The sequence below is a fragment of the Cygnus olor genome, chromosome 27 (genome assembly GCF_009769625.2).
Source record: "Cygnus olor isolate bCygOlo1 chromosome 27, bCygOlo1.pri.v2, whole genome shotgun sequence".
NCBI classification, from domain to species: domain Eukaryota; kingdom Metazoa; phylum Chordata; class Aves; order Anseriformes; family Anatidae; genus Cygnus; species Cygnus olor.
Genome location: NC_049195.1, coordinates 4051353 through 4187818, shown reverse-complemented (window position 1 = coordinate 4187818; position 136466 = coordinate 4051353). Strand labels below are relative to the sequence as shown.

At 53.0% G+C, this 136466-nt stretch overlaps 7 protein-coding genes, 2 long non-coding RNA genes and 1 other non-coding gene across 16 annotated transcripts; 6 read left to right on the top strand and 4 right to left on the bottom strand.

The window, feature by feature from the left end:
• The first annotated feature begins 16308 nt into the window (after window positions 1-16308).
• LOC121060336 lies at window positions 16309-17474 on the top strand. The gene is made up of 2 exons (XR_005814786.1): window positions 16309-16919; window positions 17019-17474. It is a non-coding gene; the product is annotated as an uncharacterized LOC121060336 (long non-coding RNA).
• A 16284-nt stretch (window positions 17475-33758) lies between these two features.
• Window positions 33759-45994, top strand: DUSP26 (dual specificity phosphatase 26). Of its 3 annotated transcripts, none has more exons than XM_040538027.1 (5): window positions 33759-33818; window positions 41835-42007; window positions 43947-44216; window positions 44578-44786; window positions 45226-45994. In XM_040538027.1, exons 3-5 carry the CDS (start codon window positions 44038-44040, stop codon window positions 45423-45425), a joined length of 588 nt encoding a protein of 195 aa, XP_040393961.1. In that variant the 5' UTR covers window positions 33759-33818; window positions 41835-42007; window positions 43947-44037; the 3' UTR covers window positions 45426-45994. The 3 variants fall into 3 exon arrangements, with proteins under 3 accessions (XP_040393961.1, XP_040393962.1, XP_040393960.1); XM_040538028.1 differs by lacking the exon at window positions 33759-33818 and adding an exon at window positions 40261-40464; XM_040538026.1 differs by lacking the exon at window positions 33759-33818 and having other exon boundaries at window positions 41685-42007.
• Window positions 45995-47563: 1569 nt separating this feature from the next.
• On the top strand, window positions 47564-54614 carry RNF122 (ring finger protein 122). Of its 2 annotated transcripts, none has more exons than XM_040538030.1 (6): window positions 47564-47700; window positions 52148-52304; window positions 53216-53261; window positions 53644-53685; window positions 53980-54059; window positions 54134-54614. In XM_040538030.1, the coding sequence occupies exons 1-6, from the start codon at window positions 47676-47678 to the stop codon at window positions 54246-54248; spliced, it is 465 nt and encodes a 154-aa protein (XP_040393964.1). In that variant the 5' UTR covers window positions 47564-47675; the 3' UTR covers window positions 54249-54614. The 2 variants fall into 2 exon arrangements, with proteins under 2 accessions (XP_040393964.1, XP_040393963.1); XM_040538029.1 differs by having other exon boundaries at window positions 53977-54059.
• A 186-nt stretch (window positions 54615-54800) lies between these two features.
• Window positions 54801-54895, bottom strand: LOC121060629. Its single transcript, XR_005814902.1, has one exon. It is a non-coding gene; the product is annotated as a small nucleolar RNA U13 (small nucleolar RNA).
• A 385-nt stretch (window positions 54896-55280) lies between these two features.
• On the top strand, window positions 55281-58783 carry TTI2 (TELO2 interacting protein 2). Its single transcript, XM_040538033.1, is given in 8 exon segments — window positions 55281-55948; window positions 56228-56414; window positions 56617-56709; window positions 57044-57219; window positions 57311-57454; window positions 57917-58079; window positions 58369-58386; window positions 58388-58783. Coding segments are annotated over 8 exon segments (1458 nt in total). The 5' UTR covers window positions 55281-55334; the 3' UTR covers window positions 58451-58783.
• Window positions 58477-62092, bottom strand: MAK16 (MAK16 homolog). Its single transcript, XM_040538034.1, is given in 12 exon segments — window positions 58477-59052; window positions 59055-59115; window positions 59371-59427; window positions 59651-59764; window positions 60157-60231; window positions 60315-60369; window positions 60672-60823; window positions 60978-60994; window positions 60997-61041; window positions 61187-61296; window positions 61542-61591; window positions 61999-62092. Coding segments are annotated over 12 exon segments (873 nt in total). The 5' UTR covers window positions 62014-62092; the 3' UTR covers window positions 58477-58930.
• Window positions 62093-62142: 50 nt separating this feature from the next.
• SLC18A1 (solute carrier family 18 member A1) lies at window positions 62143-71252 on the bottom strand. Its single transcript, XM_040538090.1, is given in 18 exon segments — window positions 62143-63762; window positions 64068-64201; window positions 64402-64521; window positions 64599-64662; window positions 64896-64944; window positions 65043-65109; window positions 65112-65120; window positions 66632-66700; window positions 66703-66726; window positions 66846-66906; window positions 67027-67070; window positions 68022-68111; window positions 68268-68360; window positions 68469-68552; window positions 68844-68902; window positions 69082-69442; window positions 69640-69898; window positions 71160-71252. Coding segments are annotated over 18 exon segments (1794 nt in total). The 3' UTR covers window positions 62143-63648.
• A 3744-nt stretch (window positions 71253-74996) lies between these two features.
• ATP6V1B2 (ATPase H+ transporting V1 subunit B2) lies at window positions 74997-83959 on the top strand. Its single transcript, XM_040538025.1, is given in 16 exon segments — window positions 74997-75137; window positions 75243-75250; window positions 77175-77230; window positions 77617-77715; window positions 78356-78449; window positions 78550-78627; window positions 79129-79268; window positions 79390-79491; window positions 79854-79951; window positions 80198-80321; window positions 80749-80899; window positions 81269-81351; window positions 81449-81553; window positions 82031-82160; window positions 82283-82394; window positions 82396-83959. Coding segments are annotated over 16 exon segments (1518 nt in total). The 5' UTR covers window positions 74997-75027; the 3' UTR covers window positions 82424-83959.
• A 5124-nt stretch (window positions 83960-89083) lies between these two features.
• LZTS1 (leucine zipper tumor suppressor 1) lies at window positions 89084-107917 on the bottom strand. Of its 2 annotated transcripts, none has more exons than XM_040538023.1 (4): window positions 106496-107917; window positions 93652-94142; window positions 92616-93437; window positions 89084-91570 (listed from the first exon to the last, which is right to left on the bottom strand). In XM_040538023.1, the coding sequence occupies exons 2-4, from the start codon at window positions 94000-94002 to the stop codon at window positions 90902-90904; spliced, it is 1842 nt and encodes a 613-aa protein (XP_040393957.1). In that variant the 5' UTR covers window positions 94003-94142; window positions 106496-107917; the 3' UTR covers window positions 89084-90901. The 2 variants fall into 2 exon arrangements, with proteins under 2 accessions (XP_040393957.1, XP_040393956.1); XM_040538022.1 differs by lacking the exon at window positions 106496-107917 and adding an exon at window positions 105126-105265.
• Window positions 107918-113801: 5884 nt separating this feature from the next.
• LOC121060328 lies at window positions 113802-133465 on the top strand. Of its 3 annotated transcripts, none has more exons than XR_005814785.1 (3): window positions 113802-113845; window positions 117696-117805; window positions 132086-133465. It is a non-coding gene; the product is annotated as an uncharacterized LOC121060328 (long non-coding RNA). The 3 variants fall into 3 exon arrangements; XR_005814784.1 differs by lacking the exon at window positions 132086-133465 and adding an exon at window positions 130271-131315; XR_005814783.1 differs by lacking the exon at window positions 132086-133465 and adding an exon at window positions 119342-121849.
• The last annotated feature ends 3001 nt before the right edge of the window (window positions 133466-136466 follow it).

Here is a 136466-nt window from a genome sequence, read left to right as displayed (position 1 = left end):
GATGCTACAGCAGCATGGCAGAGGGTTTGCAAAGCGGTGCGGTTCTAGGGTCTGCTGGGACTGGTGGGTACACAGGGTCTGGAGGGCCTGTCCTTCTGCTCCGACTCCAGCAGCCGCAGCAGGACTTGGCGGCAGGGACACCACACACCGCTGAGCACCCCTGGCTAGCAGCGAGCGCAGCGGCGGCAGGAATACAGATGCAGCAGACATGCTAATGGCAAAGGCATACATGCAGGTGTCAGACTTAAATATGGCTTGTGAAGTTAAACAATACACAATTTTAATCTACAGGCAACTTGATTTAAGGTTTTTCTTCTTTAATAAAGAGTGTTTGCCAAAGTGTGGTGCCCTTAACAGTAAATGCAACAGCACCACCTTTGGGTCCTGCAACAAAATGCACTTTGAGCCACAACTTTTCTCCCTTTTTCCTGCGTAGCTGACTTATCTGCTGCATTGATGAAGATTTAATATGAATAGTAAAAGTGGGGAGGGGGGGAGGAACTGCTGCAGTACTGGAGTAGCCTATCACAGGCTAGAAGCAATGGCAGGTCCATAGCTATCATATACATGATGTCTGGATGCTGGTAGTCGGATGGTAAGCACCGAATGCAGAGACAAATTCAGACTCTGTAGGCAATATCAGGACCCAGAGTTAGGCTAGGGTGGGTTTTCCCACCTCTAATTCTTATTTTTGCATCTGGTAATAATTCATGCTAATATTATGCATTTGGGGAGAAGCATTGTAATTAGAGAGATTAGCTCCATGAATGTAAGCCAGGTTTTCTCCTATGGAAAGAGGGTTTTGGACCTTTTATTTGCAGAATGTGCGTGTCTGAGGCTGCATCAGGTGTGTGCACGTGGCTGTGCAAATACACAGGCGTTGCGTGTGTGATGGCTGTGCTGACAGGCGTGGATGAGCACATGCACCAAGTACTGTATGTGCCCGTGTGGGCGGTCAGGTGTGTGCAGGCCAGTGGCCATTGCAACGTCTGTGCAGCTTTCATCCCAGCGGTGTATGTGCCTCTGTGCTCCCACTGCTGTGCTGATTGATGTCTGGCTGTGCTTATACTGCTGCAGCTAGAGATGGTGCTTGTGTGTGCAAACATATTTATTGTAATTGTGTACGTGAGGGTGTTTGCACAAATACTAGTGAAGAAATAATCAGGTACACATACTGTCAGTGCATTTGGGAAATGAGATTCCTGAGCAGAGCAACCTCTCCCCCTGGAAAAACAAAACCAAAAAGAGCTCCAAACAGCCAAGTGAATGTAGTAAAAATGCTCTTGCTTTCGTATGTGGAAGGTGAAATCTAAACCTTGTTAGCTCCGGCTCTTTCATGTGGTCTAGGAGACTGGGAACTCTCTAATCACAGGGAGGTGAACCAGAGGAGTGCTGTGAACAAAGCTTCAAACTGACAGCGGGTTTGCAGGGCTGCTGTGCTGCTGTGCGGAAGGTCTTCAAGGTTTCAGGGCCATTATCCTCTGACCCTGGGGGAAAAAAACCCTACCAGATATGGTGCTGGCTGCAAAGGTCTCACTTAATTGGAGGTACAAGTGTGCTGAGGAGCACCTGACGCTGCTTGATGGACTGGCTGTGCTGTTTTCACACGTTGTCTCTGCTTTGATGCATGTTTATGACCAAGGGAGCAGCTTGTGCTTGTGCCCATCCCTGAGGTGGCTGTCCACCTCGCCTCATGCTGAAGGCCAGCCAGAAATCTCCCCTGGACTCCAGCAGGCTCTAAAGCTGGCAGAATCCTCTGCTTGTAGGTATTTGTGAGTGTAAATATTGCCCTGACCTTGATCCTCTGCATCATGGGGTCTGCAGATGAGCAAGCTGCAAATCACCCCGTTGCATTTCTTGTTCACACCCGTTCTCATGAACTGATCCCTTTGCACCGAGGCTCAGTGCGCCCGGGAGTGCAGCCCTGCAGAGCTGTTACCGTTCAGTCTGCTTAGCTCTCAGCAAGGTCATTGCCTCACCTTTCCTATGTCCTCTGTCATCCCCTCTTCCCATGCTTGCTTTGATGCAATTGATTTTATTGCTGTTGCTCAAGTCCCCAAAGGGTTTTTCTCAGATCCTGCCAAACATGCTGTAGTCAGGCACCTCTTAATGCCTTCCAGCTAGGCTCGTGTTACGACCCTTCAATTGAAAAGGGGCTCCGAAGATGTAGCACTGTATGCAAGTATAATTTGAAGTATCTTTTTTTTTTTTCCCTTCATAGTTCACTTGCATTACATGCAAGTGAAATGAAATCAGTGAAGTGGGTTTTGGCCTATTCATTCTCTCCCAGAGCCAATGGCAGAAAAGTGAGGATGTTCCTCTCCCCAGCCACAAAAGGAGATCAGCTCCCTGGGGTGAAAAGGACAAAGCCCAGATTTGTACGGCTTCATCTCATGCTACCACTACTCCGTACGCATCCCGTGGGTTCTGACACTGGAAGACTGAGCACAGCACCGATTCCACAAAAACGTGTCTGATCTGCACTGTGGTCTCACCCACATGTTGTCAGACCCCTCTGAGCCTTTCTGAGGCACACGGAGAGCTTTCAACCACAAGCAGCTCTCCCTGGAACCAGCCGCAGATGCGGGGCGGCGTTTGGATCACCCCGGGGCAGCTTGCTGCATGCCCCTTCTCCTTGGAAGGTCCCTGGGGCTGCGTGGTCTGAGGGGCAGGGGGAAGCCACGCATTTCCATACGTGAGTGGAAAGCTCCGAGCAGACTTACAGCACCGCAAGGATAATTCGAGTCCCTGTGGAAAATAATTGGCAGCAGCGCTGAGCCGTGACACAGGTCCTGCAGGGTGCCGTGACATCCCTGGGCACAGGATGCTGCCGGCCCTCTGCCCGGGGAGCCTGGGCCCTCGGGGAGGCATGTAGGTAATTCCTGCAGATCAGGCCCTTCATTAGTGGGACTTTGAGGTCACGTACGTTAGAACCAATTATTGGCGGAGTTATCAGGGAAGGGCAGCCCGGTGACAGCGATGGGCGACCACTTGAACTAACAAGCAGACACCTTGAGAGAGTTCCCTCGGAGAGAGGGAGGGAGGAAGGAGCAAGGAAATGCTGCTGCTTCCATAAGCTTTCTGTCGGGGAAAAAGAAAGCAAATGAAGTGGAATAAAAGCTGCAAAATGGAACACCCCTGACAGTCAGCTGCTGAATAGAGTTTTTCATTTAGAACCAAGAGGGTGGTTCCTAACAGGAGCAGGATGGGGGGCACACGAGTGTCGGTGCCATTCCAGGGAGACTTCAAAGAATGTCTTCAATTGAAGAATTTGTGCGATTAGCTGGAATTATACAAAGATGCACAAACAACCTTGCAAAATGGCACAGAGCAAAAAGGAGAAAAAAAAAAACATCTAGTGCTTCAGTGTCTGATGCTATTTTGTGTTTTGATGTTTGTTTTCTACACAGTGCCAGCAATTTCTGTCGTCTCTGGTGCATGTTGCCAAGTCTATTATTTGGGATGATTCCTGCTTTAAATATTTTTAGCTGTAGCAGATCTTTAATCACGGGGAGATTGTTTTCAAGAATGATCCTTTTATGTGCATCCAAAAGCAAATCTGAAGGCCTGATCCAAAAGTATTTGTGATCGTTTTGTAGCCAAAGGGCAGAGTAGGAAGGATGGGGCAAACTCAAAGGCCAGAGAGGAGAAGGGTGTTTCATCTGAATGAAACAACGAATGTCTGCCCTCTGCTGAATCCTTAGGGTGCCTTTGATTAGTAGTGATAAATTCAATCTGTGACCAGAGGAAGAGGTTCGGCCTACGGTAGTGGCAATTAAGTATTTATCTGCAGCATGTTTGTGATGGGCTAAGTAAATCATAAACATAGAAAAGACTAATTAATACTTCAGTGTATCTGTTGCTCTTACAAGAAGCAATGATTTTTGATGTTTGAGAGTTGGATACCTCGCTGGTGACGTCTCTATAGTTCCACTAACTTCACAAAGGAAATGGCAAGCTGGAGAGCAGAAAGGTGAAATCAAGCTTTTTTCCTATTTCATTCCTATGTCCTGAAGTAAAATAGTCCTATTTTGAAAAGTCCCATTAAGAATTTAAGAGCTGTGACTTTGGAGCTAAGTGAGACGTTGACCTTGAATTTGTTCCCAGTATGAGGTAAATCTCACCCAGAATACATTGGTATTTCAGTACAAAGCTTCCATGAATTTTACTGCTGTGTTTGTGTGCGTGCTAAATACCTTTAACAATGCTACCTCGGTATGAGAGGCTTGAAGTTTCTGATGATAAGCACATAAAATCTCAGGTGATTATCTGAATCAATTTCAGAATGTAAAATTAATATGAAAGCTTAACAAGAGCACGGATTTTCTAACCGCCACTCTCCATGACACCTATTGATTACTATTTGTATTAAGGAAGCACCTGTAGCTGCCTACCGAAATTAAAGCCAGGCATTTTTCAAACTCATGCTTAAAATCCATAGCCAGGATTTAGAAACTCAAATGCGTACACAACATGCATTCACAGGGGTTTCTGCTACTGATGAAGCAACAAAGAGCTTAAGAGTTTGTACCAGTAGACATCAAAAACCTTGACCAAATAAAGTTTCAAAGCAGATTAACGACATGACATTAACAATACAGCATTAAATTGTGGTGTGGATGACCTCAGCTAGAGCTGAAGGAGGTGTTCAGGCGTGGAAGCATGAGCCACATCCGAGACAACATTTTCCCTGCCGTTAGGAACGGCTCTAAGCACGCCAGTAGCTCCTGCCTGGTGCAAAGCGAGTGAAGGCAAGGTAACTCGATTGCTCTCTCCAGGTGGAATTGAAATCACTTCAGCTATGAATGTGTGTGGCCCCATGAGGCTAAATGGGGTTTAACTAAGTCATTCTGAATTCACATCGTTAGTTACTGTGGAAAGTTGATCCTAATTATCTGTGCTACTCAGGAGGAAACCCTGGGCAGGCACACTCTAACCAGCTCACTTACTAGCCAAGAACATCTACCACTGAAACTAGACGTTCTTCCATGGTATATTTTAGTATTTTGCTGTCTGAGCCTGTTACCAACAGAACATAAAATAAGAAAATAAGAAAACAACCCCATTGAATACTTCAGGTCTTCCACACAGCAAGCTGTGGCTTGAGGCCTGCTCTGGACCCTGCATAGACACAGCAACTGGTTCTTACTGTAGCCCAGGGTAAGTGGCCCATCCCTGGGTTCTGGTACTTACTTTTGGCCATGCCACTGAGCACAGCTGTGCTTGTGACTTTCCCAGAGCCATCACCTTTGTGAGCACAGCTGTGCTTGTGACTTTCCCGGAGCTGAGCACTGCTACTCAGCCCCAAGCTGTTTGGCACTGGGATGCTGCCAGCCCCATATACACTACGTGTGTGGAGCTCTCTCAGTAATGGTAATTTAGGCGTCGCTGTGATCCCACTGCTATGACAATCCGGGAGTAGTCTCAGGGCTGCCCCTGTCTAACAGGAGCTAATCTTCCCCAGCTAGAACACTGCCTGCTCGTTGCTGGCTGGTTTACCTCAACAGAGAACTCCACATACTGACAGGGCCGCGTTAGTTACAGCAAATTAGCTCTGGTAGCACTCGTAGACAGACAGGCAAACAGGTTCTGAAGGAGTTTAGCTGCTGCTTGCTGACTAAACCCAGGTGGGACGGCGGTGGATCTCGTACCTCGGTGCGGTACCTGAGCAGTTTCAGCTCCGGGCAGCAGCCGGCACCGCAGGGCCCAGGCTGGCCTGGTGAGGGGCATTGCTCAGAACGGAGATGCACAGTGCAACGGACTGGGTAATTTCTAAAGAAAAGGAATTGCAAGCCAGAAGAGTAATTCTTTGTCTCTTTTGCAAAAATACGTAGGAGCCGTTTCATTCTGAGTTATTACAGTGTGTGCCAGTCAAAGGGAGTGTGCGAAACAGGCTAATGCGAGGCATATCGCATTGCTGTTAATGCTGGTGTTGCAACTGGCTTTCATTAAGCAATTCCTCAATGGCTTTGCTACCTACCTGCCACAGGAAATTAATAAGTGTGAGTGAGACAATCTTCTGGGTAATGTGGGTTCCCATCAACTAAAAAATTAAGTGTATTAGGGAGAGTTTAAACTTCATAAATCTTACATACTGGATGGTTCCAAACATGCTTTGCCTTGCTTAGAAGGTAGCTTAGAACTGAGATAACCTTTACAGAAGTGGATTTGGTTGATCTTATAAGCATACGGGGGCAAGAACTGTTGTTTTCCTTTGTCTTCATAGCATAATCTTCTTGTTTCATCTGTAGACACTGCCAAAATAAACACAACAGTATCTAGACGTGCAGAGCCTGGAGTGCAGGGGCTGCCCTGGGTCAACTCTGAGGTGCAGCAGAAGAGCTAGGAAGAAAAACAACTTTCCTTGCTTGAATAACCATCTGATGCGTATTTGTTACTCAGCCCTGCAGAGAAACAGTATGTGGAATATCATTGGTATCGCTGGGCCAAAGGGAGTATTTTTCAAGCTGCACGTTAAATCCCGAACATAATCACACACTTATAATTGAAGGTGCTGTGTACGTGTCAAAAAGATGACTCTAATGAAATTGGCCCCAAGAGCATAATTCATAATTCAGTGTTCATTAGCCTCCTTGCTTTCATGATTATACTAATCTCAGGAAGGAGACAGAGAGAGATGGCTGAGGTAATCCTGCAAGTGATCTTTATTTAAAAAAGCAAAAACAAACAAAAAAACTTTACAATCTCTTTTATAATTTAGGGCTAACATGAAACACAAGTGTTAAATACAACAAACAACCTCAAAGGAAACCTGAAATGAATCAAAGCATTTTGTTTTCAGTTCCTTCTCTAGGAAAGCCACACTATTTGCTTTCACTCTTCCCTTATTTAAATCACTTTAGGCTTCTAGGTAGGAAACAGACCTGTAAGGCTTACAGCAACCATCTCCCACCACCACCAGCAGATAGCTATGCAAAATTTACTGAGGGAATACTTCTTGGATTGCAAGCTTTTAAGGATAGGCAGAAGATATTCAAAGTCTCCAAAGGGATTTATAATGTTGCCAGTTTTTGTGATTCCGTCAGTACAAGTCTCTCAAATATTTACTGTTTGTTCTTAAGGCTGCATTTGTTGCGGAGATGTGATTACATGTGAATCTCAGCATTACGCGTTTGTTTCTTTATAAAAAGGAATGTTTCTAACATTGTAGATTTAGAGGGGAAAAATGGAAAATATGCCTTGCTTATACCCTGGGGCAAATAGAAAGAAATCCAAACTCCAAGTCTAAAGATATTCCATAAATTTAATCAAACTGCATTTTGAATTATGCCTTTGGCGCATGATAGCCGTAGTCGAGCTGTGTGCTGCCTCTGGATCTCAGTTTCCCTATCTTCATCGTGCCCTAGGCAGATTGCTGGCTTGATAGCGCTGTGACCACTCAAGAGGAGAAGTCCTGTTGGTTATTAAAAGTCACTCAGATGTAAATTCTTAATTCCTAATGGTTTATGTATGTTTATAAATCTGCACCAGGAGAATAAGGTTCTGAATCTCCAGGACTCTTTGTTTGCTTCTGAGCCGCGACGGGATGGGGATGCAGCAGGGCGGTCTCAGCCATTTTTGCTCCTTCCATGCCAGAAGTGCTGCTGTGTGGAGGCTTCTTCAGAGATGTGCTCCCCAGTCCATATTTTTTACTGCCACATGGCCAAGGCAGGTCCGCTCCTGGCTGCCAGTACCCAGCCCAGTAGTATACCAAGCCACAGAGCTTTTTACCCTCTGGCATTCCAACTATCTTCTCTAATGTAATTAAAACGATAATTATTCCTTATCCAGAACATTTTTGCTGACTTATAGTCTGTGGAAATATTAAAGTTGATTAAACACATATGCTGCTGGTAGATAGCTCCTCCAGTCACATATGGAGTGATAAAAGGTTAGCTAAGGGAGGACAAAATATAGACAATACTCTGATACTCTGCTAATGCAAAGGGAAGGGCAACTGGAAAATGCTGAGTCTGTAGCAGTGGGAAGACCACCTACATTGAGGGGAAGGACCCCTGCAAAAAGTAGGGCTAAGGTGGGGGGAGAACAAGCCTACAAAGCTCTGAGGCAGCTGGGAGAGAATTTCTTTCGTCTTTGGTAGGGGCCACGTGTTTGCACAGCCAAAGCTTGTCATCCATCCAGGAGGCAGTCCTGAGGCTCTGCCCTCCCCAGGTCCCGGTGCAGGTACTTTGCTTGGTTTCAGGCTGCCCATCAGGTGCGCGTTCTCAGTTTTGAATGAAGTGCAGATGCAGGGAGATGTCAGAGCCAGGAGGATGCCAGATAGATCTGATCTGTCCATCTGTCTGTGTGTATCCATATGTCTAGCCAGTCGTTTATTCCTGTATTTATTTGCTCATCTTACATATGTCTTCTCTCAATCCTGATGGAACAAATGGACTCAGAGAGGTGATATTACTAACGAGACAGCTTCCCTGCACGCTGGGGTCATTAAGCAAGGCCTGGGTGTGCACACAACCACCACCCTGGCTGACGAAGCTGGTTTGGGGCTGAAAGCAGTTCAGTGCTGGCACCAAAGTGCCCTGCTGCTGTGATTTTTTCACTCAAGAGCGTCTGCGTGGGCACTGACAGCGGCCCTGCATCCACTTCAGGTGCTGCGGTGTCCCAAGCACCCATGTATTGCAAATAACTGGGAGTAGAAGTTTGTTGTAGCTTTGGGCCTGGAGAGAATCATGGCGAAAAGTTTGTGGGCTTTTGTGGATTAAAAAAAAAGAACTTCAGCCTCCTAGGCTTTCACAGAATTTTATTTAACTAGTATGGAAACTAATACAAAGCAAGGCTATTTCCTCGTTCTCTGATCTCATAAACTGGATGCAAACTGCTGAAGGTGGCCACCTTCCTTACCACAAATATATCTGTATGCATCTTAAAAGCATTAGTAAGGCTCCGAGGTGAAAGGGACAAAAATAGCACTAGCTTTCACAGTGTAATTGCCTGTATTCTATCTGGGGGAGAAGTGTGCTTTTTCTAATTTGCAGAAGTCACAATCTAAAACGCTTTAAAATGTACTTTTCTCCCCTTTTCCTCCCATGGAAAAAGTGCTGAGGTAGACTTTTCTTCCCCCATAAACAGGATGCGTTTTATCATTGTGGTGGGTATGCTGCAAGCCTGAGCAAAGAGAAGAGTGCAAGTCAGAGAATGACAAAAGCTTCACAGATTGAATTTGCTCCTCTGTATACTGGAGGGAAAGAATAGGAGCATGTTGGTATGGAATGAGGTTTTTGATCGTGTGAAAAAACGGAGGAAGCTGCAGAGGTAGGGGCAAATTTTGAATAACTAGCAAAAATAAAAGTTCTATGGTACATGCTCTTTGCTCAGAGTTTATTCCCTTCTAATCACCACCTCCGACTACTTGTTTGTCTTCTGCTGCTGTCAGCAGAGTTTCGCAGGAGACCCAGGTTCCCCTTCCTGCCTTTTCAGGCACATGGACAAGTTATTGGACTGCATTTTGTAAGACGATGAGCTGCTGAAGCATGAGTTTGTTTGCCCACCGTCTTGGCCCGTGTTTTCTGCCCAGATAGACCAATGTTAGCCTGGTTGTCCCTCAGGGCTGTTTAGTTTTTATCATATGCCTGCATGGTGCCTAGTACAAGAGTTAGGTCCACGGCCTACAGCTGTAACTAACAAATCTCTAGCTCTTACAGCCTACCCTGAGGATTCCCCTCTGCAAGATTTACTTTGACTTTCTAGGAAAAGCCATGGAGGATTTTTCCCCCTACAGAAGGCCACGGATATCCATGAGAAGCTCAAATGTGGGTGTCCAGCCTGTAGGCTGGTTGTATATCCAACATCTCCAGGCCTGAGCCAGCTCTGCCCTCCCCGGTGCTGTGCCCATCAGTGGCCACAGATGAGTTTCCCCCTTTCCCACAGATGGGCCCTTGCAGGACCCATGATTTGGCTTTGTGACTCAGCCTGTGGTTAAATTGAAAACTCCTCCCGACCATCTATCATGCTCTGGTGCACGAATGGATGATGAGTAGGTCCTATTCTGGTTCATCCTCTGCCCATCCATCATCCGCTCTGCCACCTGCTGTTCCCGTAACGAGGGGAACAGAGACAGATGGGAGAGCTGTCCCCACTAATGGACAACGACTGACAGACAGATAGACCCCTGGGTTTCACTGCCTCTCAGCACCATTTGAATAAGGGATACATGGAGGTAATTGAGCTGGCTACGAGTCGGAGGGCCTTGTAGCTCCATGTCACTAACGTATTTACAAGGAGCCCATGATTGAAATCTGGGCAAGGCTGCGGTGGCCTTTGGATCGAGCTGGTATTCACAGGATGACATCTGCAGCATTAATTGTGCTCAGAGCTTGTATGGCAAGTGAGATCTTAGAGCAGTTTGCAAAAGCAGGTCCTCTGGTATGCTGTTCCTCGTGCCACCTTGGTCTGTCACCCTGTGCACGCCAGCCATGCAGCGGAGCTGATCAAAAATCTCTGGGGACTTCTTGTTTGTGATCTCGGATCAGCGCTGCCAACAACAGGGAGAAGCTCTGCCCTGATCCGACTGTTGTCAGAGAAACTGCGACAGCACTGCTTTCCTGACAGCCGTACCTCTCCCAGAGAAACCACTGCTGAGTTTCTTATAACCCAAAGGCTTGCTCATGTGCCAAGAGAAGATGTAGGAGGAAGTGTAAGGGCACCACCTGGAGCCTGCTGCAGCAGTGTTGGCAGTGCTGTCCAACCGAAGTGACTTGCTATGCAAGCACCATTTGGTTTTAGGAGGAACAGTGGAAATCCATTGTCGTGCTGGAGAGGGAGGTGACACTCACAAATCTTTGTCCCAGATGCCAGCTCCAGCAAGCAGTGGCACCGAGAACAGAAGTTCCCAACCATTTGGGTGGATTCAGAAAGTTGCAGCAGGAAATTCGGCTGGTCCCCGTCCTGCCGTGTCCGGCTTTCTCCTCCGGTGGCATTACTTCAGGTCAGCTCACGCTGAGAGCTCCCTGCTAAAGCTCCCGTCAGTGCTAATGCATATTGACAGCCGAGAGAATCTCCGCCCTGTTTTAACCTGACAGAAAACATCGCACTGTTGTAAGCACCGGTGAGGCAATAAGTCGTGTTTATCAGCTCATCTGTCACCTTCCAAGGGATGGGGATGCAGAGCCTCTGAAGTCTTTTTGCTCAGTGCATTTTGGAATGAGGCAGAATGGTTTTTTGTTTGTTTGCTTTAAAGCTGTTTCAGTTGTAGAAAGCACAAGAACGGGTGCTTAGCTTTTTGGAGCATCCCAGTTTCCTGGAAGTTCCTTGGAATCAAAAACCATTGCCCCACCCTCAGCCAGGGCTTTGTTGCATCTCCCCCCAGCCTGAAGAAACGCTCTGCCAGCTGCATGCAGGACTGCCCTGCCTTTATCCTGTGCTTCTTACCAAGAGGACTCAGTAACCAGCATGGATGCTGAGGGATTTGAGAACAACCTGGTGAGAGGGCAGCTGGCATCCCTGTGTGCGCACAGCTCGGCTGCACGTCGCCAGTGCTCCTCTTCCAGGCGAGCTCTGCCCAGTGCTGCTGGCAGCTTGCTCCGTGGGATGGATGTATGGTCAAGGCAGAACAGAAAAGCAGTAAAAATCCGTTGCAACCTGCTGAGCCACCTGCAGATCGCAAAGTGTGCCTGATTATATATAAAACCAGGCCTGATGAGAAGCTATGGCGTTCAAGCTGTGTCGGGTCCATTAGAGACATGTAACCGACTCCCCAGGTGGGAGCAAATACCTGATTAGCTCTGGCATGCTGTTTGGGAGAGCTGCAGAGCCCTGGGAAACAAGGGAAAGACAAAGAAAGGGATCCATGGTCAATAATTAATTGCCATCCTCGGTGTTTTATTGCGATGTGATTACACTGTTCCAAAGCTGCCTCTTTTTCTCTTCTTGTTCAAGCTTTTTCAGACTCTGTCCATCAAATCCTTTTTCAAGCAAGCGTCTCGGCGATGGCTGTTTTCAGTCCTGACTGAGTACCCAATGCTGTAATAAACACAAATATCTTCCAGCCTTCTGATCGCATCCACTATGAAAGCCCCATGAACACTAATTGTCTCCCTGTGTACTACTTCTGGATGCTTTACACAGGCTGCGCTGAACTTACCAGCTTGTTTGGCACCAGCCAGATGAAGCAAGCACACTGCCAGTTGTGCCTCTGTACATCTTTTGCCAGCAGATAATTAGACCTGTGCAAGATGGTCCTGGCAAATAATGATGCTCACCTGATTTAGCAGGAGACGCAGGTTATTTTCGTCGCAAGATTCATGAACTTTTCAACCTATGCAGATTCTCCCCCAGCCTAGCTGAGGATAACATCCGAACCTCTCAGCAACGTGAGTGCTTTATTCCACCTATGCTGCCGCTAACCAACGGAGGATTGTTCCCATTTTATAGGAAGATGTAAATCATACAGAGATCAAATGACTTAACACGGAGTAGGTGGTGGGACCAGGAAGTGAATCTAATTCTTGTGATACCTATCAACTGTTTTTATTAACTTCTCTGAATCTGGATGTACACGGCTATTGGTAACCTTTTAGGGGCTTTGCCTCAAAATCAAGCGAAACTGGCAAACTGTCAGGGTTTCAGGCTAAAATCAGGTGCAGTTTGTCATTGGGTCCCATTGTTTAGTCACACAATAGGACTTTATTATCATTTAAGGACAGTAAATTCCTTACACATAATGTCCCATAATCACAGAGAATGGAAAGAGGCAAATTTCCCATTGCTGTGACATGAATCTCTCCCAGCCCATCTTGCCGTACCAGGGTATTTGAAGAGCTGAAAGCTTGTTCAGATCAATGGGAACCAAGGACAGACCTTGCAGGGAAGGCTGCAGTTGGTTTAATATTGTGTTATGAATAAGGGAGGAGAAAGGTGCCTTTCTGCCTCAGCCAAAGGGAGGATGGGAAGAGACAGCTCTCTCCTTCCCTAAACGAACCCATCTGCAACACTTCCAATTTGAATCCAAATAATATCTGAGGTTTGGGATTCGGCAGCAAACTAGCTTTGAGTCCTTAATCCCAGCGCCTGATGTTTGGGGGTGTTGGGATTTGGAGCTAATTAATTCAGCCACCTGTAATTTTTGCTCAGATGTTCTGTCTGCCTCTTCCTTAGATATATCATATGGTTTGGAAGGCTGCAGGCAATGCTGGCCTGAATCCTAATCCCTAATACTGCTTTTTTGCAATCTTTCCCCTTTTTACTGATTTTTCTTGTTTCTTCCATCTTTTCCTACAGCTATCTCGTCTTCTGGGTGCCTACTCAGTGGACAAAAAAATCTGATATTTAGTAAGTGGTTCGGCTCTGCCCATATGGAAGCACTGTGTTCCCTTCAGGGCTGTCTGCAGAACGATGCTCCCAGTGCCTGTCCCGGTCTCCCCGGCTGGTTTCATTTAAGCACAAAAGATTCAGTGCTGCCTGTTCCTGTTGGGAACAAGGCTTCAGGTGATAAATATTGCAAGATCTAGAAAGCCCAGGAGTGCTGTCCTGATTTCTTTCCCTTGGCAGTGAAAGGATGGAAGAAGAATGAAAAGATAATTAGTTTGGAGTTTGCAGAAATGAAACAGAAAAGGTTAGTTCATTGCCTTCTAACGCCAAGTGAAAGCTTGGGCTCACGCTGCCCAGGCTGCAAGCTGCTGCAGCCAGGGAACGTCGTCGTACTTGTTCACAAAATGCTCCCCGCTCTTTTGTTCCTGTAAAAATAATGCCTTGCGATAACCAAAGCTGGAGTCGGTTTTCCCACATCTGTAGAGCCTGGAGCTGTTATTTTTTATGACTGCTTTTCATATTGCATTAGTGCCAAGCGAGCCCAGGAGCCCGGCTCTGCCGGGTGCTGCAGGCGCGGGCAGCGGGAGGCAGCTGCAGCCCGGAGCCGCCGGCCAGGAGCGAGCTCCGGGAGCTCGTGCAGGGGCTTAATGGCTTCAGCAGCAGCTGAAGAAGGAGTCTGTCCCTCCAGATCTTATCCAGGACCCTAATGGGTACACGAAAAAAATGAAGAGGGATGGAAGATGTCAGAGCAACAGGAACACGATAGCGTTATCGGATGGGTTACCTTCATGTCTAGCTTTTAGGTACCTAATGGAGATGCACTAAACCAATCAACGGCACAAGGCTCATCTCATCCCCTGCCCAGCCGCTATCAGCAGCCGTGTGAGCTTCCGTGCTAGTCTGTCTGAATGCCCAAATCCCTCCTGCTTTTACCTGGGTTTTGTAAGGACAAAGGATTAGGCTTTGTGGGGTTTCCTAGTTCAATCCATATTCTCCCATGCTGTTAAAGATGATAAAACGTCCCCTGACCTGCGTTTGTCATCTCACTTTATATAATTTTTTATCAAACATAAAATCGTACAGCTGCAAGCCCTCCACATGGGTTGGAAGTCTCTCTTGCAAATATGTCCTATTGCTCTTCCCTGATTTTAGGTGTGCCTGGTGGATTCAGGTGTATTAAAAATCTCTTTGTCTCCTGCAATCTTAGCGAACGTAAGCTTATATTCTTGTCTCATGCAATCAGGCAGCAGAGCCATGGTTCCTGGTGCTGGCAGCTGTTCATTAATATTGTCATCCATGCTTGGATCTGTCTTGAGGACTCAGGTGGAGCACTTCAGTTCTGGTCTAGTCAGACTGCTAATGAACGTCGCCCGCTCTCCGTGCAGAAATCTTCCCTTTGAAGGTATGTAGAGGCCACCCGCGTCGTCCCGACTGAAGGTCGAGGGACATCTGCAGTGGTGGCAGCAAATAGGCCAAAAGGACCCTGGAGCTCCTGGGCCATGGCTGTTCTGAATGAGATAAAGTTATAACTATTTAACATTCTTAGGTGGGAAATTAGAATGATCACATAATCTCCTTAGTCTCTGATTACAGGTCCAGCATGGGAATATGGATCTTAATTGGCATTTTCTTATCAATAAACTCAAGTTGAGGGATTAAGCATAAGGCTCTTAATACAACCTGAATTTTTGGAAGATGTTTCTGATCTCTGCGTGGTCTAAGAAGCATCGCTGGTGTAGAGAGCGCCTGGGGAAGAGGAATTTAGGAACATGAACACCAGTTCTCAAGGTTCAAGTTCTCTGGGCAAACAATCGCATCCGTGCTGTTCTGTGCCTGCACACCTAATGTTCAGGCTGTGCAAAATGCCTCAAAGAATCAGTGGCACAGCCAGGTAGGAAATGCAAATGCAGTGTTGCTTCATCTCTAGGTAGTTTTTAGGCATTTTATTGGTATGACAGCGCTTTAAATGATGTTCCATAAAAAGATCTGTGACCGTGTGTATAAATACACAAAGGACTCCTGCTGATGGCTCTATTTTTATTTGCTATTTAAAGTTAAGGGTATGGTTAAAAACTTTGCTGAACAGTGATGATAAGATGAATCCCCTTAATGCATACCAAAGATGCGTTACTACCGTGCACTGCATCTCCTCTGTCTTCTCCTGAACACAGCCTCATGAATTACCGTGCTAATGCAAAACTCTTGCCATCCTAACAAATGAAGAGTGGCAGCTATAATACACCAGCAGCCCGGTCCCAGAGCCCCAGCTGCTGGCTTCGTCAGGGTGACCTGAAGCAACAGCAGGATATGTGGATTGGTGTATTTTTCCTCCGATTAAGCACAAACTCAGGGTTCCTTGGAGTACATTAGTGTGCAGGAATGTCCTCTGTGCAAGCCTGCCTGCCAGCACACATCCGCGTCCATCTTCATTTGCGGTGAAAGGCAGAGGTTTGTACCTTCCGTAGTAGTAAATTGGCAAAGACGAGTACAATAACCAAATCTGCAATTCTCTTCTGTTGTGGGAGCCCTGCCTATTTGTTCCCTCCCTGTCAGCTCCAAGTTGCTTTTCTCTCCCCGTTATGTCAGCTATAACTATGCATCTCAGCTTTCCTTCCCTGCTGCCCCCTGCTCCCTTGAGCTTTTCCTGTGAAATTTTTGTATTTCATCCTTTCTCAGCTGCAGTTATGTCCTCTGCCTGACCATCAACCTTAGAAGCTGAACGGATGCAAGGAAACACAGCTGCAGAGGGGGGCATTGCCATCGCTTTCCTCTCCCACCTTTTTAAAATGTCTGGGTCCTGAGCACGACTCCAGTGACACCTCTTGGAGCCCCGAGATGATTCCTCTGTGAGCGCTGCAGAGCCAGAGCAGCATGGGACTGACTGTGTCTGTTTAATGATCATCGCTTTGCAAACGAGAGCAGTGCAGACAACCCTGAGAGCAGGGGTGATAAGCCAAGCACCCCCACTTGTTTTCATTTTTCATTGCTGTTGAGCAGGAAGATGACAAGATTTAGCTATTGTATTGGAGCATATTTGCACGCTGGGCTGTGTCTTCTCCTTAAAACATTCAGTGGTGGAGGCAGCTGGGGACTGATGGAGCCACAGAGTTGTGCTTTCTTTTCTTAGCTTCAGTGGCTGGAAGATAAGATGGTGAGGAGGTAAATTTTATGCCTAGAACTCGGAGCACTTGCCATTATCCTTGCTATACAGGTAGAAATGGGGACACATGGACAGGCATGCTTATGTAGATTGATGTTATTTATTAAGTCAGTGGCAAACCAGCAAAAACTCTCCTAACTCCCAAGACCAAGTGGTATTAAACCTGGTGGCTTGCAAGGGCTTCTGCTGGGTTTATGAAAAATAGATATATAATTGAGCTAGGAGATGACATGCTTAAAAAGAAAAAAGTGACCTTTTTTTCCCCATACCCTTGCGATTGCTCCAGAGCTCGCTAGTTATAGCTGCTATTTCAGTGTCCCCCAAATTAGTCTTTCAGGTTGCATGAGCTCCCCAGGCTGTTCTGTGGTCAGGCTGCTTTAAATGAGCTTTTCTTCTCTGTGTGCCATAGCGTCAAACTCCTGACCTTGAGAGCCTGGCAGCACCAGATGTCTGGGCTTCAGAGCACCGCTAGCGCCGGAGGAACATGCGACTGGTGAGACCTACACCTGTATGGGGAAACAACCCCACTTCTGCATGGTGCAGAGCATCGGGGGATGGCAGCAGATTTAAGAGTGCTTTACCTGTGCTCCAGGCCAGCTGGAGGTGGAAGCCGTGGGGAGGAAGGAGTGCCGTGCCAGCACCAGCCGCCAAACTCTCCTGGGAGGCTGCACCCAGCATTGCTCCAGCGCTGCGCCACGTCCTCTGGCCTGGAGCTGACCCTGTAGTCATTCCTTTAAACCCATCCCTTGGTGCCAGCTGTCTGCTAAGGACGCATCTCTCCCACTCTCATTACCAGGCACCCCAGCCCCTACGGCCACGAGCTTGGCCCAAGCAGGTGGAAGCGGGTCTGGAGGGCTCGGGGTGCTCTGCTCTGCTCTGGTCCTGGAGCAGTTCAGTTTGGGAGGCTGCACTTCATTAGAGCTGTGAAACGGAACAATTAGCTGAGGCTGACAATTTCCTACAGCCTCAGCTGAGTGTAACGGGCGTTTTCTAATCTCTCTATTTATCTTACTGTTAATCTGGCTATCAAATAAAACAATTTTCCAAACTTCGATGGGTTCATTTAGAAACTACTCGGGTAACAATAGAATCATTTAACTTTTCTCTTGTGAAGCTTAATTCTCCTGCAGCTTCTTATCAACGCTTGCCATTATCAAAGGGAGTTTGTGTTGTGTTCTCGGAGCTGGTGAGCTCCAGATCTGAGCGGGGGAGCCGTCGCGGGCAGGAGGGGCAGAGCATTGTTTGTGGTGGTCTGCAGATGCTGCCGGAGCTCCCGGCTGTGCCGCTCGTTTGTCAGATGAGGAAAAACATGCGGCAGAGTCCGAGGCCAGGAAAAAGCAGCTGAGGTACGGAGCCTTCTGAAAATTGCTTTTCTTCAAAAGGAAAACAAAGCTTCCCGTCAGCTTACAGCTACACTCCCGGGCGGCGGTGCCTTTCTCCTGCGGTCACAGTTCAAACCCAGCCTCAGAGTTAAAGACTAAATAGCGTGTAATGCTCACTCAGTCACGAGGCATTACTTCAGGTCCATTTTGTGCTGCTCAGGCAAGGGGCTTCTAATTGAATTGGCACCGCTGAGGAGCTGCACGGCCAGTTCAGGTGTCACAAACTTCTGCTGATGCAAGGAGGTGCCCGCGGTGACTGAGTGCCAGCCGCGCCGCTCCTGCTGCGCGGACAAGGTGCAAGTGGTGGCAGCCGGACCCGCGTCGCTCTGTCTGCCTCGTAACAAGGCTGGCAGCTCTGGTGCACGTGCGTCGGGCTTTTTTTCAGCCCGATGTGGACCTTATTCCTCCCGGCCATTTCGCACAAGCTGCTGGGCAGGCAGAAATAACCTGCAGCGTCTGCTGGCCTCAGGCAGCGCCCGGAGCTGCAGCGCGGGGACAAGAGCTCTGCGCAGCCTCCGCTTCCCCCTTAGCATTTGATTCAATAACCATGAATAAACTGTGGGAAGAGCTGACCTTTGCAGTGACCCATCCCGCACAAAGCTCAGGTTCTAGCTGAGAGCTGCATTTTTGTTTTTAGCATGAGTTTTAAGCACTCTAATTAAATCAGGGAGCTGGTTTAATAATCCTGGTTGGCTCAGGCAGCAGAGACAATTCGTTCACAGTTGCTTTATTAATGCAGCAGTAATCTCCAGGTTGGGAGTTCACCTCCTTATTCATTCATCCGAGTCTTCGGGAATGGGGAATAGGTTTTAAAGCAGCAGCTCAGCTCCTGTGCTGGGCACGCTCTGGCTGGGAAGAGCCAGCCTGCAGCACAGTGCACAGGATTAAGGCACTTGCCCAGAGAGGACAGAGGAGGATGGAGCAAGGAAACCACGCTGACAGTTTTCCATCAGGTTTTGTACTATGCCATTTTGTATTTCCACCCGGCATCGTCCAGGTCCATTAAGTCATGAATCTGAGCTCCTGGGCACCCTCTGCAATTAAAGCTCTATTTTCACCTGTCAGTGCTTTAGAGCAAGCCTAGCAAAACCCTGACCAGGCTGTGAGCTGGAAATCATATTCTGTAAGTCATGTTCTGCAAGTATGTGGCTTTGGCTACCAAGCTTCCTGTATGTGGCCTGGATTAGAATTTATCCTATTATCCTCCCTGTAAAACTGATATATTCATCTGATGCTGTTTACACTCACTGGGGTGTAAACCAGGAGCCATCCGATTCAAATTGACAACTACACCGCATTAAAGTTGGCATGAGCAAGAGGGGAATCAGTCCCCTGGGTATTTTCAAGGTGTTTCGAGATGCTGCATAATGTGCAAGCGAGCAGGTATACAGGATGGTTAGATTTTTCTTAGTTCCCTAAAATATATAAAGGGATAGAGATATAAAAAGAAAAAATATGCATTGCTCAATATGTGCAAACTATATAAAAAACGACTCTCAGGCACATATATTTTCTTAGGTGACACTGGTTTCTTAGTAAAATATCTGACACCTCAACTGCTGCAAATCACCATTGCCGTGCTGACACAAGTGAAGCTGCGTTGATTTACACCAGCAATGATCTGCCCTTTATTATGGCCTCAAATTAATCCCCGCGGAGAAAAACTGAAGTTTAGGAAGCTGGGCTAGTTTGTTGTGCATCTATAGCCAGTCAAGACAACTTCCAAAAACTCGGATAAAGAAAAATGTTGAAACGAGGCAAAGATGAGTGAGTAATTGACGATCGTAACTGTGATTATAAGGTATAATTACAATTAGCTGCACAAGAGTGTTAATCATGAAAATAATTGCGTGTCAGCTTTTTCCAAAAGAAAAGGGAGTGTAATTATGTGGCCCAAATGGGTGACAAAAACACATCAGAGGAGTGCAGAGAAGATGTTGGCAGAAGGGGGACGGGAACGTGCTTAGAGAAAAAGTCCCCTGGATGTTAGCTATTGCCTCTCAGCCCTTCTGGAGTAAGAAAAGTGGGGAGCCAGGCTCTTAGCTCTAATAATGGGCTGTTTAGGCTGATTGAAGCAATTTTAACACCACTAGAAAACAGGGAGAAAAGGAATCTCTGGGATACTGCAACTGGATCTTCGTTAGGTTAGGGCTGTCTTTATTTCCCTTGTGAATGGCACTGAGATCAGACCAGCCCTCAAGCTGCCTCTCCTCTTCTGGGCTCCACTACCAGAAGATGCTTCTTGTTTTGCATCGCAGCGTAAGGCTTGAGGCAGCCACCCAGTGTTTGGAAGACATTTATGTAGCTCGTCTCTCGTTTCTTAAGGCTTTGTTTGAGCTGGGTGTACTGGGAGCTCTCCTGTGGTCCGTTCCCCCTCTTGCTGAGACTTGTTGCTCCAGCTGGCGTTGGGTGAATCAAATATCGCAGCTCCAGAGCAGGTCATTGTGCCACAAGGTATCTGTCAGCAAACCCGGCCGCCCATTCCCTTACACACACGTGAATTATAAAAAGCTCTCTTCGGGGAGTGAGGGTGGCAGGGTCCTGTAATTTATCTTGCATGAAATGAGCTTGTTTGAATGGACTGGAAAAGCCAAGCCATTAATTTAGAATAGCTTCTGGACTCTGCAGAGCTGCAATTCCATTCTGCATACCCACTGCAGTAAAAATTATGGGATTTTAATACCGTTTCCTTTATTTTTTTTTTCGTTTTGTCCTGCTGCAGAATCAGTCCTGGCTGCTCCAATTGCACGCTCCTGACTGCTTCTTCACCTCACCAGTCGTGTGTGAACGATTGAATAAGTTTGTTCAGTGTAAATCCTCTTCTTTAAACTCATTAAAGTGTGCCAAGCCTCTCTAAGAGCCATTTGACAAACTCCCGAGTGGCAAAGTAGTGTTTATTACGATTATTATTACTATTATTATTTTTCTCTCAGCTCCATCTGTAATGTAAACACCATTATGTTTTAATTATCTGTTTGAAAAGGAGATTTAAAAGTGAATCCCGCAGGAACCTGGCCAGCATACACAATAGAAATCCCCTCGAGAGCCGCCCTGGTCGGTGAATTCTGACATGGGAGGCATCGAGGGTGTCTGGCAGGAGCAGAGCTCAGTGGGCACGGCCGTCCCGTACCCCTGGTCTTTTGTCCCATGGAATTGGGACAGAGAGCTGATGGCTCACCCCCTCCAGAAGGCTGCTTTTCTAGGGCTGTTCCAGCTAGATGTTAGGGGAAGGTGCTGGAAAAAAAGGTGTTTCTCCACCTTAGCTAACGGGATCATCACCCATTCGGCAGAGAAGGGGCTCAGGAACTAAAGGAGCATCACCGAAAGAGGAGGGAGGGAGATCGCCGTGGTTGCCATGGCTCCTCGGCTCCGCACGATGATAATGAGCAGGGATCGAGCAGGCAGCGCGCCTCTGCGGATGCCATACAGATCACCAGCTGGAGACCTGCTGGTCGTGGCCAGCTTTCCAGATCCCTTTTTCTTCCCTCTCCCCTAAACCAGCTCTGCGCTGTCCTGCCCTACACAGGCAACTGGGAGCCTCTCTGCTGGTTTTCCTCCCCTGTGTTTTAATGAGCAGGATTTGGAGGGGGACGCTTGGACTCACCCCAATAAAGGAAATGGGAAGGATAAGTTATTAGGACAGGTGACCGAAGGGCACGCACATGCATTCATAAATTAAAGCTGCTGCCAAAAGGAAAGGCACGCTCGGGGAATGAAGTCATATCGAAAACAAGATGGGAATGAATTGTTGCAAAACCCGAAAAACATTTCTCTCACTTCTTAATCCTGAAGTAAACTCAGCTTTGTGACCCCTTTTTCACACCCTTGCATTGGGACAAATCTATTTGCCAGTCCTCCTCCGCAGTGCAATCACTCCGGTGTTTAATGTTCTGCATTTTCCATTACCGCTAATCTCCTGAAATGAGAGGCAGGAGCCCCGGCTGCCTCTGCCTGTGCCAGAGCCTCTCCCTGCCCTTCCCCTGTGCTAAATGCAGTGAAAAGCCCTGTAAGGAGGATGGACAGCAATGTGCTACGGTCTTCTGCACTGCAAAGCCCTTTTTTCCCTTCCTGCACTCCAGAGACATCGGCAGTCCCCCAGGAGAAGCCCTGGAAGGTGACTTAGGTGGGACCTTAACACCTCAACACCAAAGGGCTCCTGCAGACTTGGCAGAGAGGCCCTCCTGTGCCTTGCAAATCCACAAAGCTCAGAGTTGCTCTGGGAGGAATGACACTGGGAAGATGTGAGATGAGAATATTAACACCCCAGGGTTACCAAATAAAAAAAAATTGATTTTTAATAACTCTAACCATCTCTTCAGCTTTCATTAGTCTCCTCTTTGGCTTTATAGTGCTGGGCATGAAGAATATGAGGATTTGAAGAATTAACTGAGTTAATGAGGGCTGATTATTAATGTTCAGAGCTCAATAAAAAAGGGAGAGAGAAATAAAACACAAAAAAATGAGCTGAAAATAAGGGTAATCTTTCATTCCCCCCAAATGAGATACATTGAATTATTGCTATACTTAAAACTGAAGCACCCAAGGAATGGAAATAAATACCTTCTATTAGCTATCGAAGGACCTGTGAAATTTGCTGCAAACAAATGGCCAAGTCGGGGGAGGAAGATGACCATCAGGAAACAGAGCTGAAGACTGAGGAGGTTGCCCAGGGCCAGGCTGCCAAACAACCCCTGCGGGGAGGTCCCCAAGAAACTCACGTCCCAAGGTCACCAGGAACCCAGCATCCTGCCCAAGGTTTGTAGGGGATCCTGGAATCGGGAGAACCTGGGCCATCATCAGAAACTGTCAGGAGCTCGGTTCCTCTGAAGGTTTTAGCATTTGTTGCTGTAAAAGACCTGTTCTCCTGCACCGTTGTGTGTGTGACCATTAATTCCTCATCTCTAACGAGAACTGTGCGGGCAGGACCATTGGTTCTCCCGTGTGTTTAGGTTGCAAAATCTTCCGGGGAGGCATTGTGTGTGGGAATATGAACTCAGTCCAGGCCTAGCATCGCACCCGAGCACAGATATTAGTGATGGTAACCCCTTCCTCACCTCCATCCCTGGCTCCTAACCAGCTTCACCCTTCTGAGAAAGCAAAGCACTCAATTATCTGCATAGAAGGAAAGAAATACAGAATTGACTGTCATTGCTCCTTCTCCATGGGTGGGATCGTCCAGCATTGTCAGGGCTAATGGTAATTGATGTTTCCTTTCACACCTGCTCTCTTTCCTGCTTTATTAAGCCTCTGCAAACACTGCTGTCCCTGGGGGAACAGTGGGAGTGGAGGAGGAAGCCTGTGGAAGAGAACAATTCCGGTTGTTCAGCACGGCGCTTCGGTAAATTGCATTCGGCCTCTTTTGCAGAGTAATAAAGTGTTGTCTGAAAGGCAGCATGGAGTTTTAATTTTCCCATTGTCAATGGATGCTGTAATCACGTAATTAACAAAGTGCGGGAGATAGTCATTTAAAGCGAGCCGAGAAAGCCAGCACATGAAGCAGATGCTTGGGGGAGTGGAACAACTTCTATTTGTGCTCTTCTAGCACTGGAGACCTTTTTATTACTTAGAAGATGGAGGAATCACGTTTGGATAGCAGGAGTAGTTAGGCGGAGGAGCGTGCTGTGTTCTGCTGGTTTGCTTGGCTCTGCAGATGCTGAGCATGGACCAGGCCTTGGTGCTGGGACAAGAGCAGCTCTGTCACGGCGCCCCTCCTGGGGCTGGGATCGGAGAGCATCAGACCCTGATGTGCCCAGCAGCCCCCATACAGCCTCCTCCTCTTACCCTCCCTCTTTCTGTTCACGTGTAGGTATTTTAGGGTGAGGAAATGTAATCTATCTGCAGGGAAAACTTTCTTCCCCAGTGGGTATTGACCAAAAAAAGAGACAGTCTGGAGGAAGAAGAGAAAGCATATTTTTAATGCGGGAAATGCCTCCCTAAGCCTGGGAACCCAGTAAACAATTACAGCAATGGAAGGATTGCGGAGATTTAGAGATGCAAGAGTGCTGATAAAGGCTGAGCTTGCCCCATTTATCTCTCAGCCCCTCTCAGCATATTTAGCAGGAGCTAAGAAGCACCTTGCAGAACTGGAACAGGTGAATTTAAATGATGGCCTCTTCTGTTCTGGCTTTTTAATTTCACATCCCGTGGATACTCCCCTCCCTCCTCAGAACCGTGGAGTCCTCTTCATCTCCAGAGATATATTACCTGCCTGTCCCCACCTCCACGCTGCTGAACTTGAAATTTTGTACTTAAAGGACATCACGGCTTTGCTAACTTTAATTAGGAAGAGCTACAACCCTACAGGTTGCAGGCAGGGAGTGCAGATGCTGGGAGGAGCTGGGGCCTGGGGAGCTGGTTTGTGGACCAAAGCGAGCTCAAGGCAACATTGCAGATCATCCTCCAGATGTTTGCTGCTGTGAAGCTCCTTTGACTATCAGGCCCCTTTTAAAAGTACTTGTTTGCTTTATACCTCATTAACCAAGAAAGAAATTGCCCAGCAGAGGCCATAATTTTGTGCTCCTGACCTCTGGATGCTCTGTACTTCTGTGGCTTTGAAGAAACCATCAAGGTTTGTAGTAGTATTTATGGTATGGCAGCGTTTACAGCCCCCAGCAAAGAATAAGACCTACAGTACTAGGTCTTATCCATCCATTGTGAGCGACTGTGAGGCACAAGTTTTGGGGCTTAAAAGAGGAGGGAACAAACAGGCTGCGGCGCTGCACAGGAAGGCAGTGCGGATGTGTGACCCCCTGCTGCGGGCACCCTGGTGCCTGGCCACAGGAGAAGTGAATGGAGCTGTGCTTGAAATTAAGTCCTTTATCAGGCTTCGATATATACTGGGATTTAATAAGAACAGCATTTGGATTATGTAAAGGTTTGAGACAGATCGTCAGTGGGACTGCCCCTACAGTCAGTGAAGGGAAGTAGCTGCGGTTCTTGCATAAATCATCCCTAGCAGGCAATGCTGATACTTGATGTTACGCTCCTGAATAGTATGTGATGTGTGTCCCCCACCGAGCTGGTAGTTTGGCTGTGCCTCTCAGTGCCTCATTTAGTGTTTCTGGTGTAGGGCCAGGAACCAAAGACCTCCAGCATCTTGGTTTCACCCATAAGATCACATCTGTGCAAAACTGATGCCAGATTTACATACTAGCACAAATGCACAAGCTCACTGGAGCGAATCCCAGTTTGCATGGGTGTAAATAAAAGGAATGTTATTTCTGTGTGCTGCACATCGTCCCTGTTAAGATTTTTTTCCAGGACTGTCACTGTCTGCAGTTGCCCTTCCAGATGGGGGAAGAGGAAACCTCACTGGCAGCTACAGTGCTAGCAGCAGCGCAGAGCTTGTTTCATCTGCAAGTCACTGCTCGCACAGCCCGCAGCCACCCACAACAGTAATTATTCACAGCTCTTTAAATTCCTTTTGTACTTCTCCACTGCAATTTTAAATCACTCCATCAGTTGTGACAGTTTATGAGGGCTGATGTGGCTCATCCTCTGGAACAGACAAGTGTGGATTGGAGTGATTTTTCCATAAATTCCATTTTATTTTTCACCCTGTGTTTTCCCTGATCCTTAAGCCATTATATATCAACTGCTTGCTTTCATTGTCTTTCTTTCTCTTTCTTTCTTTCTTTCTTTCTTTCTTTCTTTCTTTCTTTCTTTCTTTCTTTCTTTTTCTTTCTTTCTTTCTTTCCTTTCTTTCTTTCCTTTCTTTCCTTTCTTTCCTTTCTTTCCTTTCTTTCTTTCTCTTTCCTTTCTTTCTTTCTTTCTTTCTTTCTTTCTTTCTTTCTTTCTTTCTTTCTTTCTCTATTTCTCTATTTCTCTGTTTCTTTTTCTCTCTCTCTCTTTCTCTCTTTCTCCGTCTTTCTGTCTTTCTTAACCTTGAGGAACTTTTGTCAGCAGGGCTGGAGCCCAAGTTATTTTCTCATATCACCCAGTGTGTTCGCAGCTCCACTACTCCCCCACAAATGACAGGCTCCATATTGTGCCAGGGAAAGGTAAATTGTTAAGTGCACAGACTTCTGTTAACACAATAGCTGACAGAGCGCAGTCTCTTTGAGCTGCCAGGCATCCATATGATTTTTAAACAGCTGTCACTTAGGTGCCTTGGAAGGATGAACAGCACTCTGAAAGCGCTTAAGATGCAGGGTAAGATACTTGCTTATGTAGCTCCTGTAAAATGATGAGCCCTATTAATTAATCACTCCCCTTCCAGGGTAGGTGTCGGAATCAGACAAAAGCCAGTCAGTAGAAACAGGAGCACGAGTGTTGTGCAAGAGAGGAGCTGGCGGCGGCAGGAAACAGGAGGAGGTGAAGGAGCAGTGCTGGGGATGGAGGCATCACCCCATGGGCTAAACTATGCCAGAGCTGACCGAGCTCTTACAGTTAACCTGTGACGACTCTCCTTAGCTTACCCACAGCAATGCAGAACAGGAAAAGCCCTACTGGAGGTTACCAGGCTATGCCAGTGTGAAAATCACCAAGGCTTAGAATTTTAAAATTTGTTGAGGTGCTAACAGCTGTTGGAATCAATGGCAGCCAGATAGCTGAGATCCTTTAAAAACAGCAGATCTTGCTGAAAGCCAGTGAAGTCAGTGGATTGCAACAGAAATTCGTCTCGAATGGAAACGTAGGACAGGATCAGGGAACAGTTTGCTGTGGCTCTGTTGGTTTTTTGTACTGTTACCCTACAGGTGGTCCCGCTCTCACTGCACGTCTGCATAAGCAAATGCAGGACAGGGTTCTTCTTCAAAGGGTCATGTTCAGATGTAAAACTCAAGTAATAAATTGTTTCCAGATGCACAGCTAGGTCAAGGGAAGGAGTCAGCAATCCCTGGGCAGTTTTATGATCTAATTTAATTTCTCAAGTGTGTCAGTCTGTGGTTCGTATAGTCCCTGACATATGTGCTTGGCTAAAACCTAGAAATAGGAGTATGTGGGTGGCAGAATAACTCTAGTTGATACAGGAATATAGACTTCATCAGCAGAATGAAATCATCAGCCTCTTATTGGTTTGAATTACTTAACCTGTCCTGTCCTACCAAGTCGGATCTCAGGCTGATATATATCAGCAGAGGATCTTCCTCACGGCAGCATTATCAGCAGAGAAGGAACTCCTGACAAATGTGCATTAATTATCTTGGAGGAAGTGTTTGCAGCTACACGCACAGTTGAATTTTGCCTTCAGGTGTGTCTGCTTGATCTCCATTTAAAATGGGAGCTGCATCAGCACAGCTGAAGGCAGAATTTGTGCCAGTGTGGTTTGGAGCAGCAAACCAGATCAAGCTATAAATACGGCCAGGGCCTTCTCTCCTCAAATTCATTTACAAAAATGTCTAAGCTGAGCCTGCATTTTGTTCAATATCCTCCCTATCTTCAGGTGCATAGAGAAGTATTTCAGGCTTTGTGTTGAGGGTTTTTGTCCTCTTTTATCCTAAAAAACAGCTGTATGAGGCCACACAAGTGCCTGAGGAGGGAAATTATGCTGTGTGATGGCTGGTGAGGTCACATAACACCACAAAAGCTCTCATTTTTCTGCAATTGATTTCCTAAAGATAACTTGTGGTCTGTGTGCTGTGAAAGCTAATTTAAAATAGAAAGACGAGTCTTTCCAACACACCTTGATTGGCAATTGTGATAAATTCCTATAATTACTATTGACTCCACAGAGGGTTTTCATTTGTTAAAGATGTTGCTGAAATGACAGCCCAGAAATGGAATAAAACAAGCGAAGGAGAAAGTTGCAGAAAATGCCTGTCTTTGCAGAGTTCCCTGAGTAAATCTACGGTGAGCCACCAGCCTTCCTTCTCTCTCCCACCAGCATCTCACTTGTCATAGTCAGATAATGCACAGTGAGGTTTTTTTGTTGTTTTCTAGCCAGGTAGTTTCTAACATGGCCGTTTATTATTCAGTCCTTGTACTAGAACATGGAGCAATGTGCACTGAAATCACATGAGTTTTAGTCATAGGAATGAAATATTTACAAATGTGAACTATTTCGCAAGTTCCTATGGTCTCTACCAAGCATTGAGAAATTATGAGCGTCACCCAGAAATATTTTAATCTTTTTTTAAAAAAAAAGTCACAGGTTTAGCAATGCTATAATACATCTTCATCTTCTGATTTCTGATTTTTCTAGTTGCTCTTGCTTCACGTTTTCAAGCTTTTGTCATTCCCTCTCTTCCTTTTTAAGAAAAATCAAAATTAAGATGTTATGGTCCTGGCTCTGGTGCATTGACTTCAGTGAGAGTTGGAAGGAACCCAGGAGGGAGAGATCTCCAGAGCTGTTTTGCTCCCATTAAGGGACCAAAATATGAGGCCAGGTCACTCAAAGAGCTCGTGCTGGATACCGAGTTCCTTTAACAAGCAGACCACACCTCTGTTAACTTGATTATTCCCTTCCCTGCTCTTTGGAGGCACCCTCAGAGCCCACACTGCTTTTTAACCCCTCGCTGGTTAAACAACACAGGCCTGGAGCTGCAAAGAATGCCAGTAAGCAGGAGCAAACCAAAGGGGCTGGCTAATTTCCTTCTGAAAAGAAAACTATGTGTTTACGTCCGCTATTTGTTTCCAAAAGAAAAACAGTTCATAAGCGACAGACAGAGGCCGTATCTTCTGTGTGAAATGCTCAAAAGCAAGCAGGGATTGTATTGGCCACACACAAAACAGCACCTCTGCGTTATAAATTTCCCTTCCCTAAATTTGGCCAATTGTGTGGGTGTTGAAAACTCAGCCAGAAGCCGTGTTTCTTGGAGTTGAGAAGGGAGTGAACACAAAGCAACAGAAAGGGAAAAGAACAGCAGGTGAAATGAGCACCTTGTAGGAGTCCTCCTCTCATTACCGCAACAATGATTTGGCTTGTGCAGTTCTGCTTTTGGGCCTTTTCCCTCCTTGGAGACAGAACACTTAATGATAAAATACCCCCTTTGTTAAAGCAGAACTAATATTTAACAGCTGCAAAGCAACCCGTTCGCACTGGAGTTAGCTTCCTCAGCCGGGAAGGAAGGGGGAAAATGTCAAGGGCACAGCAGGTGCTGCGGGTGCCTCCCAGCCTGCGCGTGATTGCGGCTGAGGGGAGGTTTATCGGTCGCTTGTGCCCAGGTCTGTGGGCAGACTGCACATCCAGCACTACACGTGTGTGCATGGCTCTATGGCACGTACAAATCATGGTACATGGCACGTACAAGTCATGGCTAGGAGCACACGCGCTCCCGAGAGGTAAGGCCTAAGCCCTCTCCTCACTGAGCAGTCCTGGAGCTGGGGCAGGTGTGTCCCCATGGCCTGCTATACATAAGTGGTACATATACTAACATAGACGCACATTATTACCCACTTTAATATGTCGTTACATGAACTCACAAGTGGCTGCAGTCACCCCAGGAGTACACGGCTCTGCTCACAGCCACAGAAGACTCCATGCTTTGCTTCCCATTGTGAAGAAGCTGGGAGTTGTCAGTGGCTAAAACCGTGCCAGCTGCAGTCTGCCCAGCCTTCTGACGCCTTGGTAGACAGACCACTCACAGGCAAACCTCTCTGCACGGAGTGAACATCCTGGGGTCCCAGCTCAGCCCCGTGTGCAAGTTGCAGGCCTTGGGATGCGTGCCCTGCAGGAGGACAGAGCAAGCAGCATAGAGCATAGATTGATGAGCCAACAGAGGAAAGGAAAATTCAAGCACTTCCTACAGAAATATGACAAAACATGGAAAAAAATCAAGCAGAAAAGCCACTATAGTTCTGCGTTCTGTAAGAATTCTGTGGGCAGAGAAAGTGAACTTCTGGCACTAATGGACATTTCTGAATCGACTCTGGTGGGCCTGTGCTGGAGCGCTCAGCACAGGGATTTCACAGACTGAGGCTCTTTGGAGGCTGGGTTACTGTTCTCAGTAAGGGTCTGCATTCAGTGCTAAAACCTCTGTGCTGACGAGGAGAGGAAAACTTCCTTTACCTCCCCAGACTTGTGCATGCAGGCCCAACTGTCTCCTTCAGATTCTCGCTGTTTTTGGTGGTTTCGGGTACCTGCATCAACTGAGATCAGCCCCTTTCCACTTCTTTCTTAACCACCTCCCAGCCAGCACAGCCCTGTGCGTCCCAGCAGAGCTACTGTGCTGTCTGCTGGTGTAGGGAATGGCAGAATTTGGCCTGTCTGGTTGCTGACGATACTTTCCTGTCATTCCCAGTTCCTAAGTAATTACAATAGCTCTGCATTGCTGTCAGACGTAATATTGGCCCAGTTCTCCTCCTCTGGGATTCCAGGAGCATATCCACAGGTTCCAGATCCATTCTGCATTCCGGCCAAAGCCTGGCGAGTGCAGTGTGTGTATCACACCGATTACCGCTATAGCATGAGTAATTTGGGGAGGAGGGAGGTGAGGGAGCAGAAAAAGAAAGCTTCTCCAAATCCTTCAGCTCTTCACTTGGACACCGTGAATGAGATATTTAAATACGTTGCCGTGGAAACAATCAAAGAAGGGGGTCTTTGTGTGTGTGTGTGTGTGTGTTTTAGTAATCCCAAAGGGGGTGTTTAATTGGAATCAACCACAGCTTTTTAACTGTGTTTTAAATTGGAGAGAAATAAAAAGAAGAAGCTGCCAGAAAAGGAACATTAAATAAAGGGGGGGGGGGGGGGGGGGGGAAAGCCCACATGAAACAAAATGGGGGGAGAAATGGAAATCAAAAGAATAAATTTACTGTAACTGGCAAAGGATTCATTACGGTTACAACAAAGCTCAGTTCAATTTCCCTCCTATTGACATCAACGAGTTTGATGTAGGTCTAGCCTGAAAGGCAGCAAGAACATCTTTCTCTCTCTCCCCCTCTGCCTGGTCCCAGGGGACTGAGCAGCTGTCTGTAAATTGCTCCACACAGGGGAATAAGGTTTCTTTTCTCCCCTCCTCGCATTTTTCTTTGTCCGATCACACCCACTCGGAGCGGCGCCCTAGGAGCCTGCCTCGCCTCACTTGCACTCGTTGCAGTATCTCCTCCCTCCTGGACTCTGACATGGATGTGCCATTTTACTGCTGATGGATCCGAGAGGTTATTTATTGCTATCCCCCAGCTTGAATGCATTGGGCTATTACCATGGTTATTTTTGGTTCCAGCAACAGCCCCTCTGGGCTTGTAATTAACTATTATTATTGTTAGTACTGGGGTTACTATTTCAGCTAAAGGATATTGTTAGTACAAGAGCAACCTCACTGTGAGCAAACTTATGCTCAAAATTTGGGAGATTTTTACGCGTTGAAAAGGCTGATCCTGAACTAAGGGCAGTGGCAGAGGAAGCCTAACAGTTTCAAGAGAAAATGTGATAGGGTATGAATGAGATCTTATCTCAGAGAGCTGAACTTCATGGTCCAGAAGGTCTTTTCCAATCTCTGGCTCCTATGTTTTATGCTTTTTGTATTAAAACAAGATGTCAGAGGGTCAGAATTACAATGCACTGTGTATTCACTCATTCACACACACAATAGGAGCCAGTTCCTGACCCTTGTGTAAAAAGACAAGATTACATTTGAGATGAATTCTGCATGGCTGGAGGTGCCGGTACTTGCACGCCGAGGAAGGGGCACTGATTCCAGGTGCCAGGATCAGGCTCTGCTGCCCTGCTGCAGAGAGGCAGCACAAAATTAGCACAGGAGACAGTCACCGGGAGGAGCCCAGAGGCACAGCGCGAGGAAGGAACTTATTCAAGGTCCAGTTTTACTGTTATTTTTAGATAGAGCATATTTTGCCACTCTCTAGAGAGGAAATGGGAGACTGCTGCTTGGTCCTGCTGCCTTTTAGAAGGACTTGGAGCTGACGTGACAGAAGAAGTTACACGTTTTTGTCATTATTAATAATCACCTACTGCGCTCATCAGCGCGGTTGTTGGAAACTGGGAATGCCCAGGGAGGTGAGGAAATCAGAGCCTGGGCAGGACCAAACTAGCTCAGCCTCAGCCGTGCATAACCTCGCTGTTACTCCAAGAGGTCTGTGTGAAGAGGCCATGGCTGAGATGGAGCACCCGGTGCTCGGTGCCATCCCAAAAAAAGCCGTCTGCTTGGAGACCCTGGCACACTGTCAGGAGCAGCTTTACCTCACAGACTAGAAATCAGGGCATGCTGAGCTGCCATCAGCTGAAATAATTCTGTTTTGGCAATATTCTCCCTTCCAGCTTGGCCATTCCTTGGCTAGATCTTCCAATTTTCAACCACGGCAGCCCCAAACCCTAGCTCAGGTGCAGAAACCTCCACTCGCTTCTCCTTCCTTTTTGCCATAAACCAAACTCCTTCTGCCAGCTTTCCCCCTCTCTCCCCGACTCTTTGCAACTGGCACCTTCCTTGAAGAAGAACAGCAAGAACGAAAATGTATAGCCGTAATAGATTTTCCCCACCGGAGTGTACGTTAAATTTAAGGCTTTGCTCTGGACACTGAATGGTTGGTCATTAACGCACTTCGAATCAGCAGCATAAAACAATCCTCATAAGTGCTCCCGTGAAAAATGGTGGCAGAGATCAGAAGTGATCAGAATGCAGACGGGAGCTGCAGCTCTGGGCGTAAAAATGATTAATGAAAAATCCCCGGCATCCTTTCTTCTCTTTGCAAGGGAGGAAGCGAGCGAGCTTGACAAGAACAACGGCTCCTCGTGTGAGGAGGATAATAGCAGGAATGATATGTCTCCAGGAGATTCCCAAGGCCTTGCGCACACATAATAAATTGCCCTTGTCACTTTTGGGAAACTTATGAAGAAAGATCGCCAAAGCCAGCGGAGGCAATGAGGGAAAAGAACAAAAGACTCAACCCCAAAGAGCCCAGCCTTGCCTGGGAGGCGCACCGGCTCTGCTCACCCCTTGCCTCCGTTTGCTCAGCAAAGTGTTTCTGAAGTGAACAGAAGGAGTTGGGTCCCTGGGCTCATAAAGTATCTGTCAGCGTGTGACAGCAGTAAAGCCAAGGCAGGGGCTGCGGGATGCAAAGCTGTGCATCTTAAACCCTGTTTGAGAGAGCAGGGGAGCTGCGGGCAGGCCCCCGGTGCTGCCGGGTGGGCGCTTGCAGCCAGGGGTCCAGGAGACTGCCTGGGATGTCCTGGTAGGTGAGGGCTCTGGCTTCAGAGAGCTTCCTTTCTTCCCAATTCCTGTCATATTCCTTACATGAATGGTGTAAATCACTTATTCTCTTCATGCCTCAGTTCCCTTCAAACAGAAGTGCTCCTTTCCTGCTCTCTCCTGGCTACTTACGCTGAAATTCTGCGGGGCAGGCACCGTGTCCCACCGCCCACATGTACTACACAAGAGCCCCTTGTCATATATACGCAGCCAGGCCCTTTGATACCAAGCTGGTCTCCCTGTCAGGCACACGGTATCATGCCACAGAGCCGTGCAGACGGAGCTTTGTTCCTGTGAGTTTGCATAAACCCGCTGGTGAGGCGCAGGGGGATTCAAAGGCGGGGGTCACACCGGGAAATCTGCTTTAATTTCCTGCTCTGCCTCCAGCTTCCGTGTGCCATCATAAATCACTGAAAGCAAGAAACATGAAGATAGATCGACTTTGCAATGCTCGACTGGTGCTGCCCAAAGCACACGGGGACTATCTAACAGAGTGCAATCAACATATCTCCAGGCTGCTATTTGGGCATATGCAGGAAAGGCAATTTAGCAGAGCAGGGGTCCTTTAGGCAGTGGCTCAGAAGTGAGATAGTTTCCCCTTGTGAGTCATCTGGCAAGACTTAGGACCCTGCAAGTGATCTTTGTGGATTTTTCCCGTAGTGGCTCAGTGTCATGATCTCTGTATTTTAATAACGGGGATGGCAGCACTTGCTGTTAGCCCTCTTTCCCGTGGGCATTCATTTGAACACCTGCTGCAGGTGGCTCGTCCTCCCTTGCTACAGCACCACCGGCCTCAGCTGTGAGGATATTTCCATCAGTGCCTGCCAGGTGCGTGGAGAAGATAAAGGCAGGTCCTGCATTAATGGCTGCTCTTGGGATTTCTGTTGTAGCTCCAGGACTGGCTGTGAACGGAGGGCTGGATGGCAGCAGGTAAAAGCACCCCTTGGCAGAGCAGGATGGCTGCGGTCAAACAGATGCCCCCAATTCTACTTTGTTGTTCCTCTGAGAAAAATGGAGGGGAGTGGTTTTTGCTCGAGCACCAGGTCTGTGTGGGGAGATAACAGCCTGCTGAGGCCAGGTTAGCACTGTTGTTAGTGAAAAGCATGTTGTGGAGGTGGAGGAAGAGCTTTGTTGCACCCCCTACCCCTGGGTAGCATAAACCAGGCAGGAGGCACTGCACAGCGCTGACTGCCCTCGCCAGGACGGCTTCACCTGGCCACGCTTGTTTACCTGCTGTCATATCCTATTCATCCCGGCACTTTACGGGGGGCAGGCTCTGCCCTCTGCTCCCAGGCTCAGCCAAGTTCTTTCAAGGTATTTGCCTTCCTGTGAGCATGCAGGAATATAGGCGGCCAGGAGCAGGGTCATTTATTTGGCCTTTCATACTTCAGCATGATGGATGAGGATGCTGATAAATAGCTGCCTCCATGAGGAGGACTATTTTTGGTCCTTAGTTCTCATATGTGGCCGTGTAAATTGTCTTCCTGCTCACCTGCCTCATGAACAACTGTTAAAGACCTCTGGATCTCTGAATGCCGAGCCCAGGGTTAAAGCTGTGCCTTAGGATGGGAGCTGAGGGTTTTCTGCTCCCTTACTGTAAATAAAAGCGAGTTTTTTCCCTGCCTACAGTCAGCTCCTTCCCATGGGGCAGGGACTCGGGGGAGCACCACAAATGCCCTTGGGGGAGCGTCAGGGCTTCATATTCTGTCTGCATCAAATCCTCGGGGATTTCATAGCCTGTTAAGTGCCTGATCCCTTGGCACTTCCCAGCTCCCGAGGCACCCTGTTCCTGAGGGACCCAGAGCTGTGGAAGCACCAGGCCCAGGGATCACAGCTGCGTATCCCCCAGGAGAAAGGCAGAGGGGGAAAAAAAAAAAAAAAAAAAAACAGGGAAAAATCAGTTAGAGAAAAAATTGGAAAAGGAAAGCTCCGGCATAGGAGTGCTGTGCAGGAGGCTTAGTTTCAGGGCTGATTTTCCTTCAGCTCCCTGCATGACTTTGCAGCAGTCAATGTACAGAAATATGTGCTTTAATTTTCTCTCCTGTTTCTAAGCATATTTTCCATTATTTTCTGCCTCATCTAAGCAAGACAGAACTCAGGATAGATCTAGATACCTGCATTCTGTGACTGTACGTTTCCTAGTGCCATGGGACGCTGATTTCATTTGGATTTCTAATTTGTTTCACAATACTGTGGAATAATTAGAATTATTAAAGCTAAAATGTTCTTTGCTGCCTGTTTCCACTAGACAAAGCAGCTCAGACTGTCACGTCTTTGGGGAGGGGAGAGGAGGAGGTTTGTTTTTTTTACTGCCTCACAATCTTTTGTCCTTCATGACCTTTACTTCTTTTGCTAAAATTAACATTTCTGCTAAAGACAGAGGTGGGAAATTGGTCCCTCTTCCCACTGCACCAAACATTCCTGCCGAGGAAATGTTATTCCTTTCATAGCCGTGCTACGTGGCATATCGGTTGATGTGATCTGCCCTTTCTCAGGCTAAATCATCGTCTCTAATGTTTTTCTTCTTTCATTATTACTCTCCTCTCCTTGAAACACGAGTACTTTCTGTGTTGACTGTAGCATTACTGTCTCTGCTGGTAGCAGATGGAAAGCCGAGCTGGAGGTACAAGTCATCTTACCATAAGAGCCAGCAGCAAAATGTAATGGTTTCTAATGTAACCCTTCAAGTCATTGACAGAGCAGTTTCTCATTTTTTTAAGAAAAAAAACAACAACCCTGAGGCACAACTAAGTGTGCTGGTAAAATCCTGTCTTTAGTTGTTGGGAGTTTTACAACTGGCATTGATGGAACTGGGAATTTTTAGCACTTTTATTGGAGTAAATCAATCACACGAGAGCTTTCCTGGGGATAGGCAGGAAAGGATTTCCATACTACAAAATCAAGCAGCAATGTTTTCAAAAGGAAGACTACTTCTGATAATCTAATTTGAAACATCAGTTTGTTGTCTAATCAGCTGAAGGAAATCAGGCCCAAGTCATCTTGAGTGCATGCAATGAAAATAAGAATTTCCGTTTATTGGGCAGACCCCCTGTGCCTGTGTTTGTTCCAAGAAAACAACTAAGAAATGACAAAACATCTTTTTTGCAGTTTGTTAATTTCAAATGTTCATTTTGGGTTGACCCAATGTATTTCCCTCCCCCCCCCCCCCCCTCCCCCCCCGCTGATGTTTTTCATTTGACAATGAGCTGAAGTTCCTGGGTGGGTATGAAGCTCTCTTGGGCTACAGTGGCATCCCGCATGGTAACTTGGGTGAGGCTTCTGCAAGCTTTCCAGAGCGGAACACCACCGCTGGGGCTGTTCTTCCCCAGCTCAGAGATCTTCCCTCCCTCGCTTCCCAGTCCTGTACCGCCAGCTACTGTTAGAGCAAACCCCGAACTCAGGAGGCAAGAGAGGAGCTGACTTTAAATCCTTTCATTTGCAAATTCAGTGCCGTGTCATTGGTACATCTTTCGGAGCCCTATAGCCAGCATGGGATTTGGAAAGCTCTCTGTATTAGCTCGTCCCGCTCCCTGAGCCTCCTCATTCCCTATTCAGAGCTGCGGTGAGCCTTTGTGCTCCCAACGCCCAGCAGCCGCCGTTGCATCTCCGTTCATCGACAAAGAGAAACCTTATCTTCTGATGGACACATACAGCACGGTCTGTGTGACATTTAAATCTCCCTTTGTCGCCAACTCAGATATTTGTGCTGTTAAAAGAAGACCGTACAGCCGGGTGATTTCATTACTGCAAATGTTATTACAGTGAAAGCCTGTTTGAGACGTAATGTCACTGAAGGGAAAATATGATCTAGCAGCGAGTGTGGCCTGCTAACGGGTGCTGGGAGGATTCATCAGAGGCTGAAAGAAACCTCTCCAACATCAGACCTGTTAATGGAACAGCCTTTTTCTTCATCAAATCAAACCAGCCACTTCCTCAAAGCCCTAAGGCTAGGAATTAAAAAGAAGATTGAAAGGAATTAGGCACCCAACTCTCGCTGACTTTCTATTTGAGCTCCTAAGCTCTTCTCCCTGCTTTAGAAATCGTCGCTGGGCTGTTGGGGTGCTTAGTGCCACAGACACAGTGAATAGAAACTCATTGTGTTAACAGTAGCTGCAGACCTCAAAAAGACACCGCTGCTGCATGTCGCGCTCACAGCGATTAGTTCTTGCTCCAAGAACACTGAAGGGGGGAAATAATCACAGATGGGTCCTGGCCTCCCTGAAGTCACTGTGAATTTGCCAGGGACCTGCCCCCAGTTTCTACCCCAATGCAGGTATAATTCCTTTTTTTTCCTCCAGAGCAGATTTCCCAAAGGCTTTGGGATTTGCAAGAGCAAGATTGGAGCTCCTGGAGGCAGAGGTGGCGCAGTCAGGTCTGCAGCTCTGGGAGCGCACAGCTCGAGGCACACGGTGCAGAGGTGATGTTGGTTACAGAGCGCGGCCGTCCCAGCCCACCGTGCTCTGCTCCCAGCACAGCGCCTTCGAGGTGCAGGTTTCCAGTGCCGATTGGCTCTATTTTGAAGATCTCTTTGCTATGCAAGATAGATGTGACCTTCATCTTGAAAGATTAGCCTTTAGAAAGTGCGAATAGCTCATGCTCTTTGCTAATGGGGATCGTGGCTGTCTCAGCTGTGGGTAGTTCTCTCCCATCTGACATCTTTCCGAGCATTTAAACACAACGAGGATCAGGTCAACAGCAAACCTCCCACCAGCTTTAAGAAGGTTTGGACTATGCCCCAGCCTGCTCTCCTAACAAGATGTGACAAGCTGAAGTGAGCAGTTAGACAGAAAGCATCAGGATTTCACAGCAGACTTTGCCAGCAACTTGCTGGGCTTTTCAGCTGTTTTTTTCTTAGTGATTTTTTTCCTCTGTATGCTATAGCAACTCAAATCTATCCCAGGCTGCTTCTGACATTAACAAGACAGTGGATGACAGGCAAAATGCGTCCACGAGCAATTCAGAGTCTCCCTGCTAAGTAATCATAGACACTGCAAGTTTGCAACAAAGCCAGCAGCTGTCTCTCTCCCTCTGGACAAGCGCTGCTTCCTTGCAAATTGAGGCTCTGCAGGTTTTACAGCTGTTGGACAATGAGTCTGGTGCTGTTATTTCCTCTTCCTTTTTTTTCTTCCCCTCTTCCTTTTTCTTTCTTTTAATGGAAAATATCTCAGAGTTGCCAGAACTCAAGTGGCCCCCTCCAGCAGTGAATTGATACAGCCGAGTGACGAGGCTTTAACTCCTGTTCTCGCTGGCGCTACCGAAATGGGCACCAAGGAGTTGTGTTACCTGCACATCCTCCGTTGCAAGGGTTTATTGCCTTTGATCACATTTCTTACAGGGAAGCAGACGTCTGTTTCAGGGCTGGGAGAGGATTTTACAGTGCTCAAATGGTGTCCAAAAGGTTCTGAGACTGGAGATGCTGGGGAGAGCCCCTGGGAGGGCTGTAACCTCAAGCTTCGCAATTTGCTTCCAGACTGCTGGAGCCCCAAAAGAAACCTTTACCCCTGCCCTAAATGCAGGCAAGAAGAGAGTGAAGGTTATTACTTTATTGCTTTGATCGAGAGTTGGTACTGCTTTGGATTGACTGGCCACATGATCTTAGAAGCCTTTTGTGGATAAATTTTCGGCGATTTTTTTGAGGCGGCCTGCAGCAGCCCGCACCTTTGCAGTGCTGCATCCATGCAGCTAGGGAAGAGCATGGTGGATTTACCTCCCCCCGTTGGTAGTCACTGGTCCTGAGCTGAGCACGCAGTCCCTCCAGGGCCATTTCAGTGCCAGGTGAATCACATTTGTCCAAATTCAGTATGGTGCTGTAATGCAGCTCTGCCATCCTGCAGGACCCCTTTCAATAACGCCACCTTCCTACCCTGACCATTACTGTGAAGAGGCTTAATTTTCTGTGGTTATTCTGCAGCTCTCTCTGCCCTCTGTGCTCCCTCCGTCTGCCACCCTCCTCTGCAGCGGGTCTATCAAATGGCACACGTTGGATGAAATACATATTCTTTCTGTTTATGATTGAGTATAATAAACTCTGGCTCCTCTGCCTTCCAGGTGGCTTTTGGACATGCAGCATTTAGTGCGTGAAGTGATTGATCTCTGATCTTTAAAATAGAGCTGTGAAGACCGTGGTGAATTTGCATGCATGTGGAGTATAAAGCCAGGAAATAGCAGCTCTGAAACTCTCTAACCCCTGCCCTTTATTTCCTTGGGCTGAGTTTTCCATGTTTGACAATGCGCGTGGTGGTGATTTATGTATAACCAGAGCAGCCTCCAGTGGTTGGAGCTGCGAACTTTTCCAAGCTGCCCTTTATTGTAGCTCGCTTGCGGGTTTTGCAGAACCCCAACCCCGATTCCTCCCTGCTCTGAGCTCCGGCTTGGTGAGAAGGGGACAGCTGGGAGCAGCGGGTGCCCTGCTTGTTCTGCTGGGAGCCGATTCCACTCCTAATGGAGCTGAAAACAGCTGCTCTGTCCTCGCTGCTGCAGGCCTGCTGCACGCAGCAGTTTTTGATGCTAGCTGAGACACGGGGATGTGGTGGCTGCCTGTGCCAGCATCCCACCCCTGTAGTAACAGCAGCACCCCACAGCAAGCAAGTTTGCCAGCTAGGGGATGTAGGAAATCCATGCTGGTGCTATCCTTAAACTGTCCAGCCCTACAGCAGTCTGTGGTGGTGCCCGTGGCTGGGGAGAGCTGGCCCTCACCTCTCCTGGGTGCCCACAGCTGTGCTTTAGCTGCCCAGGACCAATGGCCCTGCTCAGTCAGGGGGCTCAGCATCACGGGGTGATAAAGCTCAGAGGAAAGCGGGGTTTCAGGACATCTTTGGGGCTGGTCCTGCAGCTGGATACTTCCCGGGGGAGCAGCTTTGAGAGTCACCGCTGGTGGGAGAGAGGTTTCAACCCCCCAGCGGTGTTTGTGCCCCCTCCGAGCCTGCGGACCCGTTGCAGTGCTTTGGGTCGCCTCCTGCCTTCAAGGACAGGTGCTTCAGAAGGGACACACTGAGCTGATAAATGCTGTCAGGGAGCAAGGAGTGAGTCAGTCTCTGCTACAACACCGATGTTTATGGAAAACAAGGAGAGGAGGCGAGTCAGGGAGGTCAGTTGTGTGTCTGAGAAACTTCCCTTATAAAAAGACAGATTGCTGACACTTTTCCTTGCTGCAGCTGCCCAGGCATTCCAAAGCGTCTGAGATTTCATTATCTAAGAAGCAGTCACTGGCTTTGCTGGGGACTTCTGGCTGCTTTACAAAGCAATTCCAGTATTATTATTGGAGTAAAAACATACCAACTACTAATCCTCTGTTTAAATGGCCAGTAAGTTCCCTGCGGGCAACTCTCTGCCAAAACATTTATCCGTCTAATTTTATTTCATGTTGGTTTTTTCTTACTCAGATTTAACCTTTTGTGATGAGGGTTGTAGGCACTTCCGTGTAGAAGCATGTTTTTCAGACTACTGGGACTGCAATTCCTTGGTGTGTGGCTGAGGGACGAGGAGCCAGTCCCCCTGGGGCGCTCGTGCAGCGCAGCCACTTGGTAGGGGGCGTTTGGGACGGAGGCAGCTGGAGCCTGGGTTCCCTGAGGATCGGGTGAGTGTGGTGGGCAGGAGGGGTGTGGGGGCTGCCTGGACCTGCCGCTCTCACAGGTCTGTTCGCCTTGTGTGCGGGGCTCTCTTGGGACTTGTTAGCACTGGGTGAATATTTCGGAAGGTGCAAAAGGACTGGAACAGACCGAGTCCCTCATGCCTGGTACCCTGCTCCTACAGCAGCCGGCAGTTACTGTTTGGGAAAAGAGCAGGGCGCATCCCAAATGCCTTCCCTGGGCACGTCCTCCAGCTTCTGGGCTGTTGTGGATTCCTAGGGTAAAGCTATATCCAAAACTTCACAGTGAAGGCTGAAATCAGTCCTCCAGGTGTGTCCAAAGTCCTTACAAGCCTGCACATGCTGTTAGCTCACTGCACTGCTCTAACACTGTCCTTTCATTTAGCACCATGGGGAAAAAATGCCCAGGTCTGTGATGTGCCCGAAGTCATGAGCCCCTTTGAGGCTGCAATCCCAGGACCTGCGCAGTCCGTGCTGGCTGTGGAAATGCCCAGCTAAACCTCCCCATGTCTGTACCCGGTATACGGGACAGGACAGGTTGGTGGTGATGCTGAGTTCGTGCCCAAAGCTTCTGAGGTTGCATCCTGAGACGATTACAAGTTCAGCTGAAAACAAAACAGAAAATGTTCCTGTTTAATTGAATAGGTGGGAGGCAGGGAACACCATAAACCTTAGAATGTGTTGTTTGGCCTGGAACAGCGTGTTTCGACTCTTCCTCAGATTGTTTTTCCCACCACACTCCTACTTTCTGATTTGAGTCAAACTTTTAAATTGAACGCCAGCACTTCTAAGGGGATGGAGAATATTCTGCCTGGAAAATGCTTAAGTGAAATATTGCAGCACTTCTGAAATGAATGGTGTCATTTAGAAAATGTCAAAACAAAAAGCTTCAATTTTTTGAATTTTTTTTTCCAGGAAAAAAAAAAGGTATTCCCTGACTTTGCCATGAATTTGTAAATAGATACCACACATCTCCACCCCCAGGCTTATTTTCTTAGCAAACGAAGAAAATGTCACCAAGCCCTGGCTCTGCCAAACTGACCCTAAGCGAGGGGGTTGGACAGGGTCAATTATAAAAAAGAAATGAAAGAGCATCCTCTAGAGACAGCTACAGAGTTACGATGTAGGTAACCATGTCATCAGCACCACTTTATCAGCTTTTTCTTCTCTCCTTCTCTGCATGCCTGTGGCTTTTGGTTTGCTGGAGGAGGAGTGAAAGCAAAGCTGGCAGCGGTATTTTGGTGGTGGTGTTGTTGCTGCTGTTTTCGTCTGCATAGTAATGGGCATCTGCGTGTGTGCCTGTGCATGCCTGCATGCGATCTCTGACTCTGTGCCCGTCTCCCTCGTTCCTCCCTTAGCCATCCATGCACAGCATGATATAAACAAACCTGCCTCTGGACATGTCATGGCTTAAAATAGATGTTCATACATCAGCCTTTCTACAGCGGCGGCGGCAGCAGCAGGAAGACATGGCCGACTGGATCTGCCTGCCACCCTCGCTCTGAGCAGGGAAGCCTCAGCCCTCGCAAAGGTAGAGTACGGGGGGGCGTCTCCTTCCTCCCCGTGTCTGTCTGTCTGTCTCCGTGAGCGTGCGGGGCTGAGCAGCCTGCGCTCGCTCGGCGATGCCTCTTCGGAGCTTGCTCTGCGCCCAGGCTGCCTCTGGCTGGTTCTCCCCTCCCTCTGAGCACTGCACGGCTGCCAGAGGGGCTCCGGGGACAGCCAGGAGCCTGCTTGGGAGAGTGGGGAGCCAGCCCCCCCCTCCCCCCCCCGGGCTTGGCACCCGCAGGGGGGATGCAGGTGGTGCTTGGGAGGGGTTGGGGTGCCAGGAGTGCTGGGGGGTCTGTTCGGAGGACATGGACGGGGGCAGTTTCTCTTCCCCTGCAGCACCTGGGGGGGCTGGCGTGGTGGTGTGCTGGGGGGGGGCGGAATGCTGGAGGCCAGCTTTGGGCCTGAGGTTTCATGAGCTACCTCCCGTGATAGGTGCGGGCTGCTGTTTTACCAGCCAGCTGTAGCAATACGAGGGTCTGTCTGGCTCTTTACAGTCTCGTACTGGGGATGTGGTGGTTTTTCAGACCCCTCTGCTGCTTGTTCCCTAATGCTGCCCGGGGCTGGTGGCGTGTGGCTGTGCTGCAGCCAAGGTCACCCAAGGTTTAAGGGCCCGGCACATGGCCGTGCCAAATGCCTTGTCCAGGTGGGTTTTGCCAAGTCGGAATGCCCAGTGAGAAGGAGTCCAAAATTCGTCAGGCAGGGGAAGTGGCCCCTGCTCTGTGCTGGGGGCGAGCAGCCTGGGCAGCACCCCAGGGTGCCAGGCAGGGCCTGAGCTGCTCCCCCCGCAGAACAGGGGAGAGAGGGAGACGTGCAGTGTCTCTGGTCTCCCCCTGAGCTGCCTCATGCCCTTGCAATGTTTTCCTCCTTCGTGCATTGCCAAGAACTGGCCGGAGGCTTCTTCCTTCTGCGCCGTTGGCTGCTGGCCGGCGCCTTGGGCGAGATGGCAGAGCAGGCAGGCTGAGCTGAGCCAGCCCGGCCGGCCCAAGGGTGCCAGCGCTGGGTGGCTGCGGTGGGATGCGTTTTGGACACCTCCCAGCCCCTCCAGGGCAGGAAGGGAAACGATCTGCTTGTGTAGGGGTCTCTTCAAGCCGGTGGGGCAGCAGCCAGTGAGCAAAACCGGGGGCTCTGCCTACTGCCTGGCCGCAGGGACTGTCACTGCTCCGAGGCTGGGCAGGGAGGTTTCCTGACAAGTATCGGCATCATCTAAAGGGCTGAGAGCAGAGCTGTGTCCCAGAGGATGGGCTCTGTAAAACGGGCTTTCACATCCCCTGAAATTAACTCTTTCCCACCCCAAATCTGTCCTGGGTGTTCAAATGCAGCAGCAGGACTGCTGTGCTCAGAGGGGTTAACGCTGCCTCTCCCTCCCCGCAGGCTTTTGTGCCTGGTCCACAGGAGTCTGGGCCCCAGCCAGACTCTGCGTGGTGCCATATGGAATCCTCCACCTGTTTGGGGTTTTTCCTCCCCGATCCTGGTGGCTTGCCCAGAGCTGGCCGCCTTTCACTGCTTCTGATCACAGGTTGGCAGCATCAGTTCTCGAGCTGGCATCGTCCCGCTGGCAGGCAAAGCCCCCGAGCCAGCTCAGAAGGAAGGTGGTCCTGTACAGAGCACCTCTTGCCAATATGGCCTCAACCCAACTCATGGGGCTGGAGCAAAACCTCAGCCCGTGGAGACTCAGCAATCTGGCTGCCTCTCCAGCTTCCCTCACCAGCCCTGGCACCGTAAGCTGCTCCCCAGCAGCATTGCTTCTTGGAAGGGAGCGCAGGTGAGCGTGTCTCACAGCGGGAGCCGCTGGGAAGCTGGCTCGACACAGCCCTCTCGCCAGGAAGGTCAGGCTTGGCTGCTTCGGGCCAGCATTTCTACAAAAGGGCTGGAGCGAGAGGTCCCCGGCTCTTCTAACGGCATCTCCTCTGCTTCTGTAACAGGACCGTGGGTGGCAGCAGCAGAAGAGACCTCCCGGCCCCCCTCCGGCCTTCGCGAACCCACAGGTATGCCTTGTGGGTCTCGGCAGCTCCCATGGCTTTCCTGTCCAGGTTCTCCAGGAACGGCACCAGGTCGCCGAGCCGGGGCTCCCGGGAGGAGCGTAACAACCACCCCATCCTCAGCGTCTTCGAGCTGGAAAGGCTGCTGTACACGGGGAAGACAGCCTGCAACCACGCCGATGAGGTCTGGCCAGGCCTCTACCTGGGCGATCAGTATGTATCGGAGGGGGACAGGAATGGGGGGCTGAGGGGTATTTGAAATGCAGAGGTCTGGGAGAGGAAAGCTGGAAATGTGAGGGAGAGGAGGACACGATGGGTCGGAGGAGGAGGAAGGATGTGAGCACAGCTGTGCTGAGAGATTGGAGAGCTGCTTGGGGGGGGGCGGGCGGAGGTGGTGTGCCCAAGGAGTCTGTGACACTGACTTAAAATTCTGGAGTCTGAGTCTGGCATCTTTCCTTTCCCTCTGATGAAAATGTTTGACCAGGACAGCCCTTACACCGTCCTTGGGAAATTTTCTTTAATGTTGAACTTTTCTAAACTTGCACATCTCTGCTCTGTTCCTCCCTCCCTGCAGAGATATAGCAGCCAACCGCCGCGAGCTGGCCCACCTGCGCATCACCCACATCCTCAATGCCTCGCACAGCAAGTGGAGGGGGGGCGCTGAGTACTACGAGGGCACGGGCATCCGCTACCTGGGCATCGAGGCCCACGACTCTCCTTCCTTTGACATGAGCCCCTACTTCTACCCTGCAGCTGACTTCATCCACCAGGCGCTGAATGAAGGTCAGTGGTAAAGACTGGTGGGACGAAGCGGGGAGGGGAGAAGCTCCCTTTGGTGGGTGGAAAGCTGGATCAACATCCTATTGCTCAGCATCCTAGAAAACATCTTTCTAGACTGGTATGGTGTCTTCTGCTCTGGACCACCTGCTCCAAATAGGAGGTGGGCTAAATTAGATTACTGGCCCCATAAATCTCAGCATCAGCCTGTGACCAGCTCCTGTTCAGACTGTTTTGGGAGATCCTGATGCACTAGCACCCTTTGCCAAGAGGAGGACCTCAGTGCATCACACTCCTATTAAACTTGGGGCCCTACATCTAACCCTGGAGGCTGCACACCTGACTGCAGTGCCAGGACACACCATGACAAACTGTTGGGTCCTCTTCTATTTTTTAATTGGGATATTTGGTCTGCTGTGACACAGCCCCTGTGTTTTGCCCCCAGGAAGGATCCTTGTGCACTGTGCTGTTGGGGTGAGCAGGTCGGCCACCTTGGTCCTCGCCTACCTCATGATCCGCCACCACATGCCCCTTGTAGAAGCCATAAAGACGGTGAAGGACCACCGTGGTATCATCCCCAACCGGGGGTTCTTGCGCCAGCTGGTCGCCCTGGACAATGCCCTGAGGCTGAAGAGGAGTTCGTGATGGAGGACGAGCCGGGTTGTGCGGTGGGAGCAGCGTGTGTGTGGCGCCCACCTGCCCCCGGTGCCTGCTGTGTGGTAGGGGTAGGCCTTTCCTCCCAGTGCAGATGCTTGGCAGCTAATGGGTCCTGTGCAACCAGCCCTGCCCCCCCCCCTCAGCTGAGGGGGTCCCCAGACATGCGAGCTCTTCCTAGTGGTAAAGTCTAGGCCCTCAACCTGCAATCTCGGCACTTAGGTAGGCCTAACGTATCGCCTCCTTCCCAGCCTGCTCGCTCAGAGATGCCTCTGGAGGGACTCAGCCCCATGTTTCAGGTTACTCCATTCCCGATTTGGCTCCAGGAAGCCTTCAAGGGTTGGCTCTCCCACGTGGCAGACGCATTTGCCAAGCCGGTCCCGTCCCTCCCTCCCAGGAGACTGAAGCTGTGTGTGTTCCTCGTCTTGTTTCCCATTTGTTTTTGGTCTGTGTAGCAATGTGAATTAGGTCTGGTGTGTGGGCTCTGGCAAACAGGCCTTTTGTCATAGTGTTTGGATGTCCTCCGTGCCTAGTGTTAACCTGTGAAAATAAAGACAGCGCTAAGGAAGAAGTTTGGCCACCCCTTGTGTGCTTTGGGACAGACTTTTTGTTCAAGCTGGGATCTGAGTTGGTGGAAAAGACTTGCCCTGGGTGTTCTGGGCTGAGATGAGCCCAAATCCTCCCAGATCCTCGGGCCAGGACTTGTCAGCCCCGCTGGTGGCCAGTGCCCCTGCTGAGCCCCCCCCCCCCCTCCTTTTTTCCAGCTGCGGGAACAGAAAGAGGAAGGGTGGGCTCTTGCTGGGAAGCAGAGCTGGGCTGGCGGTCACCAGGTCAGCATCCATCAGGAGGTGGCGATATTGGTCTCCCGAAGGCAGGCAGACACGGAGCTACCCACCAGGGCCTGCAAAAACTGCCTTTGCACTTGCAGAAGGGCTGGATGGGCAAGCGAGAGCGGCCGGGGCAACCATCTGTGGTGGCATCCTGTGTGTGTGGTGCCCCCGCTCCTGGGCTGCAGGCCGTGCAATGTCCTGGGGGCTGCAGATCGCCTCCTGCCTGATTTTTGCAGTTCTCCTTTGTGCTCCTTGCTGCCGTGCAGCTCCCTTTGTGCAGCCTGCTGCCAGTCAGACCCAAATGCAGAGCGCGGCTGTTGGCTGACAAAGCTGGGATCAGGGAGGCTCTGGATGCAAAGAGTTTGTTTGGGGGTTCAGCAAACTGAGCCAGAGAGTAAAATCACAGGCGTGCTGTGCCCTACCCCGTGCTGGCAGTGGCCGGGCACCTCTGTTGGGAGATCGGGGTGTAGTGTGGGAAGCACCCAGACCTCCGGGGGGTCAGCACAGCCCCAGCCCCTGGTGGCACCAAGCTGCCTGATCCCATCCCCTGGGTGGCTGTTGAGGAGGGCGCACAGAGCCCACCCTATGGCTGTCCCTGGCACAGGCACTGTCAGTCCTGCTGCCCTCATGGTCACCTGCAGGCTTCCTGGCTTGGCTGGGGGTGCTGATGGTGTCCAAAACCTCCTGCACCAGGCTGAGAGACACTGGGAGCTCAGCGCCTTCAGCAAGGCTCCCAAAAGGGCTGCTGCACAGAATCACAGGATGGTTTGGGTTGGAAGAGACCTTAAAGATAATCTCATTCCAACCCCCTGCCCCCAGCCCAGGTTGCCCAAAGCCCACCCAGCCAGGCCTTGGGCACTGCCAGGGATGGGGCACCCCCAGCTCCTCCAGGCAGCCTGTGCCACCACCTCACCACCCTCAGAGTGAAGAATTTCTTCCTTACATCTAACCTAAATCCCCGCTCTTTTAGTAGAAAGCCATTACCCCCGTCCCATCCCTGCGCTTCCCAACAGAGAGACCCCCCCCAGCTTCCCCGGAGCCCTCCTGCCCGGAGCTTTCCCTTCTGGGGGCCGCACGCCCCCAGCCCTCAGCCTGCCCCCAGGGGAAGCTGCTTGGGGCCGGGGGGGAGCTCCGTGGGGCCGGACTCCCCACGCCCCAGGGGTCCCCGCGCTCCGTGTGGGCCCCAGCCCGGTGCTGCTGACAGCGGCCTCCCCATGCCCGGGGGGGGGTCCCGGAGCCCCTCGCCGGTTTCCCCCCGCAGCTCGGGGGCGGCCCCGGGAACTGGGGGCCCGGCCCGGGGCGGGGTTTGCGGCCCGGCCCCGTTCCCCGGCGCCCGGCCCGGCCCCGCTCCCGGCCATGGCCCCGAGCCGCGCACGGCGGAGCCGGCCCGGCCCCGCGGAGCGGCTCCCGGATGCCCCCGTTCCAGTGGTGCCACGGTGAGAGCGGGGCCGGGGGCTGGGGGGGGACGGGAAGGGGCTTGGGGGTGTCCTGGGGGGGGGGCAGGAGAGGTTTGGGAGGGCTGGGAGGGGAACAGGAGGGGTTTAGGGGGGCCAGGAGGGGTCGGGGGGGGGCAGGAGGGGTTGAGGGGGCAGGAGGGGTTTGGGGGGTCGGGGGGGTTTGGGGGGTCGGGGGGGGTTTTTGGGGTCGGGGGGCTGCTGCCCCTCCTGGGAGCTGGAGGGAAACCAATGCTGGGGAGCGGGCAGCCTCCAAGAAGCACCCCAATAAGTTTCGCCCCCCAGGCAAGGGGTGCTGTGCTCCGTGAGGTCCCCCCCGGTGTCACCCCCCCCACCCCCCCCAGGGCCAGGGGAAGCCGCCCAGCCCCCCAGCAGCGAGCCCCAGCCAGGGGGCGGCTGGGCTGGTTGTGGTGGTGGGAGCGAAGCCCCCCACGCGTGTGTCCATGTCGGTGGTGTGGGCATCGCTCCGAGGGCCCCAAGGCAGGGCCCTGGCCCCCCGCTCTCCTGCCAGCCCCCCAAAATCCCTGGGAACGTGGCGCTGAGCTTGCCCGTGGCGGGGGGGGGTGGCTGAGCACGAAGTGGTTCTCTTTCTGAGTAAGGAGCTGGGAAGCTGCGCTGGGAATTCCACCATCAAAGCCCTGCCTCAGCAACAAAGGCCGGGTTGTTTTAATTTGCGAAAGGTTTGCAGCCTTTGAAGCTAAACGTGCAACCGGTGGCTTCCCCTCCTGCAACGCGCACCTCGGGTGCTCTCATGCGGCTTGGGGGGTGAGCAGCAGTTAGCCTGGCCTCGTGGGGAGGGCAGGGAGTTCCTTCGGTGCTCTAAATGCTCCTCAGCAGAAAATGCAAACCTGGCAGCGTAAAGGAAACATCCCCGGTAAGAGCTGGGGGCTTTTAGAGGCTCCGAGCGGCCGCAGCTCTCCCCGGCTCCCCAGGGCTCGGAGGACAGAGCCCGCCCTTGTGCGGAGGCCAAGGCGTGGGTTTGGGAGGCTGCCCGTGGGCATCTGGCTCGGGCGTCTTGGCTTCGAGCCCTGACCCCGCAAGTATTCACATCAGCAGAGTGCCGCAAAATTGCTGAGCTGCGTGCTGCTGAGGACCCTTGCAAGAACCAGGGGCCGGTGGCGTGAGTAAGTCCGATGCCCAGTAAAGAAATGAAATTTTCGCCATTAATAGGCATATTCCAAACGTCTGAACAGAAGGAACGCGCTGTGCTGGCTTGGAATTGCAGCTCCTCTTTCGCATCGCAGCTCCTCCTGTTGCTCAGCTTTGGTTTGGGGCACTTTGCAGTCGCCAGGCACTTTGCAGGTAACTTGGTCTGGCGGGGACCTGGCTATCCCCCTCTGCGAGCCGCTTGGCGCAGGGGAGGCTTCTGCAGGAAGCCCATTCCTGCATCACAGCAAAAATTACATGGAAGCTGCATTCAATTTCGTGATGCAAAGCCCACGGCTTTTGTGTGGGAGTGGAAAGAATGGTTTTATTTAATGACCTGCTGAGTTTTCCATTTGTTGTATTGAACAAGAATTGGGGTGAGGGAGAAGCTCTGCTCAGCAAAAACCCCGTGCCCGCGCAGAGCTTGTGTCTGTCCTGGTTTCAAATCCTGCACGCTGCTGTGTCACGGTGGTGGAAGGTGTGCTGGTCGACCCCGGATGCCGCAGGGCCTCCTGACTTCAGCCTGGCGCTTTGCAGGGCATAGACCTGGATGTGGGGGGGCATTTTTTGGACCGTGCGTCCGTTCTTTGGTTGTTTGGTGGCAGAAATTATCCCTGGGGCTCTCGGGCGCGTTCCCGGTGGTGTTGCAGCATCAGGGCTGTAATCGGACGGGGACGCAGTTAGGCGTCTGGTTTTCCCCTGTAGTTTTTCTCCAGGCCAGTGAGACGGATCGCTCGGACCTTGAGAAGCGTCCCTGCTCCCGACTGCGTGTCCCAGAGGAGTTAATCCTGGCCGGGGGAGCAGGATGGGGTCAGCACTGCGTGCGCTGTTATTTGGGCCAGCTCAGCGCCTAAATCCGCCGGGCGGCCTAAATCTGCCGGCATCTGCCGGGGTTGGAGGAGGAGGTGGCGCAACCCCAGTGCCCCGACAGGTCGGACTGCACCTTTCCTGCTTACACAGGGGAGCTTTTGCTGTTGGCATGAGAAAACACTCCGCTGGCAGGGCGCACCGCCTTCCTGAGCGTCCTTCTCGCAGGGAGAAGGGTGGAGAAAGTCAGCGTGTGTCTGTAGCCCTTCTGCAGATGTCCAGCGACCCCCCTTTTCTCCTTTTTCACCTAAATAATTGTTTGAGCACGCCGCTTTCGAGGCTCCTGGCTTCAGGTGTAAAACTGGTCCCGGGTGGACTTACGCTGGTGACACGGGTTGCTTCGGTTTGGGGTTGGTGCCCCTCAGGCCTTCATTGTATTAAAACCGGCTTCGCTCTGTTCCTCTCGAGCTAAAAACATGAAAGCCTTTGTCAGGCGAAGGGGGGTTGTGCTAATTAAAACCACAGCCGAGTCAGCGCCCACCCTGCTGCTGAACTCTCGCTGGGGGGAGCTGGAAGGGGCCGGCCAGGGTCGGGAGGACCCAGGTTTGGGGAGGGGGTCGCATCTCCCCCCCTGGGACCCGCTGCTCGAGGGCTTCCCCTGGCAGCAGCTTCGCCTCCCAACTGCCCCGGGGCCGCGCTGCCCGGAGCAGTGAGGGCTGGAAAGGCTCCGTAGCAGGAATGAGCCTTGCTGAGCTGGTGAGCCTAAAATTAGCCTTGCCAGCTGTGCTGCGGCTGGCGGGGACGTGTTAGACCAGCTCCTCTTCGGTACAGGGCCGGGACTTGTGGCTTCTCTTCTTCCACCTCGCCTTTTCCCCCCGCTGCTGCTTTTGCTGCCCCTCGGGTGCCCGTGCAGGGGGCTTTTAGGCACAGCTACGGCCACCCGTGGGGAACGTGGGCACGAAACACAGAGCGGTCCCTGCACAGCTGGGCAGGGAGCGGGGACCGTGGGCTTTGGGTGGGACCGTGGGTTTGGGTGTACACGAGGGGCACGGGGTCCGGGGCCGGTGCTCAGGGGTTGCCACCTCCGTCCGTCGACAGCTGCTGAGTGGTGCCCCACCACGCACACCAGCACTACCTCATTGACTTGTGGTGTGGGTGTTTGTTTTTTTTTTTTCTAATTCCGTTTTCCGGGCATTTCTCAATCATTTCCAGTAGGGAAATGGGGAAAAAAAAAAAAAAAAAAAAAAAACGCAACCAAAACTTATTGTCCTCCTCTGCACCTGGTGGTCTCGAGAGCAGAAGGCAGGGAGAGCAGGACCCGACAAACAAATCCTCCCTTTCCCACTGTGTGGGTGAGGAGGCAGATGCAGCGTGTCCAGCGATGACAGGAGGCCAGCGAGCGGCTCCCTGCAGGAAAACCCCATTTCCTACAGCCCAGGCGCTTTGCCCGGTGCTACACAGCAACAAAGCACAGATCCCAGAGCCGGGTGCCTCTCTCCAGCCACGCAGGGTTTGGCCAGCACACCACGTGTAAATTCAGAGTGAATTCAACGTGCACGAGGAAGCAGACAGCCGGCAGAAGTCCCAGCCGGGAGCACGACGTTGCGCGGGGGCATGGGTGTGCACCACCGGCCCCTGCCGCTCCCCGGGGACCTCGCCGCTCGTGCAGAGCTTTCTTGCGCCGTGCCGGGCTCCCTTCCTGTCTCTGCTGTCCTGGTGGAAAGCAATTTTCATCCTCTCGTGAGAAACAGGCGGAGGATTTTAGCGGGCTGTAATTAAACCCAGAAGTGTTTCTGTAGGAGCTTTTTGATGAGCTCGCCCGGCGCCCTCTGTTCCCGCGCTGCGCATCAAGGGCAGATGCTCCGCAGAGCACAGACGGGGCCTCCGCTCTCCTTTGAAGTCCCGTGTGAGCCAGATCTGATGGGAAATCAAAGCTCCGGCTTTTGTGGGGTCAGCACCATTCCGAAACAAGCAGCAGCGCTCTCTCGGTGCCAGACTCCGACTTTGCCTCAGCTGCCGGGAGCGGCAGGGGCAGTGGGCTTGGTGCTTCCCCGTGCCCCTGTCCCACTTCGCTGGGCGGGCACCCCGCCGCTCTCCCCGTGCTGCCACCACCCCTGTGTGATGCCCTCCTGCCCGATTTGGTCTCCGTGCCACCCAGCACCAGCCCCGGTGCTTCTCCCGGCGCTGCTCCTGGCTCCCCCCAGGCACTGACAGGCGCCGGCTGCTCTGGTTTTGCAAGCTCCATCCCTCCCTGAATCCCCTCCTGGCTCCCCTGTATTTGTGTGGAGATGGAGGCCTGGGGCCGGGGCCTCCTTTCCTTCCAGACACCGGGATTCTGCCTCACGTTCGTGCTGCTGGAAAAGGGTTTTGTGACCGCGGAAGCGCAGGGGTGACCGCAGCCAGCGCTGGCGCTGCTGCCAGGGGCTCTTCTCCTCCTCTTCCATTCTAAGCGCTGACTTCTCTTTCCTCCCCCAAGGGTGCTCCTGCAGTCTGGGCCTGATTTATACCAGTAAACCCTGCACGATGCCCCCCGTCACGTTCCAGGACCTGCCACTCAACATCTACATGGTCATTTTCGGCACCGGCATCTTCGTCTTTGTGCTCAGCCTCATCTTCTGCTGCTACTTCATCAGGTGAGCCGGGCACCCTCCGCGGGGCCGTGGCAGCGGGTTGGCGTCCCCCGGGGCCATCCCAGTCCCGTAGGTGCCTCCACCTTGCCCTTCCCCGCGCCCCGTTGTTGCGTCCCACGCCGCAGGAGCCTCTCGCCACGAGGATCTGACCCCGGAGCGGGGCCAGGCGCGATCGCAGCCCCCGTGGTCCCCGCGGCGGAGCAGGGCAGGAAGCGCAGGAAGGGGCTCCTGCTTTCCAGGGGCCCGTGCGTGAGGGACGCATTGTGTCGGGCAGGGGGAGGAGCGGCGCCGCGCGGCGGAGGATGTCTTCGCGTTGCCCTCCCTGCTCAGGCAGGGCTATTTTTAAACTCGGAGGCAGCAGCTGGCGTTTCTGTGGGCCTCGAGCCCTTCGCTGCGGGACGCCCCAGCTCTCTGCTGCCATCCCCGGCATCTCTCAGCCGTTCTGGGGGGCTGCAGAAGGACGTCTCGGTGCCTGGCATGGAGGAGAAGCAAAGGCAACAAGCGAGCGGTCCCCTGCCCCCCCCCCCCCCCCAACGGTGCCTTGCCGGGTTTCTCTCCGAGGCGGCTTTCCCCAGCGCCCTCGCCTCGGCCAAGGTCGCGGCGGGGCTGGGAGCTGCCGGCGGGCGAGCGCTGGAAACGGAGCGCTTCCTGCGCCACCAACGACTTCCTAAGGCAAACAATCGGGGCTGCCGGCCGTTATCGCTCCCTGCTGCCGATTCCTGCCGGCTCCGCAGGCGCTGCGGGACCGGGTCCTGCCCCAGCACAGCTCATCCCCAAATCCCGTCCCTGGGCCGAGCAGGCTGGGCAGGGCTGCGCTGCCCTGGTGCCTCCTGAAACTTCGGGGTTGTGCTGCTCAGAGGTGGCTCTTGAGGGTGCCGTAAAGCTCACGGTGCTTTTTTTCTCTCCCTCTTTAGCAAACTGCGGCACCAGGCTCAGAGCGAGAGATTCGGGTACAAGGAGGTAAAGTCATGGCTGTTTCCTACACACACACACACATCGATCTGGGGCCGAGCGGGAGGTGGGCGCAGGCAGGTGGGGAAGCAGCAGGGACTGATGCTCCTCGTCCCCAGCTGACCTGAGATATTCAAAGGCAGCGTGATGGGACACGCTGCTGCTATGCCCGAGCTCGACCTGCCCTTGCCTGGCTCATTTTGGCTCCCATTGGCAAAATCCCGATGGGATCCAGGAGCCCTGCTCGGGGTGGTTGGTGAGCAGCCTGGACACGCGGTCGCTGCCCGTCCAGCCCGGACTTTTGCCAGCTCAGTGCTTGCTGCAGTGAAACCCACTGCCCAGATCAGTCCCGGCTGCTCCTGATCCTCATCTGTCTCCTTTTCTCCCGCAGGTGGTTTTGAAAGGCGATGCCCGGAGGCTGAACGTGCACGGGGTGAGCGCAGAACCACCTCTGGGGCTGAGCTGGGGCTCACGGGGATGGTGCTTTGGGTCCCCTCTGCTCCCCGAGGCGGGACAGGGACGTGCCAGCACCGCGTGGCTGGCAGCAACAGCATGGGTTGGAAATCGGGAGGGAAACTCCCTGCCAGAAATACCTGGGAAGAGGCCCCACCGCCCTGGGCTTTCCCTGGCCACAGCATCCCCGCAGGAGTGGGGCCGTGCGTGAGTATTGTATAGGGTCCTGCGCGTTCTCACCCTCCCTCGCCCCCCATCTCGTCTCCCGCAGCAGACCTGTGCCGTCTGCCTGGAGGATTTCAAGGTGAAGGAGGAGCTGGGGGTGCTGCCGTGCCAGCACGCCTTCCACCGAAAGTGAGTACAGCGGCAGAGGGCAGCGGGGATTTCCTCCCCACGGGGTTTTTCATCCTCACGTTTCCCCCCCGCAGGTGCCTGGTGAAGTGGCTGGAGGTGCGCTGCGTGTGCCCCATGTGCAACAAGCCCATGGCGGGTCCAGCACAGCCCCGCGCCGGCATCGGCACGCTCCTGGACGAGCTGGTGTGAGCGGCCCCGCTCCCCGCCGGCCGGATCCTGCACGCGCCATCGCCCGGCCCCACGTCCCGGGGGAACGAACGCTTCGTCTCGAAGGATTCGGGATTTCGGAGCTGGGGTTTTTATCTCGCGGGGCGTTGCGTTGGTCTTGGGGGGTGGTCGGTTTTTATGCCGCCCCCGGACGTGCTCCACCGGCACCGCCTGGGCTTGCCCACGGAAGGCAGAGCCCACGGCACGGGCAGGGCTGCGCCCCCCCCTGCTCCCCCCTCGCTGCGCGGAGTATTTTTGTACCTGACCCCCTCCGGACTCTGAGGCTCCCCGTTTTTGGGAGGGAGCGCACAGCTTTGTGTAAAGCAGTGATTAAACCGATGGTTTCTCGGCCGGCGTGGGCGTTGGGGGCGTGTTTTAGGAGAGGCTGCGGCAGCTCAGGGCTGGGGGTACAGACCACCAGAACAAGGCGGTAGGCTGGGAAGCAGGACGGGTGAATCCAATATTATCCGATTTCACCCCAAAATCCGTGAACGCCCCAATTGGCGTCATCAATGACGGCAGCGACCCCCCGGCGCTCAGAAGGGACTGTGCCACGTCGTAACGCAGGGCGCACACGTCACGCAGCCGCGTGCCGCTCCCATTCATCATGCGCTATGAACCGGAAGGATCGGAGTTTTTCTTCCGCGCCCGAACCCAACGCCGTGCCACTGATCCCCCGGTCAGGGCGATCTGCGACCGTCCCAACGCTTCCGCCCTTTTCGGACTCAAACCGGTGCCCACCACAGCTCTGCGCTCGCCGCTCCTCGTTTTGAGCCATTTCGGGGCCAAAAAGCCCCTCGGCAGCGCCACCCGGTGCCTCATTACCCATGCTGATTTATTCACGCAGCGCCACGCCCACTCGCTCCCGCTTTTACGGCAGTTGGGTTTTTGCGACAGCTGCGTGCCTGGCGGCGCGCTTTACGGCGGCGGGTTGTGTATGAGGAGAGTGCTGGGGAGCGTCGCGGCTTCTCCCTGCCGGGGGGCACGGGGGGGGGCCTTAAAGGGCTTGGGGGGCCCTTAAAGGGCTTGGGGAGCGCTTAAAGGGCTTAGGAAGCCGGAGGAGGGGTCATGGAGCTCCCCGGCTTCGTGCAGCCCCCGCAGCTGCCCGGGGAGCGGCCTCCCCCCGCCCCGCCGCCGGCCGAGCGGGTGCAGCGCCAGCTCCCCCCCGAGGGTCCCGGGGCGCTCGGCGAGCTGGGGGCGCTCCTGGAGGCCGCGGGCAGCCGCCGGCTCTTCGGGGACGTGAGCCCCGCCGCGCTGGGCGAGCTGGTGGCCTCGCTGAGCCGCTTCGCGGCGCCTCCCGAGCAGCAGCAGGAGGCTGCCGAGCTGCCCGGCAAGGACGGCGCGTACGAGGCCGTCGCTGAGCGGGCGGCGGAGGTGGGCGCCGTGCTCCTGCGCCTCCTCGCCGAGCTGGAGGCTGCCAGGACCGAGGAGACTCCGGGTGACCCCGCGGTGGGTCCTGTCCTGCGCCGCGTGGCAGCACCCGTCTATGTCTTCGCGGTAACGCACGTCGTGGACGGGCCCTGGACGAGCGCGAGGTCTCGGTCGGTGGCCAGGGAGCTGCTGGAGTCGCTGGTTCGGGCTGCGGACTGCGGGTCGGTGGCGGAATTTCTGCGGGGGAAGAAGGAGGACGAGGAGGGGAGGTTCGCGGCGGTGATGGGGCTGCTGAAACAGGAGTTGACCAAGTGAGTAGGAAGGGGAGGGCAGCAGCGGAGAGGGTGGCGTGTTTGGCCGGTCTCCACGTAGGAAATACTGGAAGCTTTCGGGAAGCGTGCTGGTGCAGCTGTGAGCGCCCGTGTTACAAGCAGTAGTTGATAAACATGGGACCAAGAACTTTGCAAGCACCCCGATAATGGGGCGGGAGGAAGGGAAATCAGAGCTCACCGTCAGCCTGGAGGTACAAGTTATAGGAAATGAGAGTTCCTCGGTTCCAGCATTCACTGAGCTTCTGTTTGTGTTTCCAGAGACACTTGGAAGCGTAACCCTGCCATGAAGCACGTCTTCTCCTGGACGCTGCCTCACGTCACGCGTCCCTGGCTCAGCCACTACCTGGAGAGCGTCCTCCCCCCGTCGCTGCTCATCTCGGACGATTACCGTGAGGAGAACAAAATCCTGGGTGTGCGCTGCCTGCATCACATCGTTCTCAATGTGGTGAGGGGCTGGGAAGTCAGATCCCTCTGTGGGCGTCGTTCGAAGGAAGGGGGGGGGGGGGCGGTTGGGCGCCTGTTGGATTTCCTAACTTCTGTTCCTGGTTCTTCCATTAACCTCGCAATTTTGCCCCGTGCTCAGTCGCACGAGGCGAGTGGGCAGCGGAGGCGGTGCACGGGAATAACGTTGCTCTCTCTTGTGGCAGCCAGGTGCTGATCTGTGCCAGTTCAACAGGGCTCAGGTCGTGTACCACGCCCTCTACAACCACCTCTACTCGCGAGAGGCCCCTCTCATCCAGGTAGGGCAGCGGAACCTAATTCTTCGGTGCCTCGCGGTGTCGTGTAGCAATCCCACAAGGGACAGGCAGCTGAAGGCCCGAGGAGGAGTGCTCACGGGCACTCCAGGCGTAGCTTCAGGCCGTTAACGGCCGATGCTTGTGGCCAGGAGTAACGCAGCAGATTTCAGGGACTACTCAAAGGAGGTGGCAGCCTTGCTGAAGGGGGCCAGCCTCGGGGGACGCAGGCAGGGGCAGTCTGCCAGGTGAACTTGGGGGGGGGGGGGGGCTGGAAGCTGCTGGTACGGTGAGGGGGGGGACTGCTGGGCGACCACCCCGGTGTCCTGTCCCGCCCCAGGCAGCGCTGCTGTGCCTGCTGGACTTGCTGCCGGTCCTGGAGAGAGGGCAGCAGCAGCCCAGAGCTCCCACCCGCTGCGACGAGGTGCTGCGCCTGCTCCTGACCCACATGGAGGCAGAGCATCGCCTGGCGCTGCGGCGCGTGTACGCCAGGACCCTGCCCGCCTTCGTGCGGAGGTGAGAGCAGCACCCGCGCCCCGCAGGGACGCGCTTCATCCCTGGTGCGCGTCCCCCCCCCCCCCCCCCAACGCGTGCTGTGTGGCGGCAGGCTTGGCATCCTGGTGGCGCGGCACCTGAAGAGGCTGGAGCGAGTGATCGTGGGCTACCTGGAGGTCTGCGATGGCCCCGAGGAGGAAGCCAGGCTGGGAATCCTGGAGACACTGAGGTGCACCATAGGAGCACGCTTGGCCAGGTACTGGGGTGAAAGGCGCTTTAGGAAGCGCGTCCTAAACGGATGCGGCTCTTCTAGAGCCGAAGTTACTCTTATTTGAGGAAGAGGCCCCAAAACCTTGAGGGGAAGCTCTCCGACGGGGAGCAATCGTTAGCATTGCTGCTCTCCTGGGAAAAAAAAACCTTGCCCGAAAGTTACGCTGGGCCCTCGTGCTTCTAGAGCAGGAGAAAGTCGGGTGAAAATAACGTTGGCTAAAAGCTGAATCTACCTTCTCTGCACGGCAGAGCTGTGGAATAAGCCCTGTGCTGCTAACCAGGCTGCCTGTGCTGGCAGGCGTTTGTGTTACGCCTTCGCCGTTTCCCTCCCAGCCCAGCTGCAGTTTTGCTTCACACGTCAGTGGCCGGAACTGCCGAGCAGGGCTGCGCTTCACCCGGCTCACAAAGAGGATTTACGGCAAGCTGCGCGTGCCCGTTCCCTTTTCAGGATCCCATGCAGGCTCCCTGTGCTCCTCAAGGCCCTGCTGAGGATGATGTGGGATGTCCACGCTGACCGAGGCCCAACGCCGGAGCCAGTGACAGCTGCCCTGCTCCGGGGGGCCACCGAGTGCCTCATCCTGCTGGATCGGTGCTCTGGAGGACAGGTGAAGGTGAGCTGGGGACCCGGCGCTGCTTCAGCTCTGCTCTCGTCCCCCTTAAAAGGAAGCGGCAGCACGCTGCGGGCAAGAGCCCGCTTCAGTAAAACAACGTCTGCAAAGCACCGGCTTCCACCCGCTCCACACTTGGTGTCTGACCTAACTGACGGGGGGCTTTACGCGCAACGAGAGAGGGACAGGATTTGCGTCGCTCCCTTCCAGCAGACCGCTGGGCGGGGCTGGTAACGCTGTAAGCCTCGGCGTGCCAGGGCGCTGCAAAGCAACGCGGGGCTTTCTGTTCCAGATCCTGCTGGAGGGCGTGGACCGGCTGCTGCGAGGAGAGCTGCGTGCGGGACTGCCTCAGGGAAGTGCGAGAGAACACGTGAGGAGGCGCGGCTGATCGCTCACCGGCTTTGTACAGTAAAATATTTTATTTATTTTAAGTCGCCTTTCTCATCTCTGCCCCGTTAGCCTCATACCTGCCCCGAACGAGGTTCGCTTGTGTCTCTGCGAGCCGCCTGCGGGCGCTCCAGCTTTAGAACGCAGCAGCAGCAGCGTTCTGAGTCCAGGTTCTTCCCTGGAGCAGCCTGAGCTGAGCCTCACGTGGTTGTGGGGAGGCTTCTTCCTTAAAACTGCGCTTTGTGCAGAGCTGTACGAAGCTAGCGCAACTGCCTGGGGTCAGGACAGAAACCCTGACGTCTGGAACCCTTATTTCCTTTTTTTTTTTTAAAAAAAAAAAGAGTTATTACTCTAGAATATTGGAGAAGTAACTTCTGATGGCTGCGCTCAGAGCGGTGAAGCTGGGGGAGTTCTGGAGGACAGACGTGTGCTGCCAGTCAGTAAAACAATGCCAGTCCGGGAGGGAGTCAGGAGGCTTTAGTCTTGGCGGCTGGCTCTGTTTCTTTTTCATACTCGATTTCAAGGTGGGGACGTTTTCTTCTGCTTGGTCCTTTCAGGGGGGTTTTTCCCTGGATGTGGAGTGCGCTTTCTTCTCTGTTTCTTCCTCGTCTTCCTGCTCCTCTTCGCTACTCGCCTCCAACTTGTCCATGTCCTGAGAGAGGGAGAGGCGTGTGTAGTATCACAGCAGGCTAACTGAACCTCCGCTTTCTGCAAAATTATCCTGTGTATCCAATCCCACTTCCTAAGTCCTGGTCCCAGCTGGCCGGCCAGAGCAGCTGGGGTGCAGCGGAGCAGCCTGGCTCTGTCTCGTGTTCCACAAACCCCCTTTCACCGGCTCTTATCCCGACCCCGGGCTGTCACTTCCAAACAGCTTCGCCTGACAGCTTACACCTGGTGCTGCGCCTACCTCAAAGTCACTGATGTCGCTGTCATCTGCTTCCACAAACTCCCTCTCATCTCTTTCCTGTAAGAAATAAAGTCGGGAGCTAGGACGTGCGCGCTGAGCACGATAACATCACAGCTCGCACCGCAACAGCCCTCGAACCTGCGCGCGCGCACACGGTTTTCCCGAGTTCCCCTCTCCTGCTCTGTTCTCACCCTGGTGACGTTCACACCGCGGTGCTCAGTGGTGCACGGGGGCAGGGAAGGATTAAGCGTGGCGCTGCGGGGGGAAGCGTTACCGTTACCTCCTCGTCGTCTTCCTCTTCCTTTTCCACGTCGGACTCGCTCTCGCTTTCTGCATCTTGCTGCTGCAGAGCTTTGTCGAAGGCGTGAATGGGGAAGTTGTAAATGTCTCCGTACTGAAAAGGAAAGTAACGTTCTGTAAGGTGCTGAGGGGAAACAGCCGGCGGTGGTAGGGCCGGCTCAGGCCTGCACAGAGGTGGCATCGAGCCAGGCTCCACTGGAGGTTCACCCCTTCCTAATTCCGAGGCAGGCGCCTCACAGAAAAGAGAATTTTCTATTCCAAAAAACATTCGCGCTTCAGGGAGATCGAGGGGCTCTGCGTTTTGGGGAGCAACTTCTCCAGCCTGCTCCAAACCCACTCGGCAGTCAGCCCCTGCCCTCCTCCGCAGGCGCTGCCTCCCCTTCGTACCAACACGCGCCCCCCCCCACCCCCTTCCCCGGAGAAGCAGCGGGACGCAGGGCAGGGGGAGCGGTTTTACTGCTGCGCTCTGACGGGGGTGATCCTCACCGTGTCCTGCTTCAGTCTCTCCAGCAATTCCTTCTCGATGGCGTTGTCCAGCTGAGCGGCGACCAGGGCTTTCTCCTGCCGGAGCAAAGAGGCCTTGCGTCAGCGCGCTCAGAGAACAGAAGCAACAGACGGGAGAGCGCACGAAACGGTCACGTTACCTCTCTTCTTTTCTCGCGCCTTTCAATCTTTCTGCTTAAGGGAACGATTTTCCTCCTGCAGGGAACAAGAACAACTTAGGGAATCTTTCAGCCTCCTCTGCAGCAGATGAGCAAATGGCTCACTCGGGGCAAAAACCAGTGGCCGCAGCCTTGGAAATGGGGCTGCAACTGGCTCCGGTGCACCTATAAAAGCACGTTTACGCCGCGGGTACGTCGATTTTAGCTGGGTTTGTTTACGAGCCTGCCAAAACCCGCATCCTGCAGGAAAACACCAACTGCCTGGAGGTGCACCGGAGCCAGGTAAAGGGCTCTGCGTGCAGAAACCCAAGGCGATCGCTCGCTCGTAGCGCCGCTTACTGTCGCTTCAGCGTCAGCTTCCGGATGCGGATGAGGTACTGCGTTATCTTGGTGAAGCGCTGCTTGCATTTGTGCCGGATGAAGCGGGGCCAGTAGATGAGATTCTCGTCTATCTCCTCCAGTGCTTTCTCATAGTTCTTGCTCAGCAGGACCTGGGGGGGGGGGCGGAAAAAGGGCCGGGGTTGAAATCCAAAGCAGCAACGCCCCGGGGACGCTTCTGTGCTTGGGGGGGGGAAGTCTGATCCCCTCTGTCCTTCGGTGCAGGAGGTCAGAGCGCACGCGGGCAGCAGCCTGCTCCCGACTCACCCGCTCCCACAGTCGGCTGGAAAAGGCGCCCGCTCGATCGTCTTCATGTAGAGGTAACAGCGGCCTGGAAGGGGAAGAGGAGAGGAGGAAGGTGACCCCCCCTGAGGCACCGAACCCTCGGCTTGCGCTGGGGGACAGAGCCGGGCGCTCGCGCCAGGTCATTCCCCCCCCCCACCGGGCGGGAGCGGAGGCGGGTGCCCGGCGCTCACCTTTTCTCCTCCCTGACGGTGGCGTACGGCTGTTGGCCAGCGGGCAGGAGGAGCGGTTGCAGAGCCCGGTCAGGTTGTACTCATTGCGGCAGAAGCTCTGCGTCTTCGTCCTGCAAGCGAGAGCCGCGAGGCGACCTGAAGCACTGCCCTGCGCTTCCTCGCCCGCTGGGTTACGCAGAGCCGTCGCGCCTCGTGGTGGCGCGCGGGGGCGAGGGAAAGGCGGCTCGCAGGGAGCGCGCTGGCACCTCGGGGCACCCAAATTCCCAAATTTCCTCCACCTCCCCCCCCCCCCCCCCCCAGACATCAGCCCCCGAGGCCGGCGCTGGGCTCTGCTGCCCGTCCAGCACGCGCTCACCTGATCTTGTAGGAGCAGAACTGCTTGTTCCCCAGCGTGTCCCACACAACCTGCGGGGACGAAACCCCAATCAGGGCCACCCCCGGCACCCTGCGCCACCCCGACCCCATTAACGACCCCCCCAATCCCCCACCCCACCCCGCCCCCCCCAGCCAGGCTGTAAACAGATCGCCCCCCGACCTAATGGGGGCAGGGAGAGGACACGCAGGGCCACCCCCTGGCTGCCCCCAAATTCCCCTTCCCCCCCCAGTCCCTGCCCTATTCCCGTTATTCCCTTCCCCCCCCCCCCCCCAAATCTGCCCCCAGCCGCCCCCACGTGGCTCCCCCCCCCAAGGGGAGGGTGGGGGGGCGCTGCCCCGGCCGGACGCAGCCGACCCAACGGCGGGGCGGGCGCTGATTGGCTGCGGCGCGGCTGCCTGGCGGCGGCGGACGGGACCGAAGCAAGCGGCGGACTCACGTCGTCCGAGTGCATGGTGCGGCGGCGGCGGCGGCCGCGCGGCCATCACCGGACGGGGCGGGGCGAGCGGCGTCTCGCGAGAGCGGCGGGTGGTTGCCATGGCAACGAGGGGGGCGGGTTGTCACGGCGGCGGCGGGAGGGGGGTGTCATGGCGGCGGGTTGCCGTGGCGACGGGGGCCGGGGTGACACAAAATGGCGGCTGCCGCTGCTGCCGGCGAGCGCTTTCCTTTTATTCTTGGCGAGGCAGGAAAGCAGGTGGAAGATAAAAATAGCCGTTTTTTATTTAGCGCAGGCTTAGCCTTAGTCATTTCCAGTCAGCCTAAGAAATACAATTTCATTCTGTACGTGCAAGGCGAGGGTTTCACACCGGGAACGTGCGGTTCCCTGACAATAGCCCTGTGACCTTTGGGAATGAGTCATGAGGTGTCAAATGATGATTAATTGTTATTATCCCGTTTCCCCTGGCAAGAGCATTGTGCTGCTGGGGCTCCAGAGCAGAGTTAACTGTTCTTTCTGGCAAGTGGAGTCACCTTCCATACACACCTGCTCGTTCAATGCAGAAATGAGTTCATAAACTGCCAACTGTGGAGCCAGGGAGGTGCAAGTTTGTGGTTTCCCTGGCAAAAAAAAAGATCATGTGAATTCCTTTGACAGTTATATAATTATTTGGCAACTTTTATTACCTAACTCTCTCTACATCACTTCCGTACTTTTAAAGATTATTATACTTCGTTATTGTAAACAGTACAGCTGTTCTCTTTCTAAACTCAGGGCCAGGAAATTGAAAAATGGCAATTAAATCAACCTACTGTACTGCTCGTTGCAATGGGTCTGGGTCACAAACAGCCTGTTGCCCCATGTCACCCATACAAGTGAGCGAAGTAGCTTTGTTGAATCTTTGTCTGATTTTAAAACTGCTTTCAGCCTTATTTCTACCTGAATCTCTTAAAGAGATCTTAAATTTCATGAATGGTAGAAGGAACACACAAGAAGCCATAACAGCACATAAATGGCAAAACACATCAAGCTATACCGAGACAACAATGAACTTCTTTTTAGCTGTCTTCAGATGAGCACGGAGCACATTAACAGTACGAAGATATCTTTATTGGCAGACTGGCAGTGACACAGGTGAAGAGGGCCCTGTTGTTACAGAAAGGTTTCACGACGGGAATTACAGTGGCATTCTGGAGAAATAAATGTTGCTGCTGATTTCATTTCAGTTTTCCCTGGTGCTTTTCTTTCAAGAGCAGTAAGCGCTACAAAGACATTAGCAAATGCCACTGGACTCATCTGGGAGAGGTGTTATCTTCCTACGCTACGTGGGCAGACCGTGCCCAGGACAGCGTCGTTTTGCAGGACAGGATGATACAGTTCATTCCATCTTCATAAGTTCTTTACAGATGAGATGTAATTTGGGTGACTTGCCTGGAAGTCACATAGCAAAGGCAGCACAGCTAAACAGACAGAGCCGCCAAATCCTGGGTCCCTTGTCCCTGATGGGGGTTGCATGGCCTGGAGAACAGGAGAACAACACAGCCCACGTTCATCCTGTGTCACGAGTCTTGGGGAGTCGGAGTTATTCTTGGGTGCAATCACATCCATGGCTGTAAACTTAAGCTTCAAACAGGACACGCATCCTTGCACTTCCTATTCCTCATTTTCTGCCTCCACGTCACTGTCATCTGTGAGAGGGAAGTCTCGCAGGGGCTTCTGAGTGGTATAGCTTTTGGTCTGCATGGGGCATTCCTGGCTTAAGATGGCCTGGATGAGAAAGAAGTCAAACTTCAGTAAAAATGGTGATTAATAATGAATAGGAGCATTACCACTTCCAGAGAAAGCCAAAGCAGCCAACAACTTTTGCCCAGAGAACACAAGCTGTGAGTTAGGAGAAGGACCGTAGCTCCAAACTTTTCTGGTTTTGTTGTCTGAGTGTTCTGTCCCTTTGTTGAGGGCGCAGTAGAACCCAAAAGGGAGGACACAGTCCCTGACAAATTTTTCTGATCTGCCACAAGCCTCTGGATTATCAAGCCCTATACTTTAAGGGAATAAAATAAACTTAAACTCACGATCTTCTCCTCCCTAGCAGGAGGGCTGCGCAAGTACCAACAGAGAGGGGCGTAGGCAATGTTGATAACGCCGATGATGACCATCAGCCAGGGAAACCCGACAGCTCGCACAATCGCACCGCCTGTGGATGGACCTGCATGTTTAAAAAGTGAAAAAGGTCAGATGACAGAAAAAGAACAAAATTTGCCTTTCCAGTTTGGAGGGGATCTATAACTGCGGCAGCTGGGCTGCAGACTCAGTTGCTGCCAGTGAACAGGGGGTGGAGAGGGGGTGACAAACGGGGTGAAGATGCACTCCGAGTGCGTCGCCGCGTGGGTTAGAGTTGGGCCATACCAATCGCAAAGCCCATGCAGAAGGCGACATCGGCTATGGCGTAGACATTGCCGTAGATGGAGGTGTGGCGAAGGTCCACGAGGTAGCCCATGATAGGCATCATGGAGGAGTCCACCATTCCTGCCCAAAGCAAGGACAGCCTCGTCAGTCATCGCCTTCTCCGAGCTGCCTTTGCAGACCGAGCGCTGGCAGCTTACCTATGGCAAAGCCCAGCCCGCCGTTTGGGCCGATCAGCCCGTAAATGCTTTTGGCCAGAGGCACCTTTGAGAAGAAAGAAGAACGTGTGAATGGGGCCAGAAGGGCTCTGAGGGGAAGGGGGCATAACCTGGACTTGTGAAACAGACCCACGGTGCACGCTCTGAATGTCTGGTTGCAGATTCTGGGGCTTTGCTGTCCCCTCCCTCCCTGCGGAGGGGATCGTCCATACTCTCACCCCCGCACCCCTGCTGATTCTTCTACAGAACGCTCTCGGAATTGTCTTGTGCTACTCACACAAAGAGACTGATTCCCACCACGGCCATGCCGATCAGGGAGCACAGCCACCTGCAACGAGGCCGCAGTTAGCACAGGGCGACGCTCTCGGTGTCGCAGCACCACGAACAGAGTCCGTGCCAAAGCAGGGCCGGGCCCCTTCCACTTACCGGCCCATTTTGTTAGCCAGGACCCCAAAGAGGTTGGTGCCGATGAGGTAGGATATGCTGGCAGGAGGAACGCCATCCCTAGGAGATAGAAAGAATAAAAAGTGTGTGTAATCCTCCAGGAAATGCAGGGAATCGGCAAGAATTTGCAAAAGTGTTCCCTTCACTGACTGCCTCTCTCATTTGTGGAATATGATGGGAGCCAGGCATGGCAAAATAGTGCCCGGCACGCGTGCTGTGGTGCTCTCCTCATCCTCCATTGCCATCACCCTTTGTCCCAGCCTCTCTGGTGCCCCTGTGAAGCCAGAGGGAGGCACGGCTGCACCCCAGGGTGCTGTAAGTCACCCAGGAGACCTGAGACAACCAGCAGCAAAATCAGGACTGTTCGGCCCCACTGCTTTCGGCTTCCTCTCCTGTCAGATCTTCTTCCTCTTCCACCTCTCTCCCCTTGCTTCTGCTTTTGGCTCACCAAATACAGAGGAATAAAAGAACTGCTTTAAGTGTAAAGCTCAGTGATCATTATGTAGTCAAAAGTAAATATTTGAACTGCGTGCTGATTTACCAGTTGTTTATTTTTAATATACTCTCCTGCCGACTAGAAATAAAACCAACCACCTGTATTTCACTAACAACTTCCTTATTGAAACACACAGACAAGTTTAATTTTCTTTCCCCTCTTTCACAGCTGCAGAACACAGTTAAACCTGTCACCCCAAAGATTCCCCTTGAGCTCAGCGGTGACGGGAGCAGCTCTGAGTGCGGTTCTCAGCCGGTGCCTCGTGCAGTTACCAGCAGCGAGGCTGCAGCCGGCAGCCCTGGGACGCTGCTTTGCCCTCGCCCACCCTTGCCCCCTCACTTGCTCAGGCGAAGCATCACGAGCTCTTATAGGGATGGATGCTCCTGCCTGAGCGGAGATAACTCGATTAGGGGCTTTCTCGGCCCTGCTGCTCCCAGGCTGCAATTCAATTTGGGATCTAAGTGTAGCCTGGGGCATCCCCCAGGTCGTTCCCCAGTCAATCGGGTTTTATAACAATTAGTTTTTATTTTGTAGCAAAGACAGACAATGCTATCTCCATATCACATTTTCGAGGCAGCTGGTAATTAGCATGTACCACCCTGCCCTCTGTGGGACTCTCAAAATGGCCTTGTTTTACTCAGAGCTGCCTCTGCAAAACCCATCTGGCTGCCATGATTCCAGCCCAGCACAACACAATTATCTGCCCGGCAGAACAGAGGATTCGACAGGCTTCATGTGCACGAAACTGCCTTCCTTCCGCCGTTATTGCTGTTGTGGGGAGCCTGATTCTATACAATTTTTTCAATAATAGGGAAAACACATTGTATAGCCACCACTAAGGACATTTCCAGCTGAAATTGGAGCAGCGCACAGCCTGGGATCGCTCACTCTGTGCAGCTGAGGGTATATGTTTTCTTCTTTTAAAGTGATATAAGAGATTATTCAAGCCATCTCGCAGTGCAAAATGATACACGAGATTATTCAAGCCATCTCGCAGTGCCAAAGCCAGACCTGCTCTAGCTGAACTCTACCAAGCACCAGTTGAGGAGCGAGGACTGCAAAGCGAGGCGCCTACCGAGCTGCCATTTCGGGGAGCACATGGTTTGCATCATCCAGATGGGCAAGGTGGGTTCGAGCATGGCCACCCCATGTTGGAGAAGCAGAGGGCTCCTGGTGGGGAGAAAAGGGAGAAACGCTCTGCTTCGGGCTGCTCCTGCTGCCGTTCGGAGCAGGCAGGAGCGGATCGGCAGACGCGGGTGCGGAGAGGCGCGCGGTGCCGTCGCCCTTACCCGCAGCCACCAGGATGTAGGGGTCCCGCAGCAGGGTGAACACCGGCGTGCCCCGGGTGCTCTGTGGAGACGGGGGGGGTCACAGGTGCCGTGGGCAGGGGGGGCACGAGCTGCCCTCCCACCCGCGTTGCTCACAGTGCCTGCCGCGGGATCAGGCACACGCACACACGTCTGTACTCACCTCGGGGGAGATCTTGGAGGGCTGCAGAATGCAAAGCTGCAAAGCTGGGAAGGAAACGCTGCTGTTAGCCTAATTCTGGGGTGGCAGCATTTCAGGCCATGTCTCCCTCTGGCTTTTCCTTCAGTGGGGTGCTGACCGTCGGCAGAGCCCCCGGGGAAGTGGGAGCTGCGCCCGTGGGACACCGTGGGGGAGCTGGGTGCCAGCCCTGCCCCTGCGGGAGCTCCCATCGGCTGAAGTGGGAGCGGGAGCCAGCGAGTGTGCTACAAGTGGTTTATCCGTGCACGAAACAGATCTGGAAATGCTCGCTGTCGGGCTCTGAGCTGCCCACCATCGAGCCACAAATGGAGCATGGCAGAAATTAGATGTGGAAAAGAACAGGATGAAAAAAAAAAAAGTTTAAAGTGTGGGGAACCTATATTTCATTTTCCAAAGGCTCTTACACGCTTCATTAAGCATGTCTTACATTACATCTAGGCAAAGATGGTAACTGTGACTGTAATTTAATTAGCTTAATGCTCTCCACTAAAAATGCACATTTCTGCTATCTCTAACTTTGCTGTTGCGCTCTGAATGCTGTCACGGCCTGGATTTGTAGTACCTCTGTCTGAGAAAGAGCACGGATCCCCATTCACACCGGCAAAGTCCGATCCCTTTGGTACGGTGAAGAGGCTGCAGACAGCACCACGTGTGCCTTCTACAGAGAACACTCTGTTCGGGGAGCTTTACTGAGTGTGCTATTCAAGCCATTAAAGCAATCAACGGGTTTATTAAGTAATGAGGGACTAATTCTTACTGTATTGCTGTGTCATGCATCTGGCGGTAGAAAACATATGATTTAGCAATAACAGAATAACCGGTGCTGATGATAGCACCCATGCTGCATTAATCTGCCTCTGCCTTCACACGAGCCCTCTGAGATCCTTCCCGAGATGGCAGCGTTTGTGTCTGCCACGGGCTTTGGGTTTTCGGTTGGATTAAACCACTCGGCTCCTCACCTCCATCCAGCAGGGCTAAGAATGCCAGGACCAGGAAGGGAGAGGCTTTCCCCATGAATTCGTACATCACGCTTCCGAAGGGGGCCCCGACTGCAAGGGAAAGGCTGCGTCACGCAGCAGCAGGCATCCAGCCCCTGAAGCGCAGGGGCCGGGGACGCCTGCGGGGCTGAGCTGGGGATGCTCAGCCCAACAAAAGCAGCGTGTGATGGAGATGCTGTTGGTGAAAAGCCCACAAAGTGTCCTTACTCAGCACACCCAAGGCCAAGCCTCCAAGAGCGATGCCCATGGCGTTGCCCCTCTCAAAGTCATCCGTGTAGATGCTGGCCAGCATGCCCAAGCCTGGGGGCAGAGGGAATTCAAGTTGATCACTGACCTAACGCAGACACTGCGGTGTAGGGCAGGAGCCAAGGCCGGGTGTAGCAGCATGCAGTGAGCTAAAACGTTCACCTGCGACCGATGAGAACGAGGAACCGACGCCTTGGAGAGCTCGGGCAACGAACAGCAAGGTGTAGGTGCCGGAGAAGGCAAACACTGTGGAGGAAGGAGAAACAGAGCGTCAGGCAGAGCTGCAGATCTAAAACCCTGCCAAGGGTCAGAGCAGCCTCTGCTTGAGCCCAGCTTGGGTGCTGCTGGGTGCAGGGTGCTGCTCATCCGTTCCTGTCTCCAGTTTCTGAGGCAGCTGCTCTGCTCTCTCTCGTTTCTCATGCATGGGCACACAGCCGGTGCATTTTCTCCCGTGCTGCTTTTATTTCAGGTCAGTGGCTGGGGCAAGGGCCCAGCATCCTGCTGCATGCGAAGGGCAGACCGGAGGGCAGTACTCACTGACTGTGGAGAGGAACATGATGATGAAGCCGATGAACATGGGGATGTGGTATCCTATCCTGGAATGGGAGAAAAGAGGCAGGATCTCACCGAGGATTGCTCTTTTCCTGGCGGAGACCTGGCCTTGCTGCCCAGCCTTGCCACGCACATCTCTGAGGGTCTGTAAATATCTCCTGAACGTGTGAATGGGGAAATATGCCGTCCCCAAAGGGCTGTGCTGGGCAGATCTCAGACGTACCTGTTGGTCAGGAGACCCACAAAGGGGTTGACCATGAGCTGGACGAGAGCCTTGGAGGCAAAGAGCAGCCCCACGCGGACGTTTTCGTTGGCGAGGAACTCCTCGCCCTCCAGGCAGCCGCTCGGTGGTGGTGGGGGGCTTGTGGGGGGCTGCAGCGTGTGCCCGCTCATGGTCCCATTCAGCGGCTCTGTGGTGCTGGTGGAGCCCGAGACGGTCACGGTGCTGTTGTCAAAATAGGAGAACACGGAGGAGAAAGGAGAAGCGTCCTCGGCTGAAGGAGCCGACTCAGGCTGGCGAGGGGCAGCAGAGCTGTTAGCACCTTTGTACTCTGTTGTATAAAGGAAGGTGGGGATGATCGGTACTAGAAAAAAAAAAAAGGGAGGGTTTTAGTGGTTTTAGTTGTTTTTGTGGCAGCTGAACTGGATGCTGGCTCGACGCCGGTGCCCTGGCAGCCCCCTCACCCATCCCTCCCCGTGGCTGCCCCTTCCAGCACGGGCTGGAGGCCAACCGCAGCCGTCGCCGCGTGCAGGACCCCCCCGAGGCGGCACGGAGCCCTACCCACGACCGTCAGCAGCATGTTGTCCAGCAGCAGCGCCACGAACACCACCGCCAGCGCCAGCCTCCGCGACGCCCTGCCCTCCGCCAGCCAGCGCCGGGGCGCGGGACGGCATCCGGGGCATCGCCGGGGTCTCGGTCCTCTGGCTCCCTCCCGGTGCTCAGGGCTGGGGGTGTCCCGCCACCTTTGCAGGAGACACAGTGGGTTAGCACCTCCTGAGAGTTCAAGGCTTCTCCCTCCTGCCTGCGAGCGCCGGTTTTGCTATCAAAAACCATATTTTCATCAATCTCACATTTAAAGTCGAGGCCAAGAGACGCAGCGCTCTACAGTCCCTTTCCACTCTCCCGAGACATCTCGTCTCTGCTTCAAGGCATCACTTAAGTCATCTTTCAAAGACTCAAAGCACAAATCAGGCCAGTAGCTTATCTGTGGTAATCTCTACATCTTTTCTTCCCTGTTTGTTCTTTGGAGATTAAATTAGGTCTCAAAGAAAATTCATTTACCTTGTGTGTCTTTTCATTTGACCTAATTGAAATGTCATGGCAAGATACAGGACTTGAAAGCCTAACATATGTGATTAAGATCAGGGCTTCAGAAGGGGCTGAGAGAAGATCACTTGCTCGGTCCACTGAAACATCAGACAGAATTTGTGCTAAACCAACCAACCAATTAGCCCTTTTGTTTTTATAGCTGGTAGCAACTTGCGCGACTGAGCAGCAAAATGAACAGAGCTGAGCCTGAACTATCATTCTTTCCGATACTCCTGTGGTTTCCTGAAATCCCAGGCAATTTTTATCAATTTTCAATTAAAAAACAGAGCAAAACCTCCAGACCCTCTATCATCTGATCTGAGTGCCACACGAGTCACTAAGCTGGTAAGAGCAAAGACAAAATAATAAATGAATGTAAGAGAATAGATATATATATGTATAAAGTAACAGGGAGAGAGGAGGAGTAAGAAGTACGGAAAATAAAGACAAGCAGAGTAAAGAAGCCCCAGATCGCAAGGCACAAGCCCTGGCCCCCCTCAGTGCAATCCTGTTGCACGGAGAAGGGCGAAACAACCCCTTACCCCTGGGTGCATCCCGGAGCGAGGAGCTGGTGGCGGCGGGCAGCAGTGTGCTCTGGAGCCGCTGCTCCCGGAGGATTTATCGCTGCCTTTTATCAGAAGAGGATATGAGTGTCCCTCTTCCATGGAGATGTAATTAGGACCTCAAACAAGTTTCCTTCAGCCCTGCAGCTCCCCCTGCGTCAGAGCAGGACCGGAGGGACAGGGAGAGAGGCGGGAGAGTTTATCTCAGAAGCATTTAGCCAGGCTCTCAGTGATGCTCATCTCCCTGCCAGCCTGGGTCTGAGCACACCGAGCCCGCTGCCTGGGGACCCTCTGTTCTTTGAGGCAAGCCTGCTCTGCCCCCGTGGAATAACAGCGTGTGGATTCATGGCTGGGAGGAAAGGATAACGTTGTTAAATGGCCACAGGAAATAAATTTTTAAAACAGGTCATAATCTAGGTCTTGGACTACCTTCCCGTGGCTGCTGGCCATTTTCTCACTGCCCAAAGCTGCTTGGCCCTGGTGCATCTCTCCTCTCTCCAGCTTTGGCTCTGTGTTGTACATCCTGGAATAAATGCAGGCAGGTGTCAGCAGCAAGACCTGATGCACCCCGGGGATGTTGGGTTAACTGTCATCAGTCACTCGGGGAGCCCGATGTGAAGAAAGATGGGGGTTGTATCCCCTCTCCCCAGCAGGCGTGTGGTGAAGGAGCCACACCAGCAGTGGGGTGGGGAGGGACTCCCTGTGCGGGTGGGAGATGCTTCTGCAGGATACCCGGCTGGAAAGGCAGCAGCTGTGGGTTTTGTGGAGGCTTTGCAGTGAGCTCTGCTTTGCTTTACAACCTACAAAGGGAGGGAAAAGAGCCATGTGTCGAGCAATCCCCACAGCTGCTTGTACAAGAGCTTCTCCCGTGGGAGGTGGTACAAGCAGCTCCCTCCAAGGAATCGCTTCTCAGCTTGTTTTTTCCCTTTTTGTGCTGAATGTTTTTAACATCAGAAGGAGAATAAACTGAGTGAAAGCTCTTTCTCAGAAGGAATATAGAAATATCTGGTTCCCTGGCCCTCAGGCTGTGGCTGGTCCACAAGGCACTGCCAAGCTGCCTTTACCCAGTCCACAATGCAAATCATCACAGGATTTCCAAAACTAAAAGTGTGATGATAAGTGTTCATAGTGGACGGAAGTACTTTTAAGGCCAAAATCCACTGATCCAGGCCACGATCCCTGAGCAGCTGTGGTCCAAGCGTTGTGGTCCCTCTGCATCTGATGTTCGGTTGCCTGTATCCGGAAGGACGCTGGCAGCGTCGAGCTTCGAGCACAGCCTTCCCCTGCACTTTTACCCTGCCTGCTTCATCTCCAGGGACAGGAGCCAGCTTTCTCACACTAACAAGGCTGGTTTCCCGTAAGCAAAGCCGGATGGAAAATTATATCCATGCATGATTGAGGTACTGCAAATATTATTTAAAATGTGATCTCTTTTCTTCCATCATTTCTATCTTCTTAAACTTTTGACATAAAGCTCCTTCATTTCTTTTTTAAACCCAAACTGATACCATCATTCATTCAGGATACAAAGATTTACTGCAGTAAAAGAAATAAATCCCAAACATATTCACCTTTTCTCTGTTGACATGTAAATCTGCCACTGAAGCTATTTGTCTGGCTTCTGCACGGCCCAAAACTATTGCCAATAATGTGAGAATAGCGCATCCCACCAAGGAATTCCCTGGTTGTGCATTACAGCAGAAGCTGAAGCCTTTGAATACATTTTGTGAGCTGAGAATTGAACGTCTAGGCCTGGAAATTACTTTCTAAGTATCTGCAGAGTAGACAGCGGATGAGCAGTGCACCACTACCATCTACTGAGGGAGCTCAGAATTGCTCAGCTGTACTTGGGCTTTGTGCAGAAATACTTCAGATTCTCCTTCAGGTGAAGGAGGCTTGTGGAGACATTATTGTTGTTATCTCATTCTCTTGTGGGCCCAAGGTCAGGCACCATCTCGTTTGGCCGAAGGAGACCGCAATGTCATGTCGCTTGCTCTGCAGAGCTGATGGGAAACCTTGCTCAGACGTGCTTTGGAAGCATTTCCACGTGCCCATGAGGTTTTTCCAGGCAGTTCTCTTTGAGTATTTTTTTTTAACCATGATAAATGTTTTCCATGATTTTTTTCTTTCAAAAACTGTACGGAAACAAAATGAGTGTGGCCTGAGGTAGTCAGGGCGGCCCAAGGCAGGGCAGCAGAGCAAACGTTCTGATGACAGGGAGCAGGACACGAGGACTGATGGGCTGCCTCTAGCCCCCAGAGGATGTGGACCTGAGAGTAGTGGGTGACCACAGGCCTCCTGCCGGCTCCACGGGCCAAATTCATTCCCCGTGAACATTACAGGCCACTGTAGGCTACTCTGCTCAGCACCAGGCAGCATTTTACAAGCTGAATTTCCTCAGCCTGTGGGACCGGTCAGAAGGGAATAAAAGCATTTAGAATACAAAATGATTGGTTTTGAGCAATTGGAGTTTGAGCTCTGGGATCCCAGGGGCCTTGCGAGCAGGCAGAGGCAGCTGTGGCTTGCAGCGCCCGTCAGGCCCGGGCTTCGTTAGGCCCTGTCGGCTGTTAACGAGCAGGAGCACGAAGTAATGTGCATTAGGAGAGCTGAAACCTGGCCAAAACCTCCCAGTTTTACACTCAATCCACTCCACTGCGTTGTCCCTTTGTCTGTTTTTTTTTATGGTGTTCTCTCCCCCGTTAGCTAAAGAATTTCTTGTGCCATTGTTTAGTTTTTTCCGTCAGCCTCGCCAGTCCCTGGTACTTCGTTTCTCCTCCAGACCAGCACAGAATTGCCAATGTCTCTTTGAATATTTCCCCCAAATATTTCTAGTGTTAGCACAGAAAGAGATGGAATGTTTTGTAACATCACATAGTTCTGTCATGGGGAGGAGAACAAACACCAACAATTAACATTTAACACGTATGAAGAGCAAATAATCCATAAGGAAATAGAAGGTTGACAGACTAATGGTTTCCTGGGGGGGGGGGGGGGGGGGGGGAAGCTTGCAAATAATCCACTATCTTTTTTATTAAAGCAAAGGTCTAGGAGCAAGACTTTCCTTTTTTAATTTTTCTTTATTCTTTCCCTAATTCTCCTTTTCCTTTCTTTTTTTTCCCTTTATTTCCTTTTCTCTTCCCTTTTTCCTTTTATTTTTTCCTTTTCCTCTTCCTTTTTTCCTTTTTTTATTTTTTTTTTCCTTTTTCTTTCCTTTTATTTTTCCTTTTTCCTTTTCTTTTTCTTTTTATTCCTTTTTTTTCCTTTTCCTTTTCCTTTTATTTTTCCTTTCCTTTTCCTTTTTTTTTATTTCCTTTTTTTTCCTTTATTTCCTTCTCTTTTTTCCTTTTTTTTTTTCTTTTTCCTTTTATTTTTTTTTTTCCTTTTCCTTTTTTTTTTTTTTTTTTTCCTTTATTTCCTTTCCTTTATTTTCCTTTTTTCCTTTTTCCTTTTCTTTTTTTATTTCCTTTTATTTTTTTTTTTTCCTTTTTCTTTTTTTTCTTTTTTTTTTTTTTTCCTTCCTTTTATTTTTTTTCCTTTTCCTTTTCCTCTTTTTTATTTCCTTTTTTTTTTTTATTTCCTTTTATTTTTCCTTTTTCCTTTTCCTCTTTTATTTCCTTTTTTTTTTCCTTTTTCCTTTTCCTTTTTTTCCTTTTTCCTTTTCCTTTTCCTCTTTTTATTTCCTTTTATTTTTTCCTTTATTTCCTTTCCTTTATTTTTCCTTTTTCCTTTTTCCTTTTCCTCTTTTTATTTCCTTTTATTTTTCCTTTTTCCTTTCCTTTTATTTTCCTTTTTTCCTTTTCCTCTTTTATTTCCTTTATTTTTTTCCTTTATTTCCTTTTCCTTTTATTTTTCCTTTTTTCCTTTTCCTCTTTTTATTTACTTTTATTTTTTTCCTTTATTCCTTTTCTTTTATTTTTCCTTTTTTCCTTTTCCTCTTTTTATTTACTTTTATTTTTTTCCTTTATTCCTTTTTCTTTTTTTCCTTTTTTCCTTTTTTCCTTTTCCTCTTTTTATTTCCTTTTATTTTCCTTTATTTCCTTTTCCTTTATTTTTCCTTTTTCCTTTTCCTCTTTTTTATTTCCTTTTTTTTTTTCCTTTATTTCCTTTTATTTTTTTTTTCCTTTTTTCCTTTTCCTCTTTTTTATTTCCTTTTCCCCCCTTATTTCCTTTTCCTTTTTTTCCCTTTTCCTTTACCCCCCCCCCGCAGCACCCTGGCCAGCTCTCCCCCCGCCGGCCTCCCTCCCCTATATGGCCGCATGCGCAGCGCGCCGGGCCCGGGCGGCGCAGGACGCACAAGATGGCGGCGGTGCGGGCGGCGGCGGCGGGCCGGGGGCTGCCCAACGGCGCCGGGCCCGGCGGGGCCCGCGAGCAGGCGGCGGTCCTGGTGCGGGACTTCGTGAGCCAGCCGCCTCAGTGAGTGGGCACGGCCTTTCAGAGGGGGCCGGGGATCGGGTGGAAGGAAGGAAGGAGGGGAGCCGCGAGGCGCTGTAATGTCGCGGGGTGCTGCGGGAGGCGGCTGGGTGCGGGGCGAGCCGGGCCCAGAAGCGCTGCGAGCGCTCGCTAGGCCGTGCTGTTTATTTCCCGAACGCTTCCATCTGGTGTAAAATCCAAACCGATCCGTAAAAGTCCCCACCACAAGCCTGCTGCTCGGCTCGTCCCTGGAGCGAAGGTTTCAGTCAGGGGGAGCCGCCGTGGCTTCCTGCACAATTCGCATTTTGTGCTGCAGGTTTGGCTTTTGCCCAAACTGCCATTGCTGTCGTCTGCATGGGAAATGTGGTATTTCGGTTCCTTTTGGGGTTGTCATGGTGCGGGTTGGTCTGCCTGGGGATGGGGGTTTGGAGTCAGCGGCGAGCTGCCCGGGGGGCTCGGTGCTTTTGGTGTCAGGGAAGTTTTCTGGTGGTCAAGGCAGAGGGAAATGAGAAGAAGTGCTCACAAGGCTGTCATGGGATGAGATGTGTTGCTCAAGATGGTGTTTTCCACTTCTTGCTGTGCTGCCAGCCTTCGCAGGCCATGCAGAGGCCTCTCCTCAGGTTGAAGCCCGTGTAATTCTCCTTGCCCAGGTGAAAGGAGCAGCCCGTTGTGTTTGATTAAGGCCGATTTTGTAATATCAAAATCCTGCCGAACAATGTCAGACAAGCGCTAAAACTGAGACGGGGGAGTTCCAGCCTTAGGCCTCCTTGTGTGCCCCATCACCCACAGACCTTATCTAATGCAGCTTTGATTGTCGCAGTTAAGGGATTATATTGCAACAGTTCAAACAGTTTGCTTAGGTGTAAACATCGCTCTGTTGATGGTCAATACAACGCAAGGAGTGTGCGCCAAACCTGGGCGACGCTGCAGAGTGCCTAAGGCAGGTAATTCCCTGCAGCTTGGCCTCGGTGGATTTGTGACCTTTCTGTGGCGTCCGTTTCCTCTGCCTTGCAGCATGACCAGGGACGGGTGCCGCGTCTTTCGTGTGCTGTGAATGGCTCCACTTGCTCATTTTTTCCCCCCAGGGACAAGTGATTAACAATCGCTCTGGGTCACTGCTCCCTTGTGACCCTGATAAAGCTCTGACTCGGCGTTACTTCTGCCTGGATCAAGTGATGCCGGGATGCTCGCGTGTCCTTGGAGCACAGCAGGGTTTATCACTGTTTCCACAGCTTTTCTGCGGTGCTGATAGCGGAGTAATGAATTCTAACTTCTGGGCACACTGGTACCTTGGAAAGATGTATATAGTGCTGAGCTGCTAATGTTTAAGGCGTGAGCCTAGTGGTGCACCGGTGAGCTGTGGCCTTGTATCCGGTGTCAATGCTTAAGCCAACATGGGATAGGTTAAAAGTAAGAGGAGCTTGGCTAAAGCAGAGTTCAGTTTTTTTATAGTATAATCCATTGGTCCTTCCTGGGAGACAGAAAAGGTATGAAAAGGTTTCATCTCAGCAGTAATGTTTTCAGTGTGCCAAAAAAAGTGCAACTTACAATAGAAGTTCCGCTGGCAGCATTTAAACGCAAGACCTGCTTGCTTGGCTACTCGCAGGCTTTCGTCTGGGTAATTTCAGCGTCACGGGGCAGGACTCTTCTGTGGTTAAAAAAAAATGTTTCTCTTTGTTTTAAAATGACATCTTTACATTGTAGTGGTGTTTCTGGTGGCAGGGTGAACTTCAACAGCGTTCTGGTTATCCCCAGATACAGGCTTGCATCAATGAATTTGTGACAGACAAGAAAATGGCAAAATCGTGTATCTTAATGTTACCTCCGCTGCTTTGTGAGTAGTGGCAAAATGCTGGCAACACAGCTCAGCACCGAATCCTTCTTGCGGAGCTCATAACGAACAGAGAAGCAATGCAGAGCTGAGCCCATAATCTGCAAAACTGAGGCTGGTGATAGGAGTGAGACTTTGAGAACGTGATGTGGGATATTTCCGATGTTTTGAGGAAGTACCTGACTTGTGGCTTTTTCTTCCAGCTTATAAAACTGTTTCGGGTGTGAATGGTCCCCTGGTTATCTTGGATCAAGTTAAGGTAAAGACAAAGATTCTTAATGAAGTTGTTGAGGGATATTTTCCAGGGTAAGCTGTAAGAGTTAAATGCAGACTGTTGTGAAATTTGCGGGTTGCCTGAGTAATTTAAATGCTAGATATGCTTTTGACTGCTGAAATAAAAGAAAATAAGCACATTGGTATTCAAGCTAAAGAGTTGTCCAAGTGCCAGAAGAAGGGGATGAGTAGCTGAAGCTGTTGAGGAGAAGGAAAGGAAACATTCCAGTTCTACCAAACTCCCCCAAATGTTGTCAAACTTAAATGAAGAAACATATAATCACTTTGTTCTTGATCTTTTTGTTATTATAATAGTGCCATTAAAAAGGGAACTATAAACAGTTTTAATGGATCTTTCTTGCTCATTTTCAGTTTCCTCGATATGCAGAGATTGTCCACTTGACTCTTCCTGATGGCACAAGAAGAAGTGGACAGGTTTTGGAAGTCAGTGGCTCCAAAGCTGTTGTTCAGGTAAGACTAGGGACTGTATTGTCTCTGGATGCAACAGAAAAATGTTTTATTAATCAGTGTGTGTTTGAACTTTGTCAGATGTCTTGTGATGCATTTTTTGTACTGTAAGAAAAAAAAAAACCACTTATTCCAAGTGCAAATGGTATGAATTTCAGAAGATTGAAGACTAGAGTGGAGAATGACATCTTTTTCTATTTGCACTCTCTCAACACCCTGATTCCCTTGCAGCTAGATTAAGGGAATCATACTGTGTTTGTACAGCGTTAGGTTCAGGATCAGCTCCTCTGATGTAGATGCAGGTGTGTCTTCTAGGCAGCTGTTTCTTGTTAATAACAGTTCTTCTTATCTGAAGAACTTTACCCCGTTGGCAAAGGAAAATACTTGAGATCAAAAAATGGCACTGGGTTTGTTGGTTGCTGATGATATACCTCATGAATTTTGTTTAAAGTAGGTTTTTATGTCATGTTTTGTACTAGTGAGCTGCTTCTGAAATCCTCTGCTAGCAGGGGACTGCCTTGCTTTTCTTCCCTCCGGCTGATCAAATTCTCAAGCTGTGAAGCAGCATTCTCGTGCATTATTTTGTAAAGCACAATACTACTTTTTCTTGTGCTTCTTTTTTTTTTCCCTGGTATTTTTACAGGTATTTGAGGGAACTTCAGGTATTGATGCTAAGAAAACATCTTGTGAATTTACTGGGGATATTCTTCGAACCCCTGTCTCTGAAGATATGCTTGGTAAGTACTTGTGTCTTGCTTTGAAGAGTGAACAGACTTACTACCCACTAACTTACTTTCGCAGTAACTTACACGTCTATTTTATTGCTGCTTCTTGTAGGCAGAGTATTTAATGGATCAGGAAAACCTATAGACAGAGGCCCCATTGTTTTGGCTGAAGATTTCCTTGACATAATGGGTATGTTAATCCATTTCTGGTATGGAGTTGCATCTGTTGTTTCTGTTTTCTGAATGTTACAATAGATTTGTTTTTGAACATAGGATCTAAACATTAGAAGGAGTTTAATCTTTATTTTTATTTTTCTGTGCAGCATCAAACTCGAATCAAATTCATATAAGTGCAGGTGGTTAGGGTAGAAGAAGGTAACTGTCTTTAGTGATGCTTGAAACCTGTTCAGAGAAGTATGTGTAGACTCTTAACTGTATAGCCTCCAGAGATAAAAAGGTAATAACCTGACAGACTTTTCTTGAAAGCACTCTTACCATTCGCATGAAAGTAGAATGCCAGAGTCTTGAGATCAACAAAAGGCTCAGACTTAACCAGATGTATCTAAAGATTTGTGGGCCTAAAGGTGCGGTTTCTAGCTTCTGAGCCTTAGATCAGTACTGAAAATCAGTGATAGTTCGATCAAGGTTCAAACATGTATGTGGAATAACGTGTTCTCTAAAAACGTAACAGGTCAGCCAATTAACCCCCAGTGTCGAATCTATCCAGAAGAAATGATCCAGACTGGCATTTCTGCTATAGATGGTATGAATAGCATTGCCAGGGGGCAGAAAATCCCAATATTCTCAGCTGCTGGCTTGCCCCACAATGAGGTGGGTATTCAGTGCTGTTCTTAAAACTGCTAAAGCAATTTGCATTTCACTGGGGTTAAAAAGCAAGCAAGTTAAATTCTGCATCAAATATGCAGATGGACTAACAAGCTTTCTCCTTTAGATTGCAGCTCAGATATGTCGCCAAGCTGGCTTGGTGAAGAAATCCAAAGATGTGATGGACTACAGTGAAGAAAACTTTGCCATCGTGTTTGCTGCTATGGGTGTAAGTCAATATTATTGGAGGAAAATGATGCTCAAGTAATAAGACAGTGCTGCAAGTAGCTGAACATTGCTTTTTTGAAAGTGTTCTGGGTAGGTCGCGTGTGTAACTAAACGATACTAAATTGGCTGAACGGCTGGAAATCTCAAATAGATGGTGGTAGTGTAACTGAGTGATTCTCTGGTCAGGATAAAATATTAAACTTTGTCCCTTGGGTGGACTTCTGTAGAAATATTCATTCAGTTGGGATTGCAGGGGAGTCTTCGTGGTATAAAGAGCTTTGCTTATGGATTAGTAATAAGGTGTTTAGATCTGAAGGATGCTAAAATCTGGTCTGGAACTGATGCTTTAATATTATGATTCAGGTGAACATGGAAACTGCTCGGTTCTTCAAATCGGACTTTGAGGAAAACGGGTCCATGGACAACGTGTGCCTGTTCTTGAATTTGGCCAACGATCCAACGTAAGTTGCCTGTGTTGGCTGGGAAAAGGCTGAGAAGAACAAATGAACTGGAAGCCAGAGCCTCACTGTTGACCTGCCAGGTGTCACTTAGGTTGACGTTTTGCAGCGAAGCGTAATTTGCAGTGCTGGTGCTCCAGTCAGTGCATGCAGTAGACTTTTCAGAGGGTTTTAATGTATGTAACTTCAAGCTGTTACTTTGCGGCCTTAAAGTACCTGTCATAAATAGGCCGTGCTGTTCTGTTTCAGCATTGAACGCATTATCACGCCTCGTCTAGCTCTAACAACAGCAGAGTTCTTGGCATATCAGTGTGAGAAGCATGTGCTGGTCATTCTGACAGATATGAGCTCCTATGCTGAAGCTCTGCGAGAGGTACGCATTTATTAACTCGTATGCTGGGTGTTGGCAGAAAGGGTTCATAGTATAAAGTGAGTATGAATTTGTGCTCAAGCTGTTACAATTAATATTCCTTACAATGTTCTTAAATTAGCCAGTGAGGCTTTTAGTTATTCATTTATTGCCTAGAATTATATTCAGCAGCCAAAAAGCTATTGCTTTTTCATAGCTAAACTTCTTTGACTAGTGGCATTCAGCAGCTCAATAGTTTCTGATTTGCCTTGGCATCTTGTCTTGTCATACACAGCTGGGGTGACATTTCTCTTACTAGTGGTTTATGTGGCTGTATTTCAGTATCACCTGTGGGAACAGGTCCTTTGAGTGACTAGTATGGATTAATTAGGGGAGATGGCAGGTGTGTGCGAGTGCTCTGGTTTCCTCAAATGCTTCTCTTGACTCTCAGGTTTCAGCGGCTAGAGAGGAAGTCCCTGGCCGTCGTGGCTTCCCAGGTTACATGTACACGGACTTGGCCACCATATACGAGCGTGCTGGGCGTGTGGAAGGCAGAAATGGTTCCATTACTCAGATTCCTATTCTTACCATGCCCAATGATGGTGAGTTATTTTCAAATGTTTTTTAATAACTAGCACTTTAAGGACTCCTTTAGACCAGGCTGCCCTATTTCTGATGCACAGCAAGACTGGTCCTGTGGCCTTTAGGTTTTCATTTGGGTAGTGCAGTTGTTGGCTGTCTTCTCTGTATGGTTAGGAGAAATACTTTGCCCATTTAAGACTTCAGGACTGTTCTCCAGCTCTGTCAGGAGTGCTTACAGCTCTTGCATAAAGTCACTTAGTGATATATGGGGGTACTAACTGATGGCATTTTACTTTAGAAGTTATTTAAGTGTTTGAAAAAGCTGGCACATCACTGCTAGAATGAATCTAAAAGGTCTGAAAACTGTCAAACCATTTTTTTTCCCAAAGATATTACTCATCCTATCCCTGACTTGACTGGATACATCACTGAGGGACAAATCTATGTGGACAGGCAGCTGCACAACAGACAGGTGTGTACCACAGTGGTTGGGACCTGTTTAAGATCGTTTCTGTGCTTTTTGAAGTATTATGTTGACTTTTTTTTTTGATGTCCTTTTCTTTCTTCAGATTTACCCACCTATTAATGTCTTGCCCTCCTTGTCTCGACTGATGAAGTCAGCTATTGGAGAGGGCATGACAAGGAAGGATCATGCAGATGTATCCAACCAGCTGGTATGTAAAAGCCCCTTCAGAGAAGCAGAAGCATATTTCAAATACACCTCTCTCACTATGCAGCCAAACACTTGGGGCCCAGAACACTCCTGAGGCTGCTTTAAAGCACTGAGTGCTTAGGGGGACCCTTGTCTGGGTTTTGAGCAGAAATGTTTGCATGGGTGCCGTGGAGCCATGTGAGTCACCTGCACGAGATTCTCTGCAGCACGAAATGTGTGTGCTGTATGGTATGCAGTAAGCGCTGAGAATGTTCGATGTTGTATAAATTGCTCTTTTCTGTATTAAATGTAGGTAGATTCAGTCTTAGTGTATTGGTCACTGTGCAATACGGTAACAATGCTGTGATGGCAGACACAGGAGACTCAGCTATCTGAAGGACCCCAAATGTCATCCTTCCAAACGAGCGCCTCTTTTGCTGTTAAACTAAGGATGTAGTTTAGTTACCAAAGTAAAAGCACTAATTTTGTCCCTTTTTAGTACGCCTGCTATGCTATTGGGAAGGATGTACAGGCTATGAAGGCTGTAGTTGGCGAGGAAGCTCTTACCTCAGATGATCTTCTTTATCTGGAGTTTCTGCAGAAATTTGAGAAGAACTTCATTGCTCAGGGTAAGTATCTGTTTCAAGAACATCATGGTCTGCATTAACACCTGGGAGGTCTTGTTTGCAGACCTCCCTGTTAGCGAGATACTTTCCTGCCACATGTTTCAGTCTGTGGTTAATTTCTGTAGGTCCTTACGAAAATCGCACTGTTTACGAGACCTTGGACATTGGATGGCAGCTTTTGCGAATCTTCCCCAAGGAGATGTTGAAGAGAATTCCTCAGACAACGCTGGCTGAATTCTCCTCGAGATTCAACTGCAAAACACTAGCCACAGCTTCATCTCTAGCTCCTTGCTCTGTGAAATGCTGTTTGTTTTCTTTTTTTCATGTGTTGGTGTTTACTTGTTGCCCTTATAATTAAAACCAAGAGTAGGTGACATTTGTGCCAGTGTTCCAACGTACACTGATACCAGTTTTTAAAATATCCCTTCTTCCAAAGCCTGGGTCTTCAGGAAAACCTTTAGGCCAGCTCTTACAAATGTGCAATAGCTATCACGAAGCATTTTTTTTTTTTTGAACTGGACCTTTTCTAGACATTTCAAGGGAATGTCTTGAGGATTACCAGAAACTGCAGATCTTTGCTTTCAAACCAGGAGCACATGGTTTAGAAAACATGAAAGAGCAAATGCGACTTCCTTTGTCCAAAGCATCTGCTCTGTCTGATCATATGCAGTTGCCTTGCTGCTGGTAGAGCAGATGGTACGCTGCTGTCCTGCTGTTGTGCCTGAAGACCAGGGTAATATGTGGAAAGTGTGGTGCGCAACAGTGTACCTCTCTGAAAAGTGCAAGTCACTGTTTTTTAACTGTGGCGTAAGATTTGTAGAGGTATGCATGAACTAAGGACACTAGTGAGCACACCAGGCGCTTTTCTACTAACAAAGGGTCTTTTTCAGAGGTCACAGGCCAGTGGGTTGCTACCTGAAGGCAGTATGCTGAGTCAGTTGCTGAATTAAAGGTTTTTAAATTGATGTTTGCAGAGTAAATTTCCTACTTAACTTTTCTTTTTTTCGAATTCTGGAAATGCCAGAGATGTATAAGAGCAGCTAAAGCATTCTGAAATCAGTAGTGTCCCAGTGGGCAAGTCTGTAGGTAATTCAAGGCTTCATGCTGCTACCGAAGGGGATTGTGTGATGTGAAAACTCTTACACCTGACACAGTTGTACTGGTGGGAGGTCAGCTTTTAAAACGTTCATACTAAACAACGCAACAGGAGAAAGCAACCTAACGTACGAACGGATATTTTGAATTCTGCTATAAAGCATGCTCTAGGTGGCACTGGGTCCTGAGTCGTGTTTGAAACCGTTGTGGTTTGCACTCCAGGCACAGATTTGGCTAGTCAGGAGAGCTCAGCATTCCCAAACACAGCAAGCTTGGCTAGTCACTTCGTGTGTGATTTTTATTTTATTTTAAAGTGGTTCAGATGAGGCTCAGAGCCCCGTGCTGGCAGGCTTTCGTGCTTTTTTCCAGGCATAATGTAGTCTAAGCGCTGGTCTAGCTAACCAAAGCATGTTGCACCTCTCTAAATGCCTTCGGTGCTTGTCTGGGAAGGTGCTAACATGACTTGAATGATAGTGTGCTAATTCCAGCTTTCCCTGTTGTTTCCTATGTGCAGTTCTTCCTATGATTTGTTCAGTGTTCTCTGTAACTTGGACGCAATAGCAACTTTATTCCAGTGCATTCCACTCTAAAGCTGTGTCAAGTCTATTTTTCTTGAGGTAGGGATGGGAGGTTGGAAGTGTTGGCATGAGAATACTTTAATGTAGAGAATATCTAAATAAATTAAATATGAAAGGTGTTGAACAAAACACAAGTTTTTGTGGTTCTGTGATTAAAAACAACCTGGGGTCTTTCTGCAGTGGCTAAGATGTCCTTTGTCGCTGAGGTTCCTGTTTACACAAACGAAAATAGATAATCTGCTGAAACCCAACATTTTTCAATTCTGTCTGCAGCGAAGGCCGCTTGAGCCACGTGCCATGTTATTACTGGAGCTGGTGGCTTCTGGTGAGCAGGATTTGGCCTTCAGCTTCGCGACTGAATGCGTTGTGCTGGCTGAGTGGGTGGCTGTTGCAATCACAACGTGATCCCGGAGTTTCCACACGAATCTCAATTGGCAGTTTGTGCTGCGGGAGGCTGGGAAACCTTAAAAGAAACCTTAAAAGGCTTCTTGGAAGTGATCTTAGGGGGCGTGTTGACTTTAAGGGTGAGGGGGAGCTGTGGCCTGGGTAGTTTTGTTCTGGCATTGTGCACAGACGGCTTGGGGCATGACTACGTAAATCCCTGGTGCAAAAATCCCTGTTGCAGGTCCCTTTACACGAATTAACCGCCCTAAGTATTTCCCTGCTGGAGGCTGGCGAAGGTGAGAGGTGTTGAGAGCGGTGTGAAACGGGAGATCTGGGATTCTTCCTGCTGTAACCCAGAGAGCTGGGGTTAACCCAAGCATCCCTCCTTTGCTGAACACACGCACATCAGAAACGGTCTGCATCTGGTCGCTTAAGAATGAGGCAGGAGTGCCTTTCCTTCTCTGATGTTGCCGTTCATCTTTCAAGAGTTGTGCCCCGGCTTCCTGAGCTGTTCTGAAACTGGCTCTGGTAAACAGAGTTTGTTCTGACTGATAAAAGCCTGAGGCTGTCTTGGTCCTTCGCTTATTAACTATTCTGCTATGCTACAGCTCAAGCTGTTGCGTGTGTGGCAGTAACAAGAAGTCCTTGGGGGTAGATGAGACGTTACCCATCTTTTTTTAAAAATTCATTTAAATGTCCAAGCTGGTTCTGGCAGTAGGTTTTTCACCAAGAGTGATGCTAAGTTACAAAGTCCCATGTCCCTCACATCAATAATGGCCTTGTGATCGTCCCGCAGCTTGAAAGATGGTGTTTGTTTAAAGCTGTTGAGGAAGAGGAAGGAGGATGTAGTATACTAAGCGCATGTGATGGCTTCCAAAAAAAAAATCAGGACAAAGCCTTGATGCTTTCTACCCACTCACCACTCACGTACGCCCTCTCTTTAGGAGACCTGTGGTTGAGGCATGTGAGTAACTTCATGAGCAGGGGCAGCACTCTGAGCGCTTAGCCCAGGGTTTGAGAACAGGAGGAAGAGAGAAATTCCAAAGTCCAGGGATTCCTGAAGTCCTTCGTGGGGGCGGCGTGTGCGGGGGACAAAGGTTGCGCAGGCATTCCCGAGGGCGGGTAAGCGCGGCGCAGCAGGCAGCTGCCTCTCACAAGATACCTGCAAGTACAAGTTAACGGGCTCCTGTCCCTCGCAGCATTCAGAGCGAAATGAAAGGAATTTTGCCGTTATGTTAATATCCCCTGCGATTACGCCCTGCTACTCCGCAGCCGGTGGGGAGCACGGGGTAAGAAGGGAAGCAAAAGGCTCAGCCACGCGGGCGAGCCTGCCCTGCCCGTGCTCCTGTGGGCCGAGACGAAGGTTTGGGTTGGATGTAAACGCCAGGAGGCTCTGTGCTGGGGATGAAGTAGCCCGTGCCTGCAGCATGCGGGAGCACTCTGCTTGCTGGGAGAGGCTGCGGTGTAGCGCGGCAGCCACGCAGCGTGCACTGCCTCCCTGCCTGGGTGAGTGGAGAGGGGACAGAGGCCAGCTGCTGCCTGCAGCTCCTGCACCAGCCCTGTTACTGCACTTCCCAAGGCAGGGCTGCTTTGGGTCCTGCACACCTGGAAATGATGCTTTTTTTTTTTTTCTATTAAATATTTAGCAGTGCAAGAAGTGCTTCAGAAATACAAGGCCTGCTGGAAGCAGCGCTGAAGCGGTGATGCTTCTTGGCCAGCCACTGATTGTAAATGCAGAGCTTCTGACAGGGCATGCGTGTATCAGGGCTGGTTCCGGTTTTGTAAGGTCGAGGGGTTGTGCTTTCAGACACAAAACCAGCCTGCTGGGGCTCTCCAGCTCCTACCTGGGGGAGCCTAATTCAGGTTCGTTTGCTGTTCGAACCGCTACGAACTCTGGTTTAACGAGGCCACGTTTGGTGGCAGCGTCCAGCTCTGATCTGCCCCAGATTCGTGCAGGTGAGCACCCAGGTTGTGCTGCTCCTGGCCAAGCACGCCTGAGCTAGCTCTGGAGGCACGAATCCAGGCAGAGGAGACTCTGTCTTCCTCCCGACTCCCGCTGCTAGAGGAAATGGCAGCTGCCAGCGCGGGGCACAGCATCGCTGCGACCTGTGCTCACCGACGCAGGTCCCCTGGCTTACGACAGCCTGTCCTGCAGGTAGCGAACAGCCCGAGCCTGGCGCGGGGCCCTGCGAGAGGGGAAGGACAAAAATAGCTTCAGCTAGCATCAGCCAGAGGCCCCGGGAGCAGGCTGGGGCTTGCAGCTCAGCTATTTTAACACGGCGCTGGGAACGTGGCCCTTCCTCCAGCTCAAAGGGAAGGGAAAGCCAAGGGCATTTGGATGGGGCGTCCCTCTGCGAGCCGGCAGCGGGCCTCCTGTCTGAGTGTGGGCAAAGCCTCTCTGGGCACCCTGACCCCAAGACAATGGGGACGAGGGGCTGCAGTTGGTGGCACCAGCCACAGAAATGTGCATAGAAATGGGGGTGTCCCCCAGCCTGGCGGCCCTGGAGCTTCGCTCGTCCCCAAAGCGATGCTCTCTGCCAGCTCTCCTCCTGCTCGCCCCACCAAGGGCCAGGCAGCCAAAGGAGACCCGGGCACGATGTGATTGTCTAGGATCAACACATCCCCAGGGGGGTGAGAGCTGTAGAAACCCCACAGAGGGAACACGGTTTGGGCCGGTCTGCAGGCGAGGGACGCTCTGCCGTGAGGCCACATCCCCCGACACGGGCGCTTAGCCGGGTGCTGAGGCAAACAGCAATATTTCACCGCACGGGAGACAGCAGGTACCGTGCTAAATGGGACGTGCTGAATCTCACAGCGTGCCGCCCTAGTGCGTTTACACAGTGTTTTTCTTTTTTTTTTCTTTTTTTTTTGTTTGTTTTCTGAGTAATGACTATGAGGACTGCCTGGGGGTCTTATCCCCCCTTCAACCGCCTGATTTCAGCCAGTTGGGTCCCTCGGAGAAGCACACGACAGCTCGAGCAGCACACGACAGCTGTCGTCTGGTTCAGGAAGGGAGGAGAGCAAATATTGGACGCGTTTCCCCCCACCCTGGCCCTCGGGTTTTCAGCCCGCCTGGCAGATGCAAGGCAGGGGCTGGTGGGGAGAGCTGCTGCAGGTTATTTGCACATCAAAAGCAGCTTTGCCTCCGACCCTCCATCGCCCTGCCTGCGCAAGGTGGCTCGCTTTAATTGCTCTTTCAAAGGCAGCTCTGGTCCTGTCCCTGCTGAGATTTTGGGACTGACTCAGCCCTCCCCCCCCATAGCCAGAAACTGGTGCAGTGGCAACCGGGGTGTTAAGAGAAGATGCAAATCAGCTTCCTCTGTCTCCAAGCTTATTTGCATCCGCTGATTAGTCCAACAGCTAATTCAAACTCCTTCTGTTGATGGTTAGGCTGGGGCAGCTGGAGCAGCGCTAACGTAGAGCAGGGAACCCGAGCGCCTGTGGGGCGATACAGGAGCTATTGGTGCTTCTCTCCCTATGCCCCCATCTCCTGAGCCAGCTGCACCCCGTGCTTGGTGCTCGACACCCCGATGCTGCCCCGCTCATGTCCAGCAGAAAGGGTTTGGGAAATGGCTTTACCCATATCGCCGGGGCTTTGTGCTCCTTCCTGCACTCCTCCTGGGCGTGCAGCAACAGCGGTGTCCTGGCCGTGGCTCTTTCTGGTATTTGGCTCTCCCTGCAGTCCCACAGCACCCTAACACAACCCCACGGGGTCCTGGTGGGTGCCGCTGCCCTGCTGCTGCTGCCACCTGAGGCAGGGGATGCTCCCAGCCCTCCCGCGGGGTTGGCACAGCTTTTTTTCTCACCAGCAGCTTCCTTAGGGCTGCCCTGGACATTTGAGATCTCCGCTCCCTCCATCTCTCTCCCATTCCCCTCTCCCTGCCCTGGCTGCTGGGCTGTCACCACAGCGGGGACACAGCACTGCTTTGGGACAAAGGTGGCCACCGTTAAGTCCCCGCTGTGCTGCCCTGTTGTTGTGTCCTCCGTGGGCTGGGGACGTTCCCTGGGATAACTTGGGACGAGATGGGACAGCAGCCGGCCCGGGGGCTCCTCCCTGCTGCTGCCCTAAACCCAAACACGGGATAAGCCCGGCTGAGCTGGCGGCACCCGGAGGTGTTTTGCAACAGAAGGTGCCGCTCGGGGAAGAGCGGGCTCGCACGCACGGCTTTCTATCTCCTTTCTCCTCAGCAGTTTTCAAAGGCTCTAAAAATAAACCTGCCTCGTGCCCCAGGCAGCGCCGGCGATGCCAAGGTTTCCCTGGAAAGCGGGGCTGGGGCTGGTACCGACCAAGGTTTTGGGGCACGGAGCAGCCCGTGCGTGGCTCGGGCCCCGTGGGAGCAGCCTGGCGGGTTGGGACGAGTGGTGCTGTCTGCAGTTGGAGTGCTCCCCTTGTTTTGTGCTCCCAGTTTTGGGGGAAAACAGCGTTAAATAGTCAAAACATGTGCCGGCTTTTGCCAAGGTGTTTCCCTGTATCTCTCTGTAATTGTTTTCTCTGGCTCCATCGCTGGGGAGGGACAAAAATCGACCCGTCTGCAGCGCTGGGAGGGCAGGGACGGCGGCACGTGGGGGGATTATCTCCTCCTTTCCAGCACCCCCGCGCTCGCTCGCTGTTTTGCCATGCATGGGTTATCCCAGCTGCAAAGCAGAGATAACGCCGCTTGCCCATGCGGGAAAGCACTGGCAGGGCTGGAAAGGAGCAGGGCCAGGTGGAAGGATGTCCCCAAAGGGGACCGTGGTGCCTGCCGTGATAGATGGTGCATTGATCGGGGGGTGATGTGCCCTGGAGAGGGGCAGGGAGAAATTCGGGGTGCTCACCGGTGGCAGAAGCGCTCTGACCGCCGCCGAAGCAGGCACTCGGAGAGCACGAGGTAAGTTTTAAAAAATTTATTTATAAATAAAACCATAAAATTACCAGTAGTTTACATCAGTCACCAGAAATAACATCCAAAAAAAAAAAAAAAAAGAAAAAAAAACCTGCAGAAAAATAATTATATGTACAGGCTGCGGCCGTGGGGCAGGGCAGCCGCTACTCACACCGGGGAGCGACACATCTGCGATGCATACGGTCACACACAGCGTTGTGCAAAGGCAGCACGGCGACGCCTCCGGGCGATCACATCGTACAGCGTTGGCTGCTGAGGACGCGGGGATGGGGTGACGGGGACGGGGACGGGCAGGAACGGGGCTGGGCGGCTGGGCAGGGCTCTCCGCTCCCGCCTGCGCGTGTTTGGCACGGAAAAAGCTCGTGGGAGAGGGGCTCCGGCTCGGATGTGGGGTGTGTGGGGGGGACAGACCCGCTCGGGGCAAGGATATGGCTTGGGTGATGCAGAAAATCCCAGCTGGAGAGGGGCTGGGTGCGGAGCCGGTGCATTAGGCATTGGGAGCCATCCCTTGTCCCCTGCTCTTTTGGCTCTCCAAAACTGGGCACAGGGTGGCTGTCCCGATGCGGTGGCCATCCCAACACGGTGGCCATCCCTGCCCTGCATCTCGAGGGCCAGATTTGGAGTCTGGGGTTTGCTCTTCTCCAGCAAGCCGTGGCTTGGGCTCAGCAGGGATGTGCCGGGGTGCTGGGGTGGTACAGAAGGCACAGACTGGTTTCTGTGTGTTGTGTGTGCCGGCTGGCTGGAGCAGGGCGAGGGGCACTGAGCTGTGTTGTGGGCATGCCAGAGGGTCCCTGCGCTCCACAGCAGGGACTGGGGGGCTTAGGGTGAGGATATGGGGACAAGGGACGTGCGGGGGTACGGTGGTCATGGGTGGGAGGTGATGCCGATGTGGGTGTTGGGTGTAAGGGGCTTGGTGCTGGGTGCTGGCTCAGCATGGGGCAGGAGTGACTGCTGTGATGGGAGAATAGGGGGAAAAATCTGCATTTTTGGTTGCTACAACTCTAAAAAGATACAGAGAAGGCGGGAAGCATTTAACTCTGGATTTTCTTTAAAAATAGAAATCCCTGCTGATTTCTGGCTACTTCCACCTTCTGCTCCCTGAAGCTGGAAGGCGTTTTGCTTCCCGAGAGGCACCTCTGGAGACCGGGCACCTCTTGGCAGGTGCCTCGGGCGAGCTGACGGCCGTGAGTCCCTCCGGGAGCTGGTGCTTCCCCCTGTGCATGGGGCACACCGAGGGTTGCTCCCGTCCATGGGTGCAAATCATTGTGTGTGTGTGTGTGTGCAGGGTCCTTCCCGAGGCACTGCAGGAGCTGGAGGACAGGAGGAGGGGGTCGGGGCTTCCAGCCTGAGCTGGGGCACACGGGCTGGCTCCGTGGCTCCTGGTGTGCCCAACATCAGCTGGTAAAAGATAAATAACACAAGAGCAGCTCCGTGCTTTCCCCAGGCTGTGGCAGCGATGTGCTGGGGGCTTTCTCCTCTTGAAGCTGGTGATGTCCCCGTCCCCAGAGCCGTGCCACCACGGGGGTCCTGGGAATTTTGCATCATTCCGTTACCCGAGCGTTTGCTGCCCTGCCCGCCCCCGTCACCAGCTTCTCGGTCCTACCGGGGGGCAGGGGGGAGGCGAGGGGGGCTGCTGGCACGTCACCATTGGCACGAGTGGCTTCTTCACCTCTGCAACACGACAGGCAGCGACGGGCACGCCGCGGGGTGACGCGGGGAGGGAGAGGAGCTGGCCAGGCCGCCAGCTCCGCTAATAAATACATGGCTCATCTCAACTGTACAAGGAGGAGAAGGCAGACCTGGGTCAGATCTCGGTGGCAATGATGTCCTCGTAGGGGACGTCGGCGCCGGGTATGTCCAGCTCGATGGGCTCCTTGCCGTCTTCCCCTGCAGCGAGCTGCTGGAGCATCTTCTCCAGGTTCTGGTTCCTCTTGTACATGTGCAGGTAGCTCTGCTGCAGCTGCTTCTGGTAGTGAATCACCTTCTCCTTCTCCTCCTTCCACGTCTGCCGCTCGTGCTGGAAGCCGGAGGTCATCTGCTCGTTGTTGTCCCGCTCGGCCTTCAGCTCGGCCCTCAGCCTCTCCACCTCTCCCTGCAGGGCCTGCGCATCGTCCGCCATGGCCTGGCAGGGCCTGGCCCCGTCCCGGGCCTCGTTCAGCTGCTCCTTGAGGACGGCCAGCTCTGTCCGCAGATCCACGATCTCCTGCTCCAGCAGGTTCACCTTCTCCCTCAGCAGCTCGGACTCGTTCTTCTTGCGCTGGAGCTCGTTCTCGCACACCTCCAGCTCCATGGCTTTGGTGCGCAGGGAGCCCTCCAGGTCCTGGGTCTTCATCTCCAGCCCGTCCATCTTGGCCCTCACCTCCTTCAGCTGAGCCTTCAGGCTGAGGATCTCGGAGGTCTTGGTGTTGAGCTCAGTCTGGGACTCCTTCAGCTGCTGCTTCAGCAGGGAGATCTCCCCCGACTTCTGGCACACCTGCGGGCAGGGAGGCAGCACCCGGGTTAGGGTGCTCGGGGAGCACCCACGGTGGGGCTGAACCCCATGGGATTGGGGCACCCATGGGAGCAGGGCAGGGAAATCCCACTGAGCTCCCCCCCTCTGCCCCATCAGGGCTGGGACTGATGATCCCAGGGATGGCTTTTGGGTATCAGCATCAGCTACTCTTGGTGGGACCCTGTGGGTGGGACAGCGGCGGGGCTTACGGGGAGGGGATGGTGATCATATCCTATAACTTGTGGTGTCTTTGCAAGCTGTACGGTAAACCCTTGCCTGAAAGGGAGCCAAGGAGAACACCAAGCTCCTGGAAGCACAGCGGGCAAGAGCTGCACGCCTCCCTGCGCAGTCACAGGGAGCGTGTATTGGTGAATTTTATTCAATGGGTGATCTGACTTTTCAGCTGTTTAACAGTCTTTGCTCAGCGACACCCAATCAGTAAGACAATTAAGCTTTGGCATGGGGTGAGAGGTTTTACTGCTTTTCAATAAATGACCACAGCAAGGCCAAGACTCCATGGGAAGGCAGCCCCTTACTGCTCCCTTGGGGCAGGCAGCCTGGAAGTCCCTGCGCTGGAGGTTGGAAGCACTGAGTTATTTTAATGACTGAGTTTATTATTTAATTATTTTAATATTATTTTAAATATTATTTTTTTAAAATTATTTAAATATTTTAAAATTTAAATAATTTAAATTGTTTTAAGTATTATTTTAATATTATTTAATTATTATTTAATGTGGAAGTTTTTTCCTCATACGATGTGAAGTGCTGAGGGGTTAAAGGGTCAGTGAGCCACAGCTTAGAGCCGCCAGGTGACAGACTGGGGCTCCCCTTGGCTTAAATATCTACCTCCTGGGTATGGAGGGTGCATGGGCTGGGTGCATGCCCCCCCTGCACTGCTCAGCCCCCCCGTGCTGCTAAAGGTGTGGTTATAAAATGGGGAAGAGCTGCTGGTTTGCTGCCGGTGCTGGAGCCATCTCCTCCCCCGTGCAGCCTTTGCTTTCGGCCCTGTCCCACTGCCACTTACCTCCCATTGAGTCTCCTCCAGCGCCGGGGCGAAGCTGGTCTTCTCCTTCTCGTAGGACCTCAGCTTGGTCTCCAGCAGGTTTTGCTCTTTCATCAGGTTCTCCAGCTCCTCCCGGAGCTGCTTCTTCTCCTGCTGCAGCTGGAACACCTGGAGGTGGAGGACCTGCTGCGTCCGCTGGGTTTTCTGCGAGGTTTGCTTGAGCTTGCTGTTGCATTTCTGCTTGAGGCCCTCCAGCTCCTCCTTGCAGCGCCGCTGCTTCTCCTCGTAGGCCTGGCAGGAGCTGATTTCCTTCTCCTCGAAGCTCAGCTGCAGCTCCTGCAGCTCTCCCTCCCTCTCCAGCAGCTTCTGCTCCAGCTCCTGGATGGTGGACTCGTCCGTGGAGATGGGCGATCGGATGCAAGTGGTCTTCTCGGCGGCATGGTGGTGGGGGGCTTTGCTGGGGTTGATGATCTTGTTGCCCCCGTCGGAGAAGGACATGGCCTTGAGGCTCATCATGTTGCTGTCCTGGATGACGGCGCACTGCATGATGTTGTGCGCTGAGCCCCCGAAACGGCTGATGGGCCCCAGGGGGGCGACGAGGGGGTCGAGCTGGTAGCTGCTGCTGGTGCTGTGCGTCGGGAGGCTGGACATGGAGTTCCTGCCTGAGTCGGACAGCCCCCCCGAGCACGGCACCGGCTTCAGCTCCTGCTCCTTGCCTTTGTCCGGGGGGTGCAGCTGCTGGGGAAGGTGCCCCCCATTCTCCGGGGAGGAGTGGAGGATGGCGCCGGAGCGGGGCAGCACCGGCTTGAAGGCGGTGGGTCGCGCAGCGGGCTTCTCTGCGCCCTGTGGGAAGAGCAGATCCCGTCAGCACAAACCCACACCACGTAAGCATCTTTCCCTCATCCCTTCTGCCTCCCCCCAAAGCACAGAAACCCCCCCAGCTGCAGCCTTGTGATAAAACCCATCAGCAACCAGCCCCACACACTTCCCCACCCCGTAATTGCTGCCGCCATGGGACAGGGACCCACACATCTGGGGCACCCTGTCCCCTACTGACCACGTCCAGCTGACCGGGGAAGGGCATCAGCTTCTGCGGCGTGGGCGTCCCGAAGTCCACGCCGCTGGTGCCGGCTTGGCCGCCCAGCTCCCCGCCGGCGAGCGAGGTGTAGTCCGGGCGGTGGGAGCCGTGCGCCTTCTGGCTGACCTTGATGTAAAAGAAGTCCTCATTCTTGCTGCTTTTGGAGCCGGATTTGTGGCTGGAGTCCTGCGAGAAGCCGAAGCGGAGCAGCCCGTCCGAGTACCTGTTGAGCTTCTTCAGGTGGGACGACTTGCGGAGCTTGTACTGGGAGGCTCGGCAGTGCTTGCTGTGGAAGCTGTGGCCGGAGATGAGGCTACTGACGCTGCCCATGCTGCTCCCGGGCGGGGGGCACGCGGAGGGGGGAGCGGGGCCCGGCGGGGCGGCGCGCTGGGGGGGCGTCCGAGCGGCAGGCAGAGCCGGCCGCTGCTGCAATCATAGCAAAGATCTCGCTGCGCCCCGGAGCTGAGGTCCTGCGGGGGTAAAGAGAGGGGTGAGCAAGGCGGGGGGGGGGGGGAAGACGGGTGGGATTCTGCACCCCCAGGCCAATCCTGCACCCATGGGCCGAGCTGGATTGGTGCCGACGCGAGTGCGTGTGTGTTTGGGTGCAAGCTGGCACGGGCAGCTGGAAAGGCTCGTGCAACAGGCATGTGTGCTCCTTGGGTGTGTGCAGAGGGATAGGGATGCTCACAGTGGGGCTAAGGGAGGAGCGAGGCTTTCCCCAGCACATGGGGACAGCTCCAGAAGCCTCTCTGCCTCCCCGAGGCCGGCTGGCACCCACCACGGCACGGCTGGGTGCCTCCTGCCCCATGCCTGGGTGCTGGAAGGGGGCTGCCAGGTGCAGGGGCACACCAGGAGCCTCATGGGGCTGCATGGCAAGCTCTGAAAATAAGGATTTAGAGAGATCTTCAGTGCCTGTTAGGCCCCGATTTCAACACTCGCTTGTGCCCTGCAGGATGGATCTGGTCTCCCGACAGCCACGCTCAGCGCCACTCCTGCAGCAGCCTCTGGCTCCCGGATTTCTCTCCAATTTCCAGTGCTCCTCTTAACCTGCCTGAAAAGGGATGCTGTGAGGCTTAATTACGCTTAATGCCAGTGCAGCACTTAAGACGGCGAGAGGCGTTGTGTGTGTGTGCTGAGCGCTGTGATTACGGTTCGGAGGTATGCAGGGCTCTGCATTAATTCTCTTTGTTAGCGGGGGGAGAGAAAAAATCCCAGCTCCTGGTGGCCTGTGCAGTGCTTGGCTCCCCGTGTCAGGAAGATAATGGAGATGCACCTTCCAGCTGGGTAATTAAAGGGTGAGGTGGGGAGAAGGGGGATGAGCTGCTGGTAGGCAGAAATTAGAGCACAATCAAAGTGAGCTAAATCCAGGTTGCATAGGAAGCCAGGAGAGAAAAGGGGAATTGTTTGGTGGCTGAGTCACTTGGGGAGCGTGAACAATCGGAAACCTCCCCGCTGCCTGCAAACGGCTCAATGCTGCTGGGCTCTGCGCCGGGGTGCTCAGCACCCACAGGATGGGGTCAATGGCATGGGTTGGGTGCTGCCTGCTTGTACCATGCAGCCACATCCTGACAGCCCTAGGGAGCTGCTCCCACGTTTCCCCCAGTTTCCTCCTGTCCTGACTTTCCACCGGGATCCTGTGCTGGCTCCTCTGCACCCTGGGCAGGACAACTGCAACCTGTGCTCTTCCCTCAGCTTTATTTGTTTTCTTTTCCCCCGTGCCCCGAGGACCCAGATTGATTAAGTATCAACCAAAAGTCCCAGAAAGACAGAACATCCGCTTTAATCCCTAAATCCATTTTCGAGAGATTAAGAGAAGTAAGCGAGGAGCGGGGTCTGAGCTGCTGCCTGGCTGCTGCTATGTTAAAAGTGATCGATGACTTCGGATTCATTCATTTTTACAGGGTAAGGGGCATAATGTGCGCGGAGGGGGAAGAAGCGCTGCAGGGAACAGGATAATTGGCACAGAAGGCTGCTCCGCCGGCGTGTTCCCGACACGGCACCTGTGTGTATCTGCCTGCCGAAGAAAAAAGGCAGTGTCACAGCACAAAAGCTGCCAGCTCTCGCTGTGGCATCTCGGAGACAGCGTTCAACATGTGTGAGCCAGCGAGGGGAAGGCAGCGGTCTATTCACGCACACCGATGGCAGAGGTGTCGGGGAGCTTTGGTGCCCTACGGAGCAGGTCCGCAGCTCCTGAGCACCTCGTGGGTGTCCCTCGGGCTGCTGCCGCCTTGATTTTTTTATTATTATTATTATTTATTTTTTTTGAGTGCCTGCAGAAGATGGGAGAAACGCTGGGGAGGGAGAGCTGGGACTTTCCAGCCTCTTGGCAGGAGGCGTTTCAATCAATCCCAGCCCTCCTACGCATGCCTGGGAGGGCCGGGCACGTCTTTTTCTTCTCCTTCCCTCTTTCGATTTAAAAATGAGCACTTTGAAAGCCGTGGAGGAGTTGGCATTCAACCATACAGCGTTAGCAGAAAGCAAAAGGTGCTGGAGGCAGCGGGGCTGGGAGCACAGCAGCGTGCCGGGCGAGCAGAGGGCACGGGCTGGTGCTCCCAGAGGGGACTGGATTTGTCCCCTGCCTTGCTCAGCCTCCCTGTGTGCTTGTGGCTTCCCCTGCGTCAAATCTAGTGACCGTGTGACGCTACAGGGAGCCAGATTGGTTTGCTGAGCCGACCGAAAACTACTCGTTATATACGTATAAACATATATATATGCATGTGTGTGTATGCATATGCATAGAAAGAGCGAGATATCAAGGGGGGGTTTGCGTGCTTGCCAGCAGCCCCACGGTTCAGCGAGGTCAGGCATACTGCAAAGTGTAAAATGGGGGTGGAAAAACAAAAATAGGAGTGATGCAAGCGCCCCAGCAGCGGTGGGTGCCCTGCCTTGTGCACCCCTGGGTGCAAGCGTGCAGCTGTGGGCAGGGGGCTGGAGGCAGCACAGCACCACGCAGCCCCCCGGGCACAGGCTGCTGACAAAAGCAGGTCCAGGCTGTCTGGGCAGGGGGAATCGGGGCTGGCCCCACTCTTGGCTTTTTCAGCAAGAGGAGAAAAAACGAGCGGCGTCCCACATTCCTTCCCAAATCCGATCATGCCTGCCCTGCAATCATGCGCAGGAGAACAACTCTCCCGTTGCTGCCCTTGTTGCAGGAATTTAATCTTATCTCCTCGCAGCACAGCTTCTTTGAACCCTTTCCCTTTTCCTCGCGAAGTTTTCACAGGCAGTTCCTCTCTCTCTGCTCTCCCCAGCCAGGTCACCTTAGTGGGAGCCTTCATTTCTCTACGGGCTTTGCAGCCTAACTCCCTCCCTGCTGATCCTGTTCTTCTCCCCCTGGCATGGGAGAGCTTCCTTCTCCCCTGCACCCTCTCGCCTACTCCTTTTCCCTCTTGCATTATTATTCATCGTTTCTGTGCAGATGCACCCACACATTTGGGTGTTTGTTGGGAGATGCACAGATAACACAGAAGCAGCAGCAGCTGCCAAGAGCTGGATCCAGGAGCAGTCTCCTTCCTCTTTCCCTCGATCGCTGCCAGGTGATGTGCCCTTGTTTTGCTCAACGATTTGGGTCTTTGAGACGCTAAGAATGTGGCCCCAGGGGAAAAATGTGGGCATTTCCATGGTGAAAAGCCATGCACGTGCTACCTGGAGCATCTGACTAAATGATTTTATGAAGAGGCGGCTTAATCCAAAACTTGGAGAGCAGCAGTCCCACTGAGCCGGGTTTGGGATCTGGAATCAAAACCGGGATTTGCTGGATTAAACAGGACCCCGCGTCCTCGATGCTGGCGAACACCAGGCTGGTGACAGAGAGGCTGCCCCGGGCTGTGCGAGCATCCCTCTGCCTCTGCTCCTTTGCTCGGGCTCTCCCGCTCAGCCCTCTCTCCCAGTGCCCTCCTCCAGCCCTGCTCAGTTCAGTCTCCAAAGAAATGGAAGCAATGAGGTTTGGAGAGCCCCACCGGCGGCACCGACCTTGCCCCCACCCCGTAATCTTCGCCCTAATGGCGCTAATGGGAACGCATTCGAACGCCGCCCAGGCAGCCGCCGTCCTTGCGGTGCTCAATTGTGGCTCGGTGCCGGCGCAGGGCCCCATTACAAGGCTTTCATTCACTCCGATTCATTGTCCCCCGCTCATTCACTGACATTCATTGGGATCATTTTGATCGGAGGCAGCGGGTGAATTGAATTGGGGCTCACAAAGCACGCACCATGTGTTCTGCCCTGATTTGCCATTAGCGGAGGGGGACACTCCAGATGAAGAATAACCAGCCTCAATTACATGTTACATCCACTCTAATAGCCCGGGAGTCCATCACACTTAATGTTATTTCAATGAACACTGAGAGAATTCACACCCCCTGGCTGGGGCTTGTTAGAGGAGCCAGCAGAGGGTTTGGCAGAGGTTTGGGTGGGCTCGGTGCCAGTGCAGCAGTCGGAGGCTGTGCCGTGCCTGCCAGTGTCCCCTGGCAGGTGGGCTCTTACCGGGAGCCCGCTCGGGCCCTGGAGGTGAAGGTTCAATTGCTCAACGGGGAGAAAAGCAACAAAAGGGAATCCGTACCCGTCTTGAAACCCAGCAGCAGCACCAAGCGTCGCCTCCTCGCACCCAGCTCCTGCAGGAGAACGGCTCGGGTGTCACTTATTCCCCACCACTTGCTCCTGCCAGCCTTGCTGGGAAAGCCAAAATATCATTGCTGAACTCTTCATCTGCTTTGAGAAGAGCTCAAAGGAGCTTCATGCACCCGTGTCCCATCTGGGCAAGGCATCTGGAGAGGGAGAGCCCGGTCCTGAGCTGGGGCGAGCCGACAAGTGGCCTTCGTGGGTGAGCAGGGCAAAGCGGCGCTGTGAGGTTGTAGGCGCCTGGCTTAAGCTACGTTTGGGGAAACCAGTGCTAGGATAAGAGGAATTTCTCAAATCGACAATGAATCATATTGGCAGAGCGAGCTTTAGAGGATATTGACTCAACGCCCGCTGTGCAGAGCTTCCTTTCACGCTGCGCGGGGAAACCGCCGCGTTTCCCTGAGCGGGAGCCCCGGCCAGGCAGGGAGGCTCCTGGCCCTGCCCGGGGACGATTGCACAACCTGCAGAAATTCGGGGCGAGTCAGCAAAGCCCCGCGACTTCAAGTGTCCGCATTCCTGCAGAGCCTTGTGCTTCCCTCGCAGCAAATGCTTACCGGACGGTTGGCCCGAGCACAAAGTAACAGCACAAGCAAACACGCGGGCTGCAAAAAGCGGTGCGTTATTCTTGCTGCCTCCCTAGCCCGAGAGGGACTGAGAAGTGAGACAAACCAGGCATGGGGACATCGGGGCACGGGGACATCGGGACATCAGGGCACGGGGACAGCAGGACATCGGGGCACGGGGACAGCAGGACATCGGGGTATTGGGACATTGGGACGTCCCCATGCCGCTCCAGGATCCTGATCCTCTGCTGGCCCTGCTCTTGCCACCCAGGGCTGGTCTGTCGCTCTTCTCTGAGCTCCTTGTGCCACCTATTTCTGCCGGTGACCTCAGGTCCGCCCCAACGTCCCCATCCCTCAGCTCAGACCGGCGCCCGAACGTTTCTCAGCCTGGTTTAGGTTAAACCCAGAGCCCTCCGGCTCAGGGCTGCGCTGCCTTTCTACATGAGCTTATGGCAGGGAACCAGTTCCCAACCTTCGCCTGCCTCCATGCGAAGGAAAACCACCTGTGGCCCCGGAGCTCCTCGCGGCTCCATCCCGCTCCTGCCAGCAGCCTCGCGCAGATTTCGGCACCCGTCAGTGATTCAGCAGCACCCACGCAAGTCAGCTCAGTCATGCTCCCGGTACAAAGGGAACACTTGTACGAGACGCGGTTAAATATTCCCGGGCTGGGGAGAAAGATCTTTTCAGCTTACTTCAGAGCATCTGGCTTTTCCCATTAATGAGCAACTAATACTGCAATTAAAGCCCTGCTAATTGGAAACTCGGAAAAGCTCGGGGGGTTGCCTCCTGCAGGTTTGCTGCTCGCTGGGGCACACCTGGGCACGGCCACCTCCTGCAGCCCGGGGATCAGCACCCTGCCCGCGACAGGACCAGCTCCGCACCGAGGCTCCTGGCAGCACCCTTCTGCTAACGGGGCAACTTTTTGGGAAGGGTTTTTGCGTCCCCGGGAGCTCGCAGTCCCGGGAGGACCGTGCAGGCGATCGCATCCCTCGCCGCCCGTCCCCGCCAGGCTGGCAGGTGGGAAGCGGCCGCTCCGTGCCTCGGGGGGGGGGGGGCCCTCGCCTCCCCGCCACGGTGCTGCTTATTTTGGGAACCGTCTGGGGCTGGCAGCTGGTGCCGGGGTGGGTGACAGCTGAGCCCGGCTTTCACTTGGGATCTGCGAGGCCCCTTCTCGCGCATCTATTTCCGACCCTGTAAAACACAATCTGCCAGGGTGTGAAGATTTGGGGGGGGGGCGGGGGGGCAGCCAAAAAGGATGGTTGTGAGGGGCTGGCGTGCCCGAGGCAGCTTCAGTGGCTCCGTGCATCGTGCAGGTGCCTCCGAGCGGGGCTGGGAGCTGCAGGCACCGTCCCCTAATGCCTGCGGGACGCCCGAGCTCGTCGAGGGGCTGCAGCCCCCGGTGCCCTACACGTCTCCCACGCGCTTTCGTCGGGGTCTAGTCGATGCAAAGGGTCCAGCCCAAAATAGCAAGAACTTCACGTAACTCGAGATGTGCCCTAGATACTTCTCCTCCCAGCTTTCTGCTTCCACGGGCTTTGCACGTCCCTCCCTCTGTCCCCGAATTATGGATAGGGCAGTAACGAGGGATGGGGAGCCTGTTCCCCCCAGGTGATGACAAGGTGGTGATGCCACAGGTTTCTTCCACGAGCCAGTCCCTCCCCGGCTGCCAGAAAACACCCCAAGTGAGGCTCTTTCTGCCGCAGCCCCCCCGGAGCACACGGAGGAGAAGCATCCTCTCCGTGCACAGGGGAAAATTTAGAAGTGGAGCTGCGGGCTGCCATGGAGACGGGGCTCCGCTGGCAATCTTCTCGCCTCTTACTGCCTCCCCCCCTCTCCCAGGCGGCTGAGAAGCAGCCAGGAGCAAGGCCCTCGTTGCTCCTGTCCTCGAGGTAGGACCTCGATCGAGATCTGCCACCGAGCTGAACCTCTCCGGGTCAGGTCCGTGCCCGGCTTCACAGCGCCCGAGCTCCAGAAGGGAGCCACGCAATATTTCGGCGCTGTCCTTCCCTGTTTGAGGTACCAGTTGTGCTGTGATGTGCCTAAATGCCAGGTATTTTTGTACCCTGCGTGATGCTCAGCCAAGAGGGAGCTGAGAAAAGGCAACTTCTGCCTGTTGATGAAAAGCCAGGCTCGGTCCCTGCCGTGCAAAGCATCTGCTGTGCTGCCGCTGCCTTCTCCTCCTCCCTCACCTCCTTCTCTTGCTCTCCAGAGTGTTACAAGTCCTCAGCCCTGCTCTGCTCAGCCAGGCTTCAGCGCAGCAACCACAGAAGGGGGAAGAAAACAAAAAGGCAAATTCAGTTCTCGCTTCCTATTTCCCTCCTCCTCTTTTTTTCAGCCTTGGCCCATTGTGAACACCACCCCTTTAATGCCTGGCTGCCAAACGGAGCGAGTCTCTCCAAAGAGAAATGCGCTTCAAAGTTGCGAGGAATACTCAATTAACCTTTAAACGAGATCGCCCATAACTGGCTTATGGAGATGTCGTTTAATTGTTTAAAAAAATAAACACAGGTGCTGGCATTTCAGGGCAGCTTCTCTGTTGGCGCGGTTCTGGCTTTTGCTGCCGTTACCACTGGAGTCTCGCTAAAAGGCGATTAAAAACCGAAACGCTCCTTCCAACTTCTGAGCTCCAACCTCTGACATCCTTTTCTTTGCTTGTGCAATATGGCCAGTGGCCACGTTTATCCCTTCTGCATGTAGGAAAACTCAATAAACGCCTCAGAAAACAGCGGTGGGGGAGAGGAACTCCACTTGTCCAGGGCGAGAGGTTCAGCAGGGGAGGATAAATAATTACGAAGCCCCTTTTGCAAGGAGGGGAGCAGGCACACGCATTGCTACCCTCTGCTGGAAGGAGCCGGCTTGCTCGGAGGCCTGAGGAGGTGAACGAGATCCCCGTCCAGCCCAGGAGGAGAACTCGGCGTGTGAGGAAGAGGAAGAGGAAGGTCCGAACCACGGCGCTGCTGCTGCCCTGAGGCCCCCCCCCAAGCTGCACAGCGGAGCAGGGATGGGGCTCGCTGCCACAGCTCTGGTGTAATCCCAGCCCTACTAGTGCCACGGGGTGCCCCCCGCCCTGGATTTTGCTCTCCAAAACCAGGCAGCGGCCACGCGTGCGCACGTCCGGCACTCCCCAGCACCAGCCCGCTGAGCATCGTGCCCGAGGGGGGGCTTCTCTTAACGTCAGCGCGCGCAAAAACCCACCGCCGGCGAACAATCCGTGCAGGAAAGCCTCGGTGACCCACGTGCCAAATCTTTGTGCATTCCCTGCTATTTTTAACTAATCCCTAATGGCAACCATCCACGCAGGTCCTGCCCACTCCTGCCGCACCGCTGCTCGCCGTGCCCCGCTCCGTGCGCCCTGCTGCAGCTGCTGCCAGCCCACCACGCACCCAGGGCAGCCCCGTGAGCACACACCGGGAGGTAAATCAGGCAAGGAGAGGCTTGGCCACCTCCAGGAAAAATATTTATAAGCACACACGGTGCTCAGGAGGTTGGGAAGCGGCGGTAGCAGCAGCTTGGAGCAGTGCTACTATCACTTCACACTTGGCCACGCAGCTCCTCGCACCGCGGGGTGTCTGGGGGTGACCGAACGTCCTGCGGAGCGTGCCTGGAGCTGGGCTCTCGCTGCCGCAGGCGGGGACGGGTTTCTGAATGGTCTCGAGGAAGGTGGGAACGCGATCCAGCTCTCGGCTGGGTTCTGCTCCCGGTGGCGCTGGGAGCTGCCCACCTCGCCGCGTGCCGCGGATGCCTCACCTGAGCGGGCGCTGAGCAGGACTGTACCTGCCCGCGGCAAGAGAAAGGCTTCCAAAGAGGGGAAAACGATGATTTAGGGCTAACAATATCATCAGAGAGAGGCACGGGACAGGAGAGCAGCAGCGGCTGGCTGGGGCAGCATCCCTGCCTCTGCCCCGCACCTGCACGGGCTGGGCTCCCCCTTTTCCTTCCTCGTGCGCCCGATGTGACCCCCACCGGGGTCTGTCCCCTGCACCCTCAGCACGGGACGCCTGTCCTGGAAGTCCCTGCACCCGCACGGCTCTGCTTGAAGCCTCCTTTCCCTGCCCGAGTCTCGCATTCGTTTGCCTCCCACCGCTCCGCAGCGCTGCCTGCCTGGGAGGAGTGACTAAGGGGTGGGTGGCAAGGAACGACTCGGGACCAATTTAGCAGCCCGCGGTGCCAGGAGGAGGGGGTCACCGGGGAGCAGGAGGGGCACGGGCACAGCTGGGGGCACGGCAGGGGCTGCCAACCCCCCCAGCACACGGTTTTTCTCCCGAGTGCACTCTTGCAGCTGCCATTTATTGCCCCCACTCTGATGATTTCGCGCTTACAAGCCGTTGTCCCACCGATTAACGGCCCTGGTGATTAATTGCACGGGGGATACTGCAAAATGGGTACTGGGGGGCTCCGCAAACCCTCGGAGGAGCCCAGCCCTCGATAGGCGTGAGCCGGGCAGGTCGGTGCTGCGGGGCCGGCGTGAGAGGCTGGGTCCAGGCGGGGAGCAGCCGGGCAGGCTCTCCCCCGGCAATTATTTCAAAGGGAGGTTAATCAGCGTCTGGAGCGATGCTATCGGGAGGGCTGATAGCGGAGACTCGCGAGGACTCTTTTTCCTGCTTGCACTGCACTCGCCGCAGCCTTCGGAGAGGAAAACAAGCTCTCCGGGCTCTCCGGAGGAATGCGGCCAGGCGCGGGAGCTGCTCAGGGAGATGGGCTGGGTGCTGCTCCCGTCGCTGCGAGCACCCCGAGGGGTGCACAGGCCTCGGCTCACTTGTGAGCACTGCAAAGAGGAACTCCTGGCACCGGGGTGCTCCGGCAGCCTCAGGAGAGAATGTGCCCAGGGCATGGCACAGCTGGAAGGGGCTGACACCAGCGCTGGGGGTGTTGGCAGAAGGGGACGACAGGAAATCAACTGCAAACACCCAGGGGAAAAGGGGCTCGTAGCAGTGATGCAGCTGGGACTGGGGTGTGTGGGCACGGCCGTGCTTGGTGGGGCCGGGTGGGAGCTGTCGGGGGCTCCTCCACCAGCCTCGGCCAAGCTGCGCGTGTTGGACCCCGCTGGGAAGCTGCACCCGTGGCCAAAAACTCCTGAACCATGCCAAGAAGCGAGGTTCTCCCTGCAGGGCTCCTTCGGAGACGGCCAGGTGCGAACTCCCCAGCCAGCTGAGCGAAGAGGGGAGCCCTGCCCATGCCAAGCTGTGCTGGGACGGGAGACAGCCACTGCCGGGCTCTGCGGATCTGCCGGCAGCCGTGCGGAGCGGTGAGCAGTGACAGCCCGGAGCTGAGTCCTGCCACAGCCACAGCCCCGCTGGAGCACTGCTTTCAGAGGCTGAGGTTAATCCCCGGCTTTCCAGGATCCGAGGGCTGTGCGTCCTGCGGGCAGCCCTGACCTCCCCCGGTGTGTTTCCGTGTGTGCACGGCCAGGCACGCGTCCCGCACACCCGCACCGAGGAAGGCGCTGACACGAGAACCAGCCCGGCCACGCGTCTGTGCGCACAAGGAACGGCTGAAACACGTCCAGCGGAGCGGTACCCAGCCGCACGCTCACACGCAGCCGCGCCAGCACCCCGACACGCTCGGGGCTTGCACCCAGAGGTGCCCCCCACCCCCAGCCCCCAGCCTTGCCAACCCTCTCCCACCCACGCCGCCCACCCGCTCGCTGCCCGTCCTGCCCCACGCGCCCGGGCACCACCGGCGGATAATTCCTGACACGGGCACGCAGCCCCTTTCCCGGGGACGGCTGGGTGCCAGCAGCACCCCAAAGGCACCCGCTCCTTCCCTTCCCTCCCCGGGGACTTCGGGCTCTGTGCAAGCAGCAGCAGCCCCAAGCCGGGCGCTGAAGGCGCGGAATTTCCCCGCCGCCTCCAGAAGAAGTTTCCCAGACTTGGCGGGGAGCGAAGGGGCAGAGCCGAGCCCTTGAGGGCCCCGCTCCCCACGGGGCCGCGCAGCCGGGGCCGCGCTCGCTTTGGGATGCTCCGGGGGCACCTCCGGGCCGGGGGGCTCCCGTCCTCACCCCCCCCCGGGCCGTGGGCAGCCCTCCCCGCACCGGGTGCCCAAGCCCAGAGCCAGGTGCCACCGGCGGCTCCAGGCGGTGCCCAGCGCCGTGCTGAGCACCCCGGGACCGGCTGCGCCCCGGGTACCCCCTCCCGGTGCCCGGTACCTCCCCGGCGGGGCGCCGCGCTCCCTTCCGCGCCCCCGGCCGCCACGGAGCAGCCCGAGAGGCCACCCCCGGAGCTGTCCCCTTCCTCCCCTGTCCCCCCTTTCGCCCCCCATGCCGCGGGGTTCGCCCACCTCGGGTGCCCGCTGGGTGCCGGGCGCGGCGCTGCGCTCCGCGGGGCTCCCGGTGCGCTCCCGGCCGCAGCATCCCCGGCGCGGCGGCGGCGGCGGCGGCGGCAGAGGAGGAGCCTGGAGCCGGGAGCCCCGCGCATCGGCCCGCCCCGGAGCAGCCCCCGGCCTTTGTGTCCCGGCCGTGCCCCCCCCCCCCAGCCCCGCCCGCAGCTCCCCCTTCCCGCCCCGGCTGCCGCAAGCAGCGCCCCGCAGCGCGGTGCCGGCCGGGGAGGGGCGGGAGGGGGGGCGCGGAGGCAGCCCCCCAGCACCACCGGCTGTGGTTTGGGGAAGGGGATTTTCTGTGCTCCACATCGGGGGCGAGCCCCCGGGTCCGGCTCTGCCCATAGCAGGGGCTGAAGGAGAGCAAGGGGTGCTGTGGGGGGCGCTTGGCACCGTGGAAGTGGAGCCTCCAGTACCCCGAACTGGGGCAGCCACTGGGCTGAGCCACAGCTCGTCCGCACAGCAGAAATAACGCCACGTTCCCCGAGCCTCCGACCACGGGGGGCTGATCTGCAGGGCCGTGGCCAGAGATATCCGAAGGGCAGGTGGGGAAACTGAGGCACGGTGCCTGCAGAGCTGGGCCGGCCGCGGAGCCGGCCGAGCTGCCGGCAGCGGCAGGGCAGCCTCGCCGCGGTCAGGCTGATGCTCGGTGAAGTGGCTTTGGCTCTGCAAACAACCCCCCCCCAAAAAAAAAAGTGCATGGTTTTATCAGCTGGAAAGGCAAATAAACGCAGGGCGCAGGGGAGCTGAGCTTCTGCAGCCTGTGCACGGGCCCGGCAGGAGTTAGTGCACAGCCGGACCTCCAGGTAGCAAAAATGTCCCAAATGCAGCGGGCTGAGGTCTGCGCAGGCTGCAGACTGCCTGTGGGACTGCAGCGTGAGGGGGCAGACGTGGTGGGGTGTGCTTCTGCCAGCTCCAGGAGGAAGCCGAGCGGGGACCCACATGCAGAGCTCCCAGGTCCCGCTGCTCCCAGCTTGGCTGGAGGCGCAGCTACGTTCCCACATCCCTCCCCTGCCCGTACGTCTGCCCCTGGGGAGATCTGTTCGCCTCCTCCTTCCTCGCTCCGTCGTTAATCTCTTCCTACACGGGGGCAGGTTTCCTGCCCGTGCCGAGCAGGCCTGTTTGCCGCCGCCAGCTGACGCAGCGCTCAGGAATTCGCAGGGTGGCTGGCAGCACATCGGGACTTGTCCCGCGTGCGGTGCCGCGCGGCCACGTCCCCGCCAGGTATGTGGCCGGGGAGGCTGCTCCGGCTCCGGCACACACCTGCACCCTGCGAGGGGGCAGCCGGGGGGCTCCCCAGCCCCACAACAGCTCCTGCACCTCCCAGCACCAACCTGGGGAAGGGGTCGGGGGATTCGGCAGCCGCAGAGCGAGCCGGCACATCGCTGCAGCCTTGGGAACGGGGACCGAACTGGTCTCAAACTGGTTTGCGCACCGCGGCACCCGTCTGCCCGCAGGTCCCCACGGGAGTGGGCTCGTGTTGCTCCACGGCTGCCTTTGGCACGACTCGAGGAGAGCAGCACAGGCCGGGCGCCAGGGCTTGCTGTGCCCGGCTCACACGCCGAGCTGGCAGCAGGAGGCTGAGCGGCGCCGTGTGAACGCGCGGGGCTGCAAACCGGAGCGGCCAGGTCCGTGCCCTGCCCCACGCCGCCGCGCGAGCAGGGCGTCTGACAGCGAGCACAAAAAGCTGCGCCGGGGTGGAGCAGGGCAGAAGCGAGGTTTCGGCTCTGCTCCGACCGCAGCGCTTTGATTTATGGGGCTGGCGCTCGGCGGACGAGATCCACCCCCCGTCTTTTTTTAATATTGTTTCCTGGCAGCTTGGTTAGTTTCTCTGCTGATTTGAGCAACGCTCCCACAATCCTGCGGGCGCCTCGTTGCCTTGAAAGCAGTCAGCTGGAATTTGCTATTTTAGGACCTAAAAATTGAAGAGAGGAAGAAGAAGAAGGAGAAGGAAGAGAAGGAGGAGGAGAAAGAAAAGGAGAAAGAGAAAGAAAAGGAGAAGGAGAAGGAGAAAGAGAAGGAGAAGGAGGAAGAAAAGGAGAAGGAGAAAGAGAAGGAGAAGGAGAAAGAAAAGGAGAAGGAGAAGGAGAAAGAGAAGGAGAAGGAGAAAGACAAGAAGAAAGAGAAGAAGGAAAGTATTCCAGTGAGTGCAGAGGAATGGTTTAACAGGATTTCACTCAAGGGGAAAAGGCATAAAAAAAAAATTATGATTCATTTTCATTCAAATGGAGCTTCGTGTTTCTATAGTAAGTCATAACAAAACACGGCAGCAAAGCCAAGAAGTTATTTATACCAGATGGGCCAGCGGTTGTATCTGCAGCTTTTCAGGAATTGTCCCGACGTGGGCAGATTTTGCAGGGATGCAGCTCAGGAGCTCAACCACCCTCCTGGCATGGGGGACGGGGCGGTGAGTGCCCCAGCCCCGCCGTGTCCCCGTGCCGTCCCCTCCGGCGTGGCCACCCCGCGGGCCCTGCAGCTCCTCCTCGGCTGAAACTCGTCCTCCCCGGCTCATGCATCCCGTGCAAGCCAGCACTCGCCCCGGCTGCCGTGTCCTCGCCCCCTCAAACGAGTCTGACTCGTGGTGTTACCTCGCTCCCCAGTCACCTGGAAGCTTTCCCAGGCCAGGGTAGCCCCAGAGAAGAACAGCAAAGGGCACTCGCCGAGCTGCGGCTCGTGGAAGAGCTCGGGGTGCACGCCCAGCCCCTGCCCGGCCGCGGGGTGCTGAGCCCTGGTGAAAGGCCTCCTGCGTAGGCATCCTGGCACAGCCCTAAGTGGATTTGCATGGGTAGATTGAATAAACTGAATAAGAGTACCATTTTCCTTGTGTTTCAAGTGAAACTATAAGCAGAAATGACAAGAGTGGGGTATTTTTCCCTTTTTTGCTAACAAATTATTTACAAACCCGCTGAAATTGGATATAGCTTAAACTAAGTTCATACCCATTTAAGGGAATTACGGGAGAATCAGACCAGTGCTAAAAGCAAGGAGTGGGTGTATTTAATGGCTTCTCTCCCTACAGGCCTAGGAAGCAACACTGGAAGTGAGGCAAGCCTGGGAAAAGGAAACGAACCCACGGGATGCTCCGGAGGGTTGGAGGGCCCCAATGGCACCGGGGGGAACGGGATGAGGATGCTGCCCAGAAAATACCTTTATTCACTGATCGGACAGCACCTTAATTTTGTCAATTTTAAATAGCAATGCAGGCACCAGCCGGGAAACCGGGCTGGGCAGTGCTGGAGGTGCAGGGAAGGGGCAGCCCCGGTGTCAGCAGCTGGGCAGGGGACCAGGCTCAGCCCCGGCGCTGGGGCAGGCTCTGCCCGCACACGCCCTGCTCTGCTTCCCCAAACTGCACGGCCGGGTGTTTCCCGTCCAAGGCAAGAAAAAGAGGCAGCAGGTAAAGCCAGCTGCCCTTCAGCTTTCAAGGGAGTGCTGCTGCGGGGAGAAAATTGCTCTGTTTTTGCAGGTGGTGGTGCTGGAAAGCTGCCCCTGACTGTCACCGGGGGGCTGCTGGAAGTCTGAGCCTTGCTAAAAGGAAGGAGACGAGGGACTCGGGGCTTCATGGGCATACGCTTGTGATGGCCAAGCGCTTGGGAACATCCACCCTCATTTACTGCCCCAAATCAAGTCCTTAGCAAGGCGTGAGCTGAAAATAGGGCCCTGCAGCCGTCACAGGGCCACCCTGCGGGGCAGCGTGCAGGGGAGCTCTGTGCGCGGCCATGCCTGGGATTTGGAGCTGACACTCGGCAGCAAAGAGTGAGCGCTTGGTGCTTGATCAGTTCTGCTGGGCAGGCGGATTACAAATGCCAATTAACCTGTGGACCTGCGCAGCATAATTACGGTGGAACTGCAGGGACATGTGCATGCAGGAGAGGAGAGCAGCCTGCTTCACCGTCCTGGGGTGAATAAATAGACACCACGGCAGCGAGGTGCAAGGTAGCAAGAGGAGCTTCTGTCTGCGGCCAGGGAGGATCTCGGCCGATGTTCGTGGTGGCTGCTTCTGTGTCATGGGGGCTGTGCTGCCGGCCTTGGCCAGGCTGCTGTGCAGGGGGAGATGAAAAAAGCCTTTTGCAGCCCGTGCTGTGGGCATTTCTTGTCTGGGTTGGGGTGGAGGGGGGATCCCACTGAGCTGAACCCTCCGGCCATACCCTTCCTGGCAGGGCTTAGTGACAAACCGAAGGGACACTTATCAGCACTGCTGTGCTCTCTGCTCTGCTTTTACCTAAAATTTACCCTAATTTTAGGTAAAACACAGCCAGTCAAAACTGGAATGAACAGAGAACTCCACGTGGCTTTCCCAGCCTAGCAGCAACTTGGGGCATTCAAGCCTGTGTAAGCCAGGCGCTGCTCTTGGCTCGGTTTTGGGGAGCCCCACGAAGCAGCCAGCACCTCCCCCCCGTCCCCAGCCGGGCGTTCGGACCCCTCTATCCCGCTCTCACAGCGTTGTGCTGGAGGGTTTCAATCCCAGCCAGTTTAGCAGCAAATAAAAGACAAAAGGTCGTGAGAAAAGCACATCGCACCCGAGCTAGCGAAGGCAGGCTGAAATTTCCTCTTCCACTTCTGGGATTCATCTGCTCCTTTCCCATTAAAATTAATGATAAGAGCACGTCCATTTCTCAACTCCGTGGTAGCTCTTCAGCCTCTTCCTTTGCTCGACGCTAAAGTAGAGACAAGCCCAGACTATGTCCCCAGAGCCTCAAAGCAAAGTTTGCTTTTGCAGCTAAACAAAGCAGCTTCCTCCCTGCCCAGCGGAGCTGCAAAACAGCGATAAGATTCCGAGCGGTTCTGGGTATTGATCTGCGATGCTAATCTGGGTGTCTGTTAGCTGGACACCCCAGTCACACTGCAAAGGCTTGCTTTTCCAGCCCAGGTCATTGCATGCAACCAGGAATTCTCCTAAAGCATCATCCTGGCGTCATTTCACTGCAGGAGCTCCGATAGCAAACAAAGTTTCTAGTCCTCAGGGTCAGAGAGAAAAGCTGGAAAATGTGACTCCTTGGGGCATTCGAGACAGAAGGTAAATGCACGCAGACCCTCAGGTACATCATCTGTCAGAGTACCCACTTCTCCAAATCATGTTTAGGATTTGTGGAAGGCTCTGACCGATGGCACTTGGGGGGCACCGGTGGGGAATCCCAGGCTGCAGGCGTGAGCTGGAGCCAGGTATTTTATTTGGGGTCAGAAACAGGAATCTGCTGCAAAACTGAAGCCCCCCATGCCCCTGTGCTGCCCCGACCCTGCAGCTCAGGTGGGGTTTGCAGGGGTCGGAGAGGAGCAGAGGTTTTCCCACCGGCAGCCTCCCCCTCCTGCTCCTCCCCTCCTGGGCGCTGTGCGCTGGGTTGTGCAACGCTTATCTCCCGGCCCTGCACACGCCAGCAACCAGTCGGGCAGCAAAAATATTCTGCTGGAGAAAGCTGTGAGGGCAGTTTTTCTTACTCACTCCCAGGACTCACCCTGAAGATTGTGCAGGCTGCTTTTGTAACGCTTATCGAGGGAAAGAAAAAGAAGAAAAAGGACCCGGCTTTCTCTTGGGACTATTCACCACGCCGCTCAGCACCGCTCGCTTCTGCTTCATTGGCCTACAAATCCAAATCCCCCTAAATAATTCAGCAGAGCTGCTGCGTTACAGGCCTAAATAATTCATCCTGGATCTTTGCGGAGGGAAGCGTGGTTACATCTCCCGTCAGAGCAGAGCTTTGGGGGCTCCCAAAAAAAAGCCCGGGGGCAGTTTTCCTCTGCTCAGCCCAAGATTCTCTGCCTGGTGCAGCCAAGATGTGACACTGAGGGCTTGGAGGGGAGAGGGTCCCATGCCCCCACCTGCAGGGCTGGGGGCTCCTGGGTCTCCCTTTGCCTTTTTTCCCTGGCCCCCAGCAGCTGGAGAAGCTCAGAGCGAAGCCTGACCTCAGGCAGGGCTTCCCAGGAGCGGGGAACGAAGGCGCACCTCGGCTGCTCCACGCTCCCTTGCTCCTTCCCGAAGGCCCCAAGAGCTGCCCATCTCCGGCAGGCCGAGGGAAAGGAAACGAGAAAGGAAATTATTTCGATTTGTTTTGGTTTATTTCCTGTGCTCTGTGTGTGTGTGGGGGGGGTTGGAGATAAGGGCGGCCGCGGTGGGGTCGGAGCCGTGGAGCAGCCCTGTGTGAAATCCCCGGGTTGGGTTCTCAGACCCCGCCGGCTGGAGACGACTTCTCCCACGGGGGATCCTTGAGCAACTCACGGCAGCAGCCGGCTGCTCTCTGGCTGAGCAGACATATGTGCCTGCTTTTCCATGGGGCTGGTTAAATTAAAAATTCCCAGGGCAAAGCCGCGATGATTAACCCAGACCGGCTGCAAAGGGCTTCTGTGGAGGTGGTGCCCGCACCGAGCTATCCCCCTGCACCTCGGTGCCGTAGCACACACCGTACGTGTATCATGCTGAAAGCATTTTGCTTAAATATTTATCAAATCCTTCCAGGCCAGGACTGGGATTCAGACTGGGCTGAAGGTGACAGCATTTAGCGGGGAGGAAGCGGTGGTGAAAGAGCTCGAGCGAGGAAAAACCTGATTATACCCAGGTCCTCTTATTTCCCCAAGCAGCAATATCCTGCTCTGCAGGCTGCAAAAATCACCTAACCCCCAGCTGCTCCCCTTGTATTTTCCATCCCTTTCTCCCCTGCATCCCTGTGATAGCCAGCTGCCACGCGGCCCCTGGCCCCCACCGGCCCCGTCCTCCCCCCCCCCGGCGTGGGGCTCCCTTATCTCTGCACCGAGTAATTTGATTTTCACGGCAGTGGGAGCATTGGCAATTACCACAAGAAAAGAAGAGATTTGCAGCCGGGGTGAGGGGGGCTGACACCACAGGCACCCTCCTCCATAACTGGGGGGTTCCCCAGCCTCCTGGGCACCTGGGCTCTGCCCTGGGGAATATTCACCCCACAAAAAAGACAGGGAAGCCGTGCCCTTTCCCTTCCTCGTGCACTTTTGCTCCACACAAGAGCCAGGGTGGGACATGTGGCTCCTCTGGTGGTGCTGCCCAGCTCCTTCACCCCATACCCTGGCACAGTGCTTGCTTGGGCAGCCCTTTGGCAAAGGGGCTCAGACACAATCCCCATTTTGGGGTTTTCCCGGCACCACTTGCCCCGTGATGGGTATGAGAAGCCCCCATACTGCTGCCAGGCTCGCTCGCTCCCTCCCAGCTGCTCGGGTTTATGGCGCCCATAAAACCAAACGCACTCTGCAGTTTAGCTTCGTATATTACAAACTATAATCCAAACCCCATAAAGGAGCGAGTCCTTTGCATAATGATCACATACGGCTCTCTGTTTGCTTTTATAGCGTGCCAGGGCTGTGGTTACAGCAGCTCTCCACCTCGCAGATATGCAATTAGAGCAGCGGGAGCAGCCGACCAGGGCTCGGTCCCACAGAGATGTTGGACCCTCGGCAGGAGGGCGAGGGGACCAGGGGCACCCAGCAGCGAGAGGGGGTCTGCATGGGAAGGACCCAGACCTGGGAGCTGCATTGGAATGGGGAAGGGGCTTTCCGTGCCCGCTATGTCTGCCCTGCCGCGAAATGGAGCTCCAAAGCACCTGGGCTGAGATTTGGGTCGGGACCGGAGGGTGCAGGGTTACTTTGCCACGTGCTGGAGGGAGTCGCTGCCAGGAAGTATTTTTAGAGAAGTTTTTATTTTAAATCGTGACTCAGACCTTGTCTCTGCTCCAGCACAGTCCCGGTTCAGGAGTGCTCAGACCTTAGCAGAGATGAGGCAACAGCAGTGATCGTTCAAGGGGAATGGAGATCTGCTTGTTTGGTGCCCAAATATTTCCCCTTGCCTGCTTCCACGGCTGGACCCCACGTCCTGCCTTGTGCTGGGCTCCTGGGGGGCTTCACAGCACTTTCTGGGCCTCGGCTGACCCCAGCTCTCTGTGCAAGCTCCAATACAGGATGTTTGAACTGGGTTAAAAGGCCCCACAGGGATGGTCTGGGGGATTCAGCACGGCTGTGCGTGAGAAGCAGGGAGGAGCAGGAGGCAGTGCACAGGAAATCAGTGTCAGCATGGTCTAAGAGCCCTTCTCTGCCATTTGCTTATTTATTTTGCCCTGGTGTGAATTACCAATTTGGCTACACTATCACAAGCTAGAATCCCTTAAACCAACTTAAATCACTTATAAACGCAGGCAGTAATCCAGGGATTTATTGAGGCAAGCCCTGCATAAACACAAATATAAACTGGTTTCACTAAATCAGAACAAGACCCGAAGCAGCTATTCTTCTCTCTCTTTCCTCCAGAGTAGTTTAAACCAGTTTTACGTTGATTTAAGCTAAGCCTGGCTGGGGAGGCAGGCTTTGCACATCCACTGAAAATAACTTTGCCCAAATATCGGTCTTGAGGCCCAACAGGTTGTAAGGAAGGGCCATCTTCCCCCCATGAGCCCACCCCAGCAGTCAGAGCAGCATTGGCCTCTGTGTGCGAGCTGCTTTTTGGGAGGGACGCCCACAAAAGCAGAGCCATGGGCGTGCGGGTACCCCAGGGCAAACATGAAAGGGTTAATTGGGAGCAGAGGGCAATTAGTGGATTCCTGGCACTTGGGGAGCACCTGAGGGTGGTGCAAGCAGGTGGGGGAAGCCCATAAAAGGGCTCCCTAGGAGCACCAAGGGTTTTGCTGCAGGTGGATGAGCAGGAACCCATGGGACTGTGGCAGTCTGCAGACCAGGTAAGTGCATGCGTGCCTGGGTTCTCTCCTGGGGTTAGCTGGTTGCACTAAATCAGACGGGGACAGGATTATCGTGTGCCTTGTGCTTGCTCCTCCTGGGACAGGACACAGTGGTCCCCAGGCACAGAGCTACCTGAGGGCTTAGGAAAGGGGAAAGAATGAAGCAGGAGTGATGCAAACCCTCTTGTTGGCTGCTCCCCAAAGCTGGGGATGGGTGGTGTGGGACAGCTGTGCTGCAAGTGGTGGTCTGTAGCCCAGCCTGTAGCCTGGTGGTTGTCTTCTTTGTGAAATGTAGGAGAAATGGCCATGCCAAATGCCCTTGGAAAAAGATCTGCTGCACTTGTGGCTCAGTGGAGCGTTTGTTTCTGAAAAGCAAGGGGGGATGTGAGGTTTCTGGAGCAAGAGGGATGCTTGGCCTGCTTGCTTGTGCTTGGCAGCTGTGTGCCTCCAGCTGCTAAATGGTGGGGAAGCCCTGGCAGAGGGCAGACCTGAGACTTTTGCTAGAAACTGGGCTCAGAGTGGGCATGGCCCCCTGCTGGGCTTGTCCCCAGGCTGTGATGGCGCTGCTGGGGCTCCTGCAGCTCCAGGTCTGGGTTTCCTCCCTGACCTGATCCTTCTCCTTGAAACCTCCAACTACTGCTTGCTGTGCTGCAATCTGTGTCTTCCTGGAGCGTCTGTCTTTCTTGAAGAGCTGAATTAAGAAGCCAAAGCTGAGAAGATCATGATGTGGGGCTGTGGAGGTGGGAACAGGCAGGAGAGGGAGTGGGATTTAGCAATTTTCTGCCCGCTGTGAAATGAGGGGATTATGCTGCTGGCTTTGGCCCAGGTCTTGGGTTTGGATGGTTTTGGCAAAATATTCCCCCCCCCCCCCCTTCTCATCTACATAGCCCTTAATGTGTTTGTGGGCCATCTCTTGCTGTGTCTATACTGTGCTTAATAAGAGGAGGCAAATGAAAGGCAGTGCTCTGAGTAAGTCCCTGGCTAGCCCGGAGCAGGCTGTGGTGCAGCTGGTTTCAGTGGTCTGTGCTGAGAGATAACATCACAGCTGTGCCTGAGCAGCAGATACCAGAGGGAAGAATGAGATTCCTGACAAGATCACCTGCCTTATCTGTGCCGAGTGACTTAAATCAGTGCTCAGCTGAGGCTGTGCAACAGAGAGGGAGGGGGCTTGTCGGAAAGCTGCTGTAATTACTTAGTCACCAGGTGATTTTGTCAGGTGAAGCCCTTCTAATGCAAGGTCTTTTACATGTAATTCCTGGTTCATTGCATCACATCTGTGTGTTGAGCATGATGTAGTCATCCTGCCGATGGTTCATAATGTAGTCATCCTGTGAACGGTTAGCTCTGTAGTTTTATGTTTATTAGTTTTTACACCTGGAGCTGAGGGCACTGCCTTTCCCTGTCCAAACCTTCCCTGTCTGACCTGGGTTGGTTCCCTGCAGGCGGCACCGGCTCCTGCTGCAGGACTCGCTGTGCCCACAAGAGGCTGCTGGTGCCGTTTGGAAGCGTCCCTACCGCCAGTTTTTTTTTTAATAATCTCACTCTAAAAAATCAACAATAAAAAAGGCAAGGAAGAAGTTGTTTGCCCCCAGCTGCGGGAGACGCTGTGCCCTTTCCAGGTGGGTGGGCACAGGAGTGGGTAAGGGAGCCCTGCAGGGGTCCTCAGGGACACAACCCCCAGGGGGGAAGTGCTTCAGGCCCTGGAGAAAAAGCCAAAATGCTCCTGTGCCGAGAGAGGGAATTGGCTGTGGGATGAGCAAACAGGAGCAGGTATGTGCTTAGATCCGAATGTCGGTGCTGGTCTTCCCGTTTTGCTCTTTTTTTGTAGAGTTTTGGGGATCTGGGACCTATGTACCTGTAGCAAACACTGTGAGGGAGGGAAGAAAAATCCCTTTTGAAACCCTGAGCAGCTGGGACAGACTCTGTTTAAGCCAGGGGAAAGAGAGGCCCTTGGTGGGCACAGCTGGGGCTCCGAGGGCAGCCCAGTCAGCTTCCCTCTGCCCATCCTGGCCCTCTCCTTGAGAGGCTGTGGTCCTACTTCTCATGCATACTAAAATGTGTTTACCGTGTGTGTTACTGCACATCAACAAACCTCATCCTGTGCCAGGGGACCTGCTGAGAGCCACCTGAGAGCAGTGCTGCTAATAGCCGGAGCTCATGCATTTTGCATGTGCGTGGTTTGGGCCTGGTGCTCGTAAAGCAGCACGGCCCTGCGCTGGGCTCTGCTCTTGGCTTTTCTCATGCCAACGCATGGCAAGCAGCTTCTTGGAGCTTGTCCTTCACATTAGCTTGGAGATGATGGCACGTAAAAGGGGATCATCCAGCCTTAAACCACAGTGGTGTCTCTTTTCTTCTACAGTCTGCTCAGGATGTTTTTTATGCTCGGCCAGGGCCTGCTGGTCCTAAGGCCCGTGTCCTGCTGTAATCAGCAGGCGGCCTGCCCCTCGGTGTTGTTGCTGCCCTGCTTATCTCATTTCATCCATGAAACTTGGTGTGCCTGGCCTGTGAAATCCCCGTGGACACTTCTTTTAAGTCGCCGTGGATGTGCCTGTGCATTCAAGCAGGGAGGGAACGGAGACGAACAGAAAGAGCATCTGAGGCTCAGCGTCCCCTTTGTGTGGCTGTACACAAACACAAAGGCGGTGCCGCATGCGATAATCCTTCCGGTGCCTTCAGAGAAGGCTCGCTGCTATCGAGAGGCTTTCTTCAAAAAGCTTGGATGGCCCTTCAGTGGCACGTGGCTGGTGCTGCACTGAGTGGGGGGCTCCCTGGTGCTCGTGTGTGGCTTGGGACCCCTCACCCTGTGGCCAGCAGCACCCTGAGCAGGCGTTTGGGTGCTGTGTGCCCATAGCAGGCCCCCTCTATGAGCCCCTTGAGAGGAAAAGCTCTCCTGGTTTCCCAGGAGATTCCAGCATGCAACAGGTGATTTAATTACTTTAATAAGAACATTTGAAGGAATTGATTCATAACTTGACTTGCATTTCGCAAACTTCAAATGTCATTTTCTTTTTTTAATGCTGCTGCATATTAAAGTAATTAGGTTATTAGCAAAAAGCCTTGCTATTCCTGGGAACTCGAGCCTGCCTCGGATGAAACACCTCTGATGCTGGGGCAGGTTTTATTTCTGACTTTGGCCAAGCCTGTGGGCTGGCATTCAGTAGGGGCAGGCTGTGCTGCCTACTGCTCCTGATTCCTCGTGGGACATTGGCCTTGTCACTTAGTCCTTGTTCCTCCATTTTCCAGCCTCAGGCTGCAGGATGGAGGCCATGCCTTGCTCCCTCTTAGGAGGCACCCCTCGTCTTTCCGTGGCGATGCCTTGGCTCTGCCACCCTCATCCTCTCCTAGGGACCCTCTTCAGTGCCCGGGGCTGGGGGATGGCTTTGTTCAGAACAAAAAGTTGGCTTCTTGCTGCTGTGTCACTTCGGTCACTGAGGAGAAGCCAGGAGCAGAGCTCAAACCATCTGCCCCAGCTCTGAGCTTCCAACCCCTGGCACGGTGTCGGGAGGGGGGGGTGAGGCTGCAGCCAGCAGGGTCCCCCCAGCAGTGGTGCCTGAAAGCCCCTCTAATTTCCTTGCATCTCATTGTGTATTGATGGCCGTGGATGTCGGGTAACCATGGCAACTCATTGATTAGCATCCAGCCCCTGTGAAACGAAGAACATGCAGCCATAAGAATTACAAATGATGCTGTATTGTCTGCTGCCAATAGGCTGATTACTGCCATTTTCTGCCAGGTAGACCAGCTTTTACAGGCAACCCGGTGGTGTGTAATTACCATGCTGTGAGTGATGCATTGCTATAGTTACTATCTGCTATGTTCCCTGACTAATAGTTTTTAAATTCCTCTTCAGATGGAAATGCATTGCCTGTAAATGGGAGAGGCAGAGGTCTGCAGAGCCAGGAGCCTCACCCTGCGAGGAGCCTGTCTGGGTGTGAAAAAGGGGTCTCAGTGCAAGCTGAGGTAGGCAAATGTGCGAATCACACCATCAAACCACTGGTGGGTGGGGGATAAACCCGGCTGTGAGCTGAGGTGGCACAGGCAGCAGGAGTGTCTCTGCAGGCCTAAAACACTGTTTACCTGTTGATAGCACAAGGTTGTCTTAAAAATGACTGGAGCTTACCCTGAGTATTGGATCCCATCCTATTTCTTATGTGTATGGAGGTCTCTGAGTGGGGTCTGGCATCCTGCAACCCAGGGAGAGCAGGGATTTATTTATTTTTAACCACTAGATATGCTGTTCATGTAGTGGGCTTTAAAAAGAGACTCAAAATATTGGTGATGCTTACATTGGTAATTCTGCAGTGCCCAGGAGGAGTGTGCAAGGGGTGGGTGTCCTGCAGAAGCCAGTCTTTCACTCCTGGAGAGTGAAAATGAATCCATCCCAGCTGTGCTAGCAGCAGGGCTGCTGGTGAGTGATGTTCAGACCTCGGTGCTCCCAGCCTGTTCTGGGAAGAGGTCTGGTAAACCCTGGCTAAGACCTGGAGGACTTGCAGATGGCCTCTGCCTCTCCTGGGGCGAGGATGCCAAGTGGTGCTGCAGGCCTTTCCCGTCCTCTTCTATCCCCTGTGCATTGCCTCTGGTGTTTAGACGTTCGCATAACCTACACAAAGTTAAAAGGGGGGTTTTCTTTTCAGACTGAGTGCAGCCAGGGTAATTTAGTAGAAAAATGTCATGCTAATGCAATTCAAAGTTCAAATGATCTTTCATTTTGAGGGAGAGGAGAATGTGTGTGCAGTCAGAATGTTAAAACCCACTACTTGCCCTGCAATTCAAGTAGAAATATGAGCTTCAGGGGATACATAAGTCACATGAAGTACTGTGAGTGAAACACACAAAATGAATAAAAATGATCCGGAAGCCATTATTAGCATCACTGGGGGGCAGATCCAGCTCAGAACAAGTGTAGAGGCAGGCAGGAGCGGTGTTGGTGAGAAGTTTACGTGAAATTACAGTAACGTGGAAATAATGAGAAAGTTATCAGTACGACGTTTCTTGTATTGATCTCTCAACATTGCGTTCCGGGTGCTCCTACCCCTCTCCTTTCCAGCCCCATCAATCTGTCAGCGTTTGGATGAGTGCTGGGTTGGAGCAGCACGTGGTGGTGTGGTGGAGCTCTGCTGCTGCTCGGGCTGAGCTTGGGAGCCTGGTGGTAGCTGCTGGGACAGGCATGAGCTCTGCTCGGTGCCTGAAGGATGCTTTGGGCTCGAGTCCCTAGGGTGGCTTTCTGCACGGTGCTGGCTGTCCCCTCGCATTTGTGTGACAGCTGAAATCCTGGGGCAAAGGTTTGAAATCTTGGGGCTGCTGCAGTTTGAGATTTATCCTCCCAGAAAGCATGAAAGGGTTTGGGAAGTGTAACTGAATCCCAGGCAGAACAACTTCTGTAGGAAAAAGGCCGGGCTCCAGCAGGAGCTACCAGTGGGCAGCCGTCCTCCAAAAGGGAGGCCAAGTCCCTGCTCGGTGAACATCAGCAGCCTGCCCTCTCCCTCCCTTTTGAAGCAGAGGAAGAGGGAAGATGTGTGGCGGAGGGAGGCTGTTTCTAAACACAGTTGTTCAGGCACCTCCAGGAGGCAATAGCAGCCCTTTTAATCCGGAAGAAACCAGCAGAGCCTCCCCTCCTGCCTGCGAGGCTGACGAAGGGAGCTCCCGGAGGCAAAGTCCTCTCTCTTCTGAAAAGCTCGTGGAAGTTCCCTGCCAGTCAATGGAGACAGTCGGAGTTTCCATCGTCTTTATCTTCAGTGTGCTGTTGTCTGGGTCTGCGCAGCTCTCCTTCCTCTGTACTTATCCCCCCAGTGGCAAATAGCTCTGACTCCCTGGTTTTATGAACAGTGATGGAGGTTTAACACCCACAAAGGCTTTCAAGACCTGTGATTAAATGCCAGTAGTGGAGAGGTTCAATGGCCTGCTTAGGATAAAGAAGGGAAAACAGCAGGAAAATGCATCTCCCAAGCAAAGTGGCTGCTGTTGTGCCAGGGATGCTTGGGTCAGCGCGCTTGCAGCTGTGCTCGGGGCAGGGTTATGGTGCCCGGCTGGGTCCTGCCACCAAGGCAGGAGGGGGATGCACAGGAACGAACTGCAGCATGTTTTACAGCAGTGAGGGACTCAAATAGGTTCGGTGTTAGTTAAAATAATGCTCGGTAAAACCCTCCTACCTGGCAATGCAAGCAAACTCCATCTGGTGAGAAAGCATTTAAGACTTGTACTTAAAATGCACGTCGCTACCAAAGTCCTGAAATAGAATTGTCTTTACCTAATCGTAGCACGGTACGACTTTAAGGCTTCAGAAACAGTTAAATGTGTGTCCAGAGGAAAGGTATTACCAGGGTAATTGGGCTATAAACCAGAACATATACACGGAGGGATTCTGTCTGGCAATACTACGGTAATCTGGAGAGCAAAATTTGATTCTCTGTAATCCTGGACTGCGTGTGTTGCTGCATTAAAAAAAATTTCTCAGTGGCATTGTACATGCCTGAAAAGCAATGTAATATTTTAACAAGAAATTTCTCTTATTACAACCCTGCGTTTAGCATAGCTCTTTCCTGAGTCCTCTGGATGATTGTTTGCAAGTATCTGATTGTCACGAAGAAAAGGTAATTGTGGAAAGAAAATGAGAGGCTCGAGAAAACTATTTTGGAAGTTGAAGAAAATTGTGGCACGAGCGGCAGCACGGCCGATTGCCTGTAGTTGATGAAAATTATTTGCATATTGCAATTTTTATCGCTGCATTTGGCATTCGCCTGCCTCTCACCAGTGTGTGAAAGGCCTGGGAGCTCTCTGCCTGTCTCCACGTGCAGACCAGGGTTTTTGCAAATCCAAGGTGTTTTTTTCAAAAGCATAGAGCCGTGGGGATTGCTGCCCCATGTCAGAGCAGTGGCTGATGTCTTGGACCCTCTCCATCAGTGGCCAGAGCTGGGGACAGGACCCGGCCCTTCCCCTGTGCGCTGGAACACACCTGACACCAGCACAGTTGGGCAGGGAGATATTAATTCCCATTCCAGATAGGCTTTTGTGGCCTGCAACATGAAAATCAATACCCTAGTGATTTTTAATCCACTGTGTTTTGTGTCTGTGTATGTATAACTGACGTGCTTGAGCTGGGTGCTCCGTGTAAAACAGCGCTGTGCCATTAAAATAGATCCCTGTTTCCAACAGCTGACAAAGTCTCCCTTAACGTAATCCATAGCTCCGGTGCATCTGCCATGGCCGTTCCCTTCCTGTGACCTCCAAAAAGTGCCCGCACCAGCGAGGGGACGACCACCCTCCGCTTGCACGCTGCCGTGTGTTCACACACTGCTGCGGAGCCTTGCACCGTTTGGAGGTCTCCTTCACAATAACCCACCAGGGCAAGGCTGCACGTAAACACAAGGCAGTTCTTGATCTCAAGAGCTTAGGATCAGCTCTTGAAGGTATTTAAGCATGACAATTCTTGATCTCGAGCTCAGGATCAGCTTTAATTAAGCTATTTAAGCATCCTGCCCCTCCTGGAAGCAATGGGGGAAGGCTCCTCCCTTTGCACAGTCTGGTCCCTGCAGATGGGCCAGGCGAGGACTTTCTTAATGTGCAGTTGGGGAGCAGATAAATGAGAAAAAAACGCACGACGCTTCTTGACAGCAGCCACGTAGGTGGCTGTTGCAGCCCCCTGCTCGAGCCTCTCTTTCCCTGCTGTAAAACTGAGCTGTAGCCGTGTGGTGGGGGGAGCGCGGAGGAGCTGGATGCAGCGGTGTGCTCTGGGAAGCTCTTCTTGCTAACCCTGCATCAGGTTTTTCTCTTTTGGGGCTTGGCAAACTGCTTAAATGCTTCTGGGACTCGCGCTCCCTTTCTGCAGGAGGAAGATAATATTTACTGATCTCTCCTATCGTTCATCTTATTGTGGCTGCTATGATAGGGCTGTCATACACATAAGTGATATTAACTGAGCTAAGATGGCATGTTTCTCACCTGCTATCACATATATTACTGTTTTTTTCCGTTTTTCATCATCATAGAGCTTATTATACCGTGGGGTTTAAGCACTGTATGGTCTTTTGTTTGTGCTCTGTCTCTAAAAAGACAGAACGAGGGAATCTTCTCATCCACAGGACGTGGGGAGCCGCGGCTCTCCGGGAGATCACAGTGCACAGCGGGGCTGGCGGTCCTGCTGCGTCCTGCAGCTTGCTAGGGCAGCCTTTGTAGTGCTGTGACAGTGCTTCTCGCAGGTGAAGGCAAAGGAAGACACCCAGCTGGGATCTGTGAAGGGCCTGCTGAGCCTCAGCTCACCTCTGGAAAGCTCTGCGAGTACCCAGCTGTGCACACAGGCGTGCGAGGAGGGCTGTGCTCGGATCGCTGCCGAGGCGCTCGCTGGCTGGGAAAATATCCCAGTAAAACGATGGCGTTGGCACCCTCACGGACCCAGAATCCAGGGGTGCCTGAGGAAAATGGTGCTTGTTCCTTGATAAGCATCAGACTTTCTGTAGAGAAGCAACTCCTTCAGCCACTGGGCACAGCTGTGCTGGTGGTGGAGCAGTGATTTTATATTCTTATGGGTGTGTTGGGGATAAGCAGCCTGCAACCGAGGTCACCCCCTAAGGAGCTCGCAGGGACTTCAGCAAAACCTGTCACCTCCCTGGATGGAGAAAAAGAGGAGAAAAACGCCAATTTTGGTTGAAGCAGGGTGCAGGACAGGGCTCTGCTTTGGGATGTACTCTTGTGTGCTCGTCCACGTGCGTGTGGGGAGGCGGGGGCAGATTTACGGTCTGTTTAGCGGCGCCCATCGCGAGGGATGTTTGCTGGGTGTGAAATGTCTGTTGGTTGGATAACACAGGCTGCTCAGCAGCAGCTGACTTAACACCGGCAGCGCTGCTGATGCCATTAGTGCCCCCGGAGGATTAATTACGGCAATGTATACCCCCGATTCAGATGTCTCGAGAGTGTGGCGTTTGTAAACCGAGTGGTTGCTGAGGGCAACTTCTTCCAAGGCTTTTTGCCAAAGAAAGGAGGAGAAAACAGCACTGAAACGCAGGGGCTGGCCCCTGCTCCGGAGGTGGGCACAGGGCAGGGACCCTCCTTGCTTGGGAGAGTGGGGCTGTGTCACTGATGGTAGATTCGGGCCCGAAAGGGCTTGAAAAAGCAGTAACTTTTTGCTAAATCTCGCTGAAAAAAATAAAGAAACTCAATAGCTTAGCTCTGCTGGTAACAGATCCTAAAGCACTTTGTAGTGAGCGCTGTAGGTTCTGCTCTCATATCAGCATAAAGCGTGACTAACTCCTCGGAATTGATGGTCAGATCACCTACAGAGGCATAGCTTGAATTTATTTTTTTTTTAACCAGAGTGGAAAGAGCAGTTTTGCTGGGATCAAAGGCTCTGTGAAGACGCCTCAGTATTGATGACTTTTCACTAAGTGATTGCTTAGTGAAAAAGAGGCCTTTAACAACTTCCTCTTTATTTTTTTTCCCCTTTTGACTTTTTTGGCCGCAAGTCTGAGATATTTGGAATTAGGTAACTTCCACTAGCGACATTATCTCAAGTACAAGACAAAACCTCCGAGATGAGGTGTCACGCCGACTTCAAACGGGCTGCAGCTCTGCGTAATCCCTGGTGACACCTGAGGCAGTTTGTCACTGCTGTGCAAGGTCATCGCTCTGCTCCCTCTCCCAGCCCAGACCCAGATCCCCCAGAGACCCTCCAGCCGCATGGGAAACTGCTCCCGCTTTTGATATGCGTTAATTTCTTTCTGGAGGGAGGAAGGATTCCTGCTAATGACCCCACGTCCCCCCCCCCCTTTTCCTTCCTTCCCTCCATCCAGGTAGGCTGCACGTTGCTGTCTTGCTTTAACTTAATGACTCTCATCCATGGAGGAAGTTCCCAGGCAGAATTCGCAAGCGGTGATATTATGAATTCCTCCTGCCTGGCGATAACTTTTTATGAGCTTTTTATTCTTTAGATAATATATTAAAACCATATTTTTTGCCGGGTTTGCTCTCACTTGTTCCTTGCCCTTGAATTCCCCCCCTTTCCCCTCCCCTTTTTCACCTGAGTGGCATTTTCACTGGAGATGTTTAATACAGCTCTAATCCCCTGATTCCCCGAGGTACACGAAAGCAGCTTTACGAACCCATAAATCCAGAAAGTGCATTTTTATTAGTCGTGTTGCCGTGAAAGTATGAAAAAAGTAGTCTAATATGAACCAGTCAATAACAAATTTGCCTAATGGTTCCGCTTGTCGCAGCGAAAGCACTCGGAGAAACGCTCTGCCAAGGTGGCGGTGGTGGGGAGCGACGAGGGAAGGAGCCGAGCAGCACGGAGCACTGGTTGGGAGCTTCACCATGGGGAAATCAGAGGGGTGCAGGGGTGCAGCCCCCTGTCCTGGGGAGCACAGTTCTCCAACGCATCTCTGGGTGATGCATTGCAGCTGAAGGACCGATGGATTTCTGTGGTTATGGGGAAGGGGGGTTTGGGTGGGTTTGGGGTGGATGGGGAGAGGTGAGCGGGACCTGTAGGGGACCTGTAGGGCTTGAGGACGGGAGGTGGATGGGGGCTGCAGCCAACAACCCCGCAGAGCTGGAGCTGTGCCCAGGACAAGGGGACTTTGAAGGGGGGCAGGAGTGTGCAGGGTCCTCCCCACTCTGGGTCTGTGGCCTCCCTGGTCCCAGCCCTGTGTAAGGGCTCTTGGGGGGTGAGCAGAAATTGGGATCCTGCCTCGGGGGCTGGTGTCTGGCTTTCCTCCAGGCACATCTTGCCCCCACATCAAACGTGCTCCCCAGGAGGGCACCCGGGTCGGGACAGCCCCTGCCTTCGGGTCGCATCCTGCACCGCCAAGGGGCAGAGACAGAGCCCCTGTTCTCCGTCCCCAGTACAACATCGCTTCACATCGGCGCAAAGACCCTCTTCCTCCGACCTCTGCCCCCCTGCCTGACTTCCCTGGCCTCCTCGGAGGCTTTTTCCTCAAAGCCCCGACCCGAGGCGGTTCTCCTGACTTCTCTCCCTTCTCCTCCGGGGCTGCAGCAGCGCTAGGGGGCAGGAGTCGGTCGTGCAGGAGCCTCCCTCTGCCCGGGGGATCCTTCAGTGGGGAAATTGGCTCCTCCATCCTTATTTTGGGACTGTTTCCATCCTTCCCGAAATCCAGGGGTGCCCAGCTTGAGGGCGGAGGGGTTTGGCAAGGCTTGGCGAGGGATGGATTCGTCTGAATCTTGGCTCGGGTTTTGGATCTGCTCAGGGTGCTGGCTTGGATGTGGCACCGTCGTATGGTTTGGGTGTCCGTGATTGCTTTGGGGGATGCTTTTGGTGGAAGACGGGGCCAGGCACCGGTGCCCCCACCTCACTTGGGGTCAGCGGGATGGCCCTGAGCTGAAATAACCCCAGGTTTCACTGCAGCTTTTGGCAGGGGGTACCGCTGCGCGCTTCTCGTTAATAAGATTAAATCCAGTGTGGGTACAGACGTGCACATCCCCATTCTCTATTTAAATATCATCTTGAGCCGCCCACCGGACTTGCCCTCGCTTAGACTCTTGCAGTTCTGCCCAAGGAGAGGAGCAGGAGGAGCTGCCGTCTGCCTGGGCAGGTCTGCGGATCAGCACGCCAGCGGTTGGAGCGAGGAGCTCGGCAATGCTGCCTTGCTCCGAGCCTTGTAACTTTTATCTCGCTGTGGCTCCGCTGCTGGAGATGCTCTGGGTGGCAGGCAGCAGCTGCAGGCAGCAGGAAGGCAGCTGTCACATCCCGCTCCCTAATGGTGTTTCCTGTCGAGCACTGCTGTAACCTGTCTGTAGTTTGTGCTGTGGTATTACCGGGCCAGAAACCTGAGCGAGAGACGGATGATGCAGAAATCAATCTCTGGAGCACCTGAAAGGGAAGATTGGTGCCAAATGTAGCTACAACAAAAGAAACACTTTCTTCCTCAAATTCTTCGCCTTTGAGGATTCCTCCTGGGATGGAGATGAAGAGCTGCTCTGCCTCTTTAGGCTAGAAGTAAGTAAGGACAGGAATAACACCAGGCTGTGGCTCGGCATGCAGGAATCTGGGGGCAGAGAGGCTGCTTGGTGTCAGCACAGGTCCTGGGCTGCTCTGCGCTGGGGGCGTGGAGCTGAGCAGAGCAGCCTGTCCCCTGCTCCTGGTGCTCAGGAGGCGTCAGGCACTGATTACTTTCATCACGGCACAATTAGAGAGCACCGCTAATGATCCGATTGTTCCTCTCATCCCGGCCCTAAGAACCGGGAGGAGATGACCCACGGGTACTAATCCGGGCTTCAGAGGTTCGCTCTGCCAAGTTATCCCTTCTAATGCTGCCTGATCTTTGTCAACCAGCAGTGGTGGAACAAGATGTTCCCAGCACCTGTGTCAGAAGCACAGCACAGAGCATCTGGATACTGGGGCTGATCTTCCCATTGCCCCATACTCTGCCAAACAGCCCAGGGTTTATACCAGGCTCGAACCACCGCTTGCAGCCTCCCCAAAATCCTTCTCTGTGCGGATGGACCCACCAAAAAGCAAAGCCAGAGCCGCGCAGGAGTTTGCAGACATCCTCTGCTGGGGAGGGAGGCGCATGTGAGCTGCGTGGTGCCTGAGGAATGAGATTAAACCCGATAGGAATCACATTGCAGGATGCAGGCTTCTATCTGCTGCTGACGCGATGTTTATTTCGGCGAGGCACATGTTTCCTCCGGGAAGGAATTAGCTGCAGAGTGATCTCTAAACCTGATGCTTCCCTGGGAGGTTGGGAGCTCTGCGAACCGCTCCGGGTCCAGGCGTGGAGGTTGTGCATGGGGCATAGCCAGACCTGTTGCATTTTTTTTACGTGGCCTTTCCTCTTGCAATAACCCTCAGTTATAGGGGTCCTTAGTGCCTAGAGGTTGCCAGGTTTGAGGCTGTCCTGTGTACGTTCCCCGTGGGGATGGGGACGCTGATGTGGGGATGCACAGAGTGCGGTTGCATCCTGGTTAGGGGCTGGCCCTTGCTGGAGGGGACTGGCAAACCCCTGGGCAGAGGCAACCTGTGCAGATAATTGTTTTCTGCCTGAACACCTCTCCCTTGCAGGCATACCCTTGGATCTAGAGATGTCCAGGCAAAAAACCTACGTGTAGACAATGTTCTGATGCCTTTTTCCCCTCTGACCATGTCTTGAGCCCCTTAAATTGGGATGCGTCGTTTGCAGGTTGTTACCCAGCTGCGTTTTCCCATTCCCGGTTAGAAAACAAGGTGGCAAACCAGCTTCTCTTTGTGAAAGACAGCCAGCCTCATCCCCCCCCCTTCTCCTGTCACAAGCTGGGTTCAGCAGTCTCCTGGAAGCCTCGTGCAGTTTGGGCAGTGCTGGCGCCGACCTTTCCATAAAGAGGGAAGGAGCGGGAGGGGAAGCAGCTGTCTCGCGCTCTGTTCCCTAAAGCAGACGCCTCCACAGAGCGTCTCAGCCTGAATGGGAGAGCCAAAGCCTGGGGTTAATCATCCAGGCTGGGCATTGACGGAGCATCTCTATGCACGTAAGAGCTCTTCAGGAGCAGCGTAATTTCTCTGCATGTGCACCACTCACAAGAAAACAGCTCCCCGGAGCTGGTTGCAATAACAGGATTGTCTTCTGAAGAGAAATCAGAAAGCCAGAGGGCTTTGGAAAGGGCAGTGCAGAGGCTTTTAATGTTTGTCTTCCTTCTAAAATAAAGATGATGTTTACCACTTGCCTCCTTTTCCCTCGCCCATGCAAAACAGATGTTGCCGAGCAAAAGGCGACCGCACCGAGCTGATTGTGCTTCTGCATGCGGGGAATGCTCGGGGAGGGGGGCACTGGGGAGGGCAGCGTCCCAGCACGGCGCTGAGCTTCTGCAGGGCGAGCTCTGGGGCACCCGAATAGCGTGGAAATAGGGCTGCGGGCACCGTTCCCATCTGTATCCGCATCTTTGGCTCACCTAAGGGACCGGGGAGGCTCCGTGGGAGTGCTGGAATGATGGAAAAAAATGGAAATTAATGATGAGAAAGAGCAAGGGGAAGGCAAGAAGCAGCGGGCAGGGATGAAGGCAAGTGTTGCTAATGTTTGGCAAGGTCTCCGGGGTTATCCCGGGATTGGGGATGATTAATGTGGCCGAGGACTCCTCTCTCTGTGGTCGGCTGGCTGGGCGATCCGTCACTGCCTCGTGATGGACTGCCTGGCTCCCACGCGTCACCGTTTTAAGGTGGGTTATTGATGGCCCACCTTTACAAACCATTCCTCCTAATTACTTTTGGCCCAGGGAACAGCCGCCGGAGCTGGCTGGAGGGAGGGTAAAGGGCTGCGGCTACAGCAGAGGCTGTCAGGAGAAGGCTGAAAGCCCTGGCCCCGGGAGCCTGTGCCCCCCACCCCAGGGACAGCAGCTCCGGCCCTGCTGGGATGCTTTTCTGAAGGTGTTTAATCACTGAAGGATGATGCTGTGCACTTGCTGTGTGCTCAAATGCTCCTCATCAGATTGAGCGCAGAGGTGAATTATTTGAATTTGTCTTCATAAACCTGGTCTTGGCGTACCCTGTAAGCAGCTGGTGAGCGGGGAGGACGCCGTGTTGTCCTGCCTTCCCCGTCTGCCGAGCGATTTGTTACCCATGCCAGACCTCTCATCCGCGATGGGCAGAGCTGCTGGAGGATCCCACCCTGCCCTTTTGCCCTTTATTTGCTTGCTTTGCGCTGAGTTCAGCTGAGCTGAGTAAGAGCTTCTGCAGGTTTGATTGACTCCCGGATCAATTAAAGCAGCGTGCAGACAGATGGAGGGCTCGGATCCCGAGTTTTACCCCCTTCTCCTTCTTCCTCTGTTCCCTGGGGACCCTTCAGGTTAATTGCCCTGATCTCTCACTGCCTTTTCCTGCCTGCCCCGAAGGCCTCCGCCTAATGTTGTCCTATGTGGCTGATGCTGCAAAGAACCCAGGCTGGGAGGGAGGCAGAGAATTGATTTGCTCCACCAGGCAGCAGCTGCAGTTGCTGCCACTGTTTAATTCTCAGTTCAAGCCCCGTGGAGAATGCAAACAGCTCCGCTCCTCGGCCAATTTACAGCTGCTGACAAGCTGCTAAACAACATCTCTGTTATGTGCACGTGCGAGTCTGCGGGCTCCTCTCCCGGTGACAGCATGATGCACAGGTAAGGAGTGCGGATGCCGCCGTTCTTCCTCGTGAGCCTGCTTGCTGCGGGCCACCCCGAGCTCCAGCTGGGCTCGCCTGGCCCCGTCTGCATTCAGAGGGGGCCTTGCGTTGCCTTCAGTGGGTTTTTGGAAGCGGCCTGATGGATGAAAGCCAGCCGGAGATGAAGCTGGGACCTTCGGCGTGGGCTGCCTTCGAGCGGCGGTGATGGATGAGGGCGCTGACGGCTGGATGCGTGGAGCTGGTGCTGCACCCCCGGCACGGGGCTGTGGGCACGGGCTGCCTGCACAGCGCGAACCTGCGGAATCGGAGTCAAGCAAAGCTGCGTAAAACTTGAAGGATTCATTTTTCTGTTATGTGGGATTGTAAGGAGCGTCCCGAAGCGAGGCAGATGCTCGGCAGGACGATGCCTCCGCACAGTGACCCGGGGGATGAAGAGGGAGGATGCATTGCAGGGCTGAATCTCCTGCACTTTGGGCTCCAGGATCATCACTTTTCCCCACCAGCCCTGTTGGTCTGAGCCTCGCACCTTCCTCGATCTGCTCCCAGTGCTCAGACCCCACTGCTGCCGCTTATCAGGATGTGCTAACCTGAGCTGGGACTGGCGGCCCCATAGTGCAGGGGGGCCTGCCTGCATCCGAGTAAATTATCCCGTTAATAAGGACAAATCAGTTCAGGGCCGCTTCCAAGGAGAATGCTCTGGTCTACCTTCTTCAGAAAGCAATAAACCTGTACACTCTTGCTGCCAAAAATTAGCTGCAGCCAAAATAATAAGGAATAATTCAACCATACAGACACTAAGTTAATGAATTATCCTCTTTCAATTGGAGGTACTCAAAGGCAGTGCAGAAATATACCCAGAAACCTTGTTGGTTTTATTAAGATATTTTAGCTATTTATTTAGTTTTTTCCTTTCTAAGTGAGGAAAAAAGAGCTAAGGGTATTCCTTTAGGATTAAAGGAGTTAAATGGGAATCTGTCTGCTGGGGGAAGTGTAGGGAGGGAGGGGAGAGTTTTGGTGGCTTTGCTTCAAAAGCTGGAGTTTACCCAGAGAAAGGTGATTTTGCTGCACTCGTGCAGTGCCCCCAGGGCTGGTGGGGGTCTCCTCTCCCCTCTGCTCTCCCCCAGCACCCTGCACTGTGCCGGCAGCCCCTTAGGAGCACCCCTGCCACGTGGGTGGCTCGTGGGCAGCCGCTCTTGAGCAGCGTTATTCGTGTCGACAGGATTGATGGGACGTTTCATCAAGCAATTAGGAAAAAAAAAAAAGTCCAACTTGTTCCAAAATACAAAGGCAGCAGCCGGCATAAATTAATGTGTGTAGTTTTTAAGTGTTTACTACAGTGCTGTTTTCTTGCATCTTCCCACAGGAGATAATTAAGAACGAGGCTGTTCCTCCGCTACCGTTAGGTACCGGGATACGTTGCCATATCCCCTTAACTCCAAAGAACCTCCTCAGAAGTGACAGATGATCAATTTAGCATATCGAGAAGAAGAGGATTCTTTCTTTTCCACTTTAAGTCTAGGCATTATTGTTTCCCTGAGTGGATTGATTCATATTTGCTTGGCTTCATTAGCTGAAATGTGCCATAGACCAAATTAGCAGTGAGCCTTCGGAGATCAAGAAGGATGGAGCGGTTTGTTCTAATCAGTAATTGATCACGGAACTATTAATGGATGCAAATGCATTTGTTCACTCGGCTTTGATAAATAACGGCTCGCTGCTCCCCTCTGACATGATGTGAGCTCGCGTTTCCTCTTTGCTCTGCAGTCCCCAGGCCGTGGGCAGAAGCAGCTGGCTAAGAGGAGATGGATCTCCTGGCTCAGTTTTCTTCTGCTCTCCGTTATTGATGGGCAAACTTCCCCAGCTGATTCATCCTGGTGGTTTGCTCCAACTTTCAGCAAGCTGCTACGGCTTCTGCGGTCAGAAAGCTGCTTCCCGTTTGCGATGTGGGTAGGTTTTAGTTCTGGTGTTAACCTTCAGGAGCTGCGCCCGTGAGCCGAGAGCTGCCGAGCCGTAGGCGCTCCTGCAGCCTGGGTTGAGCATCCCTGAGGTGTGGGCACCCGGCAGACCCCGTCTCTGCGTTCGGCCCGGGTGTTGAACGCTGATTTCTCGGAGAAATCCTTGCTGGAGGTTGTCCAAAATAAGTGGCTCTGCATCCCTGCCTGCTTCTCAGCGGGTTTCTGAACCCCCCTGGGGCAGACGTCGAGGACGTTTCAAGGATCAGCAGCGTGGGTGATGCTCGGGGCTGGGAAAATCCTGCTCAGGAGTCTTGGGCATGGCTGGAAGCAGGGCGCTGCTGCACTGCGCGATGTGCATCCCCCTAACTGCCTTTTAGCAGCTCTTTGAAGCAGCTTGCCCCTCGCAAATGCCTGCGCAGCACTCAGCCCACCGGGGCTCTGGTCTCCAGCAGGGCTTCCTGGCACCACTCCGGTGTGCAAATCACAAGGGACGAGGAAGAGGTAGTTTGTGAGGACACCTTGCTACCTTTCGCTACGTATAAATCTTGATAATGTTTTTTTTCCCCCCCCCCCCCCTCTTCGTTATGGTAATGGCATCATTTTTGTGCATGGCAATTCTCAGGCACAAATAGCACTAAATCACCTTCCTCTTCTACAGTAACTACACTAATATTATTAATACCCTGCATTCATAAAACAATTTTCAGCATCTCAACGCGCTCTGCACACATTAATTTAGCCTTACAACCTTCCGCTGGGAGAATTGCCAGTATGAGTCACATTTTATAGCAGGGTAGAGGGTAGCACTGAAGAGGAGAACCAAGTTCTCTTCATATTTACACCAGCGCGGGCGCAGGATAAGTGCACTCATGCTGATGGCAGATGCACTTGTAAGCGCGCACAGGATTTGACTCACACTGGGGGGAAGGACTCTCCTCGAGGTCACTCGCTGAATCATTTGCAGAGCCATAAATAGAGCCTGAAGCCTTCTCAGCATCCCCAGCTCCACGCGCCGGGCGAGGGACTGTTTGTAGCCCGGGTGAAAAATGAGGGCAGGGAGGATTTTAGGGAGCCAGGGGTTGCAGGACACGAAGGCTGGGGGTGCGTGGGGTGGGCTCTACCTCCTCTTGGTCTCTGCAGGAATTTGGGTGGGAGGTTTGCCGGCAGGGAAGGCTCCCTTGTTCCTCTGCCAGCCCCGTGTGAGTGCAACCTTTGTCCTGCAGCCAAACCCCAGAGCGACTCTGCTTCCAGGTGTGAGCGCCCGCAGGTATCACCTATGCTGGAGAAATCCCAGCCGAAGGGTTAAATCTTGAAGTGTGACAGCTGAGACATCGGATGAATGCAGCGAGCCCACTGGCTCTCAGGATTTTTTTAATTAGTCTTCTGCCACTTTTTAATTTGAGGCATCAAAGACAGAGAAAAATGCGAATCTGGTGTGTACCTGCAGCGGAAGGCTGTCTGTCTGTCATCTCGGCTCCTTTGCTGGGGACAAACAAACCCTCTCTGCTTTGTTCTGTGGCAGCGTTTTGTTCCATGCATTAATTTCTTTTCTAAAAGTAAAAAAAAAAAAAAAAAAAAAAAAAAATATCCTAGAGATTTGGCACATTGCAGAAGGGGAAAATGCTGTTTAGGGGATTAAAAAAGAAAATAACTCTTTCAAATAAATTACAAAGCACTCTTGCCGATTTGTACCTGAGAAACCTGTAGGAAAATAGCAGCTTATTTTTAGTGCCAGCTTGGATGGAAAGATGAAATAACTGTCTTCTTCAAAAGCCACCAAAGATGAACCGGTGCCAAGGAAGTGAGGTCGGAAAGTGTTGTAATTGTTTGTTATTTTTTTGTCCGGACTGGTTTGGCATTCAGCTTGTTTTATCCTCAGCCCTGATCAGAGACCGAGCACTGCACGTCTCGGGGAGGGAGGGAAGCCGAAATGAAGGGCAGGGACCACCAGTCACACCAGATGCCAGCGGGCCCCTTTTTCTGCTCCCCTGCATCACTCTGCCAGTTTGTCTGAAGTTGTAATGTCCTTTGCCCTGCCAAGCCTCAAACCGTCCCCAGGCTTTGCTCTCTCCAAACCTGGAGACGAACCCTGGACAAAGGCTGCCTTGTCTTGCACTGCTCCTGCCCTTGGGCCGCCTCGCTGGCTGGCAACGCGCATCCCCCTGCTCCCCCAAACCCAGGGCATCTGCGACTGGGGCATGCCCTCCGTGGGCACGCTCTGGGGGCGATGGTTTGTTAAATCCTGGGGTTATTTCCAACCCTGCTTCCCAGCACGGAGCAGGCGAGTGTTGCAGCAGAGCCCGTGGGGTGGCTGCGCGGTGCTGGAGGGGTGCAGGTGCTTGCTCGCGGTGCTTCCCCGTCTCCCGCATCCTGCAGGGAGAGCGGCGGTGGAGGAACAAGATGTGCAGGTGAAGCTCTCTGAGCGTTGGCATGGATCATCTTTATTGCTGTCATGGTGCTCGTAACTACCTCCATCCATCACTCCCTCAACGCCAGGCTGAAATTAGCCGAGTGCTCATCGGAGCCGCTTGCCGAAATGCCGATCTCCCCCAAAAGCGCTAAGCCGTCGTCTGCTAAAAGTCTCTTCATTTTCCTTCCCTCCATTTCCTCCCTCCCTTTTTTTTTTTTTTTTTTTACTGCCTCATTAGTGATCTTTCATTTTCATAGCGGAGCGATGGAGTCCTTTGGCCAATTCTGCTGCATTTCAGGTGTGAGAAAATCGCGTCCCGACACGGGGTGGGCAGCAGTTGAGCTTCACTGCTCGCTCACCTCCTGCAACAATAAATGGCCAAGTTCTACTTTCGTCAAAGTGCCGAGGACAATTTTGGCAATAAACCAGATTGCATCTTAAGTGGATGGGTCCATAAAGCTCGCTCCTGCAGCTGCTGCACGCTGTTGCCTGCGAGGAGGTGTTTTGGGGAGGAAAAGAAGGATATGAGTTCCTCTAGGGCACTGTGCTTAAAACATACCTGGGATGTTCGTGCTGGCAGAGGGTGTGATTTCTTTTTCTCAGGCTGTGTTTCGATCCCAGCAGAGCTCCTCGTGTGCAGTGCTGCTGTGCGTGTACCTTGGTTTGTTCGGAGGAATGAAGCTGTGGTGGCGGTAATGGTTTTGTGTCTCGGTAAATGCGTGCTAAGAGTCACTTTCTGGGGTCTAAACAGCTGAGCAGAAGGTCTGACCGCCAGAAAAAGCTTGTACGGAACGTCTGCACTTTTTCAGCATTAAATTCATATCGAAGCGAGGTCAGTTCCTTGCTTGTAAAGCCAACGCACCGGCCTCTTTCTATAGAGTAAATCTTCTGAAGGCAATCGCTGCAGGACCCGCTCAGCAGAGCCTGTTCCCCGCTCCCGCTTGCGGTGGATGTTATCGCTTGATATTCACAGGGCCTGGGTGTGAACAGAATGCTGAAAACCTGAGCTCGTGTCTGGTGTGTGTCTGCTTGGGGAGCTGGCCCGGCTCCCAGCCGGGGCTTTGGCCATTGCTCGATGCAGTGCTGAGGCTCCAAGGCAGTGCCTCATCCTCTTTTTTTTTTTTTTATTTTCTGTATTTCTGCCTGTTTCCCCTGGAAATCCTGGCCAGGCTGGCATCTAGATGGATGCAAATTCACGCTTCGGCTCCTACCTGTCTTTCCTTCTGGTGAGGCTTCATTCACCCTTGGTCTTCGGCCCTTACCCGGGGCTGCCTGCTCTCGCCACGAGCAGAAGCGTCCCCGTGTTTGACAAGCAGTCGGCGTCTTTTCGGAGGCTGGCGCGTGCCGAGCAGCCTCGTGTCACGGTGCCTGCGAGTTATTACAGATGCTAAATGCTGAGCGTCTCCTGACAGCTGAACACCTCAGATCTCCTAGCCATCAAACTCACAACGTTGCCTCTGACTGAACTTAATCATCTCATAAGGAATGATGGAGAGGACGGGGTGGGGGGTGGGGGGAAGTAAAGCATGGAAATCACTCATGTACCACCACACCTCTGCTTTACCCTTTCTTCTTTCGTGTCTTGACTGATTTGTTTTGATCACTCTGAGCCTTCACCGCTGAGTTTGTTTGAATCCCAGTCACTGGGATTTCATTTCAATGAGGACCCCGCTAACGAGCCTTAAACTGCTGTGGGGAGGAGTGGGGTGGGATGCTGTGCTCGGCAGCCCCAAAGCCATGCAAACAGGACCTTCCTCCTGTCCCCCAGGCAGGGACGAGGCTCAGCAGGTGTGGAAAATTCCCCACACTGTGAACAATTCATGGAAACATTGGATTTTTCTGGGAGAAAAATCATTTGGTGTCTTGCTGTACAACTGTGTGGATGTTTAATATCCTGATTCTGATGAAAAACAAGTGGGAATGCCATTTGTGTAACTACCGAGCTAGTCCAGAATGAGCGCTTCAGCAGGGACCAAGCAATTATTTCAATTCATTTTGTTATAATAAAGCTTGGGCTGATTTAGCCTGGGCACTACCTCAGGCCTTATGTCTGTGTATGGCACCACCAGGAGCTCGAAAGCTTCCAGGCAAGAAAAAGGTGGGAAAAAATAAAACCGACTGCCTAACAGAAAGATAAATCAGCGCCGAACTTGTTGGAGTGCGATTTATTTTTTTCTTTCCTGAGGGCACTGTCCAAATCAAATAGGTAAGGGGGAATTAAATTCCTATTTTTATGTATCAGTCCATTATTTCTGATGCAGAAGCATCTTCGCTCCCTTTTGGGCTTTTTCCCCTTCCTGCTCTAAATAATTGGTTGGCTGCATGACTGTCAGTATACCGAAACGTAAGGGAAAGCTCAGCCTTGCACAAGCTCCTTGCCTCAGATGATCTGCTTCTGAACCACTTTTTCCAATGCTTAATGTAGAAAAAAACAACAGGGCACCTACCTCCGCTGAAAAGCATGCTTTTGGACGTGTCCAGACTGGTGTCCTTCCGTCCCAAAGTTTTGTTGCAGATGTTTTCAATTTCTCACCAATTCGTTGTAATTGTTTTGATCAGCATTTCTGCCAAAATGATAGTAAAAACTCAATTTTCCCGAGGAAAATTAACAGAATGCATTCATGGCTGATGCAACCTGTTTGTTTAGCCGTAGCAGGAATTGACTGCAGCTGTGAAATGGGAGATAATTAAAATCTGGGGTCTGCTCCCAGATACCAGGTTTCCAAACCTTGCTGTGCTGCAGGTACAGGAGTTTTTGTGGCTGACCGGCCCGATCTGTCGGCCGGGATAAGGTCTGTATGGACCTGCAAAGAGGTGAGGGCTGGTTTGTGTTTTGGTACATCATCCTTTACCAGGTCATCTCCAGAAATCGGAAAGGAAATGGGGTAGTTTTTCCCCTCCCCAGGACACCAGCAACAATCTTTTCTCCTTTTTCTTGGGATTTTAGAGCAAAGCCACGCGACTCTTCTTTTTCAAAGTATTCCTTTCTGTATCGGGGCAGGAGGCAGCGTGTCCTGGTGGGTTTGCAGCTGACAGAAGCAGCTTGGGCACATCAGCCCCGGGGGGGTCCCTTGGCTCTGACCCTCCCCATTCGCACCCGCGGGGACCCTGCAGCCGAAAGGCCGGGGAGGAGGCGGGGGCACGCGGGCTGACCCCGCATCTAATCATCGCTCCTCTCTGAAGTGTCTGCAATT

What these genes read in the sequence shown, in the direction of transcription:
- RNF122 (XM_040538029.1), top strand. Translation starts at nt 47,676, where the DNA reads ATGCCCCCGTTCCAGTGGTGCCACG. An exon ending in GGAGGCTGAACGTGCACGGG is followed by an intron (nt 53,686 to 53,976) that starts GTGAGCGCAGAA and finishes CGTCTCCCGCAG; the next exon opens with CAGACCTGTGCCGTCTGCCT. An exon ending in CAGCACGCCTTCCACCGAAA is followed by an intron (nt 54,060 to 54,133) that starts GTGAGTACAGCG and finishes TCCCCCCCGCAG; the next exon opens with GTGCCTGGTGAAGTGGCTGG.
- LZTS1 (XM_040538023.1), bottom strand. Translation starts at nt 94,002, where the DNA reads ATGGGCAGCGTCAGTAGCCTCATCTCCGGCCACAGCTTCCACAGCAAG. An exon ending in TCCCCGGTCAGCTGGACGTG is followed by an intron (nt 93,438 to 93,651) that starts GTCAGTAGGGGA and finishes CTCTTCCCACAG; the next exon opens with GGCGCAGAGAAGCCCGCTGC. An exon ending in TGGAGGAGACTCAATGGGAG is followed by an intron (nt 91,571 to 92,615) that starts GTAAGTGGCAGT and finishes CCCTGCCCGCAG; the next exon opens with GTGTGCCAGAAGTCGGGGGA.
- DUSP26 (XM_040538027.1), top strand. Translation starts at nt 44,038, where the DNA reads ATGGCTTTCCTGTCCAGGTTCTCCAGGAACGGCACCAGGTCGCCGAGC. An exon ending in GGCCTCTACCTGGGCGATCA is followed by an intron (nt 44,217 to 44,577) that starts GTATGTATCGGA and finishes CCCTCCCTGCAG; the next exon opens with AGATATAGCAGCCAACCGCC. An exon ending in CCACCAGGCGCTGAATGAAG is followed by an intron (nt 44,787 to 45,225) that starts GTCAGTGGTAAA and finishes TTTTGCCCCCAG; the next exon opens with GAAGGATCCTTGTGCACTGT.